The 144,179-nt window shown below is 40.6% G+C and overlaps 8 protein-coding genes and 1 pseudogene across 11 annotated transcripts; all 9 read left to right on the top strand.

Moving 5' to 3' along the window:
* Positions 1-10,235: 10,235 nt before the first annotated feature.
* LOC308660376 (olfactory receptor 9G4-like) lies at positions 10,236-11,177 on the top strand (the record flags this gene model as incomplete). Its single annotated transcript, XM_081314735.1, has 1 exon — positions 10,236-11,177. The coding sequence occupies one exon, from the start codon at positions 10,236-10,238 to the stop codon at positions 11,175-11,177; it is 942 nt and encodes a 313-aa protein (XP_081170861.1).
* Positions 11,178-26,115: 14,938 nt separating this feature from the next.
* LOC308660375 (olfactory receptor 9G4-like) lies at positions 26,116-27,057 on the top strand (the record flags this gene model as incomplete). The annotated part of the gene is made up of 1 exon (XM_081314734.1): positions 26,116-27,057. The coding sequence occupies one exon, from the start codon at positions 26,116-26,118 to the stop codon at positions 27,055-27,057; it is 942 nt and encodes a 313-aa protein (XP_081170860.1).
* Positions 27,058-39,997: 12,940 nt separating this feature from the next.
* On the top strand, positions 39,998-42,809 carry LOC308660377 (olfactory receptor 9G4-like; the record flags this gene model as incomplete). Its single annotated transcript, XM_081314736.1, has 2 exons — positions 39,998-40,246; positions 42,117-42,809. The coding sequence occupies 2 exons, from the start codon at positions 39,998-40,000 to the stop codon at positions 42,807-42,809; spliced, it is 942 nt and encodes a 313-aa protein (XP_081170862.1).
* Positions 42,810-48,824: 6,015 nt separating this feature from the next.
* Positions 48,825-50,369, top strand: LOC308670918 (olfactory receptor 9G4-like; the record flags this gene model as incomplete). Its single annotated transcript, XM_081332743.1, has 2 exons — positions 48,825-49,668; positions 50,260-50,369. 2 exons carry the CDS (start codon positions 48,825-48,827, stop codon positions 50,367-50,369), a joined length of 954 nt encoding a protein of 317 aa, XP_081188869.1.
* Positions 50,370-60,994: 10,625 nt separating this feature from the next.
* Positions 60,995-61,940, top strand: LOC308660379 (olfactory receptor 9G4-like; annotated as a pseudogene). The gene has a single exon. The product of its transcript is annotated as an olfactory receptor 9G4-like (transcript).
* A 273-nt stretch (positions 61,941-62,213) lies between these two features.
* On the top strand, positions 62,214-70,847 carry LOC308660001 (olfactory receptor 9G19-like; the record flags this gene model as incomplete). The annotated part of the gene is made up of 3 exons (XM_081314200.1): positions 62,214-62,285; positions 64,797-64,844; positions 69,888-70,847. 3 exons carry the CDS (start codon positions 62,214-62,216, stop codon positions 70,845-70,847), a joined length of 1,080 nt encoding a protein of 359 aa, XP_081170326.1.
* Positions 70,848-81,384: 10,537 nt separating this feature from the next.
* On the top strand, positions 81,385-95,349 carry LOC308659103 (membrane-spanning 4-domains subfamily A member 12-like). Its single transcript, XM_081312503.1, has 7 exons — positions 81,385-81,621; positions 84,069-84,244; positions 85,249-85,365; positions 86,434-86,490; positions 87,831-87,977; positions 91,544-91,660; positions 92,772-95,349. The coding sequence occupies exons 2-7, from the start codon at positions 84,071-84,073 to the stop codon at positions 92,778-92,780; spliced, it is 621 nt and encodes a 206-aa protein (XP_081168629.1). The 5' UTR covers positions 81,385-81,621; positions 84,069-84,070; the 3' UTR covers positions 92,781-95,349.
* Positions 95,350-105,264: 9,915 nt separating this feature from the next.
* Positions 105,265-111,177, top strand: CCDC86 (coiled-coil domain containing 86). Its single transcript, XM_081314737.1, has 4 exons — positions 105,265-105,586; positions 106,314-106,443; positions 107,588-107,662; positions 109,519-111,177. Exons 1-4 carry the CDS (start codon positions 105,354-105,356, stop codon positions 109,636-109,638), a joined length of 558 nt encoding a protein of 185 aa, XP_081170863.1. The 5' UTR covers positions 105,265-105,353; the 3' UTR covers positions 109,639-111,177.
* Positions 111,178-121,029: 9,852 nt separating this feature from the next.
* LOC308659258 (acyl-coenzyme A amino acid N-acyltransferase 1-like) lies at positions 121,030-142,249 on the top strand (the record flags this gene model as incomplete). Of its 3 annotated transcripts, none has more annotated exons than XM_081312747.1 (4): positions 121,030-121,492; positions 123,398-123,600; positions 125,579-125,725; positions 140,214-142,249. In XM_081312747.1, 4 exons carry the CDS (start codon positions 121,030-121,032, stop codon positions 140,802-140,804), a joined length of 1,404 nt encoding a protein of 467 aa, XP_081168873.1. In that variant the 3' UTR covers positions 140,805-142,249. The 3 variants fall into 3 exon arrangements, with proteins under 3 accessions (XP_081168873.1, XP_081168875.1, XP_081168874.1); XM_081312749.1 differs by having other exon boundaries at positions 125,579-125,881; XM_081312748.1 differs by lacking the exon at positions 125,579-125,725.
* Between the last annotated feature and the right edge of the window lie 1,930 nt (positions 142,250-144,179).

Genomic DNA, 144,179 nt, shown 5'->3' with positions numbered 1-144,179 from the left:
CCAGATATGCCTGGACATATCATCATCCAGTTCTTACCCACCTTACTGGCTGACGTGTGACAGATTTCAGCCCATGCCCAAAATATGCCCATGACCTTTATATGTCTAGACATCTAGATAAGGAGTAGCATGAATTGCTCTTGGGTTGGAGGGGATGTGTGTGAGCATTTCTGTTGCCTCTGAAATGGTGTCAAATTAAACCATGGTATGCTAGTGGGGAAATGAAAACTGATACAAGTACTGCTTCAAAATATTTATCTGTGTGAAATTCATATTTTGCAATTCAACTTTCCAAAACTTACTATTTGTGTGTACATACATACATACATACGTACATACATACATGTATACATATTCCTTGGTAAAAAAAATTGCCAAACAATGTCAGAAGGTCACAAAGGGGGATCACGTGACCCCCGGAACACAGCACATCATCATAAACATCTTTTTAAGATGGAGGATGTGTCGAGCTGAGCTCCGTGAGCTCTGTGAGTTCGGCATTAATTGGTGTTCTTGGGGGTGCCCTAGGGGGTGCACTGTGCCTCCGTGTTAGGGCTGGGTGATCAGACTGCCTTACCATCGCTGCTTTTTGTGGCGTCGGTTCCCTCCATGTCGGTGAGAGGCGGCTGGAAGTCTTGCTGGGAGATTGTGGTGGTGGCTCCGGCTCCGATTTGAAATGCCGCGGCTTAAAACGCCCCGATCAGCTAGGCGGATAGAGCCACGGCTTGGAATGGCTGGAGGAACCATGGTGGGAGTGAATGCTCCAGCTTGGAACGCTCCAGCTTGGAATGGCTGGAGGAACCAGAGGAACCGTGGTGTGAGTGGATGCTGCTGGAGGAGCTGCGGCTTGAAACGCCCCAATCAGCTGGTTTTCGGGGCAGATAGAGCCACGGCTTGGAATGGCTGGAGCAACCGGAGGAACTGCGGCATGAGTGAATGCTGCTGGAGGGGCTGCAGTGTGGGTGTGTTGGAATGCTGCGGTTCGCCCAGCGCAGGGTCCTGCATGTCGGTCCTTGCATGATGGTCCTTGTTGTGGACTGCCGAGCGGCATGGACCATCTTGGTTTGGGGCCTGGCGGAAGATCAGCGGGATATTCCTATCTACTCCCCGCCTGTTTCTATCTGCTACCTACTGCAATCTACTCCCCGCTTGTTTCAAAGCAGCCATTGGAGACCATCGAGGAGGAGACCAGGATGGTGGTGGACTCCTATGTTTGCTAAGACCTGCTGCCTTTAATGGATCTGAGGCAGCTTGGGCTGCTTCCCAGGTTCTTGGCTGGTTGGGTGGCGTACTGGCCTGTTGGTTAGCAACAGCCTTCCAATCATGGCCTGGAGTTATGGCTTCCAGGATCCTCCCCCTTGTGGTGAGGTGCCTCGGTCTCATGACAGTCGGCACGGCATGGGCCAGGGCCGGGGCCGGGCTCACTTATCACCTATATGGAGATGGACTCCTGCATGCTGTTTCCCTTGCCCTCCAAAGACTCAGAAGGACCCGGGGTGAAGAGTCGCTGTGAGAGGGCGGCTCAGGTTTTTTTTCCATCTGCTACCTCTCTGGAAGTGAGAGATCCATGAGGGTATGCTGTTTTCCCCTGGATGGGGTTTCCATCCGCCTCCCACATCAGTCTTGTGGTCGGGGTGAGAGAACGACTGCTGACTTGTTCTGGGGTACCCTACCTGTGTAGCAGCAGCCCTGCCCAAGCTCCTCTACACCCTCTCTGGGTTGGCGGTTGAGTTCCCCAGACTTATGGTTCTGGGGGACTTTAACCTGCCATCCCTAGGAGGTTCGTCGGGGTTGGCTTGGGAGTTCATGGCCTCCATGACGGCCATGGACCTGACCCAGGTAATTCAGGTCCCAACTCATGGGGGGGGTCACACACTTGATCTTATTTTTCTATCTGGACGGTGGCTTGATGATCTGGGAGGGGGATCTCCAGCTATTACACCCCTGTCATGGACCGATCATTACCTCCTGCGGCTGGCCTTCCGTTTTGCCCCCCCATGTCGCGGGGTTATGGAACTGACCAGGTGGTTCTGTCCCAGGCGCCTAATGGACCCTGAATTGTTCCAGGAGGCGCTTGGATCTGTGCCTGCCACCTTCGCTCACAGCCTGGTCGATGCCTTAGTGGAAGCCTGGGAAAGGGCGGCCACGGAGGCACTCAACCGCGTTGTTCTCATGCGGGCCCTGACCCAGCGCAGATCCTGACGGGCACCATGGTTCTCCGTGGAGCTCCGGGAGATGAAGCGTCGGAGATGAAGCCTAGAGAGCTGTTGGAGGTCCAGCCGGTCTGAGTCTCATTGATTGCAGTTAAGAACCTTCACGAGGTCTTATCTCACAGCGATGGAGGCAGCGAAGTGTAATTACTTCGCTGCCCTCATCGCATCCGCAGATAATCGCCTGGCTGCCCTTTTTGGGGTGACTCGCTCCCTCCTGAATCAGGAGGTGAGGGAGGAGCCCCTGCAGGGTCGTGCCGAGGAGTTTAGTCAATATCTGGCAGATAAAATCGCTCAGATTCGGGCCGGCTTGGACTCCGACTGGGCAGAGTCTGACGATGGGGAATCGAGCAGTCTTGGGAACATTATTTGGGAAGAATTTGATCCTGTGAATCCAGAAGAAGTGGACAGGATCATGGGGAGGCTGAGTTCCACCACGTGTTTATTGGACCCGTGCCCCTCCTGGCTGGTTTATGCAGCTCGGGAGGGGACATGAGGCTGGCTCCAGGTGGTAATAACTGCTTCTTTGAGAGAGGGTAGCTTCCCTGATGCCTTGAGGTGGTGAGGCCCCTCCTCAAGAAGCCTGCCCTGGACTCGGCCATTTTGAACAACTATCGTCCGGTCTCCAACCTTCGCTTTTTAGCGAAGGTTGTTGAGAGTGTGGTGGCACATCAGCTTCCTCTGTTCCTGGAGGAAGTGGATTATCTGGACCCCTACCAATCGGGCTTTAGGCCCGGGTACAGCATGGAGACGGCATTGGTCGCAGTGGTGAATGATCTCTGGCGGGCTTGGGACAGGGGTTGCTCCTCTGTCCTAGTCCTATTAGACCTCTCAGCGGCTTTTGATACCATCGACCATGGTATCCTACTGCGGCACCTCAGGGGGTTGGGAGTGGGTGGCACTGTTTTACAGTGGTTCTCCTCCTACCTCCTGGGTCGTTCGCAGTCGGTGTTGGCAGGGGGGCAGAGGTTGTCCTCGAGGCCTCTCATTTGTGGATTCCCTCAGGGGTCGGTCGTCTCGCCCCTTCTGTTCAACATCTATATGAAGCCGCTGGGTGAGATCATTCGTGGTTTGGGGGTGGGGTATCATCAGTACGCTGATGATACCCAGCTTTTTATTTCCACCCCAGATCAACCCGGTGATGCCCTCGACGTGATGTCCCATTGCCTGGAGGCGGTGAGGGTCTGGATGGGGAGGAACAGGCTTCGTCTAAATCCCGACAAGACCAAGTGGCTGTGCATACCGGCATCTTGGGTTGTCCACTCTATTCCAACTTTATCTATAGAGGGTGAGGTGTCAACTTGGGTGTCCTCCTTGACTCACAGCTCAGTTTAGAAGATCATATAGGAGCTGTGACCAGGGGGGATTTTGCCCAGGTTCACCTGGTGCGCCAGTTGCGGCCCTATTTGGACCAAGATGCCCTACGCACACTCATGCGCTTGTGACCTCTCAGATAGACTACTGCAACGCTCTCTACATGGGGCTGCCCTTGAATACCACTCGGAGGCTCCAGCTGGTGCAGAATGCGACTGCGCGAGTTGTGATGGGGGTCTCCCGATACTCCCATGTAACACCTCTGCTCCGTGAGCTGCATTGGCTTCTAGTTGTCTTCCGGGTGAGATTCAAGGTGCTGGTGATGACCTATAAACAGTGGCATAGCGTGGGTTGTCAGCACCCGGGGCAAGGCAAGTAATTTGCGCCCCCTCGCTCTCGCACCGCACGCCTGGCACCCCCCTGGCGTAAGAAGAATCGAGCCTCCCGCGATCTCCCGTCCCCCCCACCCCCCTGAAATTCTCGCCCGCTTTCACAGACCTGTTCTTTTACACTGGCTGCAAGTACCAGGAGCCAAAGGCAGCCTCTCCGAAAGCCTCACACCCAAAGACGCAGGCACGCCCACACCGAGGAATGCCGCCGCTGGCGAGGCTCGCAGACGCCGACGCTGCCGTTCTTTCTTTCTCGTTCGTGGGAGCGCGCGGCGGCGTGCGCATACAGAGGCGTATATAGACCCAGAGAGCCGCCGAGCCTTCCCCCACCCGGAGAGAGAAGCGTTTCTGTGTCGGCGCAGGCACAGATACCCCTCGCTCACGAGCAGCCTTGCCCTAGCCCGCCGGTCGCGCCCCCTAGATGTTGCGCCCAGTGCGGCCGGCCCCCCCTGCACCCCCCACGCTACGCCACTGCCTATAAAGCCCTAAATGGCATGGGTCCAGATTATTTACGGGAGTACCTTTTGCCAGCATTAACTTCCCATTGTCCTGTGCGCTCCCACAAAGAGGGCCTCCTCAGGGTACCGTCGGTCAGGGAATGTCGACTGGCAGCCCCCAGGGGGAGAGCATTCTCTGTGGGCGTGCTTGCCCTCTGGAATCAGCTCCCTGTTGAGCTCCGGATGGCTCCCGACCTTCGCTCTTTCTGCCGTGACCTGAAGACTTGGCTATTTGAACTTGCCGGCCTGGACTGAGGGACTGGGATTTTAGATTTTAAATTTTACATTTTAGAACGTGTTTTATTGTTTAGGGCTACTTGGTTTAATTTATTTTAATTTTTGTATATTATGTGTTGTATATAGTGTTTTAATTGCCCTGTACACCACCCCGAGTCCTTCGGGAGAGGGGCGGTATATAAATCCAAATAAATAATAATAATAATAATAATAATAATAATAATAATAATAATAATAATAATAATAATAATAATAATAATAATAATAATGTGTCTTTAACTTTTAGAACAAGGTAAAAAGTTCAAAAAAATATTTTTTTCTGCATTAAAGGGAGCTTGTTTAAAAACCCATAAACCTAAAACTATTTTAAAAAGATTTAAGCAAAGCTTAATGTTTCTTGCACTTATGCTTCTATTTTTAAAAAAAAATGCACAAAAACTACTGCAGAGGAGTTTATCTCCAAAATATAATGAAGCTTAAGAGTTGTAGGTGCTGGACTAGATGGCCTCCAAGGTCCCTTCTGACCCTTTGATTCTCTGATTCTGTTAATCATCCACTTTAGCCAAACTCCATGCAACACACCTACAATGGAAATTCCACGAATTTAGGGAAGGCTGATCTACCTTTAATGTGTACATTAATGTCTACATCTCATAGAAAAATACTCCCTCTGCAACACAACACCCCTATATGCCACTTTCAGAGACTTTAAAATTGGAGACCTCGTCAATTGTGTGACATCTTTTTTTAAAAAATATGTATACTTCATGAAGGGATCTTACTCAGAGTCAGAGTAATCCCCAGGACCACCTCTCCAAGGGCATCAGAACTAAGAAATGTGTCAATCAACTCCATGGGAGACCTTCTCCTCAACATGAATACCCCTCCCCCCAAAAAACACTTGTGGAAGACACATTTCTGTTCTACTCAGACCACACAGCGTTACTTTCAAGAATACCTATTCGCCTTAAAAGACCATTGAAAGCACCAGCAAAATATTGCAGGGAACTTTATCTAGTACTCAGTTATCAAAAAAATCAAAATCATGGCATTTGCCAAAAGGCCCAAGAGCCACTCCTGGAGTTCAGATGGGCAGAAGACTGAGCAGGTCTCCTGTTTCAGGTATCTGGAAGTTGTCCTTCACTCTGCTAGCCCAGGGGGTCAAGACCATAATAAAGAAAGATTTGACTGATTCATTCATTTTAGTTAGTTTTGATCTGAATCCATGTAGGTTTAGAACCAGAGCTTCACATTTGGTTAATCATTCACTCTAAAATTGACTGACAGGTTTCTTTGTACACTAATTTTTTTCCCCTCTTTTCTCTTCAGTTTGTTATTCTTTCTTTGTTTTCTTTCATTTTTCTCTCTCTCTTTGTATCTTTGTATTTTTCTGTAAATAATTATAAAAATTTTAAAGAGATGATCATTATGAAGTTTTTTTTTACAGAAAAGACCGTGAGACAAGTGATAATGAAGCTTAACTTCTAAGGGACCTCAACATGGAAGAAGTTTGTGTCTCTGGAAATCTCAGGTAGCCTCAGGGAATGGTGCTTTTTCTTCTTCCTGTATCTTTAGACAAAACTCCCTTCAGAGGAATTAAGAAAAAACTTTTGGCATGATACTGATGTTCCATCTTCAGATCATCAGAGGAAAGACTCAGTTTTAAATACTGCCACAGGGAACTATGGCTTCTTAATATGAAAGAATACTATGCTTAATTCGAAGAAATACTGTATTTAGGAAAACAGAAGGCTCTCCTACTGCTTGTTTAATCAGACTAAGTGGGAAGATACACTTCACTTCATTCAGGTATGTTTGATATCTTTAGATGCCATTTAGGGAGATTCTATTATTCCTCCAGGTAAGACATGGTGAATTGTTTTATCTGGTCCTTTCTGTCGCATCTCAGTGCAAAGACTGTTATACCATGTTCAAACCCATTCATTCTTGCCCTTCTGTGAATAGATGTTCCACGTTGTTCAGAAGTGATTCCCTTTTCCAATTTCTCCTTCCATCCAGAAGCAGCTCCATTCATCATGTGCATGATAGTCAGTTCTTCCAGCCCTGCCTCTGGAAAGAGCCTTAGAATGGGAGTTGAAAGACAAAGTCCAGGTAATGCTCTGAGAAAGGACTGGGAAATTTCACAGCACATGATTGAGATGTTTATTTACCTAAAGAGCTGACTTCTATGAACTGGAAAGAGAGCTGTTCACACCTCTGAGAAAGGGAGATAGTAATCTGGATTTTAGCAGAAGTTGGAACTGCCTGATCCGATGAGTTTCAGGAGGGACCTTGGTGAAAAAGAGGAATGAGGACAGATCATTTTTGTTGCTCCTCTGACGAAATGGGGTCACTCATTGAGACCAGGGAGAGGAGTGGACATGCTCTTTAGGCCACACGAAAGGTCTTTCAGTGAGGCACACAGCTAACACAATAGCACTGGGCACCCTCCTTTCTTTGTTGCTTTTATTTAAGAGATGTGCTTTCAAGGGCAACCTGAATGGCAGACAGAGTGGAGCAGCCACCTTCTGGCATTCAATCTGGAATTCTCATCAAAACAGAAAATCTTTCTGTTTTTGTTTTTTTTTCCTTTTTGTCACATTTGGAGGAATCCTGTTTGGATTTTTTTTAGCAGGAGTGTGTCTGGTTATACTAGTGAAATTTGGAAAGGGAAGCTGCATGCCAATTATACATTTTGGGGATAATCAAAGAGAACAACTTATTCAAAGAACAATGGATGGACTAGGGCTGAAATGATAGCGGTGTTCCAATATTTGATGAGCTACCACGACGATGAGAGGTCAACCTGTTCTCCAAAGCACCTGAAGGCAGGACAAGAAGCAATGGATGGAAACTAATCAAGGAGAGAAGCAAGCTAGAACTAAGGAGGAATTCCCTGACAGTTAGAACAATTAATTGGTGGAATGACTTGAATTCAGATCTTATGGGTGCTCCAACACTGGAGCTTTTTAAAAAGAAGTTGGACAATCATTTGTCTGAAATGGCATAGGGTTTTCTGCTTGAGCAGGGGGTTGGACTAGAAGACCTTCAAGGTCCCTTCCAACCCTGTTGTTCTGTTATTCTGTTGTTCTGTTGTTCATGTCAGTGAAACCTAGTTGTAGCTATAGGGCTCTGGAAAACCCAGGGATTGTATGACTGAGGAAAGCTTCAGAGAAGATAGATGAAATAAGATTTGCAGTTTACCTGCCTTGTGTGAGATGTTGATATAATTATTGTTTAGATCACATTGGATCAAATTAATAGATATCATTCCCCTTCCCTCCCCCCCCCCAACCAGTTTTTACAGACTGAGAATGCTTCCACTGCTGTGAAAGTGGGCTACTGGACCTGACCACGTCCCTTTTTTCAGTTGTATTTTATCAGTGGGAGGCCATGCCAAATCCAGGGTTCCCCAAACACATAAGAGTGGCCTCATCTTGTCAGGAGCCCAAAGTCTTTCATGCTTCCCTCCCAATCTTGAAGCCACCCACTTGGCTATTCTCGGCTTTGTTGTTACTTTTGCCATTGTGCAAGTAATCATGAGATTTTCTTCTCCATCTCAGTCCTATAAAACCTACTAGGATGATTTTGTTTGTCTTAATTTGGGATACTACGTATTACTTTGTTACAAACTCACATTCTTTCATTTTTCTTCCTTTGTTGTCCCTACAAAATTAAGCTTTTAAAAGGGATGCTTTACTGCACTGATTTAAAAGCAGTTTTATAACACAGAAGGCAGAAGGCAGTGATATGTCTCTTAAGCGCAGAACATGTATTCCCTTCAGGTCCAAATTTCTCCTCTCATTTTTATGCCCTTGATTGATTCTCTCCTTTGTCCACCTTGGGACTTTTCCTGCTCAGGATTACTCACTCGTCTGTTTCAGCCCCTGGTGCTCTTCACATAGACATGGTTAGAACTGCTTCATTAAGAGAAGTCTTTCCTTAGCAGAGTTGGGCATGCAGGCACTGAGGCAGGGATCCTATCACAGTCCTTAATGCAGTCCCTTCTCTGTGGGTAATCTACATTTAGATTCAAGTCCTACCCAAGAGCTAACCAAGTAGCATTTAACAATATAAGTAGTTCTTAGCAAGGTGGCTTTTGAAAAATTAGGGTATTCAGGGTTCCCCCACCCCCAATTCAATATTTCCAGATATTGAGGGAATTCTTTAGGGCTCCAATTGTAATTCGTATAACAACACATTTCTTTTTCCATAGGGGTTCAATTTCAATCTTTCCAGTTGTTTCTCCTCCATCCTAGCATTCTCTGGTAAAGTCACATCAATGAGCCAAACTTTCCTCTTTTCAATAACTTTTTATATTAGGCACATCATGAACCAGATGTCTGTCTGTTCAGATCTAAAAAGTTCCAATAAGATGTTTTCCCAAGCCTTTTCAACTTGATAGTTCTAGTAGTTTTTATGCTGTGCGTTCAAATCCAAACCTCTGGCCACGTTTCTAATGAACATTTTTGGCAGTTGTTACTATTTAATAATATTATCATTTATAATTAATTAGGGTTCCTGGCACTGCCATCCAGATGTTCAGACTGGATTAGCCATTTTTCTCCACATATCAAATCCTTCCCAAGGACCTAGAGGAGGCAGATGTTGATGTTTTACAGTGTTAAAGGTATTGTCACTGAATGTAAGCTCCTCCGAATAAAGCTGCCTTTTGCTTTTAACAAGTGGTGATTTTCTCAAAGCCAGTGACATTCAAATGGGGGTCCAATTGTTTAGGGATTGCAACCAAGTTGCCTTTGTTTTGTTTTGCCACAATTGTTCTATTTCTATTTGCAGTTCTTTGTCTTTTGTTATCTTCTCTAGTTCTTTCTCTTCTAATCTGCAACCTCCAGGTACTGCCATATCTGCTAGCCAAATGCTTTGTCTTTCTTATTGAAATTGTTACATTGGGGGTGTTATGTGGCATGTGCCTGCCTGTCTGTTTGAATTGTAAAGTCCCAGAGCACTTTAGCTTCTTCATTTTCCATTACTTTCGCCATTTTATGGTACCACCAGTTTTTGCTTGCAGGCAAATAGCATTTCCTGCAGATCTTCCAATGCACTATTGTTGCTACTTTATAATCAGTCATTGTTTGTAATCATATTTCTAGGCACTTGACTATCCAGTCAAATGATGGGGAGTCAAATACCTGCTTGTAATCAATCAATGCTACACTCAAGTTGGTCTTCCTTCTCTTGCAATTTTCCAGAAATTGTTGTTATGATTATTGTTATTTAAAATCATATGCCTGCTGACTCCCAACAATATTTGTTTGTTCATTTGTTTCTTTTATATTCTAAAAGCTGTCATAGAAAAGCATTTGAAAAACACATGGGGTCAAGTGCACTTAATGCAAAGAGGATACAACATTATTTTCATGTAAACCATACACTATGTAAATGTTTACACAATGTCAGAAACCAGACGCCAAATCAGTTTGGGGTCAAAATTAGCAACAGCATAGCAAACATCATAAATTGTTTACAAAACATCTTTCAAAATCATAGCATGAATTCATTATTCAGGGCACAAAAATGCATCACCCTTACTTGTTTTTCCTCTCTAAATAGGATATGCTTGGAAAAAGATGGAAGTTGAAGATAATCACACATTGCTTACTGATTTTGTGGTAGTTGGGTTTACAACAGATCCATTTCTACGCACAATTCTCTTTGTGGTGTTTTTGGCATTGTACATCCTAACACTGACTGGGAATCTGGGCCTCATGACCCTGATCTGCCTGGACTCCCACTTGCACACACCCATGTACTTCTTTGTGGGAAGCCTTTCCTTCCTGGATGTCTGGTATTCTTCAGTATACATTCCTCGGATCTTATATGATTGTTTGTCCAAGAACAACCACATTTCCTTAGCGGGTTGTGCAACCCAGTTCTTCTTCTCTGCTACAGCTGGTGGGAGTGAATGCTTCCTATTGGCCTTCATGGCCTATGACCGTTTTGTGGCCATCTGCCACCCACTCCTTTATGCCACAGCCATGTCCAAGAAACTCTGTATCCAGCTGGTGGTAGGAGCCTACATGGTGGGGTTTGCCAATGCAATTGTACATACCAGTAACACCTTCCGCTTACGCTTCTGTGGTAGTAATATCATCAACCACTACTTCTGTGATGTGCCACCACTTATGAAGATGGCATGTGATGACAAAGGAGTATATGAACTCATCCTTACGACTGTCATTGGCTTCACTTTGCTGGCAGCCACTGCTGTCATTGTGAAGTCCTACATTAGTATTGTGGCAGCCATTATTCGCATCCGTTCAACTGAAGGGAGACGCAAAGCTTTCTCCACTTGCTCGGCTCACCTGCTCTCTGTCTCCCTCTACTATGGCTCCATGCTCATTACATACTCGGCACCCAACTCTCACCACACCGCAGATTGGGACAAGATAAATGCGCTGTTCTATACAGTAATCAACCCTCTGGTCAACCCTTTGATTTACAGCTTACGCAACAAAGATGTGAAGGCAGCCTTCAAGAAAGTCTGGAGGAGATTCACAGCATACAAATGAATGGCAAACTCTACCTTTAGGGTAGACTTCAGAGGAGAAAAAATAAACTCTCAGCTGCAATGCCCTCCAGCCAACCAGCCAGTTTCCTTCTGTCCTCCTTCCCTCACTTCCTTCCTCCACAAAGTGGAGAAAGTTAGAGAGACAGAAGACTTAAGGTCAAAGATTAGGAATCATCCCCTATGCTCAAAATCCCCATGCATACTTTTCTTAATCAGCAATTTTATCTCATATGTGTAACTTCCAAATCTTGTAACCTAATAGCATCAGCACACTTTTAAATTGTTTTAGCAGTTTTTAATTTGCTTTGTGTTGCTGTTGATGTTGTTGCTATTATTGCTACTATTATGGCAATGGGAGTCACTAAATATGTTTAGTGGTCGGAGGTTTTTATCTATTTCAAATTCTCCTAAAAGCACATCTAACAAAATGATTTTCAAAATATGCATTAATATTGGCTTTATCATACCATAAATATCTATGCCACCCAAATTTCAACTTATCTTCTTCTAACTACAAAAGCTTACTAATTCTCAGTAACATCCATGCCTTCATCTAAACTAAACAACAATGTGCAAAATATTATCTCAAATCAGGTAAACCCAATCCTCCTATTTCCTTTGCATCGTGTAACACCTTAAAGATATACCTAAATCCATGTGTCCTTCACTCTGCACCAACGGCACATTAAAAATCTAAAGAACTTTCATATAGGCATCCTCTGCTCCATCCTTGGCACTTGTTCTCAATAACGTGTCTCCAACCTGCGGGTCTTGGATCGTGCAAAATTCAGCAGGGTTGAGTTCTTGATAATCAGAGTCCAATTTAGGGGTGGGGTTGAGGGAAAATATCTTAAGAACGGATGGCCACTGCATGGTTGCTGTATGTTGTACTAAAGACTGGGAAGGGACCTCAAGATCATCCATGCAAGCACTATAAAGACACTATAAAGCAGACATGTCAAACACAAGGGCCGGGGGCCAGATCCAGCCCGCGAAGTGGTTTCATGTGGCCCACGAAGCCATCCTGGAAACAGTGAGGGAACGGCCCCCACTGCCTTGGCAGTGGCCCAGAGACCCTCCTTCTGCCAGAGACCCTCAGATCTGTCCCACTCCTGCCCAGGCCCCCATAGGTACCCTTGATGCAAAGGATGTAGAGCTGGCCATTCCCACCCAGTAGGCCATACACACTCTAGCCATGCCCACCCAGTAGGCTACGCCCACCCTGGCCATACCCACCTGGCCCCCTGAGGGCAACCACAATGCTGATGCGGCCCTCAATGAAATTGAGTTTGACACCCCTGCTATAAAGGGTACCCTATGCCTCTTGACATCCAGCCAAAGGAACTAGAAGCTCTAGCTGCTGACAGAACCTGCTGCCAAGCCCTATGCTATGAAGGCTCCCTGGCTTTGAAGACAAAAGACAACTGATTGAAAACTCTCAGAAACATTGTTAGAATAATACCCACAATTACTACAACAATTGACTTCCAGTGCCCCCATTGTGCCATAGACTTTGAGCTTCCATACTGGGACTGCAGAGCCATCTCCATAGATGAATTCCATAATAATATCTTTTTGGAACCCAAACGACTACCCATACAAATGTTTGGTGTATTCTTGTGCAAAAAAACACCAACTTGACACCCCTTCCCCAGCTTATAAAACAAAACCTTTATGGTTACATCAAGATGGTGATTTTTTCCCTTCAGGTTACAGGTGAATAGTACAGTACTTAACTTCCTCTGACTGCCCCTTTTCTTCTACACAAAGGTGGCTTCTAACTTTAAATCACCACCCCAAAACATATGGATATTGGTCTATGAGTAGCTTCCAAGGAGACACACGGTGATTTAGTGCTGATGGGGGATCAGGAATTCATCACCATTTAAATCACTCTAACAGAAAAAAGAGTTTGTTTCACAGCTGAAATCACATGCAATTGATGTCCAGATATGCCTGGAGATCTCATCGTCCCACCCCCACCTACCTTTGTGGCTGACATGTGACAGACCTCAGCCCTTGTCTAGAAGCTTAGGGTTCTAGCGGCTTGACTGGAAGGCCTTCCAACAGTTTTATTGTTTGATTTGATTCTCTGATTCTGTAAATTATCCACTTTAGCCAAACTCTATGCAACATGCCAACAATGCAAATTCAACAAATGGCTGGAATAAGCAAACATACTTGCAGAAGAGGAGGTTGGCTTTAGAGAAGGCTGATCTACCATTAGTGAGTTTCTAGTAGTCTATCATCTCATTGAAAAATTCTCCTTCTGCAACACAACCTCCTTGTATGTCATTTCCATAGTCTTTAGAAGGTAAAAGGTAAAGGTTTTTCCTGTACAGTCGCATCCAACTCTAAGGGGTGGTGCTCATCTGCCTTTCTTGGCCTAGGAAGCTAGCATTGTTCAAAGACATTTCTTGGTCATTTGGCCACATGACTATACCCTGAGGCCCATAGAACTGTGTTACCTTCCCAATGAAGTGGTGCCTATTTATCTACTCACATTTACATGCTTTCAAACTGCTAGGTGGGCAGGACTTGGGGCAAGTAACAGGAGCTTACCCCATTGCTGAGCACGTGCGGGGGGAAAGTTCGAGACCTCCTCAATTGATCAACATCTACTTTGTTTAATATGTATGCATCAAAAAGGAACATCACTCAAAATAAAAGTAATGCCCAGGACAACCTCTCCAAGTTCATCAGCACTATGAAAGGTGTGAAGCAAGTATATTATTGTCCCACTCCTTTTTACTTTCTACATTAACTCCATGGTGGGCCTCTTCCTCAATATGAATTTCCATCCTCAAAACATTTACTGGAAGATACATCTCTGTTCTATTCAGATGATGCAGTATTATTTTCAGGAAACCTACAGGCCTTAAAAGAGCATTGGAAGCACTAGCACAATATTGCAGGGAACACTAGTTAGTACTCCATTACCAGAAAACCAAAATCATGCCATTTGCCAAAAGGCCCAAAAGCCATTCCTGGAGTTTAAATGACCAAAAGACTGAGCAAGATTCTTGTTTCCATTATCTGGGAGTTGTCCTTCACACTGGACTCCATAATAAAGATTTAATTGCTTCTGTCAGGATCCACCCCCATCCACATCTTAGGAAAGAAAAACTCTTGGAGACAGAATTGTCCAAAAGGAACTTTTACTAAAACATGATGGCTAGTGGAAAATCTAGACAGGATCTGAAACTGTGTTACAGATTGGTACTTTTAAATTGTCCCTAAGTGAAAACCCCTCCCTTCAGTCCATTTGGTCAGTCCCGGATCAATAAAAGTTCAGGTGTCAAAATCTTCCATGGGAGAAGAAATCTTCCATGCCTTTACGACAATTACTTCCTCCCTTTCAGATTCTAATCGGAGATACAAACCAGATCTCTCCCCCCCCCTTTCTTTGTTCTTCTGAGTTCAAAGGTTTTTCTCCTGCTCTAATGACACCTGCAGGAAGACTGAATAAACAATCTTGCATTAATTGGATAGAGATGGCCAACTAACATCTTCTCCTGTCCTCCTTGGAGAAATGGCAGAATCCAGTGAGGGTGTAAGATTTTATAACATGCATATAGAGAATTATGAATGGGGTATAAATGGATACTGACAATCTGCTCCCCTTAGAAAAAAGATAGGTCCATCTGTAGAGGAAATAAATCATAAATGTTAGCCTGGTTTGTTCGGATATTTTGTATGAAACCTCTTAAGCATCTTTGGTGCTTTAACGTGGTGTTTATTGACCCACTCATTTTCTGAGGAGGGGAGGTGTTTCCAAGCTACTAGATACTGAATTGCTCCATGGTGTTTCCTGGAATCTAGGATTTCCTTCACTTCAAAGTGTTGTTCTCCTTCCACCATGATGGGAGGTGGTGGTGGGGTTTGTTCGTAGGGGTGACTGTTGTTCTCTTTTTAGTAAACTGCAGTGAAAACTTGGATGTATTTGTCTAAGATTTTTGGGTAGTCCTAATTCAACTGTTACTGGGTTTATGATTCTTTTAATTGGAAAAGGTCCAATATATTTTGGTCCGAGTTTTTTACAGGGTTGTAGTGATTTAAGGTATTTTGTGGATAAATATACCATCTCTCCCACCCTGAATGATATGGGATCTACTCTTTTTTTGTCCGCCTGTGTCTTGTGTGCATGTCTAGCTTCATCTAAAGCTTTCCTAATGATTGGCCAGTTGTTTTGTAATTGAGCAATCCACTCTTTCAGTTCGGGAGTTACCGATTCGGCTGGAGTTAGTTCTGGCATGGGGTTGAAACTTTGACTGGTAGCTACTTGAAAAGGAGTGTAACCTGTGCTGGAGTGGACTGCATTATTATATGCTGCTTCTACGAAAGGCAGTAGGTCCGTCCAGTTTGTTTGCTGGAAATTAATAAAGCATCTTAAATATTGCTCAAGCACTGAGTTAGCCTTTTCACATGGACCGTTCGATTGAGGGTGATGACTAGATGTCAGTCCTTGGGTAGTTCCTAAAAGGGATAAAAATTCTTTCCAAAATGCCAATGTAAATTGCACCCCTCTAACAGATATGATGCGTTGTGGTGCCCCATGCAATCTGTAAATATACTGTACGAAAAGTTTTGCTAAAATTTTTGCAGTAGGGATGTTTTGGCAAGGTATGAAATGCACTGGTTTAGAGAACAGATCTGTGACAGTCCAGACTACCGTGTTCCCGTTGCTTTTTGGTAGTTCCACTATAAAATCCATGGCTATTTCTTTCCATGGGGCTGAGGGGTTTGCCACCGGTTGTAACAGTCCTGGTGATTTCCCTTGCAGCCTCTTGGCCATTGCACAAATTTGACAGCTACCCACATAGCTTTCTATGTCCTTTTTCATAGATGGCCACCAAAAATGCCTTTTAGTTAAGTGTAAGGTTTTTACAAACCCAAAATGCCCTGCTGATTTTGTATCATGGCACAGTTACATGAAATTGATCCTCTGGGTGGCAGGTATGTATAACGTCTCACCCACCCAGGGTAGTCCATCTTTAATTGAGCACGCATGTCTATTTTTCTGGAACCATTCATCATTTTCCAAAGACTTTTGGAATTCTATTCTAGTTTGGCTATCCACCTTCGGCTTCATTTTTATTTGAGCCCTGGTGGTGACTGGTGCTGCCAGTTGTTGTTCAGGCACAAGTGGTTTAGAGTCAGTGGTCCGTGTGCTGTTATATTGGGGCATGTGAGATAATGCATCCACCAGGAAATTCTTCCCCCCCCGGTAAGTGTTTGAGAGTGAAATTGAATTGGTGAAAATGTTGGGACCAGCGGGCTTGCTTAGGAGTGAGTTTCCTGGGTGTTTTTAGTGCTTCCAAATTTTTGTGGTCTGTCCAGACCTGGAAGGGGATTTTATTTCCTTCCAAGAACTGGCACCATGTAAGTAACGACCATCTCACTGAATATGCCTCTTTTTCCCACGTGGGCCAACATTGTTCTGTCTCCATGAGTTTCCTGGATGTATATGCACATGGTTGCAACGCCCCCTCATCATTTTCCTGTAATAATACGGCTCCCACCACTACATCGCTAGCATCTGCCTGTATTACAAAAGTTTTATCAGGATCTGGGTGTCTCAGGACAGGTTCAGCAGAAAAAAGTCTCTTTAGCCTCTCAAATGCTGCTTGACTTTCCATTGTCCACTTCAGAGGCTGGCTGGGTTTCACTGAGGACCCCCCCTCCTTCATTTTCAACAGGTTTGTGAGGGGTAGGGCTATTTGGGCAAATGAAGGGATGAAGTGGCGATAGAAATTTGCAAATCCCAGGAAACTTTGCAATTGCTTCCGTGGTGGTGCCCATTCTAATACTGCCCTGAATTTCCCAAGGTCCATTTCAATGCCCTCTGGGGATATGCGATACCCCAGATAGTCTATTCTTTCCTGGTGGAATTCACATTTTGATAGTTTAGCATATAGGTGGGCAGCCCACAACTTTTTGAGGAATGCTCTGACTAGGTTGATATGTTCCTCTTTGGTCTCAGTAAAAATAAGGATATCATCTAAGTAAACCAGGACCCCCTTATATAGGTGCTCTCTTCACATGTCCTTAATTAATTGCATAAATACTGCGGGGCCTCTTGCAGTCCAAATGGCAGTACTTTGAACTGGTAGCAACCCATTGGGCAATTGAATGCAGTCTTCCATTCATCTCCTTCCTTAATCCTAATGCGGTAATATGCTTCCCTCAGGTCTAGTTTAGTAAAAATCCTTCCTTTCGATAGGTGGGATAGCATATCCTTCATTAGGGGTAGGGGGTACAGATTACATTCACTAATTGTGTTCAAATTTCTATAATCCACACACAAGTGAAAAGAACCATCCTTCTTCCCCCTGAACAGGACCAGGGCAGCCACTTTGGGTTTGGCAGGCTCAATAAATCCTCTTTCTAAGCTTTTATTTATGAATCTTTCCATCTCTGCCATTTCCTTTGGGCTCATGGCATACATCCTGGGCTTTGGAAGTTTTGCTCCAGGTTTGAATTCTATAGCACAGTCTGTGGGGCGGTGGGGGGGAAGCTCATCTGCCCGTTCCTCACTGAAAATTTCAGCAAGGTCCCTGTATTCCTCCGGTATTTCTGGCAACTGCTTCTCTTCCCCCACCGATGCTGACTCCTCTCTTTGGGTTGAGGAGGTGCTTTCAGGGTTTAAGCTCCTAGGCTCCCCCTCTGGGAAGTTTAGTTCTGCTGTCCTCCAATTTATCCTGGAGTTCCATTTCTTCAGCCATTCCAGTCCTAAAATCATTGGGCATTCCATGCCTGGGGCCACTACAAACGTTATGTCTTCCTCATGAGACCCCAGGGATAGGTGAATTGGTAAAGTGGCTAGGGTAACTGCCCCCCCTGCTATTGACCCATCTAATTGGCAAAAGGAGATTGGTTGTTTTAGTCTCCTCACTGGGATGCTCAATCTCCTCACCAGTGTCGGGCTGATGAGGCAGCGGGTGCAACCAGAGTCTATTAGGGCTTTTACTTTGACTGTTTCAGGCATAGAGAAAGCTAATATAGTTGTTCTGTACCAGCCTGCTACCGGCCCTGCAGAAAAGGCAGGGACAACCCCTTTTACAAGAAGGCAAGAGGCTGGAACTAAGCCTACCAAATTTATGGATACAAAAGCAAACAAGACACGAACCATGAAACAGGAGCTATTCAAGCGGTTGCCTTCAACAAACCGGCCCTCCCACGCATTCCCCTTTTATACAGTTCAGGGCGTGGCTTCTCTCTGCCTCCTTCCGAGGTGCCCCATTGCCTTCCTCTGTTTACTCCTGATTGACTGCCTCCTGCGTCGGGCGTCCTTGAACAGGGCCAGCTGTGGGTCATCTTCATCCACACTGTCAGGCTCACACAGCTGGGTCTCCGTCGTGACCAGGTGGGAGGGGCCTGGCTGAGGGCTCTCATCAGCAAGCTCTCCAACCCCCTCAGCAAGCTCTTCAACACCCCCCGCCTCCTCTGAGTCATCCGACCCAACTGCCGAACCCACAGGCTGACCCTGAATCACAACAATAGTCACTGTCTTAAGGATCAGTGGAACGGATCCACTTACCAAAGGTTCTCCCTCTGAGCTGTCTTCCGAGGTGTCCACCGCCCCTGCGGTGTAGACCAGAATCCAATCCAGGCAAGCATCATACAGGTCGTAGTTTAGCCCATCTTTGAAATGGCTAATAAGGATATCTTCTGGCCAGTTCAGCTTGCTGGCAATGGCTCAGAATTCTTGGGTATATTCAGCCACTGGCCGTCTGCCCTGCCTGACTGTTTTGATTCTCTCCTGGGCCTTACGATCAGCCAAAGGATCCTCGAACCGCCTCCTCAAGGATGACATGAATTGGTTGAAGTCGTTGAGTTCTGGGGCATTGGAGTCGTGCAGGTTCATCACCCAGTCTGCAGCCAGTCCATCCAGGGCAGATTGTACGATACGGATGTGGGCTTTGTCACTGGGGATGTCCCGTCCATATTCTTCCATATAGCTGAGGACTTGGGTTAGGAAAAACCCCAAGCGTGGTGGCTCCCCCCTGAAGTTTGCTTCCAGGGGTGGAAGTCTTTGAATGGATCGTTGTCTGCGCCGCGGGCAGTATTGCCCCTCATCCTGATCCCCATCTGTGGTTCTGGGGGGGGGGTTATTTGTGAGGCAGCAACTCCTGTTCCAGCAGATGGCCCCAGTGTTGCAGGTACCGGATCCCCCCCACTGTCTCTCCAGTTGTGGTCCCAGGTGCTGCTGTGGCTGCGGTACTCAGCTTTCTCCTCTCTTAGTGAGCTAAGGGTTTTCTTCATCAGGTCAATAGCTCTCTCTAGGACCCACTCCTCTTCACTGACGTGCAGGGAGCTCTCCATCTCTTGCCTCCATTCAGGTTGGTGGCCGCCTCACCTCAGGGTCACTTTCCTCGATGCCTTTTCCCACTCACTTTTTCTTCCAACGCCCATCGACCACCGCAGTTTGCAGTCGTGCGTCTCCATCACCTCTTCCCCAGAGGAATCTGATGCTTCAGCTTCCAACCATTGGTGGGGTTTCAGTTGAGGGGAAAACTCCCTTTCCATGAGGTTTTCCTCCTGCCTTGCTTCATCATTAGACATTGTATTTTTTGCAAAGTCCCCTGGTAAGGGTTTTCCTACCAGGTTGACTCTTACTGCAGATCCTGTCTAATGTCAGTATCCACCCCCATCCACGTCTTAGGAAAGAAAAACTCTTGGAGACAGAATTGTCCAAAAGGAACTTTTACTAAAACATGATGGCTAGTGGAAAATCTAGACAGGATCTGAAACTGTGTTACAGATTGGTACTTGTCCCTGAGTGAAAACCCCTCCCTTTAGTCCATTTGGTCAGTCCCGGATCAATAAAAGTTCAGGTGTCAAAATTTTCCATGGGAGAAGAAATCTTCCATGCCTTTACGACAATTACTTCCTCCCTTTCAGATTGTAATCGGAGATACAAACTAGATCTCTCCCCCCCTTTCTTTGTTCTTCTCAGTTCAAAGGTTTTTCCCCTGCTCTAATGACACCTGCAGGCAGACTGAATAAACAATCTTGCATTAATTGGATAGAGATGGCCAACTAACATCTTCTCCTGTCCTCCTTGGAGAAATGGCAGAATCCAGTGAGGGTGTAAGATTTTATAACATGCATATAGAGAATTATGAATGGGATATAATGAATTCTGACAGCTTCATTCACTTTACTTAGTTTTCATTTGAATCCATATCACTTTAGAACCAGGGTTTCAGATTTGGTTATCATTCACTCTAAGATTGACTGGCAGTTTCTTAGTACAATAATTTTTTTTCTCTTCAGTTTGTTATTGTTTCTTTTATTGTTTTCTTTTATTTATTTCTTTTTTGTCTCTCTCTCTCTCTCTTTATATGTTCACATTTTTCTGTAAAACCTGTTTAAATAAATAATCACAATAATTTTAAAGAGATGAATATTAAGAAGTCTACACTCCACCATTGTTTTTTACAGAAATGGCTCTGAGACTAGTGATGATTGGGGATGGACCTCTAAGGGCCCTCAACCTGGAAGATGATTGCTTACCTGGAGATCTCAGTAAGCCTCAGGGAATGGTGATTTTTCTCCTGGGAACGGTGATTTTTCTCCTTCCTGAATCCTGTAAATATTGATGTTCCACCTTCAGATCATCAGAGGAAAGACTCAGTCTAAGTACCTCCACAGGGAACTGATGCTACTTAACTTGAAGGCATCTTAAGCTCCCATATAGGTTGATTTATTAGCCTGTCCAAATCAGACTAAGTGGGAAAATACACTTCGCTTCCTTCACTCAGGTAAGTTTGGCATCTTTAGATGGCATTTAGTGAGCTTGTCCCCCGATTTTCTATTATTGATCAATTGTTTTCTGGCCTTTCTGTCACATTTGAGTGCAAAGACTGTTTCAGCCACGTTCAGATTGGTTCATTCTTGCCCTTCCATGAGTAGATGTTCCACGTTGTTCAGAAGTAATTCCCTTTTTCAGTTTCTGCTTCCACTCAGAAGCAGCTCCAGGCATCTTCTGCATGGCGGTTACTTTTTCCAATCCTTTCTTAAAGAAAGGCTGGAGTCAGTCCTGCCTCCGACAATGCCTTAGAATGGGAGTTGAAAGACGAAGTTCAGGCAGATCTCTGAGAAAGGGCAGGGAAAGCTGTTCACAGTACATCTTTTAAATGTTTAATTTCCTAAACTGCTGACTTCCATGAAGTGGAAAGAGTGCTGTTCACAGCTTTGAAGAAAGGGGACAGTAATCTGAATCTAAGCAGAGAGGGCAACACCCTGAAGTGATGAATCTCAGGAAGAACCTTGGACGAAAAGCACGCAGTTCCACCAGGGAAATGAGGTCAATTTTTTTCTGCTGTGCCACCAGCTAAAGATGGGGTCACTCAGTGACACCAGGAAGAAGAGTGGACACTCTTTTTAGTCCACAAGAAAGGTCTTCCAATGAGGCCCACAGTTTACATAACAACACCGGGGACCTTGTCTGTCGCTTGTATCAATGTGATGCATTTTCAAAGACAGCTTGAACGGCAATCAGAGAGGAGCAGTCAGCTTCAACCAAACAATTTGGGACTCTCATTAAAACAGAGAAAGTCCTTCTGCTTCTTTCTTTTCCCCACATTCGGGGGAATCTTGCTCAGATATTTTTGGATGGGATGTGCCTGCTTATTCTAGTGAAATTTGGAAAGGGAAGCTGTAGTGTAGTTATACATTTGGGTACAATCAAATGCAACAACTTAGTAAGTTGGTATATAGATTTCTAGGATTTTATAACAAAGAGCAGGGCATGTCAGTGAAAACCCCTGAGAAAAGCTTCAGAGAAGATAGAATTCTATATTCTCCATGCGAATATTAAGAATTATTTTGGCTCCATAAATAAGAGGAAATTTTCAAGAAAGGAGGGCATGCTCATGTGAGATAATTTGGGGATCAGGATATTTTAGAGAACGGAAAGGAGAGATTTAGGCATGCAGTAAATGACACTAAGGAATTGAGATTTGGAAGAAATTTAGGAGATGCTAACCAAGGAATTGATGCTAACCAAGGAATTGAACTTACAATGCAGATAAGCTGCAAAATGTTAAACTACTGAAAGGTATTGCAATCAGTGATGAAAAAGAAACAACTTAGGAAGAAAAAAATGACAAAAGTAAACAATTTAGTAATCTCTTTGGAAAATATTGGGAGCATTGGGAGTATATTTGGAGATCTTTGATGCCAGAATATTGATAGTAAGTTTGAATAACAACAACAACAACAACAACAACAACAACAACAATAATAATAATAATAATAATAATAATAATAATAATAATAATAATAATAATAATAATAATAATAATAATAATAATAATAATAAGGGAAGGAGAAGTATGAGCCAAACACAAGGTTGAAAATGAGAGATGGGAACATGTTCAAATATTAATTTGATGCTAGACCTATGGTTGCAAGCACCTCAGATACATTGATTGTGAATAAATAACAACGAATCTTCTTTGAATGCTGATTTTGGGTAAGAGGACCTTCATTCTTACTTTTTTTTCATTTTCCAGAATAGAATCCCTTCTTTACCTATCGTATGAGGTGTTGATATAACCATAGTTCAGATCAAATTCATAGACACAATTCCCCCCACCTCCGCTTTTTACAGACTCAGAATACATCCATTCTTCTAAAACTGGACCATTGGATCTTACCAGATATTTATCCATGTCCATTTCCTCACTTGTACTTTATCAGTGGGAGGCCATACCAAATCCAGGGTTCCCCAAACTCATGAGAGTGGCCTCATCTTGTCAGGAGCTCAAACTCTTTCATGCCTCCCCTCCCAACCATGAAGCCACCACCTTGCCTATTCTCTGTTGCTGCAAGAGTACCTCTAGGTCCATCTCAGTCCAAAAAAAATAATCTAGTAGGATGATTTTGTTTGTCTTAATTTACAATACTATATATTGCTTTATTATAAACCCTCGTGCTTTCATTTCTTTTTTCCTTTGTGGCCCCTACTTTGTCATGCTGTTGTTTGTAATCAATCTATCTAATGTTCTTGCAGCAGCCAACTAGATAGTCCACTGTTGCTTCGGGATTTTTTGTTTCATTTTGTTTTGTTTTTAAGAGGTGGGATTTGCTATCTGTTGCTGTCTTCTCTGTTCTCTCTTTGTATGCATTTGTTCTTTTATATATATATAAATTTTTTACTAATTTTTCATACAATTCAGTATTCAACAAACATGTTGTCTCAGTTTATCATTCACTAATACAAATTTAATTCCTAATCCTTTATTTTCTTCTCCAGCCATTGATAAAATAAGTCCCAAGTTTGAAAGTATGCTATTTCTTCTTTTTCTTTCAACCTCAAAGTGAGTCTGTCCATTTCTGCACATTCTAGTATTTTTTTTTAATTATTTCTTCCTCTGATGGTATTTCTTCATTTTTCCAGTGTTTTGTGAATATGGTTCTTGCTGCTGTTATCACATGTAGAATCAAATATATACTTTATTTATCAATCTTTTCTGGCATTATACCTAATAAAAAAAGTTCAGGTTTAAAATCTACATGTTTTCCCAACATCCTTTCTAGCCAAGTATGTATTTTTGTCCAATACCTCTTTGCTTTAACACTTGTCCACCCTACATGATAAGAAGTACCTGACTTGTGTTTGCATTTCCAACATCTATCTGACATATTTTTAAACATTTTTGCTAATCTTGCTAGTGGCAACTGCCATTTATAAAAAAATTTAGTAGTAATAATAATAGTAATAATAAAGTTGGAAGGGACCTTGGAGGTCCAATCCCCTGCTCAGGCAGGAAACCCTATACCATTTCATACAAAAGGTTTATTTTATATTTTATATAAAATATATAAAATTGTATATAAGTTTTCCTTGTAGGAAGTTGATATTGTCAATTCATAGTTTCTTTCTCACAAGTTTTGCCATTTTTCTAAATCTATATTATATCCAGAAATCTTTGCCCATGTTATCATTGTTTCTTTACTTTGTTCATTTTCCATTTTCGAATTGAATAAAAGGTTATAGATTTTCCTAATTAATTTCTCATTAGAAGTTAATAATGTCAGATCAAACAAGGTCTGCTCTTTATAAAATCCTTACAGTGTAACATCTTTATCATATCTAACTTGCATTTGTGAGCATGCCCACCATGATAGATTAATACCCTGATATTCCATCTCTTGTTTAGATTTTAGATTCCCTTCAGAATTTAGAATATTTCTATATGCCCATATTTTCTTGAAATTGACTATGTTTGGATGTAGAAATGCTTCCATTGTTAAAGCCATCCTGGAATTTTCAAGTATATTTTACATTTTATTTTTTCCCATGTTAGTGATAATGTGTTTCTTATATAGTGGTTTTGAAAATACTTATGAATTTTATTTTTCCCATACCATAAGAAAGCATGCCAATCAAGTTGTAAATCATGGCCCTCCAAATATAACAACCTTTTATTTCTAAGAATTATCCATTCTTTTACCCATGTTAGTACAGATGTTTGATAGTATAAAACTCTATATCATTTGTTCTTAATGCTTGGTCTTCTGCAGCGAGAATTAGCCCCTTTGCCTCTTTCTTCAATTTTCCTGCTCATATCCATTGCCAGATCTTTATTAATTATTATAATGGTTGGTCTCATAGTTGTTGTTGTTGTTGTTGTTGATGATGATGATGAGTGGGCAATCTACAGTTCAGTTCAAGTCATAAACAAACAAGTAGCCTTTAACAAATATAAGCAATTTCTAGCAAGGTAGCTTTTGAATAATTAGAATATTCAGGTTCCATCCCCAACTCAATATTTCCAGATATTGAGGAAATCCTTTATGTCAGCGGCCCACAATCTTTTAGGCATCAGGGACTGGTTCCATGGAAAGAGGCTTTTCCGTGGACCGGAGGGCGCATGGCTTCATGGGCTGCCTACACCCCACAGATGGGTCTTCGCTTGTTTCCAAGGCCCAGTTTCAGGCATGCTGTGGATTGGTGCCATTCCATGGACCGGGGGTTGATCTGTTTTAGGTATTGATCCAAGGGTTCCAATCACAATTGGTATAACAACAATTTCTTTTTCCAGAAGTGTTCAATTTTGATCTGTTTTTTTCCAGTTGTTTCTCCTCAATCATAGCATCACCTGGTAAAGTCACTTCAATGAACCAAAGTTTCTTCTTTTCAATAACTGCTATATCAGGCATGTCTTGAACCAGACGCCTCTCTGCCTGGATAATAAAAGTCCTATAAGATCTTACCCACTGATTTTCCAAAACGCTTTCAATTTTATGGTTCTAGCAGTTATTCATGCAGTACATTGAAATCCAAACCTCTGGGCCAAGTTTCCAGTGAAGAATTTTGGCAGTAATTATTTAATGTTATTACTAAAAATTAATTATGTTCATCACACAGTCAGTCAGATGTTCAGACTGGTGCTGGTGCCGAAGAGCCAGCGCTTGTCCGAGGACGTCTCCGTGGTCATGTGGCCGGCATCACTAGACGCCAAAGGCGCACGGAACGCTGTTACCTTCCCACCGTAGTGGTCCCTATTTTTCTACTTGCATTTTTATGTACTTTCGAACTACTAGGTTGGCAGATTTAGACCTTGCCAAAAACCAGGGAGAGGCAGATGTGAATGTTTGACAGTATTGTTGCAGTTATTGTTTAAACTTGTGTGCTGATTGTCCTAACTCACAATAACATTTATTTGTTTGTTTTATATGACCAGATATTTTAAAAGGTTTGCAAAACATAAAATCATGTGCACCTAATGCAATGAGAATGTAATGCTAATATTTTCATGTAAAGCCAGTATTCCATCAAACTGCTCAAAAACCTGAAGAAACATATGCTGTTTTCAAAATATCTTTCAAAGTTACAACATTAATTCATAGTTCAGGGCCTAAAACTGCAACATCTTGTTTGTTTTTCCTCTTGGTTTTCCTCTCTGTGCAGGTCATGGGAAAAGATGGAACTTGAAGACAATCACACATTGGTTACTTATTTTGTGGTGGTTGGGTTTACAAGAGACCCATTTCTACGGACAATTCTCTTTGTGGTATTCTTGGTCTCCTACATCCTAACGCTGACTGGGAATCTGGGTCTCATAGCCCTGATCTACCTGGACTCCCACTTGCACACACCCATGTATTTCTTTGTGGGAAGCCTTTCCTTCCTGGATGTCTGGAATTCCTCAGTCTACACTCCTCGGATCTTATATGATTGTTTGTCCAAGAACAACCACATTTCCTTAGTCAGTTGTGCAGCCCAGTTCTTCTTCGCTGCTGGATTGGGCTTGAGTGAATGCTTCCTATTGGCCTTCATGGCCTATGATCGCTTTGTGGCCATCTGCAACCCACTCCTTTATGCCATTGCCATGCCCAAGAAGCTCTGTGTCCATCTAGTGGTGGGGTCTTATATAGTGGGGTTTGCCAATTCTGTTGCACACACTGGTAACACTTTCCGTCTACGTTTCTGTGGTAGTAATATCATAAACCACTACTTTTGTGATGTGCCACCACTTTTGAAAATGGCCTGTGATGACACAAGAGTTTATGAACTCATCCTGACTGCTCTCATTGGTTTCACTTTGCTGGTAGTCATTGCTGTCATCATGAAATCCTATGTTGGTATTGTGGCAGCCATTATTCGCATCCGTTCTGCTGCAGGGAGACGCAAGGCTTTCTCTACTTGCTCGGCTCACCTGGTCTCTGTCTCCCTCTTCTATGGCTCCATGCTCATCATATACTCCACACCTAATGCTTACCACACTCCAAATTGGGACAAGGCAACTGCACTGTTCTATACGGTAGTCAACCCTCTGGTCAACCCTTTGATTTACAGCTTACGCAACAAAGATGTGAAGGCAGCCTTCAAGAAAGTCTGGGGGAGATTCACAGCACACAAATAAATGGCAATCTCCTTCTTTAGGGCAGATTGCAGATGAGGAAATTAACCTCTCTGCTCCAGTGTCTGCCAGTCAACCAGCCACTTTCTTTCTTTGCTCCTTCCCCCATTTGCTTCCTTGTTAAAAGAAAGTGGAGAAAGTCAGAAGTTCAGAATTAATTTCAAAGATCAGCTCAAACTCCCCATACTTACTTTTCTCAATTTTGTTCCATATGTATACTTTCCCAATCTTCTTCTAAGCTAGCAGCACCCTGACTGTTTATTTCAGACTTTTTAAATGGTTTTGTCAGTTTTTAATTTGCTTTGTGTTATTGTTGATGTTGTTACTTTTACTGCTGCTAATCTAGTAGTGTCAGCCACTAAATATGTTTAGGCTCTCTCTGGTTGGAGGTTTATATCTATTTCAAATTCTCATAATAGCACATCTAATAAAATGATTTTTAAAATGTGCATTAATATTCGCTTTATTGTATCATAAATTGTACCACCCAAATCTCAAGTCATATCCTTCTAACATTCTATTTCTCAGCAACGTGCATTCCTTCATCCAAATTAAACAACCACCTGCATAATGCAATCTCAAATCAGGTAAACCAATTACCATATCTTTATTTTGCATCTTATAACACTTTATATTTCATTCTCAAAGATTCACCTGTTGTTGTTTGTGTAGCATAGACATCATTCCTGGACTGTGTAGCAATGACACATATCTGGAGAGATTTCACATGCCCATCCTCTGCCCATCCTCGGTACTTGTGGATAAGACTCTGTTTCCAACCTGAGGGTCTTATATCATGAATGTCCACCAGTGTTGACTCCCTGATTATCAGAGGTCCAATGTGGGGGGTGGAGAATGGATGACCACTATATGCCTTGCCAGTTGCTGTATGTTGTATTAAAGACTGGGGAGAGACTTCGAGATCATTCATGCAAGCACTACAAAGACACTATAAAGGGAACTCTATGCCTCTGTGACATCCAGCCAAGGGAACTAGAAGCGGTGGCTGCTGACAGAACCGGCTGCCCAGCCCTGTGCTATGAAGGCTCCTCTGGCTTTGAAGAGAGATGACAACAAAGATTGATGGAAAACCTGAATGACACCATTAGAATAATATCCACAACTGCTACAACAATGGACTTTCAGTGTCCCCATTGTGCCATAGATTTTGCGCTACCAGATTGGGACTGCAGAGGCATCTCCACAGATCCATAGATGAATTCCACAATAATATCTTCTTGGCATCCAAAGCACTATCCATACGAATGTTTGGTGTATAACAATAAAACAGCAGCTTTTCTTGTTTGGGACTCTTGTCCCCAAACCCCCTAACTTTATACCCCCTCCCTGGCTTATAAAACAAAACCTTTTTTTTCCAGGCTGTGGGTGAATAGCAAATGCTTAATTTCCTTAGTCTGCCCATTTTCTTTCACACAATGGTGTCTTCTAACTGTAAATCACCACCCCAAAACATATGAATATTGTTCTATAAGAGGCTTCTAAGGAGACACACCGTGATTTAGTGCTTATGGTTCAGGAACTCGTCATCATTTAAATCACTATAACAGAAAATAAAGTTTGATTCACAGTTGAAATCACATGCCCAGATATACCTGACATCTTATCATCCCTCCTTTTACCCATCTTACTGGCTGTCATGTAACAGACTTCAGCCTCTGCACAGAATCAAGATCCTACCAGTTAAATTATGTCAAATTAAATCATGGCTTGCTGTTGGGAAAATAAAGTGTTATACAGGAAATGCTTCAAAATAGTTATGTGGATGAGTATTCATATTTTTCAATTCAGTTTTCCAAACCTCAGTGTCTTTTGCGTGTGCTTGCCTATGTACATGTTTCCTCCTAAAATTTTGCCAAAGTATGTATCTTTCACTGTTAGAAAAAGTAAAAAGTTTAAAAAGTTATTTTTTCCTTCATTCATAGCAGTGAGTTTAAATACCTATAAAAATAAAAGTATTTTTTGGAAAAAATAGGGGGGTTAAAGCAAGACTTATTTTTCTTGCATTTAAGGAACAGAAATCTGAAAATAATGCACAAATTGGAGTTTACTTCCAAAAGGTGATGAGGTTTGGGGTCTTATGGAGTGGACTAGAAGACCTCCAAGGTCCCTTCCTATTGTTTGATTCTCTGATTTTGTTAATTATCCACTTTAGTCAAACTCTATGCCAGATATCTACAATGGAAATTCCAGGACTGGCTGGAAAAAGAAAATATATTTGCAGAAGAGCTGGCTGGCTTCAGGGAAGGCTGAACTACCATTAATGAGTGTCTAGTAGTTCATCGCCTCACTGAAAAATACTTCTTCCACAACATGTCTCTATATGCAACTTTCATAGATTTTTAAGCAGCATTTGAGTCTATATCCTGAGCTACATTTGTGAAAAATTAATGACATCGTCAATTGATCAACAACTACATTTTTTTAAAAAATAGAAATGCTTCATGAAGGGACCTCACTCAAAATAAGAGTAATCCCCAGGGACATCTCTCCAAGACCAAAAAAATTAAGAAACATATCAAGCAAGAATATTTATTTCCCCACTCCTATATAATTACTACATCCACTCAGTGATGGGCCTTCTTAACATGAATTTTCATTCCCCAAAAAAATTTCTGGAAGACACATCCCAGTTCTGCTCCGATGACGCAGCATTGTTTTCAAGATTACGTACTAGCCTTAGAAGAGTATTGAAAGCACTAGCAGAATATTGCAGGAACACTAACTAGGACTCAATAATCAGAAAACCAAAATCATGGCAATTGTCAAAAGGCCCAAGAGCCACTCGTGGTGTTTAGATGGCCAAAAGACTGAGGAGGCCTCCCATTTCAATTATCTGAGAATTGTCCTTCATTCTGGACTCCATTATAAAGATTTAATTGCTTGATTCACTTTACTTAGTTTTCATTTGAATCCATATAGGTTTAGAGCCAGGGTTTCAGCTTAGGTTATCATTCACTCTAGGATTGACTGGCAGCTTTCTTAGAACAGTAATCCTTTTTTCACTTTTTTTCTTCAGTTTCTTATTTCTTTTATTGTTGTTTTTTTTCTCTCACTCTCTTTGTATTTTTGTATTTTTGTGTAAAACCTGTTTAAATAAATCATTATATTTATGTACAGTAAAGGGATGCCCATTATGAAATCTACATTCCACCATTATTATTTTTTTCAGAAATGGTCCTGAGACAAGTGGTGATGGCAGCTGAACTTCTAAGGGCCCTCAGCATGGTAGATGATTGCTTGCCTGGAGATCTCAGTAAGCCTCAGGGAATGGTGATTTTTATCCTTCCTGTATCCTGTAAATACTGATGTTCCACCTTCAGATCATCAGAGGAAAGATTCCACAGGGAATTGATGTTACTGAGGTTACTTAATTTGAAGGAATATTGTGCTCACCCTACTTAGGAAAACACGAGGCTCCCATATAGGCTGATCTCCTAGCCTGTCCAAGCAGACTAAGTGGGAAGATATACTTCACTACATTCAGGTAAGATTGGATCTTTAGGTGTCATTTAAGAAGATTTCCTCCTCCACCCACCTTATCTTAATAGGTAGGACTTGATCAATTGTTATCTGGTCCTTTCTGTTGCATCTGAGTGCAAAGACTGTTTCAGCCATGTTCATTCTTGCCCTTCTGTGAATAGATTGTCCAAGTTGTTCAGAAGTGATTCCCTTTTCCAATTTCTGCTTCCATCCGGAAGCAGCTCCATACATCACCTGCCTATTGGTCGTGTCTTCCAACCCTTTCTCTAAAGAAAGGCTGGAATCAGTCCTGTCTCTCACAAGAGCCTTAGAATGGGAATTGAAAGACAAATTCCAGGTAATGCTCTGAGAAAGGACAGGGAAAGGTGTTCACAGCATTTCTGTAAAATGTTTAATTACCTAAACTGTGCATGTCACTGAAATTAAGTTACAGCTGCAGGGCTCTGGGAAACCTATGGCTGTTCTATGGCTGAGAAAAGCTTCAGAGAAGAGAAGAAATATTTGAATGATCTTGTTTTCTAGAGAAGAATATTAAGGATTACACTGGTTCCAAAAATTTGAGAAACTTTTCAATAAAGCAGTGCATTCTCATATCAGGTAATCTGGAGTTCAGGAAATTTTACAGAACAGAAGTATTTAAGCACGGAATAATGACACTAAGGAACTGAACTGCAGGTAAAAAAAAGTTAAAGCTATCAAGAAAAAAAAATGACAAACGTAAAGAATTTAGAAGATTTCAGAGAAAATTAAGAGCATTGGGAGAGTATTTGGAGATGTTTGATGCCAGACTGTTGATCGTAAAGTTCAAACTTCTGAGTCCAATATTAATATTGTCAAAATAAGAATTATACACCAAAAGGAAGGCTGAAAATGAGAGATGGGAACATGTTCAGATACTAATTTGATGCCAACTTTGTGGTTGCAAGCTCCTCAGAAAATCTACTCTGAATGCTAAATTTTATCTTTCCAGTCTGAGATTTCATTTGGTCTATAAATGACATTGTTATGTATTGGGTTTAATGGAACACCTTAAGCACTTGCATAACAGATACTACCAGGTGGCGCTGAACCGAAACTGTTGTGGTCGGGATCAGTTTTCGGCGGGAAACAGAGGTTCACCCTGATTGGTTGGATGTGTACCTGGCCAGGTATATAAAGGGCACAGGTAACCCCTATTCCCCAGTACAGTCACTTCTACCAATAAAGAGCTGTTATGTTGTACTCATCGGCCTGGCGTCTTTCCTGCGCTCCAGAACCCACAACACAACAGACATGTAATAGAATGCCTAGTTGATACAGTATATTATTATCATTAATGCAAATTTTCAGGTTCAAATACTTTTCAGATACGATGTTCATTATCATACTTTTAATTCAATCACTTTGGGCTCCAGACCTTAGCAAAATGCATTTCAAATTCATATGAATCTAGATATAAACTGCAAGTAGATCTAGTTTTTTTAAAAAAAATCCCATTTATATCCCGCCCTTCTCCGAAGACTCAGGGCGGCTTACAATTTAAAGCAGAAATCAATGTGCTTAGCAATAATTTTAATTTATCTGTTTAAGAATTTACACAACATATGGAACAATTCCTTGCCAGGTATAGGAAAGGAATTGTGATGTGCCACCACTTGCAATACACGACATTCAGATTTTTTATTTTATTTTCCAGAAGAGTATCCATTATTTCCCTGCATTGGAGGATGCTGATATAACTATAGTTCTCATCCATTTTCCCTCTTTCTTTTTGCAGACTCAGAATACATCCATTGTTGTAAAACGTGGACTCTGGACCTGAACAGGTATTTATCCGTGTCCCTTTCCTCACTTGCAGTTTATCTTTTTGAACAGGAGGCCCTGGCAAACCCAGCATTCGCCCACACACGAGAATCACTTTTATGTTGTCTGGAACCCAAACTCTAGCAGGATTTTGTTTGTCTTAACTTGGAATACTATATAATGGATTGTTATAATCCCTTATTCTTTCACTTTTTTCTTTGCAGCCCCTACAAAATTAAGCCTTTAAAAATATTGGAAATGGTTTACTGTATTGATTTAAAAGTGATTTTCTAACACAGAAGACGGTATGCATTGATGTGTCTCTGAAGCACAGAAATGGTGGAAGCCCTCACTCTCAAGGTGCAGAAGATGGACTTTGTATTCCCCTCAGTCTAAACTGCTGCTCTCATTTTCTTGCCCTTGATTGATTCTCTCCTATGTCCACCTTGGGCCTTAGTCCACCAGTTGCTTGTCTATTTGGATATTAAAAGTTCCATAGATTTTGACCTAATTTCAGAAACCTTTTCAACTTGATGGTTCTAATAGTTTTTACTCAGTACATTCAAATCCAAAACTCTGGCCAAGTTTCTAATGAAGAATTTTGGCAGTGATTACTCTTTAATAATTATCATTAATTATGGTTCCTTGCAGTCAGCCAGATGTTCAGAATGGATTTGCCATTTTTATCTACCTATTGAGTCCTTCCCAAGGACCTGGGATAGGGACATGTGGATGTTTTACAACATTAAATGTATTGTCACAGGATGTAAGCTCTTCCATGTAAAGCTGCCTTTTGCAATTGACCACTGGTGATTTTTTTTTACTTCCTCCTAACATTCATATTTTCAAATTCAGTTTCAATAATATTTTACAAACCTTAAGAATTACTCAGCGTCAAATATGAAAAAAATCATTTTCAAATCCACTTTATTTTATTTTATTTATTTTATTTTTATTACATTTATATCCCGCCCTTCTCCGAAGACTCAGGGCGGCTTACAAGCTTAGCAGTAGCCTTCATTCTATGTATATGCCTGTTTGTTAGGGCTTTCACACACACCCCAAGCGGCATTATTACAAAGTCAGCTTATTGCCCCCAACAATCTGGGTCCTCATTTTACCTACCTCGGAAGGATGGAAGGCTGAGTCAACCTTGAGCCTGGTGGGACGCGAACCTGCACTAATTGCAGGCAGCTGGTGTTACTTTATAAACATAAAATTATATTAGAGCTTTATTTCAGTTACATCTATCAGATTTGTAAATATCCATCCTAACTCCAATTGCCTCATTAAGTTTAACTCATTCACTCCAGCTTATCCTCATAGAATAAAATCTTCTCTGGAATGTCTATCAAGTCTGTTTTCTCAAAAAATTCTCAGCCTTGTTAGTATCCAGGAAGAAAAAGTCCCAAACTTCTATTCTTGACAGTTGTGGATTTGCTTGTTTCAGTTGCACTGAGAAGGTTGTATTTAATCCATCATCATTATAAAGATTGGTGTCAGATTTATATTCCAAAGTTGCAGTTAAGTTCTTTGCCTTGTCAGATATCTGTCAAATTACCTCAGTGGTTTGATAATTTTCTATATGTGGTTGCACCTCTTGCTCTTCTTTTACATTATCTATAACATTGATATCTTTCTTAGAATATAATTGGTCTATAAAGTGAATAGTTTTCTGTAAAAAAAATTCAAATACTTCTCTAAAAATATGCCTGTATTTAGCCATCATCTTAGCTCCCTGTCAGAATCCATTTATATCTCATTTCATAATTGTATAGGTAGAACAACGTGCTATTACTGGGGATTCTGCCATCTCTCCGAGGGGGGGGGAGGATGGTTACTAAAGCGATTTTCAAACAACAGGGGATGTTTTAATGGGGGAAGGGAGGGGGACAGACAGGTCTGGTTTGTATCTTCATTTACAACTGAAAAGGAAAGCAATAACCATAAAACCAAGGAGAGTTCCCTTTCCCATGGAAGGACCTGACACCTAGCAAACAAGACAGCCTGACCAAATGGATGAGGGGAGGGGCTGAAATGGGAATGGTTTATATAGGATTGAAATGTAACTTTTCTCAGATTCCGTCTTGTATTCCCACAATCGATTCCATCCTAGTAAACATTTTCCTTTTGGACTAAACTTGCATCCAAGAGTTCTTATTTCCTAAGATGTGGATTGAGGTGGGTCCTGACAGTAGACGGAATCTGCTTTAAGAGTCAACCTGGAAGGGAAAACCTTACCGGGGGACTTTGCAACAAATAAAATGCCTGGCGACGAAGCAAGAGAGGAGGGAAGCCCCATGGAGGGGGAGTCTTCCCCCCAAATGGAATCCCAGAGACAATGGGAAGCTGAAGCAGCATATTCCCCCGGGAAAGAAGCAGTGGAGCAGTACAACCGAAAACCCCGGTGGTCGATGGCCGTTGGAAGGAAAAGTGAGTGGGAAAAGGCTTCGGGAGAAACGACCCTGAGGCGAAGTAACCACCAACCGGAATGGAGGCAAGAGATGGAGAGTTCCCTGCACACCAGCGAGGAGGAGCGGATCCTGGAAAAGGCCATTGATCTGATGAAAGCAACCCTGAGTTCACTGAGGGAGGAGAGAGCTGAAAATCGCAACCGAGGCAGCGCCTGGGGACGCAACTGGAAAGGTAACGGAGGGGATCCAACACCTGAAACCCCGGGGCCATCCAATGGAACAGGAATTGCTGCCTCAGCAGTACCCACCCCCCCAGAACCACAGATGGGGACCAGGATGAGGAGCGATACCGGCCACGGCGCAGACAATGCTCCAGCCAAAGACTCCCGCCCCTGGAAGTCAAATTCAAGGGGGAGCCATCACGACTGGGATTTTTCCTAACCCAAGTCCTCAGCTACATGGAAGAGTACGGATGGGACATCCCCAGTGACAAAACACGCATCCGAATTGTGCAATCTGCCCTGGACGGGACGGCTGCAGACTGGGTGGTGAACTTGCATGACTCCAACGCCCCAGAACTCAACGACTTCAACCGATTCATGTCATCTTTGAGGCGACGGTTCGAGGATCCTTTGGCTGACCATAAGGCCCGGGAGAGAATCAAAATGGTGAGGCAGGGCAGGCGAGCAGTGGCTGATTATACCCAAGAATTCCGAGCCATTGCCAGCAAGCTGAACTGGCCAGAAGACATCCTCCTTAGCCACTTCAAAGACGGTCTGAACTACGACCTGTATGATGCTTGCCTGCCTCGAGGAGACCCACCCCATCTCGACGACTGGTACATCCTGGTGGAGGAAGTGGAAATAGACCTACTGAAGAGACACCGCAGAGGAAAACCATGGGGCCGCCTGCCACCCGAGCAAACACGCGAGGGGGAAAAACCACCAGCCACAGCCAAAAAATCAACAAGTTGCTTCAACTGCGGGAGAGAGGGCCACCGTGCTGCAGAATGTCATTCAAAAGCCCCCCCACGAAAACCAGAGGCATCATCCTCCAAGAAGCCGGGGAAGCCCCAAGGCAACACAAAAGAATCTTCCATGAAGGGGACAGAGGCTGTAGAGTCCACAATTCCTGCCAGGAACTGGGACTGGACTCCGGCCTGCACCGCAAGGATGGTGGACAACTCGGAAGACAGCTCAGAGGGAGAACCATTGGTAAGTGGACCCCTTCCACCCATACTTAAGACAGTGACTATATTAGCTTCCCCTATGCCTGAAGCAGCCAAAATAAAAGCTCTGATAGACTCTGGGTGCATCCGCTGCCTTATCAGCCCAACGCTGGTGGAGAGATTGAGCATCCCAGTGAGGAGGCTAAAACAACCAATCTCTTTTAGTCAATTAGATGGGACAATAGCAGGGGGAGGACCAGCCACCCTAGCCACTTTACCAATCCACCTATCACTGGGGCCCCATGAAGAGGACATAACGTTTATAGTGGCCCCAGGCATGGAATGCCCAATGATCCTAGGACTGGAATGGCTGAAGAAATGGAACCCCGGGATAAACTGGAGGACAGCAGAACTCAATTTCCCAAAGGGGGGGCAGAAGAACTTAGACTCCAAAAGCACCCCCCCAACCCAGAGGGAGGAGACAGCAGCAGTGGGGAAAGAGAAGGGATTACCAGAGATACCGGAGGAATACAGGGACCTGGCTGAGGTTTTCAGTGAGGAAAGAGCAGATGAGCTTCCCCCCCACTGCCCCACAGACTGCACCATAGAATTCAAACCTGGGGCAAAACTCCCAAAACCCAGGATGTATGCCATGAGCCCAAGGTAAATGGCAGAATTGGAGAGATTCATAAAGAAAAACTTAGAAAGAGGATTTATTGAGCCTGCCAAATCCAAAGTGGCCGCCCCGGTTCTGTTCAGGGAGAAGAAGGATGGGTCCTTTCGTTTGGTTGTGGACTATAGAAATTTGAACACAATTAGTGAATGTAATCTGTACCCCCTTCCCCTAATGAAGGATATGTTATCCCACCTATCGAAAGGAAAGATTTTTACCAAACTAGACCTGAGGGAAGCATACTACCGTATTAGGATTAAGGAAGGAGACGAATGGAAGACTGCATTCAACTGCCCAATGGGGTGCTATCAAGTCAAAGAATAGATTTTTTTTATATAAAGCAGTTGCTAGCTTTCTGGCTTTCACTACTGCCAACTCCCCCTGGTTTGCCTCTACAATGTGAGCTACTTCTGCCAAGGCTTTCTTTCCTTTGCACTGAATTGGCCTTTACAATTCTTCCAATACTGCTTCTGTGAATATTTTATTTTATATTATAAATCAGTGTTGTATTATAAATCAGTGTTGAACTCCTGGCCAGAGTTTATAAAAATTGGAGTTTCAGCCACCCACAACAAAGCAATCCAAAGCTGAAGATTATTTTAAAATAGTAAAATAAAACCTCAGATTTCTGTCCTTATGTTTCTCTATCAAAAAAACAAAAAACAAATCCCTCCATGCTTCCTTATTTTAGATTACCTCCAACAACCCACTTCCTTGTCATTTAACAATAAAGTCTCAAAAATTGCACAGAGCTTCAGAAAGAGGTAGCAAGCTGTGACTGAAAAGTCTCTTTTAGCTAATTCAGATAGTAATCCCATAAATTACTGTATTACAGACACACACACACACACACACACACCCTGTTGAAGGTTCATCAGATGCTCCAAAGCAGAACTCTGAAACTTCTTGCAGACTGTTGCTCTATGGAAGATCTTGTAGATTAATTCTAGGACTCCCTGTAACCGAGAAGAGTCATATAAATTGAAGGAAAGATTGTTCCTCCTGTTAATAATTTGAAAAAAAATTGACATTCCAGAGAGACAAACTTCCCTGGGTATATCTTCCATTGGACATGTTCACAGGAAGGCTCCCCTTGTTTTCATTTTCAACTGTCAACTGCCGCATTCCACACCCACATATTTACCTCGATAAGTAGAGTCTTTTCAACATTGTTGTAAGGATGAAGGGCATTGTTTATTTTCCTTGTTTGCCTGGTCTTCCTATCTATGGCTTTTAGTTCTGCTTCACTCCAGGCCACTATTCTAGCTGTGAATCTAACAACTGGAATTGCGCAGGGGTAAATTGCCCTGAGGGTGTTTCCTCCACTGAGTTTGGACTTTATGGTTTTCTTCACTCTCTTGATTGTATTCACATGTAAACATTTTCTTGACTTTGCTGTGCCTGATATTGTCAGCTTGAAGGATCACAGGTATCCACTTATAATTACAGCTGTGCTATACATTAGTTGGTTTGCTTCTTGCAGTTAGCCAGTGCTTATATTTGATATCATAAATATTGGCATCTTTTAATGCCTATGCTAGCTGTTTCTCTTGGAGTAAGCATCAATACAAGCAAACCTATTATTCTGTTTTTCTGCTGTTCTAGATGCTCAGTGATTCTTTGTTTCGATTCTTCTACTTCTTTAGTTAGAGGGCTACGGTAGTTTTTTTCTGAGGCAGAGGAGAGGGTACCTGATTTCAGAACTAAATTGATTCAATAGAGCTGCTGGCTTTCCCTCCTGCCAACTCCCCCTGGTTTGCCTCTACAATGTGAGTTACTTCTGTCAAGGCTTTCTTTCCTTTGCACTGAATTGGCCTTTACAATTCTTCCAATACTGCTTCTGTGAATACTTTATTTTGTATTATAAATCAATGTTGATCTGCTAGCCTCTAATCTGTTATTTCTGATTCTTGATGTCGCTTTTTCCATTGATTTCAAATATTCTCTTTTTGTTGGACTTGATCTGTAATAACAGATCATTATTTCTTTGTTTTCTATCTAATTTACATTTCACCATATTTTTCATGATAGAAACAGTCTTTGTCTGACTCCTCCGATGAGACTTGTCCAGTATGATTGATCCTCTAGCATAGCTCCTATGTTCTTCACAGCACGTAAGTTCCACAATCATAGTCAAGTAGTCCCTCACTAAAGATAATTAATTATGGTTTGTTGCATAGTCATCCAAATATTCAGACTGGATTTGGCATTTTTATCCACCTATCAAGACCTTCCCAAGAACTGGGATAGGCAGATGTTATTGCTAAATAATATTAAAGGTAAAACCTGTTCAGAAGAGAACTGCCTTTTGCAATTGACTGATGGTGAATTGCTCAATGCCAATGATGTTTAAGTGGTACTCCAGTTGTTTTGGTATTGCAGCCAATAATAACTTCAGTGCATCTTTTTTTACTGTCCTTCAGATATTCTTCAAATGTCCTTTTTTCTTCTTTAACTGTATGATATACTTGCAACATTCAGTATCCACTTATTTTCCTTTGTATTTCTGTGAACTTCATTGCGAGAATAAAGAGCATAATTCATTTCCAGAAATTATTATTATTATTTAAACGTGTATACCCTCTGACTCATAACAATATTGGCTTGTTTATTTTAGATACTAAAGCTTGCCATAAGAAAGGATTTGCCAAATAGATGGAGTCAACTGCATGTAATGTTAGCAAACATAATGCTGTTATTTTCATGCAAAACATGCATTCTATAAAAGTTTACAGAATTTTCAAAAACTAGAAGCCAAATCAGTTTGGGGCAAAATTAGCAACACCATACCAAATATCATAAATTGTTTACAAAACATCTTTCAAAACCATAGCATGAATTCATTATTTAGGGCAACAAAATGCAATACCCTTCCGGTCCTTTCGTCGCAACCTAAAGACGTATCTTTTCCAACTGGCCGACCTGGACTGAGGATGGGAGGTTTTAACACTGTTTTAATTTATTGGTTTTAGTAATTAATCATGGGACTTTGTAATTTAATTCTTTTTTAATATTTGTATTACTGTTTTTCATAGCTGTTTTACTGTTGTGAGCTGCCCTGAGTCCTTCGGGAGATAGGGTGGCATATAAGTCCCATAAATAGTGCAGGTTCGCATCCCACCAGGCTCAAGGTTGACTCAGCCTTCCATCCTTCCGAGGTAGGTAAAATGAGGACCCAGATTGTTGGGGGCAATAAGCTGACTTTGTAATAATGCCACTTGGGGTGTGTGTGAAAGCCCTAATAAGCAGGCATATACAAAGAATGAACGCTACTGCTAAGCTTGTAAGCCGCCCTGAGTCTTCGGAGAAGGGCGGGATATAAATGGAATTAAAAAATAATAAATAAATAAATAAATAAATAAATAAATACATTTTTCTCTCTAAATAGGTTATGCTTGGGAAAAGATGAAAGTTGAAGATAATCGCACATTGCTTACTGATTTCATCTTGGTTGGGTTTACAGCAGATCCATTTCTACGCACAATTCTGTTTGTAGTGTTCTTGGCCTCCTACATCCTCACATTGATTGGGAATCTGGGCCTGATGACACTGATCTACCTGGATTCCCGCTTGCACACACCCATGTACTTATTTGTGGGCAGCCTTTCCTTCCTGGATGTCTGGTATTCCACAGTCTACACTCCTCGGATCTTATATTTATTTATTTATTTATTTGTTTATTTATTTATTTATTTGTTTTTATAAACCGCCCTTCTCCCAAGGGACTCAGGGCGGTGTACAGAGTAAGGTAGGTATACAGATTGAAACAATACTGAAAAACAATAGTCAAACAAACTGCGACCCCAATTAGAGCTATCAGGCCAGGCCGGACTGCTGGAACAGGTAAGTTTTTAAGTCGCGCCGGAAGGTGCGGAGGTCGGGGGCCATCCGGATTTCAGTTGGCAAGCAGTTCCAGAGGGCTGGCGCACCCACTGAGAATGCCCTCCCCCTGGGGGCCACCAGCCGACATTCCTTGAGCGGTGGCACCCTGAGGAGGCCCTCCCTGTGGGAGCGCACAGGACGGTGGGGTGTTGACATTGGCAGAAGGTGCTCCCGTAGGTAGTCCGGACCCATGCCATGTAGGGCTTTGTATGTCATTGTTAGCACCTTGAATTTCACTCGTAAGGCAACCGGAAGCCAGTGCAGCTCACGGAGGAGAGGTGTGATATGGGAGTATCGGGAGGCCCCCAAAAGTGTCCGTGCCGCTGCACTTTGCACCAGTTGAAGCTTCCGAGTGGATCTCAAGGGCAGCCCCATGTAGAGAGCATTACAGTAGTCTAGGCGAGAGGTCACAAGGGCATGGGTGACTGTACGTAAGGCATCCAGGTCCAGATAAGGTCGTAGTTGGCGCACTAGTCGAACCCGGGAGAAGGCCCCCTTGGTCACAGCTCCTATGTGATCTTCCAGGGACAGCTGCGAGTCTAGGAGGACACCAAGGTTGCGGGCCCTATCAACAGGGGGTAGTAACTCATCCCCGATGTTAAGGGGTGGGATGCTCTGAGTATCCTGGCTTGCCGGTATGTACAGCCATTCAGTCTTGTCCGGGTTCAGTTGAAGCCTGTTCCTCCCCATCCATTCCCGGACCGCTTTCAGGCAGCGGGACATCACGTCGAGGGCATCACTGATGCTGTTTGGAGTTGAGATGAAAAGCTGGGTGTCATCAGCATACTGATGGTACCCTACTCCAAAGCTACGAATGATCTCACCCAGCGGTTTCATGTAGATGTTGAACAGGAGAGGCGAGAGGACCAACCCCTGAGGGACTCCGCAAACGAGAGGCCTCGGGGTCGACCTCTGTCCCCCTGCCAGCACCGACTGCGAGCGACCCTGGAGAAAGGAGGAGAACCAACGCAGAACCATGCCTCCCACTCCTAGTCCCCTGAGACGCCGCAGCAAGATACCATGGTCGATGGTATCGAAAGCCGCCGAAAGGTCTAATAAGACTAGGACAGAGGAATGGCCCCTGTCCCGGGCTCTCCAGAGATCATTCATCAGAGCAACCAATGCCGTCTCTGTGCTGTAGCCCGGCCTGAAGCCCGATTGGCACGGGTCTAGATAAACCGGTTCATCCAGGACCTGAGGAAGCTGCTGCGCCACCACGCTCTCAACAACCTTCGCAAGGAAGCAAAGATTGGAGACTGGACGAAAGTTATTTAATGAGGATGGGTCCAAGGTGGGCTTCTTGAGGAGAGGTCTCACCACCGCCTCCTTCAAGGCGGTGGGGAAGTGACCCTCACTCAGAGAAGCAGAGATGACTGCCAGGAACCAGCCTCGTGTCCCCTCTCGAGCCGCATAAGCCAGCCAGGAAGGGCACGGGTCCAGTAAGCATGTGGAGGAGCTCAACCTCCTCATAATCCTGTCCACTTCCTTAGGAGTCACAGGATCAAATTCCTCCCAGATGACGTCGACAAGACTGTCCATGTCCTGTTCTTCCAACTCTGCCCAGTTGGAGTCCAGGCCGGTTCGAATCCAGGCGATTTTATCCAACAGATATTGACCGAATTCCTCGGCTCGACCCTGCAAGGTCGATTGTTTGTCCATCAACAACCACATTTCCTTAGCTGGTTGTGCAGCCCAGTTTTTCTTCTCTGCTGGATTGGGCTGGAGTGAATGCTTCCTATTGGCCTTCATGGCCTATGACTGCTTTGTGGCCATCTGCCACCCACTCCTTTATGCCACTGCCATGCCCAAGAATGTCTGTGTCCAGCTGGTGCTAGGAGCCTACATAGTGGGGTTTGCCAATGCTATTGTACACACTAGTAACACCTTCCGCTTACACTTCTGTGGCAGTAATATCATCAACCACTACTTTTGTGATGTGCCACCACTTGCAAAGATGACCTGTGATGACACAAGTGTTTATGAACTCATTCTGTCTGCTGTCATTGGTTTCAATTTGCTGGCAACCACTGCTGTCATTCTGAAGTCCTACATTGGAATTGTGGCAGCCATTATTCGCATCCGTTCAACTGAAGGGAGACGCAAAGCTTTCTCCACTTGCTCGGCTCACGTGGTCTCTGTCTCCATCTTCTATGGCTCCATACTCATTATATACTCCACACCTAACTCTTATCACACTCCAAATTGGGATAAGGCAACTGCGTTGTTCTATACTGTAGTCAACCCTCTGGTCAACCCTTTGATTTACAGCTTACGCAACAAAGATGTGAAGGCAGCCTTCAAAAAAGTCTGGGGGAGATTTATAGTACCCAAATGAATGGCAGTGATATACTCCTTCTTTAGGGTAGACTGCAGATGAAGAAATCAACCTCTATGCTCTAGTGTCTGCCAGTCAACCAGCCACTTTCTTTTTTTGCTCCTTCCCTCATTTGCTTCCTTGTTAAAAGAAAGTGGAGAAAATCTGAATTTCAGAATTAATTTCAAAGATAAGCAATCATCCTCTATGCTCAAACTCCCCATGCATACTTTTCTTAGTCAGCAATTTCATTCCATATGTATACTTTCCCAATCTTCTTCTAAGCTAGCAGCACCCTGACTTTTTATTTCAGACTTTGTAAATTGTTTTGTCAGTTTTTAATTTGCTTTGTGTTATTGTTGATGTTGTTACTTTTATTGTTGCCAGACTGGCAGTGTGAGCCATTAAATATGTTTGGGCCCTCCTTGGTGGAAGGTTTATATCTATTCCAAATTCTCCTAATAACACTTCTAACAAAATATTTAAAATTGGGTTTATCATACCATAAATATCTATGCTACCCAAATCTCAAGTCATATCTTTCTAAATACAAAAGCTTTCTATTTCTCAGCAACATCCATTCTTTCATCCAAACTAAAAAACAACCTGCAAAATATTATCTCAAATCAAGTAAACCCAATCCCCCTCTTTCTTCTGCATCTTGTAGCAACTTGTATTTCATTCTCAAATATATACCTAAATGCATGTGGCATGGATTTGAGGCCTGGACTGTGTACCAATTAAAAATCAAACACTTGGAGAAATATCTCATCTGCGGCCTTCACTCCAACCTTGGCACATGTTGATAAGACTGTGTCTCCAACCTTAGGGTCTTGGATTGTGCAAAATCCATCCTTATCAGAATGGTGTGGTGGTGGGCAACCTATCTTAAGAATGGATGCCCACCATATGCCTTGCTAGTTGCTGCATGGTATACTAAAGACTAGGAAGAGACTCAAGATCATCCATTCAATCACTACAAAGACACAGAGATGTCTTTGTGGCATCCAGCCAAGAGAACTTGAAGCTGTAGCTATTGACAGAACCTGCTGGCTAGCCATGGGCTATGAAGCCTCCACCGGCTTTTTTTTAAAATTCCATTTATATCCCGCCCTTCTCCAAAGACTCAGGGCGGCTTACAAGCTTAGCAGTAGCCTTCATTCTATGTATATGCCTGCTTATTAGGGCTTTCACACACACCCCCAAGCAGCATTATTACAAAGTCAGCTTAATTGCCCCCAACAATCTGGGTCCTCATTTTACCTACCTCGGAAGGATGGAAGGCTGAGTCAACCTTGAGCCTGGTGGGATGCGAACCTGCTTTGCAAACAGGTGATGCCAAAAACTGATGGAAAACCATGAGCAGCATCAAAGAGTAACATCCACAATTGCTACAACGATGGGCTTCCACAGCCCCAAGGAAGCAGGATATGACCTTTGGGACATAAAAGGATTAACCCACCGCCATCAGAATACCAGAAAGGCACACTCAGACTCAGGTCAAAGTTCATGCCACAGGAACAACTCCAAACAAAAGCCCAAGAAGGTATAAAAACCCACCACTTCCTACTTCATGTGGTCAGTTTTTTCCAGAGATATCTTTCTGTGTGGCTCTCCTCACAGGTTGTAAGCTACAACCTTCTTTCTAAAGCAGTCTCCATTTTGATTATTCCCAGCTTGGACTGGACCCTGATGAAGATTTTTCTTTCAACAGTGTGTAAATGTTCATATTTTTCTATTCAATTTTTCCAAACCTTGGTGCATGTGTATGTTTACATGCATACATTCATCTGCACATGTTTCCTACTAAAAACTGGCCAAACTATGTGTCTTTAACTTTTATAAAAAAATAAAAAGTTCAAAATGGCTTTTTTCCAGCATTTCAAGGGAATGAGTTTAAAAGCCCATAAAAATAAAACTTTTTTTTAAAAAAATGAAGATTAAAGCAAGGTTTGTTTTCTTGCATTTAAGGTACTGATTTAAAAAAATAAAGAAAAATGAATGCACAAATTGGAGTTTATTTCCAAAATATAATGAGGCCTGGGTTTCAAAGTGTTGAACTAGAACAGGGGTAGACAACGTTAACTCTTTTATGACTCGTGGACTTCAACTCCCAGAATTACTGAGCCAGCATAGCTTTAGGGAAGGCTGATCTATCATTAATGGCTGTCCAGTAGTCTATTATCTGATTGAAAAATACTTTTTCCACAACACAACCTCCCTATATATCACTTTTCTGGACTTTAAAACAGCATTTGATTCTATCATCTGAGCTAAATTGTGGGAGAAATTGGAGATGTCCTCGATTGATCAACGTCTTTTTTTTTTTGTTAATAACTATGTTTCATGAAGGGACCTCACTCAAAGTAAGAGTAAATCCCAGGCCACTTCACCAGGGTCACCAGAACTAAGAAAGGTGTCAAGCAAGGATGTGTATTGTCCCCATTGCTATTTAATTTCTATACCAACTCCATGGTGGGTCTTCGCCTCAACAAGAATTTTCACCCTTAAAAAACTTGCTGGAAAATACATCTCTGTTCTATTCTGACAATGCAGCCTACTTTTCAAGAATAACTACTGGCCTTTAAAAAGCACTGAAAGCACTAGCAAAATTATTTTAGGGAACACTAGCCAGTATTTGATTGCCAGAAAACCAAAATCATGGCATTTGGCGAACAGTCAACTCAAATATCTGGGAGTTGTCCTTAATGGAATTAAGGAGAAACTTCCTAACAGTGAGGACAATTCACCAGTGGAACAGCTTGCCTTCAGATACAGTATTCCAAGTGTGGCCTTACCAAGGCATTGTAAAGTGGTATTAGTACTTCATGTGATCTTGATTCTATCCCTCTGTTAATGCAGCCTACCACTGTGTTGGCTTTTTTGGCAGCTGCAGCACACCGCTAGCTCATATTGAAGTGATTGTCTAGTAGGACTCCGAGATCCCTCTCACCGTTACTACTATTGATCAAGGTACCACCTATACTACACCTGTGCATTTGATTTTTCCTGCCTAAATGTAGAACCTTACTTTTTTCACCATTGAATTTCATTTTGTTAGATAGCGCCCAGTGTTCGAGTCTGTCCAGATCCTCCTGTATTTTAAGCCTATCTTCTGCAGTATTGGCTATTGCTACCAGCTTGGTGTAATCTGCAAATTTGATGAAATTTGATCCCCTCATCCAAATCATTGATGAAGATGTTGAAGAGTACTGGGCCCAGAACAGAGCCCTGGGGCACCCCACTACACACTTCCCTCTATGTAGATGCATTGAGGACCACATGTTGAGTATGGCCAGTCAGCCAACTACGAATCCATCTGGTGGTGATGCTGTCTAACCCACAGTTAGTACAACAACAGATTTCTTTTTCCATAGGTGTTCAATTATAATCTGTTTTTTTTTCCAGTGGTTCCTCCTCAATCCTAACATCACCTGGTAAAATCATATTAATGAACCAAACTTTGTTCCTTTTCAAGAACTCTTATATCAGCCGTGTCATGAAACAGAGGCCTGACAGTTTGGATCTTAAAAGTCGTATAAGATCTTGACCTGCTCATTTCCAAAACCTTTTCAAATTGATGGTTCTAGTACTTTTCACTCAGTATAATCAAATCCAAACCTCTGGACAACTTTCCAGTGAAGAAGTTTGGCAGTTATTATTTAATATTATTATTATTAAATTAATATTATTAAATTAAATTAATATTATTATTATTAATTATTTTTGTTATTATGGAGTTCAAGTGGTGCTCCAGCTGTTTTGGGATTGCACCCAAGGCACCTACTGCAATTGGTACTATCTTTCTTTGGCCACATTCATTTTATTTATCTTCTATTCTATTCTGCTTTCTCCAGGTTCTGCCATGTCTACTATCCAGATGTTTTTGTCTTTCTTATCAACAATTGTTAAATCCGGGATGTTATGTGATAGGCATCTGTCTGTTTTAATTCTAAAGTCTCAGAGCACTGTAGCTTTGTCGTTTTCTATTCAGAAATGTGAAAAACAACAAACAAACAAAACCAGGTTGTCCACTGTTTCCTCAGCTTCTTTGCAGAGGCGGCACTTGATCTTTGTAGTTGTATTCTCAATTTCTGGCTTTGCATGCATTTGTTTTTAAAGCTTGGTCTTGTGCAGCCAGAATCAGCTCATCTGTCTCTTTCTTCAGCTTTGCCGCTCTTAGGCAATGCCAGGTCTTGTTATTATCTGCTTTGCATGCTATTTTTTTTAATGTACTGGCCATGAAATAAGTTTGCCTTCCCGTGTCTCTTTTGGTCTTTCTTGTACGCCAGTTTGGTCTCTACAGTACTCAGTACTGTGAGGCTTGTTTTCTGCTAGAGATGCTATAGTTCAGGCATGTCAAACTTGCCACATCATGTGACGTCACACAACGTATTGTGACTTTTTCCCTGTTGCCAGCAATGGGGTGGGCACTGTTTCGGCATGACGCATTTGGCCCATGGGCCGGCAGTTTGATATGCCTGCTATAGTTGGACTGCATCAGATATCACAACATTTAGCAATTTGACAGTTATTGGTAAACAGATAATTGGCCTGTAGTTGCCTGCTGCTGCCCTTTTTGTTAGATTTTTTTTCATTAAGAGGTAGGTTTTGCCAGATGTTAGATACTCTTCAATGTCACCTTCTTGCAATATATTGTTAAACTACTTGGAAACAAGCAAGTGTACATCAGTTAGATGTTCCAACCCAAATCCATCCAATTCATCTTCACCCGGGGCTGAGCAATTCTTGACATTCCTTGCTTCTTTTTCCACCATATCTGCTGTTACTATAAATTATTTTATTTCAGCTTCCTTTTTTGTTCTTATCTACAAGCTTTAGCCCAACTGCATTCTTGTATTTCTTTCAATTATCCCATGTCTGAACCCAGAATGACAGTTTCTTCCTAGTCAGATGTTCAGTAATTCACTACAGTCTGTTTATTGATTGATTGGTAGAAGTCTTTCTGATTGGACTGAAATTGGAAATTCTGCCTATAATTTGCAGTTTAAGCTTCATATCTGCTGGTCTTCTTAGCTACAGCTGTTATTTGCTGTTTTATTATTTCCAATACTTCCTTGATCTTCCTTGTTTTTGGGTGATATTTTTCAATCAGGTATACTTTGGTTTTCTTGTTCTTCAGAATCTTTTCTTTCATCTGTTCCAGCTTGCTTGCATCTGATTTCATCTTATTGATCTTATTTTCCAACTTGATCTTCCACTTGAGAGATGCATTGTTTGGCTTTTTTAATTCTTTGTTGATTTTGCCTCAAAGGTATTCATTTGTAACTACAGCTGGTGCTTATATTTGATATTGGAGTATTGGCATCTTTTAATGTCTGTGCTAGCTGTTTCTTAGGAACAAGCTTAAATGCAGGCAACCTTATTCTGATATTTTTGTGGTGGTTGAACCTCTGGTGCAGCTGTCATCTTCCTCAGAACACACAAGACCCACAATTACATCAAAGTAGTGATTCATTGGGGGCTGTTGTTATTACATTATTGTTGTTAATCTTCAATTTGATTCACAGTCTGGGACTGGTAAAAACTTAACAGTTCAAGTCCTAACCATGGGCCTAAGAGCTGTTAAGGTAGCATCTGAGTATATAGGCACTTCCAAGTAGGGTCATTTAATTAATTAAATTAATTATTTTGTTATTATTTAAGATTTATCTTCTATTATTCTTATTTTATTATTATTTGTATGTCCCCTGACTCACAAATATGTTTCCTTATTTGTTTGTTTTATATGCTAAGACTTGTCATAAGAAATGGGTTACAAAACACACAGAGTCAAGTGCACATAATATAAGAGGACATAATGCTATTATTTTCATGTAGAATCTGCGTTCCATAAAAGTTTACCGAATGTTCAAAAACCAGAAGCAAAATAAGTTTGGGGCATGATTAGCAACAGCATACCAAATATGCTGTTTTCAAAATATGAAAGTCATAGCATAAATTCATTGTTCAGATCACAAAATTGCAACATCCTTAATTGTTTTTCCTCTCTAAACAGGTTATGGTTGGAAAATGATGGAAGTTGAAGATAATCCCACCTTGTTAACTGATTTTGTCTTGGTTGGGTTTACAACAGACCCATTTCTACGTACAATTCACTTTGTGGTGTTTTTGACTTCCTACATCCTAACACTGACTGGGAATCTGGGCCTCATGACACTGATCTATCTGGACTCCTGCTTCCACACACCCATGTACTTCTTTGTGGGCAGCCTTTCCTTCCTGGATGTCTGGTATTCTTCAGTCTACAGTCCTCGGATCTTATATGACTGCTTGTCCAAGAACAACCACATTTCCTTAGCAGGTTGTGCAGCCCAGTACTTCTTCTCTAATGTATTGGGATGGAATGAATACTTCTTACTGGCCTCCATGGCCTATGACGGCTTTGTGGCCATTTGCAACCCACTCCTTTATGGCACTGCCATGCCCAAGAAGCTCTATGTCCAGTTGGTGGTAGGAGCCTATGTAGTGGGATTTGCCAATGCAATTGCACACACTACTAATACTTTCCGCCTACACCTCTGTGGTAGTAATATCATCAACCACTACTTTTGTGATGTGCCACCACTTGTGAAGATGGCCTGCAGGGACACAAGAGTATATGAACTCATCCTGACTGCTCTCATTGGTTTCAATTTGCTGACAGCCACAGCTATCATTGTGAAGGCCTACATTGGTATTGTGGCAGCCATTATGCACATCCATTCATCTGCAGGGAGACACAAAGCTTTTTCCACTTGCTCAGCTCACGTGGTCTCTGTCTCCCTCTTCTATGGCTCCATGCTCATCATATACTCTATACCTAACTCTTATCACATTCCAAATTGGGACAAGGCAAATGCATTGTTCTATACCAGGGGTGTCAAATTCAATTTCATTGAGGGCCGCATCAGCATTGCGGTTGCCCTCAGGAGGCCCGGTGGGGGTGGCCTGGGTGGGCGTGGCCTACTGGGTGGGCGTGGCTAGAGTGCGTATGGCTTACTGGGTGGGCGTGGCCAGCTCTACATCGTTGGCATCAAGGGTGCCTATGGGAGGACCTGGGCAGGAGTGGGACAGATCTGAGGGTCTCTGGCAGAAGGGGGGGGTCTCTGGGCCAGGGCCAAGGCAGTGGGGGCCGTTCCCTCCCTGTTTCCAGGATGGCTTCGCGGGCTGCATGAAACCACTTCGCGGGCCGGATCTGGCCCCCGGGCCTTGTGTTTGACGTGTCTGCCCTATCTAAACGCTTTATTACTTTATGGCCTATGTATGTACCACATTAGGAGATATTGAAGAAAAATTTCATCTGTAATCAAAGTCTTCTATGTTCTATAGTGAATTGTAATATCAGTAGGATTTGATTCTGTAGTGTCTTGGAAATTCACCTAAAGATTGGGCCACATAATAGATTTTACATTTCTTGCAAAAGCTGAGTCTTAGAAATTTTGTTTTCCGTTTAATTAGTTCTATACAGTTAGTACTGTAATCAACCCTCTGGTCAACCCTTTGATTTACAGTTTACGTAACAAAGATGTGAAGGAACCCTTCAAGAAAGTCTGGGGGAGATTCACAGCACACAAATGAATGGCACTGTTACACTCCTTCTTTAGCGTAGACTGCAGATGATGAAATCAACCTCTAGGTTCCAATGTTTGTCCAGCCACTTTCCTTCTTTTCTCCTTCCCCCACTTCCTTCCTAAGTAAGAGAAAGTGGAGAAAGTCATCAAGAGACCAGAGTTAACTTCAAAGATTAGCAATCTTCCCCATGCTCAGAATCCCCATGCATACTTTTCTTAATGTCAATTTTATCCCATATAGCACTTAGAGCAATAGGATTTAGACTTATATACCACTTCAGAGTGTCATACAGCACACTCTAAGCGGTTTACAGAGTCAGCCTATTGCCTTCAATAAGCTGGGTCCTTTTTTACCGATCTTGGAAGGATGGAAGGTTGAGTCAACCTTGAGCCAGTGAGGATCAAACAGTAAGCAGCCTGCAATACTGCATTCTAACTACTGCGCCACCATGGCACCTATTTAGTGCATACCTTTGCAATCTTCTAACCTAGCAACACCATGACTTTTTATTTCAAACTTTTAAATCATTTTAGCAGTTTTAAATTTATTTTGGTTGTTGATGATGTTGTTACTGTTATTGCTATGTGGTGGCACAATGGTTAGAATGCAGTACAGGTAGTCCTTGACTTACAACCACCATTGAGCTCAAAATTTTGGTTGTTAAGTAAGATATTTGCTATGTGAGTTTTGCCCTATTTTACGATCTCTCTTGTCTCAGTTGTTAAGTGAATCATTGCAGTTGATAAGTTAGTAACCTGGTTGTTAAGTGAATCTGGCTTCCGCATTGACTTTGCTTGTCAGAAGGTCACAAAAGGGGATTAGATGACCTGGGACACTGCAGTCATCATAAATATGAGTCAGTTGCCAAGCATCTGAATTTTGATCACACAACCAGGAGGATGCTGCAAAGGTCGTAACTGTGAAAAACGGTCATGTCACTTTTTTCAGTGCTGTTGTAACTTTGCATGGTCACTAAATAAACTGTTATAAGTTGAGGACTACCTATATTGCAGGATAACTCTGCCCATAGCCAGGAGTTTGATCCTGACTGCCTCAAGACTGACTCAGCCTTTCATCCTTCCAAAATTGGTAAAATGAGGGCCCTGATTGTTGAGGGCAATAAAGCACTATGGAGCAATATATAAGTCTAAGTGCTATTGCTGTTGCTGCTGGTGTGGTAGTATGAACCATTAAATATGTGTAGCACTTCTCCCAAAAGGGCCACTAGCAACCAGTCTTCATCTTACCATAAAAACCTATGCCACCCAAATTTCTAGTTTTCTAGTTTTTTTCTAGTTTTCTAGTTTAGCAACCTGCTAAATATAATCTCAAATCAAGTAAACCGAATCTTCCTCTTTCTTTTGCAACTTGTAACACCTTAGATTTCACTCTTAAAGATATACCTAAATTTATGTGGTATGTGTAATGTATTGGGATTTTACTTGAACTGTTTTCACGTGTCTTTTGAATGCTGCTTAAGGTTGCTCAATTAGGGTGTCTATGTAACGGTCACTGACTAGCCAGACATGCAGTCTCCAAGAATATCATTGGATGATTTGGGGCAGGAATGGATTCTTTTAAACCTATTGGCCGCTGCCTAGTGGCCAACCGTATAAGTAGCTGTGCAGAAGCCTCTGTTTCAGTTCTGTTCCTGTTTGCCTCAATAAAGCAATGTTCCTGTTTGAAACCTCTTGTCTCGCTTCTTGCCTCCAAAGAACTCACTACACAATATTATGGATATGAGTCCTCCAGTCTGTACCAATGACACATCTGGAGAAATTTCACATGTGCCCCCTATGCTCCATCCTTAGCACTTGTTGGCAAGACTGTATCTCCAATCTGAGGGATCATGCAAAGTCCAGCAGCTTTGAATCCCTCATCATCAGAGTACCAATGTGGTAGTGAGGGACATATCTTAAGAATGGATGACCACTATATGGTTGTTCTATGTTGTACTAAAGACTGAGGGAAGAGACCTCAAGATCTTCCATACAAGTACTACAAAGCCACTATTAAGAGAACCCTATGTCTTTGTGACATCCAGCCAAGGGAACTAGAAGCTGTGGCTGCTGGCCAAACCTGCTGGCGAGCCCTGTACTATGAAGCCTCCACTAGCTTTGAAGACAGGTGCCACCAAAAACTGATGGAAAACAATGAGCAGTGTCAGAGAATAATGCCCACAGTTACTACAACAATGGACTTCCAATGTCCTCCATTATGCTAAAGACGCTGCTTCCAGACTGAGACTGCAGAGCTATATCTGCATCTACATCTCCCGTATAGATTACTGCAATGCTCTCTACATGGGGCTGCCCTTGAAGACCACGCGGAGGCTCCAGCTGGTGCAGAATGCGGCCACGCAGGTTGTGATGGGAGTATCCCGATACTCCCATATTACACCCCTCCTGCGTGAGCTGCATTGGTTACCGGTTGCCCTCCGGGTGAGATTTAAGGTGCTGGTTCTTACCTATAAAGCCCTACATGGCTTAGGCCTGGGATATTTGCAGGACCATCTGCTGCCAGGAATGACTTCCCATCGCCCAGTGCGCTCACACAGGGAGGGCCTCCTCAGGGTGCCGTCAGCTAGACAATGTCGGCTGGCGACCCCCAGGGGGAGGGCCTTCTCTATGGGAGCGCCTGCCCTGTGGAATCAGCTTCCCCTTGAGCTCCAGATGGCCCTGGATCTCCGGTCCTTTCATCGCGACCTCAAAACATTTCTTTTCCATCAGGCTGACCTGGACTGATGATAGGGGTTTTTAAAAAAGAAAATGTTTGTATTATTTTATCACTGGGGCTTGTTAGTTTAATCTTTTTTTAACATTTGTATTATTGTGTTTTTTTGTTGTTAGCTGCCCTGAGTCCTTTGGGAGATAGGGCAGCATATAAGTCACAATAATAAATAAATAAATAGGAAGAAGGAGGAATTGCCAACTATAGAAGAGTGGACTTTGAAAGTTTCCAACTTGGCGGAAATGGCAAAGATTTCAGCATATTTGAAAGATCAATCGCAACAGAGATATATTGTGGAATGGAGAAGATGGATTGAATATATTCAGAATAAATATGGGACTAAAAAGTTTCATTTAGCATTTGAATAAGTAGTGGATTTTTATGATGTATGATTAGTTATTTGTTATTTTATTAATATTATGACTATGGAGAGTTAAAGTCCGATAGAACTTAATGTTTTATTTTTGTTGTTAGCATATTTTAGCTTATGTTTGTATTATTATACCCTGTATTCAGCTCTGGGAAGTCGGGGAGGGGGGAGGGGAGGGGAGGGGAGGGTTGGGGAGAGGGGAGGGGGAGGAGGGAGTTTATTGTATTTAAAAATTGTAAAACTTCTTAATAAAATAATAAATAAATAAATAAATAAATAAATACATACATACATACATACATACATACATACATACATACATACATATGAACTGCACAAGAGTGTCTTCCTTGAACCCAAAGGACTATGTATATGAATTTTTGGCGTATAACAATACAAATATAAATAGCAGTTTTTCTTGTTGGGGACTCCTGTGACTAAAATTCACCAACTTAACACCCCCTCCCTGGCTTATAAAACAAAGCCTTTATGGTGACATCAATATAGTGTTGTTGTTTTACCTCCAGTCATAGGTGAATAGCACAGTGCTTAATTTTCTAAATCTGTCACTTCTGTTCTTCACAATGGTGGCTTCTGACTGTAAATCACCACCCCACATCAATATTGCTCCATAGGAAGCTTCCAAGGAGATATTCAGTGATGACAGTTCAGGAATTCATGATCATTTAAATCATTGTATGTCTCCTAACAGAAAACAGAGATTGATTTGCAGCTGAAATCACCTGTGGTTGATACCAGACATGCCTGGACATATAATCATTCCTGCATTTATCCACCTTACTGATGGTCATGTGACAGACTTCAGCCCATGCTCATGTCTAGACACGTGGATAAGGAGTATCATTCTTGGCTCTTGGTTTGGATGGAATATTTCTGAGCATTTGTGTTACCGGTTAAATCACGTCAACTTAAATTATGGTTTGCTAGTGGGGAAACAATATATGATCCACAGGTTGCTTCAAAATGTTTATGTATGTGAAAATTCATATTTTTCTATTTAACTTTGCAAATATCTCTCTCTCTCTCTCTCTCTCTCTCTCTCTCTCTCTCTCTCTCTCTCTCTCACCAAATTTACCAAACCATGTGTCTTTAACATTTAGGGGGGGAAAAATCAAAAAGGGTTTTTTTTTCTGTGTTCAAGGAAGTGATTTTAAAGACTCAAAAATATTTTTAAGTAAAGAGTATAAACCAGTTGTGGCTTTAAAAATGTTCTTTTTTGTATTAGAGGCACCATTTTTTCAAAATCCATAAAAATTAAAACATTTTTAGGCTTTTCTTTCTTTTACAAGGCACAAATTGGAGTTATTTCCAAAATATGAAGCCATTATATTCACTTTATTTACTATTGATTTGATACTGAATCAATGATACAGGCTTAGAAACAGGGTCCTTGTCAGGTTAATCACTCACTCTAGGACTGACCGGAGGTTTTCTTAGTAAGTAATCCTTTTTTCTCTCTCTCTTTAGTTTGTTATTGATTCTTTCATTTATTTCTTTTGTTATTTTCTTCATTTTTCTCTCTCTAATTTTAAAAGGGATGCCCATTATGAAATCTACATTCCACAGATTTTGTTTCCAGAAAAGGCCATGAGACAAGCGGTGATTGTAGCTGAATGTCTAAGGGCCGTCAACATGGAAGATGATTGCTTACCTGGAGATTTCAGGTAGCCACAAGGAATGGTGATTTTTTTTATTTTTATTTTTTCTTTTTGTTTTCTTTCTTTCTTTCTTTCTTTTTTTTTTTTGTAGAATAAACTTCCCTTGGAGGAATTAAGAAAAAAACTTTTGGCATGATCCTGTTGTTCCATCTTCAGATTATTATCACCAAGAGGAAAGACTCGATCTAAGTACTTCCAAAGGGAGCTGAGGCTACTTAATTTGAAGGAATATTGTGCTCACCCTATTTAGGATAAAACAAGGCTCCCATATAGGCTGATCTGTTAGCTTGTCAAAACAGAATTAGCAGGAAAATGTATTGTTTATTTCAGGTAAGCTTTGCATCTCCAGGTGTAATTTAGAAAGATTCCTCCCAAGATTCTAATTTCCCCAGCTAGGACTTGACTAATTAACTCCACAGTGTTCAAAGGTGGATCAGTTTTCTGATTTGCCCCAGAAGCAGGTCCATGCATCATGCATGGTGACCCTTCAATTTCTTCCCCCTTTCTCTAAAATAAGGCTGGAATCAATCAATATTTAATTACCTAAACTGCTGACTTCTGTAAAGTGGAAAGACAACTGTTCACACATCACTGGGAAAAGGATAGTAACATGGACCTAAGCAGAAGATGGTAAGTCCCTGATGCAATGAGTCTCAGGAAAAACCTTGGCTAAAAAAATAGTGTTGCACAAGGGGAGCGAGTGCAGATTATTTTCTGCTGGAAATCAGGTCACTTAATGACACCAGGAAGAAGAGTGGACATTCTCTTTAGGCCACAGGAAATGTCTTTCAATGAGGCACACAGCTTACATAACACTGAGCACCCTCCTTTGCTCTCTTGTATCTACAAGATGCATTTTCAAAGGCAGCTTGAATGCCAATCAGAGTGGAAGAGTCAACTTCACTCTGCCAATTTGGGGCTCTCCTTAAAACAGAAAAAAAATCTTTGTGGTTTTTTCTTGTACTTTGCTTGTGCTTAAATGATGCCTTTTTGAGGACAGCTTGAATGGCAGAGTGGAGCAACCAAATTCAGGCAGTCAGTATGGGACTCTCATTAAGAATCTTTCTGCTTCTTTCTTTTTCCCAAAGAACTATCTTGTTTGGATTTTCGATCTGGATGTGACTGGTTATTCTAAGGCAGTCTTGACAGGGAAGCTGTGCTTACATTATATAATATGAACAATAGAACAATTTAAGTTGGTAGAAATCTTAAGTTGGTAGAAATCTATTTTTATGAAATTTTGTAAACAAAGAATAGTGCAAAATAGAGAAACTGATTAACTGTCTCTGAGCTCTGGAAAGCTATCTGATTGCAAGGCTGAGAAAATTTTAGAGGACATACAAGAAATATTTGAATGGTTTAATTTTCTGAAGGAGGATTTCAAGGGTCTAGAAGGCTGAAGGGTTTTTCAATAAAGAGTTACATCATATGAGATAATTGGGAGATCGGAATATTTTAGGGATTACAGGAAAGGTAGAGATTTAGGCATGAGATGGCTGAGGCTAATTAGGGAATCTAAATGCATTAAGCAGGGAAGCTGTAAAAGACAGGACACAGTAGATGTCACAGAATAGCATCCCTCTGCTTTCTTGAAATCCATTAATTTGCTATGTGTATTATATCTGAAGCTCCTGAACTGTCTACCAGTCTAAGATTTCCCTCTCTGCAATTTTGAAATAATTCTGCTTTGGAGGAACTGCTCTCCAGTTGATTGTGTTGAATGCAAATCAATTCATATGTGAACTAGCATCTTTGGTACCAAGCATTCTTTTATAGGGTGTCCTACATCAGCATGTTTGGAAGTAATTCATACTGGATTCATTGCAGGGGTTATGCCTAAGGAACTGCATAATGTTGCCCTTTCAACTGTTCCATATACCCTATCCTTCATTTAAGGAAATCCTTGAAAATCTGAAAGATCAGTCCTGGTTGTCAGCAAAATTAGAATTAATGTCAATAAGAAAAATGAAAGTGCAAATCTCAGATTTATTGAACAAGTATCCCCAGCATGTAACAGCTCCAGATTGCATAATGGTGTATTTATGCAAGTGATATGAAAGAAACAGGTTGATAGTGACAAGAAACAAAGGACAATCCAGAAGATGGTTTGGATATCTGGATACATTTTAGCCTTCACCACCGCAGCGGAAGCCATTGGTGAAGTCTGCTTTCTCTAGCCAGCTGCCTTCCCAGGTGTGTTGACCATTCTGGATGAGCATTATGATAACTGTTTCCAGTATATCGGGAAAGAGAAAACCAAGTTAAGAATGTTTGGGTGAAGTATTTGAAGTTTGATGACAGAATATTAAGGGTGAAACTATGGAATCCACTACTAATGCTGCCAAAGCACATTAAGGTGAGGAGAGTCATGAGCCAAAAAGAAAGGCTGAGAATGGGGACTAATTTGATGTCAGTTGTCAGTTTTGTGAATGCAGGGCCCCCAGATGAGCTAATTATGGACATACTGTATGGCAGAGACTCTCTTCTCTTAATGTAGAATATGAGTGGGACAATATTCATCCTATCAATCTGAGATTTCCATTTGTGCAAAACTGGCATGTAATACACTGGCGGGTGGTATGTCATTACTATGAATGCAAAGACCCATGTTCAGATGGTGCTCAAATATGAAGTTCACTGATTTTCATTCCATCGCTTTCTCTTGGTCTGTCACACCTGACAAGATTATTGGAAAAAGAATATTTGATCAGGTATGCCTCGAGATGATTGGTGTGTGTGTGTGTGTGTGTGTGTGTGTGTGTGTGTCAGTGGGTTAGGACGCTGAGCTTGTCTATCAGAAGGTCGGCAGTTTGGCAGGGTTGAATCCCGAGTGCCTGTTACTCGTCCCAGCTTCTGCCAACCTAGCAGTTTGAAAGCACGTAAAAATGCAAGTAGAAAAATAGGGACTACGGTGGGAAGGTAACAGGGTTCTGTGTGCCTTTGGCATCTAGTCATGCCGGCCACATGACCATGGAGACGTCCTCAGACAAGCGCTGGCTCTTCGGCTTTGAAACGGAGATGAGCACCGGCCCCTAGAGTTGGAAACGACTAGCACGCATGTGCAGGGGAACCTTTACCTTTTATATATACATATATATAATGATTGGTGCTGGTTTATTTAGGAAAATGCAGACTTTCTAAAAAGATATGCTTGTCTGTTTAAAGATTTGCACAACAGATACATCAATTTCCTCGACAATTATGAGATTTTTTTCCTCTGGTGGTCAGTTCCAGAGGTCATAATATTCAGTTGTTTTTGCAAGATTTAAAATATTTGGACTAAATTTGAATCATTCCAGAATAAAATCCCCTCTAAACCTGTTTTGTGAGATGCTGATATCAAATATTATGCATCATTTGATTTTTACAGACTGAAAATTCATGCTTTATTGTAAAATCGAAAGGTGCAAAACTGGGCCTTCAGATTCTCAGGTATTTATGCATGACCTTTTTTCCCCACTTGCAGTTCATATTAGCAGCAGAAGGCCCGACTAAATGTACTCTTCCCCCATTACAATACAGTAGCCTCATCCTGTCTGGAGCTGAGACTTCAAATGGCGTTACACATTCTCCCCCAAACATGAAGTCCACACCTCACCAGATCTGCATTTTTTCTTTTTTAAAAAATAATATTTTATTAATTTTCCAATTTTACATTTAAGTATCTACAAAGTGACATGGTGACTGGGTTAATCAATAGTTCGATAACGAAATCTTTAGTAAAAATCTCAGGTTACAACTTCAAATATTTCTTCTCTTTTTCCCTTAACAGTTACTGTCTCGTATTCAAGCTAGTACAGTTCTAATTATATCAACTCAGTAAAAACATCATTATTACATTTATCAATACATTTTTAGCTTATATGTATCTTAATTACATTCAATCTTCATAAACAATCCATATCCTGTTATTATGTTTTACCCAAAATTTAGTTTCTTATCAATATTCCAGTTTAACCTTTAATATTTATAATTTTCAGGCTTTGGGTAACCAAGATTTCCCTTGTCTCAATTCATAACAAATTATAATATCCAAAATACACATTTTATCTATTTGAATGTAATCTTGTTTTATTTCCTAAAAGTTATCTGTTTCCTACCTTATTAAATCATCTACTTAATAACACAATATCCCTTTAATAACTCAAAACCATTATGTATATTACCTGGGTTAATCAGTAAACCAAACATATTCATAATAATTAATTTTCTTTTTCCATTTAGGTCTAATTTTTAAATATTAAACAGATACAGTCCTTATTTTTAACTAATTTCCAAGTATTTTAAATCTAATGACCCAAATCCTCCTTATTTCAACATCTCCCTTTATCCCTCCAATTAATAATATGAAATCCCCTCTAATAAGTCAAAACCCCAATTTTCTTCAACCTTATCCTGGCTTTCTTCCTTTGCCAATTAGCCTTCCATATCAGTGCTTTTAGATCATCAAATAGATTTCCCTCTATTATTGTATATGTTATTTGAAATAAAGGAGACCATTTAATTGCCATTTTTTTGGAAGGACTAGCCCATTTGTATTCATTAAATTGTCTCCCTGTTAATCCAATTCCACATGCTTGCCCTGATATATTTGTCTTCAATTCAATCTGTTCTTTTTCTTTTTCAAATTTCTTCTGATTTATATAGAAAGTCATTTCCATTTTCAGTGTTGTCACTTCCTTTTCTGGATTTTTCATCAGCTGTATTTGTTGGTCAATTGAGTCCTCTGTGTTAATATTTGATTGTCCCACTTCTTCTGTTATCTTCTGCACTGTTGGTTCTTTGGTTGTAGTCAAAGTTTGGGTTTGTGTATCTAAGCTGATGTCTTGATCGTTTATGTTAGGTCTTATTTTATCACAAGCTGAAAGAATGGTTTCATGTATTGCTTTCAACATGGAAAGAATCTTTTCCTGGTCTTCATCCATCTCTTTCACATGTTTATAAATAGTCTTTCTAGTAAAAGTTGTTTGTCAAGCAAGATTTTATAGTCCAAGGTATTTCAACATCTCATATAGTGACCAATATTCCTCAAATAAAAAGATAGGAAAACAATTTCCCAGATATAACTCTGACAGTCAGTAAAGGTTAACATTCACAGTTCAAGTAGGCCAGTTATGCCGCCCAGCTGTTCTCTTAAAGCTAAGTCTCTCACATGTGGTGCCAAGGTCAGAAAAGTCTTATCTAAGGTCTCAGCTTTGAGCCAAGTCTCTTTTAGGAAATAAAATGTTGTAATACCAAATGTCACCACAAGATGTCACTGATGCATTTTTTAATTTCTTTTGCCAAGTGATCAAGAGATCTCCATTTTAAGGTACTAAGATAATTTTCTTAATTTTAATTTGGAATGCTAGACATTGGGTCACTTTAATCTCTCATTCTTTTTTTCTATGTGGTCCGATAACAAAAAGAAGTTAATTATCTGAGCAAATATATAGAAGTGGTTAGATATAACTTGTCCTAGGTGATGTCTCCAACTTCACAGACTAATCTTCCTCATTGTCTTCCTCCAAATTCTACTAATCCCCAACTATCCCACAGGTTTGACAACCAATAATATCAATTAAGTACTTCCAAATGCTAAGAGGTATATTTAGAAAAAGCTGCCAAAATCAGTTTGGGGCATCATTTACAACATTGGATATAATTAATTCTAACCAGCATCCTATAAATGTGTATAGAACATTTAAAAAGTAGAACCAAAATCAGTTTGGGGCAACACTGGCAAAATTGTACCAAAGGTCTTGGGAGTTCAACAAAACTTTCAAAAGAGTGAAATGAATTCTCTATTCCTGGGCTGAGAACTATAGAATTCTTACTTTGCTTTCCTTTCTATGCAGGTTATGCTTATAAAAATGACAGAAGTGGAAGGCAATCAGACATTGGTTACTGATTTTGTCCTGGTTGGGTTTACAACAGACCCATTTCTACGCATAATCTTCTTCGTGCTGTTCTTGGTCTTCTACACACTAACATTGATTGGGAACCTGGGACTCATGACCCTGATCTATCTTGATTCCCACTTGCACACACCCATGTACTTCTTTGTGGGCAGCCTTTCCTTCCTGGATATTTGGTACTCCTCGGTCTACACTCCTCGGATCTTGTCTGACTGTGTGTCCAAGAACAATCACATGTCCCTTGCTGGTTGCACAGCCCAGTTCTTCTTCTCTGCTAGCTTGGCCTATAGTGAATGCTTCTTACTGGCCTTCATGGCCTATGACCGCTTTGTGGCCATCTGCAACCCACTCCTTTATGCTATTGCCATGCCCAAGAAACTCTGTGTCCAGCTGGTGGTAGGAGCCTATGTAGCTGGTTTTGCCAATGCCATTGCACATGCTGGTAACACCTTTCGGCTACGTTTTTGTGGAAACAATGTCATCAACCACTACTTTTGTGATGTGGTGCCACTTGTGAAGATGGCCTGTGATGACACACAAGTATATGAACTCATTCTGGCTGCTCTTATTGGTAGTAATATGTTAGCAACCACAGTTGTGATCCTGAGCTCCTATATTGGTATTGGGGCAGCCATAGTCCGCATCCGCTCGGCTGCAGGGAGACGCAAAGCCTTCTTCACTTGCTCTGCTCACTTGGTTTCAGTCACCCTCTTCTATGGTTCCATTCTAATTATGTATTGCAGACCCCACTCTCAACACACTCCAAATTCAGACAAGGCAAATGCATTGTTCTATACGGTAGTCAACCCTCTGGTCAACCCTTTAATTTATAGCTTACGCAACAAAGATGTGAAGGCAGCCTTCAAGAAAGTCTGGGGGAAGATTCACAGCATCTAAATGAATGTCATTGATACTGTATTTCTTAAATTAACCCCCATCTACACAGTCTTCCTTCCTTCCTTCCCTCTTTCCCTCCTTCCTTCCCTCCCTCCCTTCCTTCATAAAAGATGGTGAAGCAAGACAGAAGACCAGAGAGATTACTGCAAGAATTAACCATCATCTTCAATCCTCAAAAATTTTCCACACTTGTCATTTGTGAGCAACTGTTTCTGATATACGCATCTTTCCATTTCTTTTCCTATTTTACAACATCCTACACAGAGACAGGATCAGAATGAAACAGACTCAGCATGATCAGAATGAAATCATTGGACAAGGAGAAGCTGATAAAAAGTTTGACTTCGAGGTAAGAATTGGCAAACTGAAGACAGCTCTGCTGAAACAGAATGAAGTGCTGAAGAATAGACTGGCTCTTTGTAATTTCTTTCTGGACAAGGAAAAAACTTCAAATCACCTACAAATGCTCTACTATACAGTAGACAGTTGTTCCTTGCAAGGAGCCAGCATTTTGGAAGGTTTAGAGTTCTGGGAGATAATACTAGCCTGTTGCTCAAACCATGTCTGGCACCTTTAAAAGAATGCCCAGGTTCACATATATCCTTCTTAATCACTTTCAGACATTGGTTGTTAATTGCTTTTTAGCTATTAGGGACCTATGGCTGGACAAGTCTGAAAACATCAGGTGAGTTTGCATCAATACTTGAAAGAAATTTTAAATGTAAATTTAAGGATTTGTTTAAAAAAAACAGTAAAAGAGTGATTAGAAATTTGTTTTTGGAAAGTTATAAATGGACTATGGGGTCAGATGACCTGGAAATAAGATTTTGAAATTAATTAGAACAATCCTTCCTGTGAGTTTCTTAAATCCTTTTAACACATATGAAGATTTTGGATCTTAAGTGTAAGAAATCTTGTGGGAAAGTGTTGCAAATTAAAACCCATGATAAAAGGAGGTTGAATGCTAAGTGCAACTAGAAATGACTAAATATAATTAAAGGAGAAAAGCTTTACTAATATAGGGGGGAGAAAAATATATTAACTTTTTAAAAAACCAAGGATATTTGGTAATAATGCACTCAGAAATTTATTTTAAGATTGTATGCTACAGTAAAATAATTTTTAAAGAGAAGAGGATACAAATGATAATGAGACTGTTTGGAATATAGATATTAAAATGACAAAATAGAAGAATGATATGGAAAAAGAGATTACACTGTATTTACATATGAAACCAGGTGATAGCTTAATCACTAAAAGCAAGACAAATAATAAATCAGGAGAGTGACTTGGACAACTTACAAAAGAAATATGTTATACTCACAAAGAGTTCCTGAGAGAAAATTAAAAGAAATAAGCTTTGGGGACACTTTTTAAAAAGGAAATAATATCAAGATTTGTAAAAACAAAAAGAAGGAATATTAATTATAAATCAAACCTTATTAAAATATATGTGATGCTGTTTCTAGTAACTCTTAGTAGGTTTTTCTCAATCGGCACTGATTTACAAGGCTTTAAAGATTTGTTTATAGATAAGATATGGAATGAACAGATTTTTTGTTGCTGAATTTTCAGAAAAAGTGATAAGCTAAGGTTTTAAAAGGAAAGGATATCAAAATTGTCTTATTTGATTAAGGTTAAAATATAGATGTTATTTCTGTGTTAAACTTGTAAAGGAATTTCTGAGTGGTAATAAAGAGAAAATGATAACAAATGAACTTGTTCAAATGTTATTTGAAAATTGTAAGTATAATTGTAATGAAATTATTATTTTAAAAAAGAGAGAAAGTTGACTGCTGGGGAGAATGGACACTTATGGATTAAAGGTGTGCTTAACTGTCTACCAACTCTACCCACTATTTGGAAATTACCTTAGGGCCCACCTCATAGTCACATTCATATACATGTTCCTCCATGTGATTATTTTAAAAAGTATACAATGCTCCAACACTGGAGGTTTTTAAGAAGAGACTGGACAGCCATTTGCCTGAAATGGTATAGGGTTTCCTGCCTGAGCAGGGGGTTGGACTAGATGACCTCCAAGGTCCCTTCCAAATTTATTATTATTATTATTATTATTATTATTATTATTATTATTATTATTATTATTATTATTATTATTATTATTATTATTATTATTATTATTATTATTATTATTATTATTCACATTGCCACAAAACCAAGTCCTATCCTGCCTGATCTATCTGGCTGGACAGTCCTTACTGCTTTCACATGGGATAATTTAAAGGCAACAATTGATGTCTTCCTTCAGCTTTACTTCCTCCCCTACCAAGGATCGTCCATTATGAAGAGAAAAAAATCAGCAATTATTTTCTTTACTGAAGGGTGGAGTGGGACTGCCTAACTGAAGGCAGGTAGTTGGGATCAAAGATTAGCCACCTTTTAATTTACCAGAGTGACAGGATAGAGCAAATGTGTGCTCTGTGCAAATAACCTGTCATTCAGTCTATTGTCGACTGAACTCTTTCACTCTTTGCATTGGCTGAAGCAGAAAAGAGCTATTTCTCCCTTTTCAATGCACCCTTCCTCCTTCCTTGAGACCTTCAACAGTAAAGCCTCAAGAAGAATCTTGAAAGGGAGAGAAAACCACAAGCAGCACCTCCATCTCCCAGAGACCAAGCGAGAGACACACATATAGTAAGCACGCACATTTCCATGACAGCTTCATCAGGAGAGCACTACTCCTATTTCTTGAACTCCTGATCTCTCCCTCTTTGAAAAGAGTAAAAACTGGGTTTGCAAGGAACCCACTTCGTGTACAATAAAGGTTTCACCAAACACCTGGCAGGCATGACAAGAAGATGCCTCAGTGGAAACCAGGCATCTGTTTTTCCTGCAGTGCCAGACAAAATGGCAGAGGGAAGATGAGAAGGACGACCTGAAGGAGGTAAGTCACCATCCCACAACACATCAATATTGCTCCATAAGAAGCTTCCAAGGAGACATACAGTGATGGTGGTTCAGCAACTCATGATCACTTAAATCACCGTATGTCTCCCAATAGAAAACAGTGTTTGGTTCACAACTGAAATCACATGCAGTCAATGCCCAGACATGCCTGGACATATCATCCCTACTCTTACTAGCTGTCATGTGACAGACTTATTGGCTGTCCTTACTGCTATCATGTGACAGATATCAGCCCATGCCCTGAATCGTGATCCTGACACATCTAGACATGTGGATGAGGAGGAGCATTCTTTGCTCTTGGGTTGGAGGGGACGGGTGTGAGCATTGGTTAAATTATGTCAAACCATGACTTGCTAGTGGGGAAATAAAATCTGATACAGGGACTGCTTCAAAACGTTTGTGTGGGTGAACATTCATATTTTTCGATTCAACTTTGCAAAGCTGTGTGTATGTCTGTGTGTTACCTAGAAAGAATTAGCCAAACTATGTGTCCTTAAACTTTAGAAACATAAGAAGTTGAAAAGGGGGGGGGGGTTGGTTGTATTCAAGGGACTGATTTTAAAAGCTCCATAAAAATAAAATATTTTTAAGTAAGAGGTGTAAGCCTAAGGTCTTTAGGCTTTTCTTTATTTCATAATTTAGAAATTGGAGTTTACTTCCAAAATATGATGAAGCCATAATTATTCACTTTAGTTATTTTTTATTTGAATTTGTATAGACTTAGAATCAGGATTCAGGTCAAGTTAATCATTCAATCTAGCTAGAAGCTCTTTTAGTAATTCCTTTTTCTCTCTCTCTCTCTTCGGTTTATTATTGTTATCTTTGTTATTTTCTTTGCTTTTCCTTTTTATGCTTTTCTCTAAAACCTATTTAAATAAATAATTAAATTATTATTATTATAATAAAAAGGCTGACCATTGTCAAGCATAAACAACTACTGTTTCTTCAGAAAAGGCCCTGAGACAAGTGATATAAGGTGCGATACAAAATAAATAAGCAAATAAAACGACTGAACGTCTAATGTTGAAGATGATTGTTTACTTGAAGATCTCAGGTAGGGAATGGTGGTTTTTCTCTATTCTTTTCTTAGATGAGACTCCCTTTGGGAGAGTTAAGAAAAAACTTTTGGCATGATAATAATGTTCCACCTTCAGATCATCAGAGGAAAGACTCAGTCTAAGCACTTCCACAGGGAACTGATGCTACTTAATTTGAAGGAATATTGTGCTCACCCTATTTAGGAAAACACGAGGCTCCCATATAGGCTGATATGTTAGCCTGTCCAATCAGACTAAGTGGGAAGACTTTGATCTGCTTCATTCAGGTAAGTTTGGCATCTCCAGGGTTAATTTAGGGAGATTCCCACAAAGATTCTGATTTCCCCAGCCAGAACTTAACTAATTAATTCTAAGATGTTTAAAGGCGGATCACTTTTCTGACTTCTGATTCACCCCAGAAGCAGGTCCCTGCATCATGCATGGTGACCCTTCAATTTCTTCACACTTTCTGTAACAGCAGGTAGGTGTCAAACCTGCCTCTGACATGAGCCTTAAAACAGGATTTGAAAGACAAAGTCCAGGTAGACCTTAGAGAAAGGAGAGAAAGCTTTTCATAGCACATCTTTAAAATGGTTAATTACCTAAACAGCTGATTTGTATGAAGTGGAAAGAGAGATGCTCGATCTAAGCAGAAGATGGCAACCCTCTGTTGAGATGAGTCTCAGGAAGAATCCTGGCTGAAAAAAACATGAGGAAAGAAGGCAGAACTTTCCTGAAGCTCCACTGGCTAGAAATGAGGTCAGTCAGGGACACCAGGAAGACAAGAGCATATGTTCTTTCAGATTCAGAAAAGGTTTTCAAAGATGCATGCAGGTTACACAGTACTGCCCCTCCTCCTTTGTTTGTTGCTTGTACTTAAATGATGCCTTTTCAAGGACAGCTTGAGTGGCAGTAACTTCAGGCAGCCAATTTGGGATTCTTATTAAAAGTGAGAAAATCTTGTTGCTCTTTTCTTTTTCCCAAACTTGAAAAATAATTTTGTTTGGATTTCTCCTTGGTGTGTGCATGGTTATTCTGGTGAAATCTGGTCAGAGAAGATGTACCTCCAAGAGAACAATTGAACTTATGTTGGTGGAAACTTAGTTTTATGAAAGTTTCTAGACAAACAGCAATGAAGAAGAGTGAAACTGAGGTATCATCAGTGCTCTGGAAAGCTAGGTGATTGTACGGCTGAGAAAAATATTTTATTCATTCATTCATTCATTTATCAAACTTCTTACTTGCCCATCTTCCTCATAGAGGGGCTTTAGAGAAGATACAAGAAATGTTTAAATGGACTAATTTTCTGAGGGAGGATTTCAAAGGTCTAGAAAATTGGAGAGTGTTTCAATAAAGAGTTGCATCATATGAGATAATTTGGAGATCAGAATATTTTAGGGATTACAGAGCTTTAGGCATGGGGTATGAATGAATGAACCTTTATTATCAAAGTACAACATGTATACAGTGAGATTGGCCGAGCCTCCCTTCATGCCCCCCCCCGCACCCCAACTCACAGTGACCACAAACCCACCATCTTGTTACACCATGTGAGCTAATTGCACAACACACCGGCCTCGCAAGTTAATCGTACATAGAGTTATTTCCCATTCAGGAGCCTGACAGTCCATGGATAGAAGCTGTTCTTCAGCCTGTTGATGTGGCTGGCTATACGTCTATATCTCCTACTGGTAGTAGGAAAGTAATGAGGTACCGACCAGGTTGTGAGTCGTCCCTGAGAATTTTCCTCACTCTTCCAAGGCAGAGAGCCCTGGCGATGTCATCCAGTGGTGTAAGGGGACAGCCCACGATGTTTTGTGCTGTGCTCACCCTCTGTAATATCTTCCTATCCACGGTTGTCAAGCCAGCATACCAAACCACAATACAGTGTGAGAGGACACTTTCTATAGTAGACCGGTAAAAGAAGGTCATTAGTCATTGTTCTACCCTGTTCTTCCGCAAGCCCCTAAGGAAGTGGAGTCTCGGTTGGGCCTTTCTGGCCACCTGGGTTGTATTGACTTTCCAGGTAAGATCTTCACAGAGGTAGACTCCCAGGAATTTAAAGGAGGAGACTCTCTCCACATGCCCCTCCCTGATGTAAAGTGGGGCAGGTTCCTCTCTTTTCCTCCTGAAGTCTAGCATCATCTCCTTTGCCTTGCCAATGTTTGGTTGCAAGTTGTTCTCTAAACACCATAAAGATAGTTTTTGTACCTCTCCCCTATACACTGTTTCATCTCCACCTGTAATAGGACCCACTACGGTGGTATCATCTGTGAACTTAATGATCGCAGTGCATTAAGCAAGGAAGCTGTAAAAGACTGAACACTGTAGGTGTCACAGAATAAAGCAGTGAATTTCAATAGCACAATAGAGAAACAGTGATTACTACAGTGCAAGTATTTATCATGAGCCCTAATATCCCTCTGCTTTCTTGAAATCCATTAACTCTTTCTTTCCCTATTTGGTTTCTGCTATATATATATATTATATCTGAAGCTCCAGAACTGTCTTCAGTCTAAGATTTCCCCCTCTGTAATTTTGAAATAATTCTGCTTTGGAGGAATTGCTCTCTAGTCAATTGTGTTGAGTGAAAAACTATTCATATGTGACCTAGCATCTTTGGTATGGGGAAGGGACCAATGTATGGGGAGGAAGACCAATTCTTTCCAGATTGAAAAGACATTAACAACAGATAAATTAAAGAAAGTAAGAACACTCAGTTAGCATGATGATCTATACAGGTTAATTTAGCAAGATGCAGATTTTCTAAAAAGATATTCTTATCTATTTAAAAATTTACATTATGGATGCAGCAATTCCTTGACAATTATGAAGAAATGTTTCCTCTGATGGTCAATTGAGAGAGTGCATAGTATTGACTTGTGTTTGCAACATTTAAAATGTTTCAACTAGATTTGAATTATTCCAGAATAAAGTCCTCTCTAAACCTGCTTTGTGAGATACTGATATCGAATACTATACCTCATTTTGTAATTTGCCCATAGCAAATTAGATTATTAAAAAAGATCTGGGCTGCTTTAAAAGGGATTTTTTTAATTTAAACCATTCTCTTCCAAAAACCTTAGTTACCTTTATTTTCTGCATACCTATGATTTTGTTGCTCTTGTTAGGAGCAGGGGTCTAATTCTGGGCAGAAATTCAGCTTTACATTCTCTCTCTTCTGAGCCTTGGTAAAACCATGGAGTCTATTTTATATGTAGTATATATGAAACCTAATTTATCACCCAGCAGAAGAGAAATGCTCCCTGTCAACACTGCTATTTCAGCAGATGGCAATGTAGTCCCAAAGACCTGAATGGGCCTCTTTAATTAATCATATCACAATGTAACAATCTCCAAATCAGCCCTCTGAAATGTCTTGGGTCCACTAAGAAAACTCCTATAGTATACTATTCTCCTTTAAATAATCCAGACACAACTTCAGTATGGGAAATCATTGCCCAACCTTTTTTATATCCCCTTAGGAGAAGGAATCCATGTGGAATATATGCCCCCATTTTCCTGTGTCCAGTTGGAAAAGCCAATGTTTTCTTCAAGTCCAGGTTGACTCTTCGTATTTACATGAGCAAGTCTAAGTAGTTATCTTGGAAAATATGTAAAAGTGGTTACGCGTTATCTACCCTAGGATGTATCTCTTAGATTAGTGTTCTTCAAAATTCCAGCCCAAATCCCCAAAACCTCCTAAACATCAGACAGCCAATAACATCACTCAAATACTCATGTATGCTGAGATCTACTTCAGAAAGAGATGGAGAAGCTCACAAAGTGCCTATGATTCTGACCTGCATCCTGTACATGGTTATAGAACATTAAAAAAGCAGAAGCAAAATCAGTTTGGGGCAACATTGGCAAAATTGTACCAAAGCTGTTGGGGGTTCGACAAATTCTTCAAAAATTGAATGAATTCTCTATTCCTGAACTGACATCTGCCAAATTTTTAGTTTTCTTTCCTCTGTAAACAGGTTGTGCTTATGAAAAAAATGGAAATAAAAAGCAATCAGACATCGGTTACTGATTTTATCCTGGTTGGGTTTACAACAGACCCATTTCTACGCATAATCTTCTTTGTGCTGTTCTTGGTCTCCTACACCCTAACATTGATTGGGAACTTGGGTCTCATGGCCCTGATCTACTTGGACTCCTGCTTGCACACACCCATGTACTTCTTTGTGGGTAGCCTTTCCTTCCTGGATATCTGGTACTCCTCGGTTTACACTCCTCGGATCTTGTCTGACTGTGTGTCCATGAACAACAAGATGTCCCTAGCTGGTTGCATAGCCCAGTTCTTCTTCTCTGCTGGATTGGGCTTGAGTGAATGCTTCTTACTGGCCTCCATGGCCTATGACCGCTTTGTGGCCATCTGCAACCCACTCCTTTATGCTATTGCCATGCCCAAGAAGCTCTGTGTCCAGCTGGTGGTAGGTTCCTACGTAGCTGGTTTTGCCAATGCCATTGCACATGCTGGTAACACCTTTCGGCTACGTTTTTGTGGAAACAATGTCATCAACCACTACTTTTGTGATGTGGTGCCACTTGTGAAGATGGCCTGTAATGACACACAAGTATATGAACTCATTCTGGCTGCTCTTATTGGTAGTAATATGTTAGCAACCACAGTTGTGATCCTGAGCTCCTATATTGGTATTGGGGCAGCCATAGTCCGCATCCGCTCGGCTGCAGGGAGACGCAAAGCCTTCTTCACTTGCTCTGCTCACTTGGTTTCAGTCACCCTCTTCTATGGTTCCATTCTAATTATGTATTGCAGACCCCACTCTCAACACACTCCAAATTCAGACAAGGCAAATGCATTGTTCTATACGGTAGTCAACCCTCTGGTCAACCCTTTAATTTATAGCTTACGCAACAAAGATGTGAAGGCAGCCTTCAAGAAAGTCTGGGGGAGATTTGTAGCACACAAATGAATGAATTGACTCTTTATTTAAATTAGTCTGTAGTTGCAAAAATTAGGCTCTGGTTTCTGTAAGCCTCCCTCCCTCCTTATGGTGGAGAGAGGCAGTAGACCAGAGGGATTACTACAGAATAGGCGTAATCGGAAGGAAATCATCGGACAATAATAAACTGGAGAAAAAGTTTGACTTTCAGGTAAGTAATAGCGAACTGAAGATGGAATGAAGAGCTGGTGAATAGATTGGCTATTTGTATTCCTCTCCACACAAGGAAAAGACATCAGGCCCTAAGTACTTTATACAGTTTCTCCTTAGGAGGAGACTGCAAAACAGTGGCCTCTGGCAAGTTTAGAACTCAAGGAAATGCTCAAACTATTGTTGGCCCTTTCTAAAAGACACTGGATACCTCCTTTTCTAATCACTTTCAGTAATTGTTTTTCAGCTATTAGGGACCTTTGAATCAGGAATTCTGAAAAGATCAAGTGAGTTTCCTTCAATCCTTAGTGAAAGACGTTTAAATACAAGTTTAAGGACTTTTTATTTTAATAAATAGCAAAAGGGTGATTAGAACTTTGATTTTGGAAAGTTATAAAGCCAAGGGCCAGCTGAATTGGAAATAAGATTTTGGAATTATTAATGGGATTTTTAAAAATCTTATTAAAGACCTCTCGCCTTGACTACTGTAATGCTCTCTACATGGGGCTTCCCTTGAAGACCACTCGGAGGCTCCAACTGGTACAGAATGCGGCCGCGAGAGTTGTCTTGGGAGTTTCCCGGTACTCCCATGTTACACCTTTGCTCCGCGAGCTGCATTGGTTACCAGTTGTCTTCCGGGTGAGGTTCAAGGTCTTAGTTATGATCTTTAAGTCCCTACATGGCATGGGTCCGGGGTACCTCGGGGACCACCTGCTGCCGGCTTCAACTCCCCTCCGCCCTGTGCGTTCCCACAGAGAGGGCCTCCTCAGGGTGCCTCCGGTCAGGGAATGTCGACTGGCGGCCCCCAGGGGGAGAGCCTTCTCTGTGGGTGCCCCGGCTTTGTGGAACCAACTGCCGGTGGAGCTCCGGACGGCATCGGACCTCCGAACTTTCCGTCGTGGTCTGAAGACCCATTTGTTTGAATTGGCCGGTCTGGCCTGATGGGGGAGCTGTGTTTTAAATTGTCATTTTAGATTGCATTATTGTTTTTTAATTGGGCACTGATTTAATCTTTGTTTTAACTTTTGTATAGTATTGTATTTTTATTTATATGCCCTGTGAACCGCCCTGAGTCCCCAGGGAGAAGGGCGGTATATAAATTAAATAAAACATAAACATAAACAAAACATATGAAGAGTCAACATATTAATATTAAATCATGGATCAAATCACTTTATATCTTTCACTATTTAGCGATTCATTATGAGTTCAAATTATCTTTTTTCTTCAGAATATTTTTATTGTAATACAAATGCATGCACATTTTATTTTTTAATCAAAAAGATCAATAGATGATTAAAAATAGTTGAATATATTGAATGCAGCAGCATTGTGGGCTAAAAGAACTGCAATTTTTTTTGTTATTGCTGTGGATTCTTGGGCAAAAGGATTTTTTATTTATAAAGAACTACTTTAAACCTACTGCTGTTCTCAGTGATTTCATGAGTGAAAATGAGAGTTTTCATTTTGGCAAAAAACAATAAATATTTAGTTATTTAAATATATTATAACTGTTCAATTCCATTGAATTCCAATGGGAATGATGGTCAGGATGCCCAGTGGTTCCATAAATTGGGTTATGGTTCAAATGACCATAAAAAGAAAATAAAATAAAATAAAATAATAAAATAAAATAAAATAATAAAATAAAATAAAATAAAATAAAATAAAATAATAAAATAAAATAAAATAAAATAAAATAAAATAAAATAAAATAAAATAAAATAAAATAAAATAAAATAAAATAAATAAAATGCAGAACAATGGCAGCAATGTTTCATGTTTAACAATTGCATAATAATACAATTCCTTCAGAATAACTGGATAATGTGATGAAATGAAAACAGTAGCTTGCTTTTCCCAATCACACAACACCACAAAAAGGAAGCAATGTGGCAAATAAGTTCATTCATTTATGTTATAGTGAAAAGTTTGCACTAGAAATATTTTGGCCATGTTTAATGTCTGTTTTACCCATATGAGATTCATCATTTATGAGCAATCAGAAGCCTTGGGCTTCTGCAATAGCAATATATTACCTTACTGGGTGGCTTTGGACCATCTTGTCCAGGTCCAATGTGTCTCAGAGAGTGGTGTCCATAGGGAGGAAGAGGAGGAACATTATGTATGTTGTCTTGAGCTCCAGAATGAAAGGACAGGATAAATAAGTGCATCAACAGCCAGCGTAGACACAGTTCTACTCAGCTTTGACCAAACTTCACTACAAAGACCATGTCTATTGCTGGGCATCTTTGCTTTGAAAGTTTCCCAAACTGCACTTAAAAGGAAATGTTGGGAAAAGCTGGACACATTTGCCTGGAAAATATAAGATACAAAATGAAATCTGATAGCAACTTTAAACATTTGAAGGATATGCTGAAGATGATGAGGTTGATTCTGAGTAAGCAAAGTTGGGGAGTTTTGAGATAGAATCTCTATGCACAAACATATATCCATGATATCTACGGAGGTTCTCAGTCATCCAGGTAGGGTTGTCCCCAAGGTCCTTTTCAGGAGGCAACTGGACTTTCTTGAACAAGAAAGTCCAGTCGCCTCCTGACAAAGCACCTTCGGGATATATCCAGATAATCTCCTGACCTACAAAAATGCACATATGTCCCTGGAAAGACAGAGAGATCTATAATCTAGTGGCCTTCACTGGAAGATAAGACGGAGACACAAGGCTTTCTTGTGCATCTCCGCACAATTGTTCCACTTTTCAGCAGCTTCACTGGGAGGAAAAAAAAAGATGCCGTGAGTTTCCTTTTCCCTTCTGGTGAAAGACAAAAGAAAGTCGCTTGCACTTGAACCGCCGCTTTAATACCAGATACAGCACAAGGTTGTGTTAAGCCATTTCTCCCCAATATGGTTTCTTACTTACTAATCATCCATCCATCCCTTTCCTTCATTTTACAAGGCTTATAAGCTGCTCCAATTGAAATTGTTTGTGAGGGGCATATTTAAACATACAAAGTGGAAAGAAACCAGCAAGCAAAAGAGGCACAATGCTTATGGGGAAAAGGAAGCATAAACAACAAGAATCCAAGAATCTATGGCCTCAAATTTTGAAAATGAATGAATAGATTTGTTTTGGAATTTGCATTGCATGAATTATTTTTAAACTAGTTTACAGCCAACAAGAACAATATTAGCAACCAGAAGAACTTTTTTCATTTTTGCTTGTACCTATTTGGGGAATATAGAAATGGATGACCGATCCCAACTTAAATGAAATCATTGATTTTTTTTCCCCAATGGAAAAATGAGGGGAGACTTCCACATCCATCACCTTGGTTTCCTAGAGCAAAAGTTAAAGAGCAAAAAATAACCTAAGAAGGAAGAGAAGGTTGGCTTTACTCCTTGCTCTGTCTCTCTGTCAACATATGTAGCATCAATAAAGTAAAATTTTGAAATATTTTGGGGGTGATGTGCCATCTCTGTTATTGGAACAGCAAAGTTGAGTGGGCTTATAATAACTTAAAAACAAAAGACAATGGCATAACAATAACAATTTCAAAGCACCTATCTTGTTAGCAAATACTTGACAGAGAGTGTGGTGAATGTAGGACACCTAATTTAATTGTAGCTAACTTGATTTATTGGCTCTTTTTGTTGAAACAGAAATCAAACTGTTGTAGGTGCTTCTGCTGAGATTCCTTGACTTTTGCCTGAGAAAAGATTTGCTGGGATAGGTTTCCCAGCAATAATGACCTGGACGGTCATTATTCTGGATGGTCCAGAATAATCTTGGGACATCCCAGACATTTTTAAATGGATGAGTTAATCAGTATGCAGATGAAGTATAAACAGGAAAATTGAGAATACCGTACTTTGGGAATTATAACAAATGAAAAGACATTTCTGAGAATGTTGTCTAGAAAATTGCATGGATTTATTTGTGTAATTTCTGAGTGAAATCTGATTCAAAGGGGGAAATCATGGTCAGAGAGAAAGCTATGCAAGACTCTAGGAGGGATTTAACGTTCTCAAGAATTCCTTCAACCTTTTGCACCAGCGAAAAGGCATCCTGCATGTAGACATAATAAAGTCAACAGCCAAGGAACAGTTCCTATCACAATTGCTTGATAGCTTATTTCTGCAAAATATCCCGTATTGAAATGAAGAAAAAAAACAGAGGCCGTGTGCAATTTATTGTTAATTCAGACTTTTAAATTGTTTTAGCAGTTTTAAATTACATCTTAAATGCTTCTTCCTATTCTTGTATCACAGTTACCACTATTTTAAGGGCTCTGTTATTGTATAATTGTTTAGAGATATTATATTAGATTAATGTTGGACACCATCTTGATTGGATTGCTTAAAATATAGATAATTAGACCTTTGCTAAAAAAAATTGGAATCCTCTATTAGAAAAATGTTACAAATACACATTTTCTATGTTGTGTTCATTACTCAATTTATTATCAAATCTACATTTCAGAGGTTTTTTGTTTCCAGAGAAGCAGGAATCAATCCTTTCAATGACAAGGAACTTGGGATGTGAGAGACAAGACAATGACCAAGTGTAGCTTTGAGAAAGGGATAGGGAAAGCTTTTCACAGTCCTTTTTTGAAATTTAAATGTTTATTGCTACTGTAGCATATTTCTTTAGGCCAAATTCCATTGCTATATCTGTGCTAAAAATTCTTAATAATGTTTGTCAATGACTGGGTTTTGATTTTTGGTTTTCCATAAAGATTCAGATCATCCCTAAAAAGCAAGTGTGATGCTTTATTAGCAATTTTGCTATTTAGCAGAGATTTGTTTTCTTCAAAACATTGGAAGTGGGATCATAGCAATGACAAGTAAAAAGGGTATTAACAAATCACTGTGGAAGACTCTCTCCTGCTTGACAAAATTATTATTTATTAAACGTTTGTGCCACCTGACCCTCAACAATGTATGTTTGCTTGATTGATCTTTATATGCTGAAATCTACTTTCAGAAAGGGTTTCAAAACACATAGATTCCTGAGGACCTATGCAAGGAAGACCTAATGTTATTATTTTTATGTAAAACAGACATTCCAGAAATTTCACAGAATGTTCAAAAACCAGAACCAAAATCAGTTTGGGGCAAAATTAGCGTATCAAATATGACATAGTGTTTTCAAAACTTCTTTCAGAATCATAACAGACCCCAAAATTGCAACATTCTTACTTACAGATCAAGTTTATGGAAATAGTGGAAGGTGAAGACAATTGGACACTGGTTACTGATTTTGTCTTAGTTGGATTTACAACCATTTCTATGCATAACCTTCTTTGTGGTGTTCTTGGTTATCTACTTCCTAACACTTATTGGTAACCTGGACACTATGGCCCTGAGATTCCCATTTGCACACACCCATGTACTTCTTTGTGGGTAGCCTTTCCTTCCTGAATGTCTGGAATTCTTTGGTCTACACTCCTCAGATTTTATATGACTGTGTATCCAAGCACAACCATATGTCCCTCACTGGTTGTGTAGCCCAGCTTTTCTTTGCTGCTGGAATGGGCTAGAGTGAATGCTTCCTACTGGCCTTCATGATCTATGACCACTTTGTGGCCATTTGCAATCCACTCCTTCACAACACTGCCATGCTCAAGAAACTCTGTGTCCTGTTCCATTGCACACACCAGTAACATGTTCCACCTATGCTTCCATGGTAGTAATATCATCAACCATTACTTTTGTGATGTGCCACCACTTGTGAAGATGGCCTGTGACAACACAAGAGTAAAAGAATATGAACTCATATGAACTTTCTGCTTAGGCACCAGTAGAGTCCTCTGGAGCCCGGTCTGAGTCATAGTTCTCAGTTTCTAGGAAATTAAGAGAAGAGAAAGTCATGGTGGGGAGTGGGGAGGGGAGAGAGAAAAATAAAATAACTGACAAACCTTGCAAAAAACTGATGCATTGGTTATAGAGTTAGGAAAGAAATAAATAGGCTAGTTACTTTTTCATCATTGACTTTTTAAGCATCTGTCACAGGGTTCCCCAAGTTGGTGGCTCTGCTCATGCTCACTGGGCCTTGCACAGGCAAAGTGAGAATGTTGGCAAAAGTCATTTCCTGCTTGCCTGGGAAGGCACCAGCTGCTTTGCACAGGTAAAGGGGGAAGCCAAACAAAGATTTTAGCAGTGCTCCCCCTTTGCCTCTGCACATTTGACCAGCTTTATTGTTTTTCGTTTTAATGTGATTTTTTTCTAATACCTCCTGGTAGGATCTAATCCACACACAACATCCCAGTATGATGAGAAAAGAAATCTGTCATGTAGGGAGAAGTCTTCCTGAAGATCTTCACAAGAGGGTAAATTGGACAGTGGCTTCAACTGGTTAATTTGCTTGGATCCTTTTCAGAAAGAGGAAGATACTTGCTGATCTTTTCCCTTCCCTTTTCTCATGTACATTCATTGTTTGTGCAACCACTTAATCTCCTCTTCCTGTTCTCACAGATCTCTGCTGTTGGAAGAAGAAGCTTGAAGCTCTCTAGAGTAGACTCCTTTGGGACTGACCTCCCTTTACTCCCAGCCTAACCAACCAGCAGTGAGAAACTCGGCAGGTCTTTTCACCCAAGAATATTGGATCCAAGTTTCCCAAATCTCATTACCACTGATTGCTTCTTTAAATGGGAAACATGCAGCATGAAAGAACAATCCAATGCATCAAGGACCACATTTTGGAAGACATAGGCTCTGCCTCCAAGTAGTTTTCTGTCCCCCAACCTTGTTCTTTTTTTCTATTTGTCACGATTATATTTTAATTGAAATTGGGTTGGTTAGTTTTCTTTGGTTTGTTACAAGCTGCTCAAAGTTGGGCAGCCATATAACTTCTTTAAAATAAATATAATTAATGCTACCCCCAAATAAAATGTAAATTAATTAAAAGTCACAAAAACAACAGCTGAAAATATCATTCTACCCACTTAGAAGATTTAGCTGAAGTGGAAAGTCTTGATTTTCTTCCTGGTGCAATGCCCAAGAAAATGCATTTCATAGTCTGGGCTCTTACGTGTACTGAGACATTCTGTCAACGCTGCTAGCATGGATGTTTTTGCATTGACAACAGATGAAAATGTAGCCATTTTCTTCCTTTCGCTTTTAGAGTTTGATGATGCTGGGGAGGGGGGATGTGAATGAGAGTCCAGCTAGACATAACAACACTGAGCCTAGCGTGAGAATCAAGGTTGTTGAAATCAGAGATGATAAAGAATTGGCCGGCTGGAGAGCTGGACAGAAAGCCCATGCTTCAAGTTATTTGGGGTATGTGATTTATGACTGTAAATTGGAGGAGGGAATTGCGCTTTGATACTATGTGCCCAGGGGAGGGGAATTCAGCTTTTGGCTTTGATTATGTAAGTGCAGATATTATGCTACTCGAATAAAAGATTCTTTAAGGTAAACAATGCCTCGAAGTTCTTTTGAAGAGTTTCATCTGTTGGAACCATGACACATTCTCTTACATGGATTGTATTACAATACAATCTACTGTTGCTATATTGTAATATCTTGCAATACTTTGATGGTGTTATTAAGATTCCCTGCAGTGGGGCAAACTATCCTTCGGTGATTAGGAGCTTTGGTTCATTCACTGTTTTTTTAACCCAATGTCCCTCACAGGGACTGTCTTTCAGCAACACTGAATGCCTCTTAGGCTGTTAGAGGAAAGGAAGGATATTAGACTAACATAAATTATATTTATGCAATATTTACTGTAGCACTGGAGGAGAGCAATATCTGAGTTCCACATAAAATTACATAACAGAGCAATGAAGGATGTATCTGGAATTTTCCTAAACAATTATTAGAAAGCACTCTCTGAGCAACTAGGGAGCCAGTTCAATCTTGTGATTAAGGCACCAGGCTAGAAAGTGGGAGAGTGGGAGTTCTAGTCCTTCCTTAGCCATGAAAACCAGCTGGGTGATTTTGGGCCAGTCATTGTCTCTCAGCTCAACTCATCTCACAGGGTTGTTGTTGTGGGGAAAATAGGAGAAGGAAGGTTATGTTGGATATATTTGCCACTTTGAGTTATTTGTAAATATAAAGGTAGAATACAAGCAAACAAACAAACAGGATTTACTTCTCAATAAATGCCTATTCCATATTTCTTTAGCAGAACATTCTCCAGATCTTTTCAGACCTCAGTAGCTCAAGTTGCCAGATAATAAACATTTTCACCATTTTGGCTGGGAAGTGCCACATTTGGAGAATGTCAAATTGCAGAAGGCTAACATCTAGGATGGGACTATGAATCTTTTAATATGTATGTATTTTACATACATATTAAAAATATGTATTTTTAATATGTATGTAAATGTATGTACAGAATAACTGCATTATTAATGTTTAAGGCCTTTCAAAGCTCAAGGCCTAGTTCTCTGCAGGACTGCCTTGTTCAATGATACTTAATATCTGATTAGATCTAGACATCAGACTTCCTGCAGGTGTTATGGTTAATATGCATCAGCTTCCCTAAGTAGATCAGACAGGAAATTTGATAGGATGATCTCCTTCTAATTTATTGTAAAGCTACATAAACAGAATCTTGCAAGTCTAAAAGTACAATCTCCCACCCTCTCCTTTACAGCCTGAGAACTTGGGCTGTTTCCCAACACAACATCTCTTTTGCCATCTTCCATTTCCACATACCCTCACAACATGTCATCTTGTGGACCTTGGAAATTGGCTCTTTGTATGTGGGCCCCTCCACTACTAGTCTATGTGACTGAATCTTCTCCAAAATCTAAATAGCTTCTGTTGTGTAGTCAGTTCTTTGCAGACATTGAGCGAGACGGGAGGTTCAAACAGCAACAGGCTTTATTGAAGGTCAGAACATAACAGAAGCAACTAGGAGCTGCTGCACAGCTATTTATACGGTTGGCCGGTAGGCAGTGACCAATAGGTTTAAAGTAACAGTTTCCCGCCAAAAACCTTCTTAACCAGCTGGAGACAGCCAGTCTAGGCTGGCCCAGCAACCATTACAAAACATACATGTGTATTAAGCAATTAGCAAACAGTGCAGTACAAGCAAACACTTACAGCATATAAAAGGCTAGTACATTACAGCTTCGGCCCTTTTTTTGTTTAGACAAGCGTTTAAAATCTGGATTTTTTTCAACAGTCCTTTCTCTATAGTGATTTTGGATTTTATTCCTTGGTGCTTGTTGTTTCCTTCCCTGATAAACAGATATTGGCGGTTGTTGATGCTTGTCATTGTTTTCTACTTATTTCATTGTTTTAACATATTGTATGCAGCCTAGAATTGCTTAGATTAGCATTTTTCAACTTTGGCAGTTTTCAAATGCGTTCTAAAAGCTGCCAAGATTGAGAAACACTGACTTACATTATTGTGATAGTTTACAAAGTGAAGAAATGTTTTTGAGCTAGAAGGCAGAACTTGGCTTAGCAATGCAGCTTGTTGGGAAATCTTTGGGCAAGTCTTCCTCTCTCCGCCCTACAGCTATCCCATTGCTCAGCATGATAATATTCAACCATTTGGAGGGCTGATGGGGAGCTGTCTAGTCTAGAGACATCTCTTGGCCTTCCGCAAAGGGGTCAAAACTTGGCTGGAGGGGCCTGCTTGAGGGATACAGAAGCCCACACAACCATGGAGCTGGCTGACAACTCCTCCCCCCCCCCCATTAACAACTGCTAATCCTCCATCTTGGAATTCCTCACCTTTTGAAATGTAATGTTATTTTTGTAAGTTTAAAACTTTTAATTCTTAAATTAAGTCAGAGTTTAATGTTGATTTTATTAATTATATTGTCTATGAAGATTCTCAGTCCTCAAGGCCCTGGTTGTCCCAAAGGTGTTTTTTCAGGAGGCAGCTGGACTTTCTTGTTTTTCTCATCCAAGAAGGTCCTTCAGCTGTGACGGGATGGTGGTGATCTTTCCACTCCCCACCATCCAGTCAGAGCTGAAGAAGCTTCTTGGATGAGAAGTGAAACGTCTTCAAAGAAAAACCAGGAAGTCCAGTCGCCTCCTAAAACAGCATCTCTGGGATATTAATTATATTGTACACTGCCCAGAGCGGTTAAGAATTAGGAAATTGGGAAAGAGTTACTTGTATGCATGCATGCATGCACGTATGCACGTAACTCTTTCCCAATTTCCTAATTCTTAATCGCTCTGGGCAGTGTACATACAGAAATACATACACAAAGTTTTTAAATCAACATTTTCATAAAGTATCACATAAACGTTTATTAGGAATAAAGTCATTTCTCGAACGGAGCAGCTGACGTTCGCATTCTCCTCCTCCTCCTCCTCCTCTATGTCACAATCTTTGGCAACGCTACATAAGTAACCATTCCGAGAAATGCCCACCCCCCGCACCCACACCCCCCCCCCAAAAAAAAAGAAAGTAGCAGCCTTCTGGCGTCAATGCGCGCGCGCAAACCCGAGATTCGGCGTTTCGCCGCCCCTGCTGGCCTCCGTTCCGTTTCCTTTCCCGGAAAAGCGATGCGAGCGAAACTGTCATCGAGGGTTACAGCCCGCAGCTGCCTGGCCTCGGGAGTGGGAAGCTGAGGCGGGGAACGAAAGAGTTTTCTGCCTGCGGCAACTGCCGACCAAGAACTGCAAGCCTCGAGAAGGGAAGAAGCGACTCTGGCGGGTGAGCGTCTCCCCGGCTACTTCTAACCCGGCGTTACGTTTTTCGGTGGGCGGAAGGAGCGGCTCGTGGTGAAAACAAGGAACGACGCGGAGGATCAGAGAGCCGCGTTGCTTTCTGCGGGCGAAGCCAAAAGTCAGAGCACGGACCTAACATTCAATTATGATCTTTCTTGGTTAGGTTTTTATTAGCAGCAGTGTAAGTGGAGAAAGAGTACGGATTTCAGTTGTCCTCTTCTTCAGAGGAGACAGCCAAGTGCAGAGCCCCAGCCCACTCCACCTCGTGGTATTGGGATCGAAGTTGGACAGGAAAGGGTTCCGCGTTCTGCACACAAGTATCCAGACTGGAATTTCATTAATTTGAAAAATTTGTCCTCAAAGGTGGACTTTTGCAGCAGGGTTGTTCGTAAATTTGATTATTAAAAATCTGGCCTCAGTAGTTGTGCTTTGGGAGAGCAGAGCCAAGGTAGAGGAGATCCCATCCGCAGATGTGTTTGGCTTTTAAAAAGTAAATAGCGGGTGTACAGATCGACTCCACTTTGGAGCATTGGTGTGGTCCTCTATCCCCATACAGGCTAACCTTCTGGATTGGGCCTTGCTATTTGCTTTGAAAAGTCTGTTAATGTAGTTGCTCTTTGTGTTAATCTCATCTCTTCCAGGTCGACCCTACGGTTCTGCCACATTTCCAGTTATATGCTGCCATTTTCATTTCCTTTCAGTTGGACTAGACTAGACTAGATTAAGACTAGGCTAGACTAGAGCTGGAAGGGACCTTGGTAGTCTTATAGTCCAGCCCCCTGCTCAAGCAGAAGAATCTATATAATTTTAGATAAGTGACTGTCTAGTCTCTTCTCAAAAACCTCCAGTGATGGAACAGCCACAATTTTTGAAGGCAAGTTGTTCCACTGGTTAATTGTCCTCACTATTAGGAAGTTTCTCCTTAATTCCAGGTTGCTTCTCTCTTTGATCAGTTTCCAACCATTGTTTCTTGTCCTGCCCTCTCGTGCCTTGGAGAATAATTTGACCCTCTCTTCTTTGTGGCAGCTTCTCAAATACTGGAATACCGCTATCATGTCACCTCTATTTCATCTTTTCCTAGACTAGCCAAACCCAAATCCCGCAGTCGTTCTTCATATGTCTTAGTCTCCAGGCCTTTGATCATGAATTAAGCAACTCATTCATGATGAACAGGTTGACTGGAGTGTTTTTCCTTAATGCCAAAAATGAAACATGAAATGTCTGTGGAGATGGTGAAATCAATTCCTAAAGAGGAAGAAATAGAAAATGTTCTTTCTAAAAATTTGTTTTGCTTTATCATCAATAAGAGGGCCAGGAAATACACTGTAGTTCTCTTAACTGCTAAAAAACTTCCAGATGGAGGGCTTCTGAACAATGACATGAATAAGGTAGATCAGTTACACATGAAAAATGATGAAATATGGAAACCTTCTGGATTACTATGAATGCAGTAAAAATTACACAATAATTGACTGGAAACACCATAAATACAGGCTGGATTCTTACATTTCATTAAGCCAAAATGCGAATCATTTAGCTTGAACTTAACTTGCTGTCTGAGCCCACCAAATTGCCCCTTATTCAATACAGGTAGATCTTGACATATGACCACAGTGAAAATGAGAACTTCTGTTGCTAAATGATGTCATAAAGTAAGTCACATCCTGTTTTACAACCTTTTTTGCCATGGTTGTTAAGCGATACACATGGTTATATGAACGAGGTGGATGAGTTACACATGGAAAATAATGAAATATGGAAACCCTTTGGTTTCCTATGAATGCAGTAAGAAATTGTACAATATAACCTTTGATTGGAAGTGCCAATCATTCCTAAAACTAATCAACTTGTGATCAGATTTGGAACTTGCTACTATGGTTTAATGAAGTTTGTGCTTCTTGTTTAGGTAGACCCTTGGTGGCAAAACTGAAGTGGCTTAAGTTGGATGCCAGTTCAGTCCTGGACCTACCACTCTTCTTCACTCTGTTAATGACATTGGTAAATAGGTAGCAGAAATGCATACCAAATTTGTAAATGATACAAAAATTAATATACCCCATCTAAGAAAAACTGAAAATGATCTGGGTAAGGTTAGATAAATGGGCTAAAAATAACAACATTGTATTTAATGAGTGTAAAATTCTCGGAAATAAAAATCAAGCCAACAGAGGTAGGATGGGGGGATATTAGGCTTGGTAACGGTATTTGTGAAAAATTCCCTGGAATACTAATTGATTGGAATCTGAGCCAGTTTGTTCTAGTGGTTAAGGCACCAGGCTAGAAAGCGGTATGATGTATCAAATATAATGAGAAAACAATTCCACTATTTTTTGAATTGGTCAGATTCATTTTAAATAGGGGTTCACCAGGATTTTTGTCAACTGCAACACATTCATTTTGGCTCTTGGTAAATATGCATTTTGTTTTCTTCAGAAATGGCCAGCACTGTGACAGAGCATGGAAATGTGAGGATCGTCACTCAAACAGTCCCACAGACAGGCTCTGCGCCAACAGCTGCAGTCAGAGTGGTTGACACTACTTCCGCGGTATCTCAGCTTGCACTAACCCATAAGAAAAAGATCAAGAATACTCTGCTCAATGTGATTGGGGTAAGGCCCTCTAGATTTGTCCAACTAAGCCCAAATTCTGTGAAGGCCTCCACATTTCTCTGTGAGACAACTCAGATCCTCAACGCAGCTTAAGTAAGACTTTTTAACAAACGGAATTATAAGAAGAATCACAGACTCTCTTCATTTTTAAATAATTATGCTAGTGTCTGAAAGGTACACTAAATTTTAGTTCCTTACGTAGAGGGACAGCATGGTTTAATCCTTCCTCTCTCCGTTCCCAAGTTCTATCATAGTAGAACTTATTACCTGGACTGTTACCATCTACATTTTTTGCCTAATCCCTAAATAAGAAGGTTGTACTCCAAAGACATTACAGCTATTTTTGTGTTAATATGCTTTTAGCAGATAGTTTTGCTACTGTATTACTTCTATTGGGATTGTTGGTAACCAGATACAGTATAGAGGAATAACCTTGGATTCCTCGCAAACCTAGAAAATTTTTTGGTTTTGGATAGCCTTGAAGACAAACTCCTAATTTTTAGTATGGCATCCCTAAAAAATTTATTATTGCAAGACCTCTCTTAATGGCTTGATATTTCCTTAACCAATGCTCAAAGTCCACTCTATATTTCGTTTTTTTAAAGTGAGGATTGTATTTTAAAAAGAAAAGGAAAGCCAAAGGAGGAGGAGGTCACTGGATAGCCTCTCTCCAGCTACACCCCTGCAAATCATCTTGAATCTGTGCTGAAATCCCAAGAACATATTTAAGGAGTTAATCATTCACCGATTAGTTGAAACGATGGTAGTGATTTTATTTATGATTCTGAGTTGATTTTCGTCTCCCCCCACTCCCCTTTAATATTGCTGTCTTATCCAAAATACTCTTTCTAATAGAGGAAAAACTCGATTTTGTAGGATATTTCTCATTAAAACCTTTGACCTATTCGGGATCGCACAGTACAAAATACACCTTGGGTCTGTTAAATGTTAATGCTTTAGATATCTAAATATATCACTTATACCCTCTTTCTTTTTTCCTTCAGATCATGCAGATTGCTTTTGGGGTTACCCACGTGAGCTTTGGCATTGCCCTGACAGCTGCTCAAAAAAGCTTCAGCATCACTGTGCTAAGTGGCATTTACTTCTGGATTGGGATCCTGGTAAGCAAACTTTTTGAGAGGCACATATATTCTATATTCAGTCGACAGAAGCTTCTGTAGGGTTCTGTATAGTTTCAGAATCAGGGAGAGATCTAGCAACCACCCCCACCCCCAAATAGACAGTATGTTTGTTCAGCACAAACTTTTCCTGACACCTTTTCCCCCCCCACCCCCAGCTTGGTGCTTTGCAGATATCTTTGAATTCAGTTCTCATAATATCAGTGTTGGTTAGAAAATAGTGAAGTTAAAATCCAATGCAAGCCAAAGACATCAGGTTAAGGCAGGGATACTTTCTTTCACACAGAGGACTTTTTAACTTTCTGAGCCTATTAGGTTTTTGAGCAAATTCAACCGGCATGCCTTAACCTACTCTTAAGGGAAACTGGAACAGGCTTTTTCTCATCTTTCAGTTGCCTTCAACACTTAGTGCTTGAATAAGGAAGTGGGATGTAAATTTCATTAATAAATGTTTAGTTTGATTCTATTGTTCTGTACCAGCCTGCTACCGGCCCTGCAGAAAAGGCAGGGACAACCCCTTTACAAACGGCAAGAGGCTAGAATAAAGCCTGCCAAATTTATTAACATAAAACAGAGCAAGACAAGACACCAACCATGAAACAGGAGCTATGAAACAGGAACTATCCAAGCGGTTGCCTTCAGCAAACCAGCCCTCCCACACATTCCCCTTAAATACAGTTCAGGGCATGGCCTCTCTCTGCCTCCTTCCGAGGTGCCCCATTGCCTTCCTCTGTTTACTCCTGATTGACTGCCTCCTGCGTCGGGCGTCCTTGAACGGCCAGCTGTGGGTCATCTTCATCCACGCTGTCAGGCTCACACAGCTGTGTCTCCGCCGTGACCAAGTGGGAGGGGCCCAGCTGAGGGCTCTGCGGAGCCTCAAGGCCATCATCAGCAAGCTCTTCAACACCCCCCTCCTCCTCCTCTGAGTTGTCCGACCCAACTGCCGAACCCACAGGCTGACCCTGAATCACAACACTTATGAGCACTGGTTCTACAATGTAAAATAGGCTCGCCCTCAAACCTGCTATTTGTTTTCCTTTGCTTCTGTAGCTCTTGATCACCGGGTCTTTGTTGATAGAAGTTGAGAAAAGACAATCTGATCAACTAGTAAGTATATTCCCCAGATTTATCAGTCTGGCTTTGTTTTTCCTCGCTCAGAAGGTAAATTTCAGTACTTGAACAAAAACTAGTTGAATTATACTAATGTATAGAAAAAAGAGAAGGAGGTTTACAACGTGGAAGCAAGACAAAAGTGCTCACAATAGATAATAAAGAAGCGGTAGGTAGTGTAATTTGGAGTTTATAGGCAGGTGCAGAGCCATTTCTCATGGCCAAATTAAAGCATTTCCCATCAACTCTTGCAACTGGCAGAAAATTATGCTGGTATAAAATTTGCTGTCCCCATACTGTAGAGATAAAAAAACTAGCAAATTGTGCTCTCTTCACCTACGACAAATTGGTGGAGTTTGCTCTCACCAAATCACTCTCTTGAAGGCGGGATGACGCTGAGGAGGAGGAGGAGGAAATTTTTGACAAATGGTTAGCCAGCTTTTAAAACTTGGTCACAAATGCTTCGCATGGATGCATTCAAAAGGAGTCTGTCAGTTGATATCCGCTGATCATTGGCATCCTTTTTGATTGCTAAGAAGCACTGAGAAGAATGGGGCTGTGAAATAGTAGAGAGAGAGAGAGAGCTGGTTTCACTACTTCACCATGCTGCTCCCATCCATCCTTGCAGCCCACTAACCAGCTGCTGTTTGGGTTGATCCAGGTCTCTGGGATAGGGATTAAATTATGATTGCTCCAATGAGCTTATGAATGGTATAATTTCTTCCTATTAGTAGAAACCAGGTTGCAGAATTACTGACATGCTATCATTTCATTATTTTAGCTTTTAAGAGGCAAGGAGAGGCAATACGCAGGAGAAAAATAGCCAGATACCAGGTATGGGAGGGAAAGGGGTGGTGTGGGCTATGGAAGATTTTGGGGCAGCTCAGGTCAGGAGAAATGCAACTGGGTGGGCTGGGAAAGGTGTGTGTGTGGGGGGGTCCTTCCTCCTTGTTCCTTCCCCTTTCCCATACCAGCAGACAGGTAAATGGCTGTTGCCAGGGGAGGGGAAGGGAGCAAAGGATTGCAAGTCTGGCTGGGAAACTGTCATAGAATGTTGAAAATGAAGATCATGTGACTGGAGCAGCAGCCCATCAGTACAGCAGCAGCCAGTAGTACTGAAGCAGCCACAACATTCTCAAATTTCATTTGGGAGTCATGACTCCTATATTTTGGATTCATTCTGTAAGTTGGCCCATTCAAAAATTGTTGCCCTATGATGCACCATTTTGCCTGGTTAAAGGCCATGACAACAAGAATTTTAGTACTATATAGACAGGTGCTTCTAAGAGTTACACAAGATGTATAACAACTAACATTTATCTAATATATTGATGTAGGTGAAATCTGCTTTCTTTGCCAACTTGATATTTTGTGCAGCTGGATTGGTTGCAATAGTCCTACATGGTACTGAGATTGCACAAACTGTTAAAGAAGGAAACCCGTGTGACTTGAACCCCAGTTACTACTGCGGAAATTATCATCAGGTAAAATTTCTGGCCTCCCTTCATGTGTACATAGCTGCAACTGAAATGATTCTGACATAGTAAGATTCAGACCTTAAAAGAGTCTTCAACTTGTCTAAATTTGGTATAGATATGAGCCCTGTTCTCCATTATGGGATTTATTTTGTTTCGTTTTGTACTTTTTTGTGTCACTTACAGAACTATAATTAAATTGTGCTACACAGGTATTTTTAACTGGAAATGAACACATTGACTGAGTTAACATATTACATTAAGCCATGATTTCCTTAATGATTTACCATGATTTGATAAGTAAACTGCAAATAAATACACACAACATTCTAAGACACAAATTAGTGTTAACAATTCACAGTGGTTGAGTTCACACAGGATGCTAAGTCAAAATTAAACATTATTTCTGAGTGTGGCCCTTTTTAATCCTAGGCATGGCTGTTGATGGATTATAGATTTTATAGCTTTCTGTCTGGCGTAAATTTTGCCCTGGCGATGGTTCTTAGAACCAAAAATAAAACCTCATTGGCCCTTTTAACTGACTAGTGTGGCCATTGCTTGGTAATAGATTTTATAGTTTTCTGCCTGGCATAAATCTAGCCATGGCGATGGTTCTTAGAACCAGGAAAAAAACCTCATTGGCCCTTTTAAATGACCAGTGTGGCCAGTGCTAATTAATACCTGCAATTAGTGCAGGTTCACATCCCACCAGGCTCAAGGTTGACTCAGCCTTCCATCCTTCCGAGGTAGGTAAAATGAGGACCCAGATTGTTGGGGGCAATAAGCTGACTTTGTAATAATGCCGCTTGGGGGGGGGGAAAGCCCTAATAAGCAGGCATATACATAGAATGAAGGCTATTGCTAAGCACATTGGTTTGTGCTTAAATTGTAAGCTGCCCTGAGTCTTCGGAGAAGGGCGGGATATAAATGAGATTAAAATAAATCCAATTACTGTATTCTTTCTATATTGATTGAGAAACTCATGAAATAATGTCTTGAATTTTGACCTATTCAGCCTTCCCATCTTAGCATTTATTTCTTTTCAACACTTCCCTGTGACATCTCCCTGAATGCAGCTGTAATTTTTGAGTATAAGTATGCATGTATTTTAACACAACAAAAAAATTACACTAGAATTACAAAATGCTCTCTAGTTCATGTACCCATTGCCCATAACATCTGCAATAATATCAATATTTTTGTAATTTGAAAAAATGAAATACTTGTGTATTTATAGTGGGCCCATAAATAGGAAAACTTGAAGTCATTGTAATTAATCTCTAAAGGAACCAGATGCTTGAATATTTTCTGTAAGAAAAGGTTTAGGATTGCTTCACTTATGTTTCCCTTTTTTAGAATCACTGAAAGCATACAGGATTTTTTATGTATGTATGCATAAAATAAAGCTTGTTTGTTGCTAGAAACCTTATCTCATACATACCAGTGCGTATTCAGATCAACATCACAGGCCTGTGTCTCTCACTTCAGAGGACATAAAAGTCAGTCATGGCAATTGTCCTACCAAGAAAGTCAGTCCATCTTCGTATCTGTTATTTTCAAACATGATAAACATCTGGTTTAGGATTATGAGAACTTCTAGGGGCTAGGAAAAGCAAGGATCTAGTGATATACAACATCTCTGGGTTTTCTTTACTGATATCTGCAGCATTAGAATTTGACTGGCTACATTATATTTTGGGTTCTCAAAAAATCCACTGTAGATAAAATTGAAGGGAAGCCAAATAATTCCTCATTTTGGTGGAAACAATTGGAAGGAAACAACTGCAATGTTAAATTCAAGTAAAATACTAAGGGTATCTGAAGAAGCCACTTTACAGCTCCTTAAATTAACTTGAGCAGCTATGTCAACACACATTTTTAAAAACGTATCTATGTTGGTGGGAAGCCCATCTATGTTTGTAGCAATAGTTCTGTTACAATGATGTTATTTTGAATGGTAGGCAATAATTAAGCTGGTTGAAGAATATATTTGAGGCTGTCAAATGGGACAGAGATTAATGGAAGAGGTGCTGACTCCTGCTGGCTATTAAGGTCAGGTCTACTTCAGATGGCAGTGAGGTCTCTGACAAGCAGAAAGAGCAGCTTGTCACCTGGATTATGTCTAGCAGGGTGATTAAAAACGGAATTAATGTGTCAATTTTCTTATCATATTATAGTATAACAACACAGAAACTATTATAAGGAAGCACTGTTTTGCTGTCAGATCAGTCTGGAAGAATAATTATATTGAAGATCTGTGCAACAGTGCTGCCTGCACTGTTCAGTTGCTAGCTTAAAGAAAAGATCTCTTTGAAGGGAGGGAGGTGCATCCTGACTGTTTACTGTTTCTTCAGTCTTCATCATCATAATTTGCTCCATAGTTTTGTAGCCAGAATAAAATGGGAAAGCTAGAAATACAAGGAAGAAGTAAAATAAAAAGAAACTAAAATCCCTGGGAAAGCAAAGGAGCCTATTGCGGTCACTAGGCCACTGTGGAGAAAAAGAAGGACCCCTGCCTTTCTTCGTAAGGGAAGGATAAGACCTGGGTGAATGAAGCCATTTCATTCCATGCTGTTCTGTACCAGCCTGCTACTGGCCCTGCAGAAAAGGCAGGGACAACCCCTTTACAAACGGCAAGAGGCTGGAATTAAGCCTGCCAAATTTATTAACATAAAACAGAGCAAAACAAGACACCAACCATGAAACAAGAGCTATGAAACAGGAACTAATCAAGCGGTTGCCTTCAGCAAACCAGCCCTCCCACGCATTCCCCTTTTATACAGTTCAGGGCGTGGCTTCTCTCTGCCTCCTTCCGAGGTGCCCCATTGCCTTCCTCTGTTTACTCCTGATTGACGGCCTCCTGCGTCGGGCATCCTTGAACAGGGCCAGCTGTGGGTCATCTTCATCCACGCTGTCAGGCTCACACAGCTGGGTCTCCGTCGTGACCAGGTGGGAGGGGCCTGGCTGAGGGCTCTCATCAGCAAGATCTTCAACCCCCTCAGCAAGCTCTTCAACACCCCCCTCCTCCTCTGAGTCGTCCGACCCAACTGCCGAACCCACAGGCTGACCCTGAATCACAACACATGCCCACCTTGGCTATTCAAGGAAGGTGGTGCCCTAGGTGCTGCCCTAGTCTGAAAAAGATCTTGTCTTGAGTGCTAAGGATGAAGCTGAGGCAAGCAGAAGCCCATCTCCTCGTGCTTCCTAACTGAGGACCACAGTAGGTGACTCCTGTAGCCTTCACCTGTACCCCACTTTTTATTTCAGAGAAGCACAGGCCGTACTCCTGAGTGAGGTGGTACAAAAAAGAGCAAATAAGCACCAAGTTATCAACATATACTAAGTTAAAACTAAGATTATATTAAGTGTAACTAAATTTAAAAAAAATTAAATAATTGAGTAATATTTGGGTTCTAAGTTAGTTAACTGCTCTTCACTTCACTGATATATGATTTCTTGTAGTCCCAAACAACTATAATGATAATGTTTTCAATTCTATGGTTTATATAACAGAGGAATTTACAGTCAGGTGGAGTGGTGACGATCATCACAATTGTATGTGGTTTTCCCCACAGATTTTATCGTTTGGCCTGAACTCCGTGTTCATCATTTTTGTGCTTCTTGAAGTATCCTTAGCTGTCACGGCTGCAATTAGGCTCAAGACTCAAAAGCAACAGAGCTATCAACCAATGGTGAGGATAAAAACCCAACTAGCTTGTCTATCTTACTTTTGTCTGGGTTACTGATGTAGCAAATGTAGTCTTAAACCAGGAGCTTTGAGGGCTACAGTATATAAAGGAGAGCCATGTTAATCAAGGAGCTAGATAAACTTTAAGGGACGCGGTGGCTCAGTGGGTTAGGACGCTGAGCTTGTCGATCAGAAGGTCGGCAGTTTGGCGGGTCGAATCCCGAGTGCCGCGTAACAGAGTGAGCGCCTGTTACTCGTCCCAGCTTCTGCCCACCTAGCAGTTCAAAAGCACGTAAAAATGCAAGTAGAAAAATAGGGACCGCTACGTTGGGAAGGTAACAGCGTTCCGTGCGCCTTTGGCGTCTAGTCATGCCGGCCACATGACCACGGAGACGTCCTCGGACAAGCGCTGGCTCTTCGGCTTTGAAACGGAGATGAGCACCGGCCCCTAGAGTCGGAAACGACTAGCACGCATGTGCGGGGGAACCTTTACCTTTACCTTTAGATAAACTTTGTTATCATGGAGAGATCCAATGTAAATACTAAGGAAAAAATTCCTGACAGTGAGAATGATTAATCAGTGGAACAGCTTGCCTCCAGAAGTTGTGGGTGCTCCAACACTGGAGGTTATTAAGAAGAGGTTGGACAGCCATGTGACTGAAATGGTATAGGGTTTCCTGCTTCAGCAGAGACTTTGGAGTAGAAGACCTCCAAGGTCCCTTCCAATTCTGTTGGAATTCTGTATAATCCATAGTAGCAAAAAAAATAATCAGAAGAGTTTGATAGTATCTTTCCCATCTAACAAATATTATTAAATCCACATCACTCTATATACATGATGAAGTAAGCCACAGCTCATGAAAGCTTATGCCCATAACAAAATTTGTTAGTTGGAAAAAGTGCACCAGAGCTTCCTACTGGTTTTCAGGCTCTGAGGACTTTCAAATCCTGAACCTCCTCCTGTTACTATTTAGAGATTTCCAGGTTTTCTCCAGGCATTTTGATTCTACTATTTTGGGAATTGTGCAGAAAAATGAACTTGTTATTCTTGAGCAATTAAGTGGTTAAAGGCCTTTATATTTGCTAGATTAATCTTTATTGTGTGTGTTTTCCAGACATCATGAAGACAAGTGGTTTCTCCTCTCCTGTCACACAATGCTGAATATTTACTCTTGCTGCCTCCTTGGCTTATAGCTATATGAGTGTGAGCTTCCTACCATCTCTTTACTTTTTCAGTAAAGGTTCCCTTCCCTTGCTAAATCCCAAAAGTCTCCACCTAGAAATGGAAAACAAGTTTGTTTATGATGAGCTTCTCCTATATACCATAGGAAAGCCACAAGTCTATCCCAAATACAAGGCCTGTTACACTCCCTGCATTATGAAATATCCTCTGTAGTTTCATCAACTTGCATATCCTGACAAACACCAATCTTGATGTGTGCTAGGGGTTCTCAGTGTAGATTCTATCATAGCTCTGCCATCATTCCCTTTCATCTGTAACTTTTCGAGGTCTTCATGAAGAAGAGACAGATAATCTGCAAGTGATCCCCCTCCCTGCAATAAGAGGTCATTTGTTTGGAATCGCCTAAAATTTGTATATTTTCATCTGTGTGTTTGTATGAGAGAGAGATTTCGCCAAGTAGGCTTTCTGAGTTTTTTCAACATTTTTCTTTTTTATAAATAACTATTAAAATTTTAAGATGACAGAAACTATCAAGAACTAATATTAGAATAAAAAGAAAGAAAAGAAATAAGAACGGGAAAAAGTGCAGAAAAGAAATATAATTTCTGATTTTTTTACAGCAGCTATATTTGCTATGTATGCACATTAAGCTTTTACCCTATAGTTACAACACTGTTTACATTTTTATAACTACTTTGTAATCATCAAAACAATGTATCGTAATTTCATCTTTTTTTAGTTTCACACAAAAGGTCAATAAAGGTTTCCGATCAGCACTGAACTATACTATAATGAAAGGCATTGATTAGGAGTCAGAAAAATGGTTAGCGTTTGTACTGAAAGCAGAGAGAGCTGTTCCGCTAAATTAATTTATTTTTGTTGCCCTGGGGTTTAGTTTTACTTTAGTTTATTAAAAATAATAAAAGAGAATGGGAAATATGTTACCAACTAATTAGCAGTGATGTGTTGCCTTGAGGAAAAAAGACCACCCCTGCCAAAGGAGGAATCATTCAATTCATGGCACTGAAGCAACCAGTGAGGAGCTTGAATTGAATTTCTTAAACCCTGACCATACTGTGATGTCATACAGAATTATTTCCAAAGCCAAAAGAAACAAGTGATTATGGGCCAATTTATGCATTCAGCAAAAAAGTAATTGCCTAAACACTTCTCTTGCCCCACTATCTGTAGCAAAGGTTTAGTATTTCATCCTAATGAATACATTAAATGGCCCACAGATCCAAAATAACCACTCAGACTGATAATGTCTATTTTTATCAGATCATTTTTTCTGCTGTTTCACAAAGACTTAGTTGTTTTGTCTTCACAAACTATTTCCATATGAAATGCTTACTTTTTCATTTATCAGTTTTAGAGAAACTTTTGTGCCTGCCCATGTTTAAATTTCACAGTTGATATATACAAAGGTAATGCCAGGCCTAAAAACTAAGAACGACACACAGTGATTCTTCCAAGCTGAGTTCTTTAGTATTTCATACCTATAGACAGAATCTTGCCAGACTGAGCACGCTACTGTTTGTATCTACTATATACTCTGTGAATGATTAGGGAATGGCTGTTTTTACCCTCTTTCTCTCACACATAATATTTGGACTGAGTTGCCTCTTACACCTCTGGACTGCATCCTTGACCTCCTAGATCTCGTGAGATCTATCGCAAGCATTTTAATACAGGTAAAATGACCTTATTACGTTTACAGCTTTTCCTGTAAAGCTGTGAAACGAAGAGCCATTTCACCAAGCAATCTGTGCTTCAACTCAAAATCATCATGAATTTTAGGGGGGTTGTGTAGGCCTTTTTCATAATAAGACAGGTCCCAGAGTGACTGGGATGTAGTGTTTGAGTAAACATTGTGAGTGCCTCCATTTCTACTGTTTGGTTTTTTTTAACATAGTAATGGGTGCTCCTTGTAATGGAAACAAGTGCCTTTAGTTTTCTAAACTATGTAAATATGACTTGCCATGTTACCATGTCATTGATAGTTGCATTGAAATAACTATTCTTAACAGTTGCATTAATACTACTGTACTTTGGAGAATGTATGTTAACATCTGTATAATTATCAGAAATATTTCTTGTACTTAATGTAAGTCAATTTTCTAATCCCTTATTGAGATTATTCAAAGATCCAGCTCTGAAAGGAAAAAAAACATGATTTATGGAATGTGTGCTTGCACTTGTAACACTTGCTGGGAATACTGTAAATTAAATAATCTTTTCCCAGGTTTATATCAGTTATGGAGGGCAGCAGCAGAAAACAGTGAAAGATACACTTGCTTTAAGATAATTCCCAGCAGGTAGCTCTGTACATGCTGTATAAAGTAATCTCCTGGGCATTTTTGAATTGCGATCTCTATGCAGTCCTATGTTTTTATATACTGTTTCTGAATAATTGCATTATATTCAGTGTTTGTTTGGGGTTTTTTTATTCAGATTACATAACCAAATACCGTAGTGTGAGTAAGTGTGCTAATAAAAGGTAAACATTTCCTTAGGATTTTTTTTTCTCTATGCAAGCTCATGTTCTGATAATTCCTGTTATAGCCAGCAGATCCACAATATGATGAAATCTGGTGTTACAGAATACACCTAAGTCTTGAAAGGCAATCCATATCCTCTTGTTTCTTCATAGAGACAGCTTTAAGTAAAATAATATCCCAATTATATTAATCATAATAGTTCAAATATAAAAGAGCAGATATATAAAAGCCTCCTTTATAATGAAGGAGTCTTGTAATGAATCATATTGAAGAGAAAATGGAGCCTATTTTAAGCCCATTTGAAATCCTAACCCAGGGTAGTAGATGCAGGGCTTACTTGCCCCCATGGTATCTAGATGAACAGGCTATTGATGCTTTTTTTCCACACTGCACAGCATCTCCAGCAAGATGTAAGGGGGAAAAAGCTAGAACTTTCAGAGGTTAATTGTAAGCAATTTTCACTTTTATTTTCAAGCTAGGTCAACAGGGATTACCTCAAATTGGATTCCAGGTTTGGGGTAGATCACAGGTAACTTGTTAACATCTGCTTGTTAGGTTCACATAGCTTGCAGCTTTTGAGGACCTCGAGAGGGTATATACAGAGATGAGGCAGTCATCCATTTGTTTAATTCTTGCCTTTCCTAGTTGGCCAGTCTAGTTCAGGCATCAAGATTAAGACAGGCAACCAATATCTCCATCTGAATGTGGAATATGTTCCTAACTGCTCAAAAGAGGTAGATATAAGAATATGAAAATATGTGGAAAAGAGAGATTTTTTAATAATAATTACAGGCCAATTTTAAATCTTCTATTCTTGGGTATGATGATTGAGACTGTAGGAACCCCAAAGTTCTGTATACTGTTTTAACAACTTATGAAAGCATTCAGTATGCTGGAGAAATTTGCTGCTTCTCTACCCCAAGAGTGCAATCAGTACCCATTAAATTAGCTTTAATGGGATGAGAGAAGACACCTTATGTTAACTCAATCATTAAGTTAACATACCAAGGCAGAATATCAGCAGATAACCCAAATCTGCAAAGATGAAGTCAGGAAAGCAAAAGGCTCAGAATGAACAAAGATTTGGAACAAAAGTCAAAGATAATAAAAAAAAGTTTCTTTCAACATATAAATAATAAAAAAGTAAACAGTCCACTAAAGAGAGAACATGGCAGGGACGTAACAGGCAGTAGAGAGAAAGCAGAGCTGCTTAACTCATTCCTTACATCAGTCTTCACATAAAAAGAAACTATAGCCCAACCTATCAAAAATATAACCGTAAAAGACCGACTAGAAATAAAAATTAAAATAAGCAAGAAAATGATGGGGACACCTGTTTGATCTTGATGAATATAAATCACCAAGACCTGACAGATTACATTCCAGAGTTCTGAAGGGGTTGGCAGTTGTTATCTAAGAACCCTTGTACCATATCTTTCAAAAATCCTGGAACAACGGGGAAATTCCTGAGAATTGTATAAAAGAGCTGGTGTGTTTCCCATCTTCAAAAAAGGAAAAAAAAAACCCAGACCATGGAAAATAGACCAATCAGCCTAACACCAATACCTGGGAAGGTACTAGAAATGTTCATAAAAAAACAGATCTGCAAACATCTAGAAACAAAATAACTAGAAGCCAGCATGGGTTTGTTAAAAACCATGCCAAATCAATCTTATTTCTGACAAATCATAACTTGCTGTTCAGTGACTCATTCAGGCAATTGCCTCTCCTGTTAATTAATCTGACCAATTACTTGCAGAGAAGAGCAACAAAGATGATCAGGGAACTGGAGGCTAAAATATATAAAGAACAGTTGCTGGAATTGGGTATGTCTAGTTTAATGGGGGGAAAAGGACTAGGGGTGACATGATAGCAGTGTTCCAAAATCTCAGGGGCTGCCACAAAGAAGAGGGAGTCAAGCTCCAAAGCACCTGAGGGCAGGTCAAGAAGCAATAGATGGAAACTAATCAAGGAGAGAAGCAACTTAGAACTAAGAAGAAATTTCCTGATGGTTAGAACTATGTAATCAATGGAACAACTTGCCTTCAGAAGTTGTGAATGCTCCAACACTGGAAGTTTTTACGAAGAGATTAGACAACCATTTGTCTGAAATAGTATAGGGTTTCCTGGCTAAACGGGGTTGGACTAGAAGACCTCCAAGGTCCCTTCCAACTCTGGCGATCCCCAGGGGGAGGGCCTTCTCTGTGGGAGCACCAGCCCTTTGGAACCAACTCCCCCTTGAGCTTCGGATGGCCCCGGACCTCCGGTCCTTCCGCCGCGACCTCAAAACTTTTCCATCAGGCTGACCTGGATTGATGATGGGTTTTTAAATATGTTTTAATTTTTAAATTTTTAACTGTGTAGTTAATTTATTTTGGGGCTGTTATTTAATTCTTTTTTAATTTTTATACTGTTTTTTTTTATTGTTGTTAGCCGCCCTGAGTCCTTCGGGAGATAGGGCGGCATATAAGTCCCAAAAATAAATAAATAAACTCTGTTATTCTGTTCTGTTCTGTTTAAATCAATGAAAAACACATTTCTGAAGATTCCCTTTACCAGAAGCATGATTAAAGGTTCTCAAGGAAATGGTAATGATATGGAATTTAGTTTTTTTTATTTTGATTGCATTATTTTATATTCTATTTTTAATATGTAAGACAACTTTAGATTGATATAAACAAAGATAGGTTTAAAATATCCAAAGTAAATTAAAAGATACTTCTAGTTATCTTAATAACTTTATTCCAGGGAATTAGACATAATATGTAACAACATAACAAATCCATGCATCTCATAATGTGGACCATGATCCATACAAATGTATACAATTATCAGTTTATTACTCTTTGCAAAGAATCACATTATTCTCTGTGCTACATTTAAGCACTGAATGTTTGAAATATTAGAACAGAATATCAAAATGATGTCAAATTCATTTTCTTTTCACAAGTTCACATGTTTCTCATGTATGATACAGAAAACAGGATAATCCTACTTGTAGTTTGATCAGATCTGGCAAATTTTCAAAATAAATTTTATATCTTTGCTTTTTTCATACAAATAGCAAATTTCAATGAATTCAAAGGCAGATTTCCTATTAAAAACAAATAAGGAATGTTATACCCAAGTGCTCCTTTCAATAATGAATTGAATTAGTTCAAATTTTAACTTTTAAGTTCAAAGTAGCTTGGCCAAAGCTACAGAAACTGCCTTTTCTTAGACATTTATAGTATTAATGTTATTCAAAATAGTGTTTTGCATACGTTATATAAATATATATATAAATGCAATAAATAAAATACACTAAATACAAAGACCATATTAAATGCCCATTAAAATATGTATTCTTCTAAACCAGGGGTCGGCAACCTGAAAAAGGAAAAGAGCCACTGGGAACCGGTTCCATCACACACACAAAAAAGTGGGAGCCGCGTGCGTCCATGCACGCGCATGCGCAAAAAATGTTTTGCGCATGCACAAAATGTTTTTTCTTGCGCATGCACGGATGCGCGCGGTTACCATTTTTTTAATCTATGATGGAACTGGTTGCGCAACGGCGACAGCCCGTTTGCAGAGCTGCCGCCTTCGGCAGCCTGCAAACGTCCCGCGGCAGCTTTCCGAAAGAGCGGCGCCGCTGCCCGTTTGCACGGAGGTGCGCACGCACCTCTCGGAATGGGCAGCAGCGCCACTTGTTGGGAAAGCTGCCGCAGCCCGTTTGCAGAGCTGCTGCCTTCGGCAGCCTGCAAACGTGCTGCGGCAGCTTTCCCAAAGAGCGGCGCCGCTGCCCGTTCGCGCGGAGGTGCACGCGCACCTCCACTCGTTCGGAGAGGTGCGCGTGCACCTCTCGGAACGGGCAGTGGCGCCGCTTGTTGGGAAAGTTGCCGCGGCCCATTTACAGGCTGCCGCCTTCCTCTAAAGGCGGCAGCTGTGCAAACAGGCCGCGGCAGCTTTCCCAACGAGCGGCGCCACTGCCTGTTCGGGCAGAGGTGCGCGCACACCTCCGCCCATTCGGAGAGGTGCGCGCGCACCTCTCCAAACGGGCGGTGCCACTCTCCATTTGGAGAGGTGCGCGCGCACCACTGCCCGTTCGAAGAGGTGCGCGCACACCAGGCGGCTCCGGAGCCGCAGGTTGCCGACCCGTGTTCTAAACAGTCAAAAAATGCCTGAAACTTCTCTTATTCAATATGTTTAAATTTCAGGTAGGTTGGTGATGAATGCATTACTTTCATGGCAAAAGTGGATTTAATTTCTATTCTGTTTTACCGTATATACTTGAGTATAAGCCGAATTTTTCAGCCCACTTTTTGGGCTGAAAAATTCCACTTCGGCTTATACTCCAGTCAACAAAAAAACTTACCGAGGACTTGTGCACGGCCGAGGCTTTGGTGCTTCCGGGATCGCGCGCACCTCTCCCAAGCCACCGCCGTCCGGAGACCTGCCGAAGTTTGGGGAGGTGCGCGCCTCCCCAAACCTCCCCAAACGTCGGCAGGTCTCCGGACCTCCGCGCCCTGCCTGCCTGCTTCTTTCCGCAGCGGAAAGAAGGTGCCCAAACCTCCCCAAAGAAGGTGCCCAAACCTCCCCAAACGTCGGCAGGTCTCCGGACCTCCGCACCCTGCCTGCCTGCTTCTTTCCGCAGCGGAAAGAAGCAGGCAGGCAGGGCGCAGAAGTCCGGAGACCTGCCGACATTTGGGGAGGTTTGGGGAGGCGCGCACCTCCCCAAACCTCCCCAAACGTCGGCAGGTCTCCGGACCTCCGCGCCCTGCCTGCCTGCTTCTTTCCGCAGCGGAAAGAAGCAGGCAGGCAGGGCGCGGAGGTCCGGAGACCTGCCGACGTTTGGGGAGGTTTGGGGAGGTGCGCGCGCACCTCCCCAAACCTCCCCAAACTTCGGCAGGTCTCCGGACGGCGGCGGCTTGGGAGAGGTGCGCGCGATCCTGGAAGCACCGAAGCCTCGGCCGCGCGCAAGTCCTCGGTAAGCTCCGGGCGGTCACTTGCTTCGCGTCTCCTGAGGGAAGGGGGGGCGACTGGAGCGGGCGTGTTTCCTCGCCTGCTGGGCGCCGCGATTTGCCCGGGGAACGCGCGGGCCCCGAATGGCAGCGTGGAGCGAGGAAGCGGACAGCCAGGGCTTCCCCGAGAGCCGCGGCCACACAGGGTATTCCTGTGTATTCAGGCTTGCAAAATGGCGGATCGAGCCTCTGCTGGTGGCAGAGGCTTGCAGAGCGCGGATCCAGCCTCCGCTGGCGGCGGAGGCTTGCAGAACGGCAGATCGGCTTATACTCGAGTCAATAACTTTTTCCAGTTTTGGGGGGTGAAATTGGGGGTCTCGGCTTATACTCGAGTCGGCTTATACTCAAGTATATACGTTAATTCTATTAAATTAAGGACAATGTGAAAGTTTAAAAGTCTCAAGAGAGATCAGCCCAAATCATACACACCAAGAAGAAAATAAAGGAGGATTGACTTAATCTTATATTAATACTACGTTTTATGTTCTACTATATTGATCTATATGCTTTTAATGTATTTTAATCAATACTGTGTATTTGATCGTACTGTCACTGTTCAATTATTAGCTGTTCAGCAAAAATATTTCACCATATTTCTCTTTCCGAAAGAGCGGCGCCGCTGCCCGTTTGCACGGAGGTGCGCACGCACCTCTCGGAATGGGCAGCAGCGCCACTTGTTGGGAAAGCTGCCGCAGCCCGTTTGCAGAGCTGCTGCCTTCGGCAGCCTGCAAACGTGCTGCGGCAGCTTTCCCAAAGAGCGGCGCCGCTGCCCGTTCGCGCGGAGGTGCACGCGCACCTCCACTCGTTCGGAGAGGTGCGCGTGCACCTCTCGGAACGGGCAGTGGCGCCGCTTGTTGGGAAAGTTGCCGCGGCCCATTTACAGGCTGCCGCCTTCCTCTAAAGGCGGCAGCTGTGCAAACAGGCCGCGGCAGCTTTCCCAACGAGCGGCGCCACTGCCTGTTCGGGCAGAGGTGCGCGCACACCTCCGCCCATTCGGAGAGGTGCGCGCGCACCTCTCCAAACGGGCGGTGCCACTCTCCATTTGGAGAGGTGCGCGCGCACCACTGCCCGTTCGAAGAGGTGCGCGCACACCAGGCGGCTCCGGAGCCGCAGGTTGCCGACCCGTGTTCTAAACAGTCAAAAAATGCCTGAAACTTCTCTTATTCAATATGTTTAAATTTCAGGTAGGTTGGTGATGAATGCATTACTTTCATGGCAAAAGTGGATTTAATTTCTATTCTGTTTTACGGTAATTCTATTAAATTAAGGACAATGTGAAAGTTTAAAAGTCTCAAGAGAGATCAGCCCAAATCATACACACCAAGAAGAAAATAAAGGAGGATTGACTTAATCTTATATTAATACTACGTTTTATGTTCTACTATATTGATCTATATGCTTTTAATGTATTTTAATCAATACTGTGTATTTGATCGTACTGTCACTGTTCAATTATTAGCTGTTCAGCAAAAATATTTCACCATATTTTTCTTTTTTTAAAAAAAAAGGGAGGGGGAATAAGCAACATCCTTATCAAAAACCCTTTATACTTCTAACTCTAGACAATTGTTTTAAAGCCTGCAAAACAAAAACTTTCAACTATCAGCTTTCATTGAGTATATTTTGTTGTTGTTAGTTGCGAAGCCATGTCCAACCCATCAGGACCCCATGGACAATGTTCCTCCAGGCCTTCCTGTCCTCTACCATCTTCTGGAGTTCATTTAAGCTCATGTCTACTGCTTCAGTGACTCCATCCAGCCACCTCATTCTCTGTCGTCCCCTTCTTCTATTGCCCTCAATCTTTCCCAGCATTAGGCTCTTCTCCAGTGAGTCCTTCCTTCTCATTAGGTGGCCAAAGTATTTGAGTTTTAGCTTTAGGATCTGGCCTTCTAAAGAGCAGTCAGGGTTGATCTCCTCTAGGACTGACAGGTTTGATCGCCTTGCAGTCCAAGGGACTCGCAGGAGTCTTCTCCAGCACCATAGTTCAAAGGTCTCAATTCTTTGGCACTCAGCCTTTCTTATGGTCCAACTTTCACAGCCATACATTGCAACTGAGACCACAGCCTTGACTATACGGACTTTTGTTGGCAGGGTGATGTCTCTGCTTTTTAGTGTGCTGTCTAGATTTGCCATGGCTTTCCTCCCCAGGAGCAAGCGTCTTTTAATTTCTTTGCTGCAGTCCCCGTCTCCGGTGATCTTGGAGCACAGGAAAATAAAATCTGTCACTACCTCCATTTCTTCCCCATTTATTTGCCAGGAATTGAGAGGGTCAGATGCCATGATCTTGGTTTTCTTAATGTTAAGTTTCAACCCAACTTTTGCACTCCTTCTTTACCAGCAACCACAAGCTCTTTAGTTCCTCTTCACTTTCTGCCATGAGAGTGGTATCATCTGCATATCTTAGGTTGTTGATATATCCCCCTGGCAATCTTAATTCCAACTTTTGATTCATCTAGCCCTGCCTTTCTCATGATGTGCTCTGCATATAAGTTAAACAGGCAAGCCGACAGTATACAGCCTTGCCGGACTCCTTTCCCAATTTTGAACCAATCAGTGGTTCCATGTCCAGTTCTCACTGTTGCTTCTTGACCCGCATATAGCTTTCTCAAGAGACAAATAATATGGTCTGGTACTCCCATCGTTTATAGAACTTGCCACAATTTGTTGTGATCTACACAATCAAATGCTTTAGCATAGACAATGAAGCAGAAATTTGCTGGCAAATTGAGTGTAGCACTTTTACTGCATCGTCTTTTAAGATTTTGAATAGCTCAGCTGGAATACTGTCACCTCCACTAGCTTTGTTGTTGCTCAGCTTTCGTAAGGCCCACTTCACTTCACATTCTAGGATGTCTGGCTCGAGGTCAGTGACCACCTCATCGTGGTTATCAGGGATGTTAAGCTCGTTCTTGTATAGTTCTTCTATGTAATTTTGCCACCTCTTCTTAATCTCTTCTGCCTCTGTTAGGTCCCTGCCATTTTGGTCCTTTATCATACCCATTTTTGCATGAAACGTTCCCTTCATCTCTCCAATTTTCTTGAAAAGATCTCTGGTCCTCCCTATTCTATTGTTTTCTTCTATTTCTTTGCACTGTTCATTTAAGAAGGCATTCTTATCTCTTATAGCTACTCTCTAGAATTCTGCATTCAATTGGATGTATCTTTTTCTCCCTTGCTTTTTGCTTCCCTCCTTTCCTCAGCTATTTGCAAAGCTTCCTCAGACAGCCATTTTGCTTTCTTGCATTTCTTTTTCTTTGGGATGGTTTTAGTTGCTACCTCTTGTACAATGTTGCGAACCTCTGTCCATAGTTCTTCAGGTACTCTGTCTATCAGATCTAATTCCTTAAATCTATTTGTCACCTCTACTGTATATTCAACAGGGTTATGATTTAATTCATACCTGAGTGGCCTAGTACTTTTCCCTACTTTCTTCAGTTTAAGCCTAAACTTTGCAATGAGAAGCTCATGGTCTGAGCCAGTCAGCTCCTGGTCATGTTTTTACTGACTGTATAGAGCTTCTCCATCTTGGCTGCAGAGCATATAGTTAATCTGATTTCTGTGTTGGCTGTCTGGTGATGTCCATGTGTAGAGCTGTCTCTTGGGTTGTTGGAAAAGAGTGTTTGCTATGACCATCGTATTTTCTTGACAAAATTCTATCAGCCTGTGCCCTGCTTCATTTTGTACTCCAAGGCCAAACTTGCCTGTTATTCCAGTTATCTTTTGGCTTCCTACTTTAGCATTCCAATCCCCCATGATGATAAGGACATCATTTTTGGGTGTTAGTTCTATAAGGTGCTGTAGGGCTTCATAGAACCGGTCAATTTCATCCTCTTCAGCACCTGTGGTTGGGGCATAGACTTGGACTACTGTGATATTGAATGGTTTGCTTTGGATTCGAACTGAGATCATTCTGTCATTTTGGGGATTGTATCCCAGTATTGCTTTTCCTACTCTTTTATTCACTATGAAGGCTACTCCATTTCTTCTGAGGGATTCTTGCCCGCAGTAGTATACCTGATGGTCATCTGAATTAAATTCACCCCTTCCTGTCCATTTTAGGTCGCTGATTCCTAAGATGTCAATGTTCAGTCTTGTCATCTCTTGTTTGGCCATGTCCATCTTGCCTTGATTCATAGATCTTACATTTCAGGTTCCTATGGAGAAAAAATCTTTACAGCATCGGACTTTCCTTTCACCACCAGACACATCCACAGCTGAGCGTCCTTTCGGCTTTGGCCCAGTTGCTTCATTCTTTCTGGCGCTACTAGTACTAGCCCTCTGCTCTTCCCCAGTAGCATATTGGACACCTTCCGACCTGAGGGGCTCATCTTCCAGCATCATATCTTTTTGCCTTTTGGTACTGTCCATGGGGTTTTCATGGCAAAGATACTGGAGTGGGTTGCCATTTCCTTCTCCAGTGGATCACATTTTGTCAGAACTCTCTACTATGACCTGTCCATCTTGGGTGGCCCTGCACGGCATAGCTCATAGCTTCATTGAATTACGCAAGCCCCTTCGCCACGACAAGGCAGTAATCCATGGAGGGGATTGAGCATATAATGGCATTTTTAATGGAGCTTCCCCAACCAAACGCTTTCCAGATGTATTGTTACTACAAAGCCCAGAATCCCCAGCCAGCATGCCTTTCGGAATTCTGGCCCTACTATTCCCAAAATACTTACAAGGCATTACATTGTGAAGACGACTGTATTGAATTTTGAACCACTCTTGCCGCGCATATGGATTCCACTAACAACCAGCGAATACCGGAAGTTCTATACAAGAACAATCGAAACTTACCCTCTTTTCTAGCCAAGGAAACGCTGTAGCTCACGGAACATCCAATGAACACAGCATTCGCGAAGGACTGCCCCAAAGAACGCTACCTCGTTCGTAGATCTGCGCATCCGCGTGCGTCGCATATGGGACGTCATCCGAAAGGGCCCTACTGGAGAGCGAGCACATGTTTGCTCGTTGAGACTCTCTAGCGAAGAGATAGAAAGGAAGGAAATGGCAGCGCTTATCGCCGAGGAGCGGCTGCAAGCCGACCGACTGTCTCCAGAGGCGGAACAGGGTGAGCAACTTCAGCAGCTGGGAAACGAGGAAGGGGCTGTCGCCTTAGTGGAACCTGGATCTGGGAAGCTGCAAGTAACTGCTTTGGGTAAGAAGCGGAAGGAGGCACCACGTATCCCCAAAGGAAAGCCTAAATCTGGGCGGGTATGGAAAGACCCCGGCAAAAAGCGGTAAGAATGCGATCTTGGTCGCCAGGAGATCGGACGTAGCATCTTGGGGAGCAGTAAAAGCGGTTTCCTCAACATCAGCAACTTTAGTGGACTTCCAACTCCCAGAGTTTCCCAGCAAGGATTCTGGGAGTTGAAGTCCACACATCTTAAAGCTCCTTTGAGCTAAAGAGAAATGGGCTGCCGTTTATGTGTATTTCATACCGCTTTGTTAAACAGAAATACTGTGTATTGGTTAGTTTTCCTAGACAAGAGTTTCTTTTATGCACTTCATATCTATTTGGCGTGCACACTAAAATGTTACAAAAATAAAATAAAACGTTGATATTCATCCTCAGTTCAAAGTGAGAGTACATTTAGGGTTTGTATTGAATAACCAACCTTTGGTGGCACAGCCAAATTAAAATCATAGGGTGTTTTTAATATTTTTATTTGTTATGGTAATGTTTTTGATGTGCGAAAATAAGCTTTTGTTTACTTGGAACTCCTTGCCGAGTAAGAGTATGCAGGACTTTTATCGCAGATTTGCTTCACACAATATACTAAATGTTACTAAGATTGTTTGGTTTAGTTGTAGTTTATGGCTCAGTGTATTGCACCAATCTGAGTATTAGTTATTCAGTAAGGCTTTATTAAGGCATGTTATGTCTGTCTCACAAGGTGATACCATCTAGTGCTGAAGCTAAGCTCTTATTTTTAGCCGAGGATGTAAATTTCCCCATCTCCCTAGGTTTTCCCACATGATCCAGGACAAGCCTTTACATACTTCCTGGCAACATAAAATGAAAATACGTCAGGAAAAGAAGCTAACCAAAGATTTTGCCCAGGAGTTGAAGGAACAAAAACAAAGAGAACGTGAGGTAAGTAAAACATGTTTCTCTCAAATTTCTGGAAGCAATATATCCATAATATTATTAAGTAACTATAATGTATCCCCAAGCATCTCTGCCCAGACACCATCTTCACTAATATTTTTTGTCACTCTAATTTAAGTTATGGACTGAATTAGCAGGAAAGGACTAGTCCTAAGTCTATTGAACTCACACCCTCTGTTCTGACACTGTACAAGAATTGTGAACAAAATTCTTGTTATATCTAATGCATATGCCTTTGTCCTGCGGGATTGATTTGTTGTAGCTATTTTGAATTAGGCATCTACAAGTTTTGTACTTATTTCTTCTATTAAAAATTTAAAATAGGACTGCTACCCTTTTATTTAGGCATACATGCATAACTTTGATGATGCTATTATTTTATAAAGCAGAATGAATTTGTGCATATCTTTGCTATTGAATGTTAATAGAGCTTCAATACTTATATATTAAGAAAGACTGAGTGAAAATGTAATACCAGAGCTTCATGCTTGTTTTATTTATATCATAAACAAAATCACATAATATACAACATGGCCATCCATGGGGAAAAGATGGGATAAATGACATTTGCATTAGATGTCATGGCATAATTTTTGTATTTGATGTTGTTGCTACTCAGATGCTGCTGACATGTTTCAGTCTGAAAAAACACCCCCCAATTCAGTCAATTCAAATAAAAGAATCATTAGGGCCAATTTACAAGTGCTTTATTTTTTTAAAAAAATGGTGCTGATTTGAGCTACTTTTGTCTTACATAAATCCTACAAATGTTCTGTTTGCTACAGTGAAGGTTTCACAATATAGATTCTAAAGTCACCTATTCTGCTTAAAAGCAACCTCTGAGGACCTCATAAGTAGTAACTTTTATTCCAGCTTATCTGTCTGTAAAAGTTTGATGAGCAAGAACTTTTCAAGTAATAAGCAATTCAGTAAAACTTTCTTCTGATATTATATAACTTTGCTACTTAATATTGAGATTCATTAATAAATTCAGCTTTTGGATTCATAAAGCTGTTTGCATATGCTGTTTTTTCTATCAGTATATTCTGTATTTTCCGGAATAGTTTGGGCTTATTTTTTTGGCTGGGACATATAAGATAGCATGCATGATTTTTTTTTCCCCTTTCAGGAGAAAAAACAGCGAAGGAGGGATAACTTAAAAAGAAGACTAGAAAATGAGAGGAAAGCGGAAGTTGTGCAAGTGGTGAGTTTTGGATCAAGTTATTTTCATCTAGAAAGAAAACTTCCTTCCTTGGTTGAAGAAGAGTGGAGTGTATTTCATCATTAGTTAATGTTTTATTTAACTTGGCAGAAGTACATTATAATGGTTTAGGTCATCAGCAATATATAATAAGTTATGCTTCTTCGTTGCCATTAAGGAGGAGCATTTTGAGACCTGGAGGCTGAATTATTGATCCAATAACCACAAATTTTATATCACTCTCTGTTGCCTCAAATGGGAAATGGGAACTGCGTTTATTTTTTCTTGTGGAAGGAGAGGATAAGGGCCTCAATATGAAGCGCTGGCAATCCAAAACAAGTAAAATTGTACAATAGTTGTATGTTAATAGATTTTCATAGATGTAAATAGATTTCGGGTCAAGATATTGATGTGCTGCTGGTTTTTTGCAGCCATGATTGAAGGACTTTGGCTCTCTCCCTCCCAGCCTGAAGCATTAGGAAGGTGGATAGGATTCTGGAGGTTAAGTTTGTCTCCTAGGCTGAGTTTAAATGGAAAGATGACTTGCTAACTTTACATGTAAATCTGCTTGAACCAAGTTCCTACATTTTTGCCACAGAGATTCCTTTTGAGAATGAGCCAATGTGAGAGATGCATGCTAGGATTTGGACTAAGCAATGAATAGGGGAGCTTCAAAGGCATTTGATAAGATCCATTGTAGAGAACATCTAAGGGACGCAGTGGCTCAGTGGGTTAGGGCGCTGAGCTTGTCGATCAGATGGTTGGCAGTTTGGTGGGTCGAATCCCAAGTGCTGCATAACAGAGTGAGTGCCTGTTACTCGTCCCAGCTTCTGCCCACCTAGCAGTTCAAAAGCACGTAAAAATGCAAGTAGAAAAATAGGGACCACTCCGGTGGGAAGGTAACAGCGTTCCGTGCGCCTTTGGCGTCTAGTCATGCCGGCCACATGACCACAGAGACGCCCTCGGACAAGCGTTGGCTCTTCGGCTTTGAAATGGAGATGAGCACCGGCCCCTAGAGTTGGAAACGACTAGCACGCATGTGCGGGGGAACCTTTACCTTTACCTTAGAGAACATCTGCCTCTTGAATTGAATTGGTAATGAAAGTGTGTCACTGGAGTTCAGCTGACCATTTCTTTCAATTATCTGGGCTCTGATCCAAGTGTGAAAGCTAGTTCCAGAGTCCAAGCAGACAGCTATGTTTCATTGTTAATTCTTTACTAACAAGATTATTTAGATTTCTTTACTATTAGGAGATCATTACCATCAATTTAGCAACATAGCAAAAGTCATGGGAAGTCATACAGCAGTACAAGTGGGTCCTCATAGGCAATCTGGTACCATAGAAACATGATTGTAAATCACTATTGTTTTTATTAAGGGTCTTATATATTTAAATGATTTTTCTCTGCTTTCTGCATAAAAAGTTAGAAGAAAGGGGAAAAACATGTTTTTTATTTACAGTGTCTTATAGTAGCTATTTGGGGTACGGAACGTTTCAGAAAGGAAAAATGTGGAGATGATGGGTTGGTTCCATCTACCCTTGACAAACAGATAACAGTTTGTGGATGAAGGAGCTTATTTGTGGTGATGCAGGCATGTGCCAATCCTACTACATTTTCTTTGCCCTCCTCTTGCATGTGTAGAGTTTAATCTGTTGCCTTCCTTTGATTTAGGCACCTTTGACAAGGTTTAATATTCATTCTTTTCTATGGAAAAGCTGTGTTTTGTTCTGTTGGAGTTTTGTAAACTAGTAGTAATACTATTCTGGAAACCTCTAGCTTGGTTGATTGCTATTCAAAAAGTTTTTAAGTCCTAGGTATACATGAGATAAGACCAATATTTCTTCTTTTTTTTTCAGATTCGAAATCCCTTAAAACTGAAGCGTGCAAAGAAGAAACATTTGCGGCGTATTGAGAAGCGAGACACACTGGCCTTGCTGCAGAACTCTCAGGCACAACCTAAAGCAGCCAAGCAATAAGAGAGCAGAAGTCTCTTTTGTAGCACATTGAAAGACTTCTTGAAATGCACAAGTTCAGGCACAGAATCCAGTGTACAAAGAGATGTTGCTATATTGGCTTCTCTTGCAATCAGCAATAGGTCCTTCCCTGCCCTTCCTGCAAAATATGTTATTGTATCCGAATAATTTCTCTTCTCATAGATTTGGTATTAGAAGAACAAATGTGGGGAGAACAGCTGGGATATTTGTTTGAAAATGAGACAAAGCCCTAAAAGAGTTATTGCAAAATCTACAGATCCTGGATGATTTGTAATTTCCAGAACTTATCTTTCTTCCTTAACCATGAGAAGAAAATAATAATAAAAAAGAACTTACTTTGAGGAAAAATATATGGTCCCTCAAGTCGCTTCATGGGTTATGTTGATTGTGGAGGACTTGGTAAAATCTGAGTAGCTTGGGTTGTCTATGGGATTTTTTTTAAAAAAACTGTCAGTGTCTCCCTGACTTTCATAATAGAATTCTGATCTTTACTAGACAAAGGACAAAATGTATATTTTAAGCATGCATTAAACAAAGGATAAGGGACGCGGTGGCTCAGTGGGTTAGGACGCTGAGCTTGTCGATCAGAAGGTCGGCAGTTTGGCGGGTCGAATCCCAAGTGCTGCATAACAGAGTGAGTGCCTGTTACTCGTCCCAGCTTCTGCCAACCTAGCAGTTCGAAAGCACGTAAAAATGCAAGTAGAAAAATAGGGACCACTACGGTGGGAAGGTAACAGCGTTCCGTGCACCTTTGGCATCTAGTCATGCCGGCCACATGACCACGGAGACATCCTCGGACAAGCGCTGGCTCTTCGGCTTTGAAACAGAGATGAGCACCGGTCCCTAGAGTCGGAAATGACTAGCACATGTGTGCAGGGGAACCTTTACCTTTTTAAACAAAGGATGTTAGATTTCTGTTTCTTGCTCTACACAGTATGGCAAAATAAAATGTGTTTACTCTGTGTAGAACAAGTAGTCCACAACTTAACAACCAAAATTGAGACACAAATTTCTGTTGCTAAATGAAACATTTGTTAAGTGAGTTTTGCTCCATTTTACTATCTTTCTTGCTACAGTTGTTAAGTGAATCACTACAGCTGTTTAGTAACACAGTTGTTAAATGAAACTGGCTTCCCTATTGACTATGCTTGCTTACAAAAAGTGATGGCATGACCCCAGGACACTAAATGCATGCCAGTTGCCAAGCATCCAAATTTTGATCACCTGACACGGGGATGCCACAACGATTATAAGTGATAAATATAACTCACTTTTTTCAGTCCCATTGTAACTTTGAACAATCACTAAATTAACTGTTGTAAGTAGAAGACTACCTTTATAGAGAATGATGGATGTCACTTGTGCCAGTTTCAACGTACAACATGGCAGATTGGGGTTCTTTGGGTAAAATATAAAGGCTTTTGGCTGCATTTATATGCAAATGTTAATGTTTTCAACATTTTCTGCTCTCTGGTAGATGTAACGAAATATGAAGAATGTATACTTAATTAAAGGAAATCTTACTGATATAGAAATACATTTACAACTAAATCTTTTTATAAGGACTAGACATTTGAGTATTGTGAGAAAATGTTATCCATATCACATTCTCCATTTTTTTTTATCCTGCACATCCTCGTCAGCTATTCTCCATCAAGGAAGCAGTTTTAAAGCAAAATATATATTGCATTATAACCACTGCTGTATATAAAGGTTCATAAACAGGTATGAACCTGTTTGTATTCATTTAAAAAAAACAACTAATTATGGTTGCTTATTTGAATCTATGTGTATTGAGGTCTTTAACATATAAATCATAATGTACAAAATGTGATGTTCCTTCTGGCTTTGCCTATGAGATATGCAGAATTTTCCCTGCAAGTTCTTGAATCAGAATGCTACAATAATTACTTTCAGGATTATTTCTTTTACAGGTGGTCCCTGACCATCCAACTATTCATTTAGTGACTGTTCAAAGTTACAACAGCAGTGGAAAAAGTGGCATATTTTTCACACGATCCATTGCAGCAGCATCCCCATAGTCATGTGATCAAAATTTAGAAACTTGGAAACTGGCATGTATTTATGACAGTTGTGCTGTCCTGGCATCATGGGATCACCTTTTGCAACCTTCTGACAAGCAAAATCAATGGGGAAGCCAGATTCACTTGACAACTGTGTTACTAACTTAACAACTGCAGTGATTCACCTTGTGGCAAGAAAAGTAAAATGAGACAAAACTCACTTAACTTGCTTAACTCACTTCCATATGGTGTAGTAACAACAACTTGCACCTAAACATCGGCAAGATGAAAGAGATGGTGTTAGACTTCCGGAGAAAAAAGGAGGAACCTGCCCCACTTTACATCGGGGAGGACTGTGTAGAGAGAGTTTCCTCCTTTAAATTTCTGGGAGTCTACCTCTGTGAAGATCTGACCTGGAAAGTTAACACAACCCAGGTGGCTAGAAAGGTCCAACAGAGGCTTCACTTTCTTAGGGTCTTGCGGAAGAACAGGGTAGAACAACAGCTAATGACCCTCTTTTACCGGTCTACTATAGAGAGCGTCCTCTCGTATGGTATTGTGGTTTGGTATGCTGGTCTGACAGCCGCGGACAGGAAAGTATTACAGAGGGTAGTGAGCATAGCACAAGACATTGTGGGCTGTTCCCTGACACCACTGGATGACATCGCCAGGGCTCGTTGCCTTGGAAGAGTGAGGAAGATTCTCAGGGATGACTCACACCCTGGACGGTATCTCTTTACTCTCCTACCATCCGGTAGGAGATATAGGAATATAGCCAGCCGTACCAACAGGCTGAAAAGTAGCTTTTATCCGTGGGCTGTTAGGCTTTTAATCTTTCCCTGAAGACTAAAATTTACCATCTGTGCATGGGAGCAAATTTATTTGTACTTTTCAAACTTTAAAAATGAGGTCTAGAAACTTGGGGCCAATTCATACAAACTATTGGGCTCAAATGATAACTGGTTTAACTTCTTTTGACCTCCTATCTCAAGGTACGCCTGAGGAATTTCTTAATATGTTGTAAAAGCAAGAATTACATCCCTTTCATTAGTAAAAAGAAGTATCTGCTTCTTAAAAGTAGCTTTTCAGTTTGGCAACTTCCATGCTAAGTTTTGTTTTGTTAGAGGATAACCACGGGTGCAGCTAATTACCCATTTTTCTTTATTAAATGAAAGGAGTTTCTCGGGCAGGTGGATTTCATACCAATAAGTCACCCAACTGGCTTTCATGTCTAAGGCAGGTCTAAAACAAACAGTCTCCTAGGCCAATGTCTTCACCACTACACCAAATTGGCTCTTGCACAATAATTATGGTATAGTTCAACATTTTTTTCTTGTATTAAAAGGTTGTAATGGTATGTGGGAATGACCTTGAGAGAGGAGGAGAAGAAATGCTGCCAAGAGCTGTTTCGGATAAAAGCTGCTTAACAGTCAGAGAAAGAAGCTCAGGAGGAACCCACCCTAAATTGATGAGGCTGTTAAAAAAAAGCCAGTAGGAGATTTGTACTTTTAGAATTGCAAGATTCTGTTCATATAGCCTTACAATAAAGTATAAGTAGTTTGTTTGCTCATGTTTCCTATCTGGTTTACCCAGGAGGACTGACTGACTGACCTTGCAAGTGCCTCATTTAGTGACTGTCACAGTTAAGATGGCAATGTTTATTACCCTCACATGTTTGAAAAGCAAAGGAAAGCTGAAAGAACATCATCAGCACAGTCACTGTTTCTCTTAATGACCAAGTTGCCAGTTCCAATTGTGTAGTCCTAAGCATATCAAAACTATCATAATAATTTCATAGTAATTTCACATGCCTTTATTTTAAGGTGTAGTCCAGAGAGTAGCTTAAAGAGCTATCACAGGTAGACCTCAACTTACAATCTTTCATTTAATAAACATTCAAAGTTACAATGATGCTGAAAAAAGTGACCTATGACCAGTTTTCACACTTATGACCAGATTGTCACAGCATCTTCATGGACAAGTTATGTAAATTCAGGTGCTTGTCAACTAACATGTATTTACAACGATTGTAGTGGCCCGGATGATCACCATTTGTGACTTTTCTAAATCAGGGCTTTTCAACCAGTGGTACACGTACTACTGGTGGTACATTGGCACATGGCAGATGGTATGCCTATGACGGATTTAAAAGCACTGTAAAAAAAGTGTAAAAGCAGATGAGGTGAAATGGCAGCAGCATTGCACAGGCTTATGGGAAAATCAGCTGGAACTGTGCAAGGTGTTGCCTGGGTCCTGCTGAGAGCCCAGGATTGGTGTGCAGAGCTCCAGCCGATTGGCAGCGGCCTTGGGGGTGGCAGGCAGCCTCATGCAGTCTTCAAGCAGAGATTCAGCTAGAGCTGTGCAAGGCACTGCCTGCCTGGGTCCTGCACAGAGCCCAGGATCAGTGCACGCAACTCCAGCTGATTGGGGGTGGCAGGCAGCCTCACGCAGTCTTCAAGCAGAAATTCAGCTGGAGCTGCGTGTGGCGTTGCTTGGGTCCTGTTGAAGGGGAGAGAAGAGAGGATATAAAAGCAGGGGGAGTGAAATTTGTTAAATACGTTTTGCCCCATTTTATGACTTCTTGCCACAGTTGTTAAGTGAATCACTGCAGTTGTTAAATTAGTAATATGGGTTGTAAGTGAATCTGGTTTCCCCAATGACTTTGCTTGTCAGAAGGTTGCAAAAGGCGACCACATGACCCTGGTACACTGCAACCATCATAAATATGAATCTGTTGCTAAGCATCCGAATGTAAATCACATGACCATGAGGATTCTGCAACGGTCATAAGTGTGAAAAATGGTCATAAGTCACTTTTTTCAGTGCTGTTGTAACTTTGAACAGTCACTAAGCGAACTGTTGTAAGTCAAGGACTACCTGTACTTTATCACTTTTTTCTGGGTCATCAAGTTTTTGACACCTTGCTAGGCGACCAGTGGTACTCAAATATTAGGTAAAGGTAAAGGTTCCCCCGCACATGCGTGCTAGTCGTTTCCAACTCTAGGGGCCGGTGCTCATCTCCATTTGAAACTGAAATATTGCCATATTCTAAAAGTGGTACAATCAGTGAAAGGGTTGAAAAGCCCTGATCTAGAATATCTACAGACATAGTTTCTTATGTCCCAGTTTGCTTTCTCATAAATATGATGACCTAGGAAAACACAGCTGTAAAAAAGTGGGGATCTAGGAGTAGCTAAGTTCAAATGGTACATTTAAGAAGGAAAGGCCATTGTCCCCACAGTCATACTTTGTTTTACAGTGGGTAAACAGCGTTCCGTGCGCCTTTGGTGTCTAGTCATGCCGGCCACATGACCACGGAGACATCCTCAGACAAGCGCTGGCTCTTCGACTTTGAAACGGAGATGAGCACCAGCCCCTAGAGTCGGAAACGACTAGCACGCATGTGCTTTACCTTTACCTTTACCTTTACCTAGGAGTAGCTAAGTTCAAATGGTACATTTAAGAAGGAAAGGCCATTGTCCCCACAGTCATACTTTGTTTTACAGTGGGTAAATTAGATATAGTTTATCTCTTTCAGTTAATGATTACCACTAGGTGCTTTTGGTAACCCAATATAAACAGGCCATGTTAATCAGTTGTAGGAACATTCTCAGATTTTAATTTATAAAGTGGCATTTAGAAGAGTGTGGATCCCAAGCAAAAAGCAGAAATAGCAAGGAGAGAAACGTGAGAATTGTAGGAAAGCACTGGAGAAAAGTGAGTTTGGGGTTCTTTGTCAAAACATGCCTATTTGGGGAACCGCTTTTTTCATGGGAAGAGCTTTTGTGGTGCAGACTGAGTGATTGATCTAATGTACGGTACAGCCAGTAGCTAGTCCACTGAAAAGATCATACGGTAGTATCTCAGGGTGCTCATGTTTCAGAGTGAAAGAAACATTCAGTAATTTGAGTGGGAGGACAGCTGTTAATGTATCTCAATCTCATTGGGGAGGCTTCATCACTTAATTAAACAGACAAGATACTTCATTGCTCCATTTTATTTACTTGGTATTGTTTTGCAATCTGTTGTAGGTGAAGTATTCATTGCAAACAGAATGGCAGCATTCAAAAATTTGAAGTGTTTAGGAAAGATGCTTCTTCCCCTCCCCTCTCCCCACAGCTCTCAAGCTAAAAAAAATGTAATTAAAATCAGCAATAAACTCCAATAGAAGGAGTTAATGTTGTACAAGCCATTCAGTATCTTGCTCTGGGGGGTATTGTTCAGAAAGGTGTGCTTAGCCTTGATTTTAAAGATCAAGGGAAATTGGTCATTTGAGGCCATGGAAATTGAGGGATGAGGCCTATGGAGATGCAATAATAGCAGGGTTAAGGATCTTGGAGAACGATCATGTCTGAGAATGAGATGATTACCTCAAAAGGCAAAAACAGAACGTGATAGTAGTCAAAGGGCCATAAAGGAAGCTATTTGGACAAGAATGCTTTGTTCAGCAGTAATGCCATAAATAATCTTTACTGCATGAAATGCGTGGGAGGGAATCTGCTGAGAAGAATGCATAGCAGAGATACAGGACTCCTCATTTACCGTATATTCCAGTTATTTCCATACCTTTCAATATTAAAAATGGACCTCCAGGCATCTTTCTGGATTTTAGAAAACATGAAGCTGTGGGGTGCATCCCAATCTTCCTTTCCTCATCAGGATGAGTTTAAAAATGATCAAATGTCACAAATATGATAATGATGAAAATGATAATGATAACTTTATTGTCACTTTGAATGTACACCAATCGGCATACATCAAAATGAAATTTCATTGCATACAGCTCTCAAAGGGTCACCACCATCAATATATACTCCTTGTTCGTGGCTCACTCAAATTTCACATTGTCCATTTTAGTCTCTAGGGAGTGAACGATGGCACACAGGACAGATGGAAATGGGGCTCCATGTGGATTAGCCCTCAAATTCGCTTGTATTCTGACAACCTCGCCTTCTTTCCTTTTTCTGATCCTGACTCTTCCACCTTTTCCTTTAAGAGGCCTTGCTTCTTTTCGCCCCTGGAGCACGCTGCTGCCGCTGCCACCAACTCCTCCAAAAGCCTCTCTCTCTTCCTCTGGGCCTGCCGACAGCCTCATCCAGTTCCTTCGCTCCATAAGCTCCAGGTCCTCTCCTCCTCTGCCTCCTCTGGAAACAGCCCTGATTTGCAATACAATCGATCACTGGGCCAGCAGTCCGATCTTGCTGCTGGTAGAACAAATTCAAACAGCACCAACGACTTTTAACGGTCTCACCAACAGTTCCAAAACAACTAGAAACTTGCCATGCCAGCAAAGATTTTCGGTCGTATGTCGTATGTTACCTTAGTTCCACCATGTTGCTCAAACACATTAAAATCTTCCTGATCATGTGGCCTATAGTCCTTACTATCCTTCCCAAAAGTATTCGCCTTCAAGAGCCAATGCAGCCACAGCCATTCCAGGCGCCGCCATCTTAAGTATTACCAAAATGGGAATAGATTCTCAGTTTTACAACATTAAAGAGATGGATTTAAGCTTTTCCAGGTATGACCTGCAATTTCTTATTACAAATGATTTTTTGGGAAGCTAAATTTTTTTGGGGAGAACTGATAATCCAGAACCCATTTATCCTCCTGTTAAACTGCTTGTCTATGGCTCTAAACTTCAAATGAAGCAGAAAGAGATGATATGGAAGCAAGCATAAAAGCAAAATAGGCTGAAATAGATTGGTGCTCTGGAATACAGTGAAAATAAATGGGAACAAAATTGAACTTCATTTATCACCTCACTCTTTAAAATGTTGGAAACAAAGGAATTGTATCCCACAGTCACTTAAGCTCACCTAATATTAGTACTAAAAGAACCAGAATTTCGATAGGAATACCATTATCTCAGCCAACTCATGAAATATTGCAAACCTGGGGGGAAAAAACTGAAGTAGGTCTTAAGATAGAAATTATCCAATTATCCCTAACTCTATTCCAAGTAAAATTTTGTTTAGAAAACTACACAAAATGCCAACTTCCTAATCAACCAAACTAACCAAAATTACCAGTTACAAAAAAATAGACGGGACAGATCCTGTTAGATTGAAATTTGCTTCTCACTCAGGATCAAAACAAAATGATGATTTCATAATTGCCCAAACTCAAGAGTCATTAGGAGCAGAGTACTTGAAGCAACATGGTCCAAAACATTCTGGAACAACATGTCCTATCTATGCATCATAAGCAAACTTTCATATATCAGAAAAACAAAACGTGTTATCTTGAATATCTAGCATAGATAACAAAACAAAACCATAGATAACAAAAACAAAAATGTTCCCTTGAACATTTTGGGTGAAAGTACAAGAAGATCACTTATTCTTAGGGCTTTTTTTGTCATAGAATGCACCAGAACAGAGTTCCGGCACCTTTTTTCAACAGATTTTCCAGAGTTGTGTTCTTTTCCTACAGTATTGTTTCCCTTCCTATCCTTGTTTGTTTTTGAAAATGCCCTGCTGGCAATATGGTGTGAGCGGGGTCCCCTCTGGCATTGTCTGCCTCCTCTAGGAGGAGCCATGAGGTGCCAGAGCACCACAGCCAGAGCTTGGCTTGATTGCCTGGGTCAGACCCAGTGGTGAGATTCGGCTGGTTTGTACCACTTCGGCAGAACCGCTAGCTAATTTTTGTTGCCCTGGCCAAGAATGGACTTCCAGAAGCGGCATCCACACAGAGAACTGGTTGTTCACATATTTGAATACCACTGGTCAGACTTGTGGTGAGGAAGCCGATGGTGGCGGTGGGAGATAAATAAACATGGAGGCCATCTTTCAGGAGGGGGGAAGTGAGCCTTTTGCCTTCCCTTACAGAAGGTGGGGTGTGGGGTTAAAAAGAGGCGAAGCAAGAGGAAAGAAAGGCGGCTGGTGTGGAAGCTTGCCCAACAGTGAAACTTTGCTGTTTCAGTTCCTTGGGGAGTTCAAAGACTGGGATGTCTACGAAAATCTCTTTTTAGTCTTTTATACTTTCTATTCAAACTGCAGAGGGGAAGAATAAGAATAAAGCCAATGACTTGTGATTTGGAGGTATTATTATTATTAATAATATATATTAATTATGTATTGGTCAGATGTAAAGGTAGACCTACGGTATGAGGTTTAATCAGATCTCTTTATTAAATTGGGTTTAACTTAAAGGTAAATTAAAAGTAATCTGTTCACTGACAAAGTTTCAACTTTAATTTGTTTCAAGTCAATATCCACGTTAAACTCCAAATATAAATTTTTCCACCTTGTTTGACAACTTCTTAAAAAGAATTCATTCTTTTACAAGCAGCCAAATTTTGTTTTATTGGGCCAATTTCATTCCACATAGAAAGCTGACATTTCCACTCATTAAACTAAATGGCTATGCCAGTGGTAATTAATAAAATGCCTTCTTGTAATTTAAAGCCACAGAGTGCATGGTAACATTAATAGTATTAACTTACCTTAGACAAAATCCTAGTCTTTTAGATACACTAAAAATTGAAACACTGCTTATTCTTATCTAAAAAGTGTTTGTTTTAGCTGAATGGGATATTATTCCAAATAGTTTTCAAAATATACAGTTTTCCAAAGAAAGTTTTTGTGTCCTATTCCTGGGATCTACTCTTAAATTGTTTGGTTTGGTGGATGGGGAAGTGGGTCATTCTGTGCTAATTTTGAGAAATACAGGAGTTTGCCTGAAATGTGTTTGGGAATGTTGTTTTTATGGAATGTCTGAAACTTTTTTCATCAATACCATTTATTGTATTTGACTGTGAATTTTGTTAGTTTGGCTAGATCAGACATGTCAAACTCGCAACGTCACGTGTCATCACACAACGTATCAGGACTGTTTTGCCATTGCCGGCAATGGGGTGAGCGCGGCTTCTGCGTGACGTGTCCGGCCCGCAGGCCGGCAGTTTGAGACCTCTGTGTTGGATCATTTTTAGAGAGTACAGATTTTTATTGAGAATATAGTTTCCTGGTGGAAGCTTGATTCTTTTGGCATTAAAGCCCTCAGATGCACTATGTGTCTGGTGAGATTCATTAGTCTGGCTGGGTAGGAGATAATATTTTCAACTAATGATTTTGGTCTGAAACTGGAACTGAAATTTGCACTCTTTTGAAGTCTACTTTCTTGGTGCATGTAACTGGAGAGTTTTATCTGTTTTACAGAAAGTGTTTTAAGCAATTCTGCCTTGTTTTGGGTACAGTATATTTTAAGGCATTTAACGGTTAAAAGAAAACATTATTTATTTAATCACTCTGTAAAGTGATTGTGCAAAAAACAAATAGAATACTGTACTTTACTGTTCCCATTTCTTTCTAAAATTGCTCGTTCCACTCTATTAAATTCCATTCCAACTTTTATATCACCCTGAGAATTAGTTCGAGTCACATGGTGCAGATCCAGCTCCTTATTTTCCAAAATCTTCACTGGATCTTCTTTAAGGCACTTGTTTGCTGCAGAGAAGAGTGTGGGAAACAGTTCGGAGTTCTGCTCAAAGTTTTTTTTTCCCCTTAGCCATCAGCTGGCAGAGCAAGCCTTTATTCTGGAAAAGTTTGGAACTGAAAGGTATTGTATTTGTTGTGGGTTGGACTGTGTACTGTGCCTCTCCATTACGGTTGAGAGAAAAGAAAGTGGCTGTGAGAAGCTGGTTCTGCAATCATACAAATCCAGAGGCTCACTTTGGGGAGAAGCAGCTGGAAGGTAAAGGGGGCATGCAAAATCCTGACAAGCTTTGCCTTGTCCTCCCCTCATCTGCTCCACGGGAGGGAGTTAACTTAAAGGAAAGTTTGTTTAGCTGTCTTGACGTATTCATAGTGAACTGCAAAGTCATCAAGTTTGGAATTGCCTGTGGAAAGATGATCTCACACAGGTGTGGATCCAAAGCCGCTTATTGTTCCTTTTCCCGCCTGCTGGTTTTAACAACATTTTGATAATCTTGCAAACTGATCTGCAGCATAAACCAGTTGATGCCAATCATTTCAAAGTAGGAAATTGTAGATGTGCGTTCACAAAAGATATCCACAGTTGGTTCCATGAGATGCATTTCAATTGATGTGAAACCCCCCTCCCCCCCCCCAAAAAAAAAAAACAATTTAGGAGCATTTATGAAATCCTCCAATTGGTCCTAGTGTTGGGTTCTCAGATTAAGAAATGTCTGAACAAGTTAATGAAACAGGCACCTCTGACATACTTCAGCATTGCAACATAGGACTGGCAGAGCAGTGTAGATGACACCTTGACCACAGATTGAGGACCAGCATGGTTTGAGAGGGGAGAGATAAGCAGACTGAACCAGTTCCAAATTTATATGATTAGGAGCCTGACTTTCCCCAGGTACTCTCAAGAGCTGGCAGCTATGGTCCACCTCAGTGTCACTCCTGAAGTCTCTGTTGCTGACTCGCCAGTGAAGATTTATGCCTCTGGCCTGGCACCCACCCAGCTTGTGACCTTACATGCATCACTGACAGATGAAAGGGGAGTGAAGTTTGCAGCCAGAGCCTTTTACCAAGCCAATCAGAATGGAGAAGTAGACGTGGCAGAGGCCTCTGCTCTGGGAGGCAACTATACAGGTGTGTGGTCCATGGGCCTCTTCTACACTCTAAAAGCTGAGAAGATGTTCCACAGGCTGCTCAAACGTGATGTGACAGGCAGCCCCTTCTATGTTCAGATTAGCCTCTTTAATTCTACTGTGATTACGCCCTTGCCCACGGATGAACCATTGGCTACTTGCACTGTGGAACGATGGTACACAGCCCCCGGAGTGGAACGCATCCCAATTAAGTCTGGCCGGGTCCGGGGAGCCCTCTTCTTGCCTCCAGGTAAGGAAACTGAATTCTGTTTTCTTTTCCATTTTCCTTTATTGCCTCAACCTCTTGCTTGCAGTGGATGGTGCCTCCAAATGTATCTAGGGTGTTAGTGCCTAGACTTCCTAGCCAGCATGGAAGCAGTGTTGATTTGTGCTTTGATGAGCAATACCATAATTCGTTAGCCCTTTGAGATCAGCCAGACCAGGAAACCATTTTCACAAGTTTGCCTGGATCTATATTTTATTGATAAATGCCATATCTTCCCAAATTTCCTGGTTCCTCGTACCCCTAGCAGTTCCCACACTGATTTCTAATATTAAAATTCCTGAAGTATCCACCTGCTATTGCTAGATTGAAAGATCTGATCTCCTTCTCCATATCTGCCTCTCTGATTGGCTGTTCTGTGTATATGAGCACAGATTGTTTTCTTTTATCCAAGTTGGATCACGGTACTGATAAAAGAGACCATGTGCCCATGCACAATTCTTAGTAAAGGTTTGAACACTTTTTGAAAAAGGGGCACATAAAAAGTAGAAAGGCATGTCATGCCACAAGGAAGGGAACTAATGGGTCACCCAGATTTGCACAGATGTTTGGAAAGCTAAAGCTGAAAATCAGTTGAAGTTAGTGAAAGATGCTAAGAACAAGAAAAGGCTATTTGTCATCATTATGTCCAAAGAAAAAAAAACAATAATTTGTAAATGAGCTATGAGAATTAGACATCCCAGTCTTTCCTGAGAAACAGATAAGCACTCCATTGGACAGAAACATAGTCAGGGAACACTTATTGACTTTAAACCAAATATTTTGGCCTAGATGATTCCTAGAGCACTGAAAGAACTTGCTGATGATCTGGTCAAATCATTATCTTTGGAATATCTTAGGGAATGTGAAATACCAAATGACAAGAAATATTTGAAGCTTACTTATTTGGAGTAGTACTAATTCACTATTCGTAGACTATCCCAGTTATGAGAGTCTGTTACTACTCACCACTATAAGTTAGCATGATCAGACTAATCTTTACTTTCTATTAACTTCTTTCATAGGTTATGGAAATGCTATAGATACAACACTATATAATCAAGATTTCATCAATGCATTTGACAAAGTATCCAGCAGGTTGGATGATTGTGGTTGAGTGACATGTCAGTTAGGACAGAGGTCTCCAACCCCCAGTCCGTGGACCAGTACTGGCCCGTGGCATGCCAGCAACCAGTCCGCGCAAACAAGCAAAGCCCCATCTGCAGGATGCAGACAGCACACAAAACCACACACACACTCCGGTCCGTGGAAAAATCTCTCTTCACAGAACCGGTCCCTGGTGCCCAAAAGGTTGGGGACCTCTAAGTTAGGATATATAGTGATCTGAAAATCATATTCAGATGCTCATTTAATCATAATTCTTCGTGAAACTAAAGTGAGATACTGAATTCAGTGCTGCAAACCTCAGCCTGGGTCTGACACAATGCAATATTTTTTATTAATGTGTTTGATGATGGCGTAGAGGGAATGCTCTTCAGATCTGCAGATGTCACAGAATTAGCTGAAATAGCTGATGCCCTAGAGATAAAGTTGAACACGGACGTAGTAGCTTAGAGAAATGGAACAAAATGACAGAAAGAAACTTAACTGAGACACAACGAAAAGTCATTCATGCATCTCACAAATAAGATGTGAGATGCACAGCTTGCTAACAGTACCTATGAAAAAGATTTTGCAAGAGTTGCTGAGTGAAAATTAAATTTGGCTCAGCAGTATGACATTGCTACTAAAAAAAAGCAAATGCAGTTCTAGACATCATTAAGAGCATTGTTCCCAAATCAGAGAAAGTAATGTATTTGACAAAAGGGATTTTACTCTTTGTTTTTCATTTCTTCACTTATCCTTGTTTTTTCTCCCTCTCTGCCTCACCAGGCCCTGGGCCATTTCCAGGACTGATTGACCTATTCGGTGGAGCTGGAGGACTAATCGAATTTCGAGCTAGTTTATTGGCTAGCAAAGGCTTTGCAGTTCTGGCTTTGGCTTACTTTGCATATGATGATTTACCACAGACTCTGGAAGTAATAGATCTGGAGTATTTTGAGGAAGCAACCAGACTGCTCTTGAAAAATCCTAAGGTGTGCATGAGATTATATCTTTTCTTAAACTTCTTGTTGGCACTCAGGAAGATCCTAGAGTTTCTTCTCTATTTGTTATGCAGAATATTTCATACAAACTTAGAATGCTATGCATCTGTCAGATATACAGTAGTGGCCAAAATTGTGGAAACCTTTTGGGAAAAATGTACAGTAGAAATGCCACCTCTGGTTAAGTTTCCACCAATTTTTCTTCTAATTTCTTTATAACTGTAGTCTTGTTCACTTAATAATACTATTTTACATCACTTTTTGGGTGACCAGTCAACTTTATGCACCATTACTTTAATTTTATTATGTTTTACAAGATCACTAAATGAAAGGGGGGAAAACCCCAACTAACTTAATAGCGCTCACATAACACGCTGACAAATGTCCTCCTCTCAGCTTCAATACATGACATTAATAACTGAATCCTACTGTGATCTGATTGGCTTATTGCCAAAACAAGATGACACCTGATTGGCTCTCTAAACACTCATGCTCATTGGCTACAATCAGATGAAGGAAAGCTACCTGATATCAATCTAAGCAAGTTGTGCCTCCTTTTTCTGGTTATTTGGCTATTACTTTTCATAGAATACAGTACAGATAATTGAACAAACCTTGTTGCATTACATTCTTGATTAAATTATCTTTCCATTCATATATATTTTTATGATACTACTCAGTGCTTTTTTTCAACAACAACAAAAAAAGGGTGCCAGAACACTCATCTTGTTAATCTTTTATTTATATAATTTTATTTATATATTTATTTATATAACAATTATATATTCAATTCTTAGCATACATTTAATTTATTGTATTTAAGAAAAATATATTTTTGAATCATAAATATTAAATTTTTGTTCTTTTCAATGATCCATACTAATGCTTTAGAAATATAATTTCCAGTTTTAGCTATAGTAAGCAAGCAAATTACACTAAAGCTAAATTTAACGTTACTTTTTAAAGATATTTACTGTATTCTTTCAGTCACAATCTTATTCCTATTCAATTTAGCTTATTTTAAAATGTGATGTAAAATCATAAGCACATAGATTGAAAACAGCAGAAACAGCTGCAAATTAACTCAACAGTTCTATGCTTAGCAACATTTCCATTTAATCAAAGTCCTTGCTCTTTCCAAATCTATTTCAGGGTTTACTTCCTATATATACACAATACACACATATTTTCACTGCATGGGAATTCAGACCCGAGATGAACTTTTTGGTAGTAGCACAGCTTGTGCAAAAGCTTTGTGTGTGTGTGTGTGCAAAAAAAAGGTGCCAGAATGCTGTTCTGAGCATTCTATGAGAAAAAAAAGCCCTGGTACTACTCCCCCCCAAAAAAACTGGTGTTATTAGCCATCAAACCTCAAAAATACACTTTCCCCAAAAGGTTTCCACAATTTTGGCCACTACTGTAACCAGCTAAAGGGATTTTGGGCCTGATACCAGCATAGCACAGCAAAGATCAGTAGCATTGTTCCTGAGGGCAGAATGATGAGAGCAGCGCTCCATTGCCACCTTTTGTATGTGCATTGTGATACATTGCTGACCCCTCAATGCTACAATGCTCTTTTGTCATCTTGTGGACACACCCATTATATCCACCCTCTCAGTGTTCATTAAAGCATACAATTTTTTTTTCTTAGGCTTCCTTATGTGTAGCTGAAAAACATGCAAAAATATGCAATTAAGAGTCATGCTTAAAAGTGCCCTGCTTTAATGAGCTGATTCATAAAAGCAGCAACATTTTTTTCAGGCTTCCTTCCTTCCTTCTGTCTGTCATATTTTCTTGTCACGTATTGGCTGGCTGGCAGAAAGAGAAGTTCATTTTTGAATGTGCAGATCTACAATAATATAGCATGTGCATTAGTATGTCATTTTTATAACTTTGATATCACCCCTCATTGTTTTAAGGAAGAAACTGATTTAAACTTTTGTATGTCTCTCTGTATTTGCTCCTCTAGGTAAGAGGTCCAGGACTTGGAATTATTGGTTTGTCCAAAGGAGGAGAAATTGCATTGGCCATGAGTACCTTCTTAAAGGAAGTAGTGGCTTCAGTGTGCATCAATGGTCCAACAATAATGAGTGGTACACCACTTCACTTTCATGATGTCAGTATCCCTGGAACTTACTACCCATATGAGAAGATTCTCATTAATGAAATGGGATTGATATCCGTTTTTGATTGCTTTGGACATCCTCTGGATGAAACATTTAAAGGATCTACCATTCCTGTGGAGAAGGCCCAAGGGCACATCCTCTTTGTGGTGGGGGAAGCTGACCAAAGCTTCAATAGCAAGGCGTTTGCTGAAGCAGCCCTGACTCGAGCAAAGAAATGTGGGAAAAATCATTGCAGCCTGTTGTCTTATCCAGGGACTGGACATCTGATAGAACCCCCTGGTTCTCCAGTTTGCTATGCCTACCCAATTCTGATTTCTCCCTTGCCAATCCAGTGGGGAGGGGAAATGAAGCCTCATGCTGAAGCCCAGGAGCACTCCTGGAATGAGATCCTGAATTTTTTTAAGTTTCATCTTGGGCCACTTCACAATAGCAGTTTATGATAAAAGAAAGGCCAGGTTGTTTAGCTTCCTTTAGAATTATGGAGTTGGATGGAGCCACTGAGGCCATGAACTCCAATCTTCTACCCTGCACAGAAGTTAAAGTTAAAACACCTCTTTTAGATGAAGGGGAGCCCTCTAGCTCTTCGACTGATTAGATCCATTGTTGAACTACTGCTTGGTGTTAGGAAATTTTTCAGAACATTCAAATAGAGTCTGCCTCACTGTTTAGATGTCCCACAGTCTGAGAAGAAAACAGATGTTAGCATTCTCTGTGAGCTTCTTAAGGAATGCTATTATATTCTTCCTTCCATTCTTTGTTTTTCATAAAGCTACACACATCAAGATTCTTCACTCTGCCTTTTCCACCTGTATACGCTGCCCAAAGTATTTTCCCCCTGTAAGAGATGGAAGGGAGATTCTACCCCACCCTCTAAAAACAGCGGTGACTGACTATGCAGGGGAGTTTAAAACGTTGCAAGAATAACCTAATTCTTTTTTTTTTAATTAAAAAGTTTTACAATACATTTTGACTTTAATCCCCCCCTCCCCCACCCCTATCCAACCCTCCCTATCCCTCTCCCCCATTCCCTCCTCCCCCCCCGACTTCCCAGAGCTAAATACAGGGTATAAAATCGAAAAACAAACGTAAACACCCCTATGTTATCAACAATAAACTATAAATTCTATCTCCCTCTAGCTCATATAAAATGAATACAAACAATATTAATATTACAAATAAAGTAAAAAAGAAAAAGAGGAAAACAGAAAAAGAACTTTACTCAAAATAAATTTTCTTAATCCCAGTCCTTATTCATATTAATTTCAAAAAAAACGAAAAAAAAACTTTCACCTGCTATTTGCATTCTCCCACCTTTCTCTAATTTCCAAACAAATTCTCAGTTACACGCCAAAAGCGCCTATCTCTGTTAACCTTAATAATCTCCGACCAAACTAAACTATGATCAAAAATAGTTCTTGCATGTATCACGCCAAATGTCTCGCCGTTCCAAATCATCCTTGAGTTCAAATAAAAAGAATATAAAAAGAAGGTTTAGGCAGTCTCTAAGACAACTTGTTGTTAATTAGGAGCTTGCGTACCCATTCTTAGTTCAACACATACTTTAAGTCCATAACCCTAATATACTTTTCTAGCAAGGAAATAACATCAATCTTAAATTGTGTAAAATATTAAAACAAACTTTCTTTCTCCTCTATAATAATTTTACTCCATTGACATTCTAATTTAAAAATTTAATCAGCAATCTTAACACCCCAAAACTTTTGGAGCACATCTGTCATGACCCCCAAAACTTCTTTAGACCGCTCCCCTCCCAGATCTTCACTGTAAGCACGCTTTGGAGATTCCATAACTTTCTGCTGGTCTTGCTCTTGCTCTCGTCTCACTCTTCTTAGGGCGGCACGCGTCATCTTCTGGCCTCCTGCAGCAACCGATGAGACTGTGACTTGATCCCCTCCAACACCATTGTCCTCTGTCTGTCTATCTGCAACATCTTGAAACTTTCCCACACCGTATCCTTTTGCAGCTTCCCAAAAAAATAAGGGGGTTGCTTTTAACACATTACTATAAAAATCACGTGCCTGAGCCACAGTAACCAAACGATGTCTTTTACCTTCATACGTCGCCACCAATCCAACTGGAATCTCCCATCTAAACTTAATATCACGTTTCTTAAGTTCCTGTACTAAAAATGCAAAATCTTTCCTTCTCCTTAGGATCTTCGGAGGGATCTCTTTTAAAACCAAAACTTCTTGCTCAGCCACTACCAATTTAGTATCATAAGCAGCTTGAATAACTTCATCTCTAATTACTCTCTTTGTAAAATAGACCACCACATCTCTGGGTAACTTCCTCTGTCTTGCAATCCATGAATTTACACGAAAAACTCTGTCCATATTTCCCTCAATTTCAGATGCTGGCTGGCCCAGTACCCCTTCCAGAGCCTCAGAAATCAGCTGCTTTAAATCTTCTTTACCATTCTCCTTTAAACCCCTGATTCTAATAGCATACTGCATCTGATGATACTGAACAAGGCTCAATTCTCCGTCCATTTTATCCCTTATATTTTCATTTTCTAATACCTTTGCTTCTAATATAGAGTTCTTTTGACTGAGATCCTCCACTTTTACATCCAGCTGTTGCACACATTCAGCTACGGATTCAACCATAGACAAGATGTCCACCCTCATTGCTCTCAACTTCTCTTCCATCTTCTTCTCCAATTTCTCCATTTTCTCCTCCATTTTCTCCTCCAGCTTTTTCAACTTTTCATCCATCATATCAGACATCAATTGTCCATGCTTTCCAAGAGCATCTTGTAAATCCTTAAGCGTCAATACCGGGGGAGATGCAGGAGGAAGCAAAGCTTGCAATGAGGTCTCCTGCACCAGGGAAGACCCCGCATTCCGAAGAGCTTTAGAAGTTTTAGCCGCCATCTTCCCCCACTTTCACTTATTACGCACTTTCACTTTAAAGCTATAAAATCCATTGAGCTAGAGAGTAAAAATAAAGAGTCCACTTCACCTTGACCTCCTGTACCGCTCTGCCTGCGTCTTGATAATCAAAAGTATTTCCTTTTGGCAGGGGTGGTTGCTAACGCCTGGCTCTGCTCCAAAAATCCCGGAGCAGAGGCGCTGCGCAGCTCGGAGCAACCCAGGCTTCGGGGGGGCTCATCCTTCAGCCGCCCAAGCTCTCAGCTCCAGCGGCCCCGGAGAGCTCAACCCCTACCTGGGGCCTCACCCCCTCCTCTTCTCCCGAGGAGGGGGCTTCAAATCCATCTAAACAGCTGATCGGCGCTGTTTACGATGGAAAAACACAGCTGCGGAGCGGGCAGCCCGAAAACGGCTGTCTTCGGCGTCGCGTCGCCACCGGAAGTCCAAGAATAACCTAATTCTGACTGGATCTTTATCTTTCTAAAATTTGTGGACTAAAAGATTTATTTTTATTGAAGATTTGGGTTTTTACTACAAAAGAAGTAAAATTGGACCAAGGATTATAAAAAATTTGGACTTAAAAAAAACCCTAAATGGTATGGGCAACATCTTGTAACTACAGTGGGACAAAAAAGTATTTAGTCAGCCACCAATTGTGCAAGTTCTCCCACTTAAAAAGATGAGAGAGGCCTGTAATCAACTATGAGAAACAAAATGGGGGGAAAGAATCCAGGAAATCACATTGTAGGATTTCTAATGAATTTATTTGCAAATTATGGTGGAAAATAAATATTTGGCCAATAACAAAAGTTCATCTCAATACTTTGTTATATACCCTTTGTTGGCAATGACAGAGGTCAAACGTTTTCTGTAAGTCTTCACAAGGTTTGCACACACTGTTGCTGGTATTTTGACCCATTCCTCCATGCAGATCTCCTCTAGAGCAGTGATGTTTTGGGGCTGTCGCTGGGCAACACGGACTTTCAACTCCCTCCAAAGGTTTTCTATGGGGTTGAGATCTGGAGACTGGCTAGGCCACTCCAGGACCTTGAAATGCTTCTTACGAAGCCACTCCTTCATTGCCCGGGTGGTGTGTTTGGGATCATTGTCATGCTGAAAGACCCAGCCACGTTTCATCTTCAATGCCCTTGCTGATGGAAGGAGGTTTTCACTCAAAATCTCACAATACGTGGCCCCATTCATTCTTTTCTTTACATGGATCAATCGTCCTGGTCCCTTTGCAGAAAAACAGCCCCAAAGCATGATGTTTCCACCCCCATGCTTCACAGTAGGTATGGTGTTCTTTGGATGCAATCCTGTTCTGGATCATCCAAATGCTCTCTAGCAAACTTCAGACGGGCCTGGACATGTACTGGCTTAAGCAGGGGGACACGTCTGGCACTGCAGGATTTGAGTCCCTGGCGGCGTAGTGTGTTACTGATGGTAGCCTTTGTTACTTTGGTCCCAGCTCTCTGCAGGTCATTCACTAGGTCCCCCTGTGTGGTTCTGGGATTTTTGCTCACCGTTCTTGTGATCATTTTGACCCCACGGGGTGAGATGCTGCGTGGAGCCCCAGAATGAGGGAGATTATTAGTGGTCTTGTATGTCTTCCATTTTCTAATAATTGCTCCCACAGTTGATTTCTTCACACCAAGCTGCTTGCCTATTGCAAATTCAGTCTTCCCAGCATGGTGCAGGTCTATAATTTTGTTTCTGGTGTCCTTCGACAGCTCTTTGGTCTTGGCCATAGTGGAGTTTGGAGTGTGACTGTTTGAGGTTGTGGACTGGTGTCTTTTATACTGATAACAAGTTCAACCAGGTGCCATTCATACAGGTAACGAGTGGAGGACAGAGGAGCCTCTTAAAGAAGAAGTTACAGGTCTGTGAGAGCCAGAAATCTTGCTTGTTTGTAGGTGACCAAATACTTATTTTACCGAGGAATGTACGAATTAATTCATAAGAAATCCTACAATGTGATTTCCTGGATTCTTTTTCCCCATTTTGTCTCTCATAGTTGAGGTATACCTATGATGAAAATTACAGGCTTCTCTCATCTTTTTAAGTGGGAGAACTTGCACAATTGGTGGCTGACTAAATACTTTTTTGTCCCACTGTAAATTTGATATTACAATTTGTTATTGCCTAAAAAGAGTCTTGGCTTGAAGCCTAGACTATAGATAAGACTGCAACCTTGAGAGATAACAACTGTGAGAAGCCCAGCTGTGCTCTATACTCAGTGACAAAATTATTTTCATTCTCTGATTGTAAAGCTTTTAACTCAACACTCTACTAAAAGAATATGGATGAAGATCAGGAACAGATTATGTTGAAAGCAATTTATGAAACTATTTTTACAGCCACTGATGAAATAAGAAGCTACAGAAAAGAACAAGATGTCAGCCTAGATATACGAATCCAAACTTTGATTACAACTAAAGAATTAACCACACAGAATGTAACAGAAGAAGTGGAACAATTAAATACTACGATAGAAGATTCAATTGACCAACAAACACAGTTAATGGAAAACCCAGGCTGATAACATGGAAAAGGGAAAAGACTTTCTATATAAACCAGAAGAAACCTGAGGATCAAGAAGAAGAACACTGAAGGGAAGATAAACATTTCAGGACAACTACGTCGAGATGGAAAAATAGAGAGATGATTTGTTAGTCCTTCCAAAAAAATGGCGACCGGATGGCCTTTTCTACTTCAAACAATATATATAATAATACAGGGAGATCTATTTGATGATTTAAAAGCTCAGACTTGGAAGGTGAGTTAGCAAAGAAAGAAAGCTAGAGCTGTTTTTCAGTGAAGCAGTTGGAAGATTCGGAATGCCGAATTCTTCGTCTGAAATTTCTTTTTGTTGGGGACCCTAAGGGGCCAGAACCCACCCTGAAGGGGTGGAATGAAAGAAGGAAATCCCAGGGACTTAGAAGAGACAGCGGTCTCTCCGAACAGTCCAGGAGAAGCCTCCCAGAAACCAACAGAAGAAAAGGCTGGCTAACTCCATGTCCAGCAATAGCTGAAACAACAGAAGCCATAAGCTTTTAAACTAAGTGGATCTTAAACAGCATACTTGAATCTGGGTAAGAATATTGATTTTCTCTATCCTACCTATTTTCTTGAAGAAGAAAGTCCCCAAAATAAGAGATCTCTGAAGAAGGAAAGGGGGAGGGGGACTCTGCTCCCTCCCTTTTAGTTAGCGGTGAAACTTACCCTTCAAAGAAAGAAAAAAGACTAGAAAGACATGAAAAATGAGCAAATGCTGACACCTGCTGGTGGATGAGGATTTTTTTTCTCTGAACCTCAAAGTTTTTAGAAAATGCAGCTGTGTAAACAAAGTGAGAATAACAAAGCTGAAGCAATGAATACTTTACAAAAGGAAACATATGATAAGCGACGACAGTTTCAAAGGACAATGATTTTAAACTACATAGAAATCCAGAATAACTTTGAGAGCATGAATGAACTCATTTTCAACTTAATTTCCCAGGAAAATACAGTAGAGATGACCGAACAAAATTCTGAGGATAGACACTTAAAGAAGGAACCTTATAAAATGATCACTTCACAAAAGGAAGCATATGATAAGCAGCAAAAATTTCAAAGGACAATGACCTTAAACTACAAGGAAATGCAGAATAATCTTGAGAGCATGAAACAACTTATTTTCAACTTAATTTTACTTCAAGAACTTTCTCAGGAAAATACAGGAGAGATGACTAAATATAATTTTGAGGATACTTGAAGATGGAACCATATAAAATAAAAAATTATGATTTAATTCAAATGGGAAATATTTCAACACTTTGAAGATAAGGAAAATAATGAGAAAAAATTCCTTACAGGAAAACAAATGATGCAGCAAAACATATTGATTAAGAAAGGCAACGACCAGAGAAAAAAGACTAAAATGAAAATTCAAGAAAAAGAAGATGGTGCTTATCAGAAAGAATACTTTAAAAAGAAACATTTGTTGGAATATGGCTAAAGAAATGGAAAAACTTTGAAATATATTACTCTTAGAGGGATAATTTTTTCCCCTTAACTAATATAATATGTTTTTTTTATTCCTCTGAAAAAAGTTGAAATGATTTAAACAAAAGCAAATGTTTTAGTTATTTAAATGTGACAATAAGAAAAGCATAAAAATGTGTTTTGAATGAGAGTTAAAGGATTAGATGATTAGAACTATTGAATGGAATGCTCAAAGTTTAAACAGGTTAAATACATTCTTAACTAGGGTCAAAAAGAATAAGAAATTGAGGGAATAAATATATATTAAATTAGGAGGAATACATATTTTAAGTTATATGTTATTTTTTGTATCTCAGTGCTCTTGTCTTTTTTTCTTTTTTTTTATTGAAAACTTTTTCAATACATTTTATCTTTAACAATCCCTCCCTCCCCCCCACCCCCCACCCAACCCTTCCTCACCCTCCCTAACCCTCCACCCTCCCCTTCCCCCCTCCCCATCCCCGACTTCCCAGAGCTAAATACAAGGTATAAAAGTAAAAACAATCATAAACAACCATATGCTAACAACAATAAGCTATTAAGTCTATCGCACTCTAGCTCATATAAAATGACTACAAGCGATACTAGTATCACATCAAAACTTATACAAATGCTAAATGAAACTTTTTAGTCCCATATTTGTTCTGGATGTAATCAATCCACTTTTTCCATTCCATAATATAACGTTGTTGCGAGTGGTCTTTCAAATAAGCCGATATCTTTGCCATTTCCGCCAGGTCAGAAACTTTTAAAGTCCATTCTTCTATAGTCGGCAGTTCCTCCTTCTTCCAATATTGACCTACTAAAAGTCTTGCTGCCGTAATTAAGTTCAACATCAACTTAGTGTCCACAACAGTAGTATCTGTAATTATGCCCAATAAAAACAATTGCGGACAAAACTTTATCCTTTGCTTAAATATCTTCTGCATATTCCACCAGATTTTAATCCAAAAAGCTTTAACATTTTTGCAGGTCCACCATATATGAAAATACGTTGCGTCTTCGCCACCACATCTCCAACATTTAGGTTGATAGTTCGGATACATACTTGCAAGCTTTTTAGGATCTAAATGCCACCTATAAAACATTTTGTAAAAGTTCTCTCTTAAATTTTGAGCTTGCGTAAATTTTACGTTCCTCACCCAGATCTTTTCCCAAGTGTCCATTGTAATAACTTCTTGAATATTCTGAACCCATTTTATCATACAATCTTTAACAAGTTCTGTTTCTGAGTCAATTTCTATCAATGCAAGATATATCCGTTTGATATGTGCTGGACCCTGATTTCTAATTTGCTTTACCAGATTTTCATCAGTCATTGAAAAACCAATTTTCTGATCTTCTTTCCACCTGGCCCGTAATTGACCATATTGAAACCAGGTTTGAACAATCTTCTCTTCTCGTAGAAAATTGTATGGCTTCAAACACCATACGTTCCTCTCCAAACTTAAGATTTCCTTGTATGTAGTCACATCATGTTTGAACCCAACATTTATATTTTCTATTGCGTGTTTCGGTATTGCCCATAAAGGTATCTTGTAATTTAGCTTATGTCTGTACTTTTTCCAAACTCTCAGCAATGCTTGTATTAAAATATGCACCTTAAACACATTATCTACCTTCTTATCATACAATAAATATGCATGCCAGCCAAATAACAAGTCGTGGCCTTCAAGATTTAATAATCTCCCTTGTGTTAAATTAATCCAGTCACTTATCGCTGACAACGCAGCAGCTTCATAATATAATTTAAAGTTGGGCATTTTAAGACCACCTCTTTCACGCGTGTCCTGCATAATCTTAAATTTAACTCGTGGCCTTTTCCCTGCCCATACAAATTTATTGATACCCTTTTGCCATTCCTCCAAATTTGAGTCCTTTTTAAGAATAGGTATCATTTGAAATAAGAATAAAAATTTAGGCAAAACATTCATTTTCACTGCTGCAATTCTTCCCAATAGAGACAATTGTAATTTTTTCCAACTTTCCAATTCTTTTTGATTTTTCCCCCATAATTTTTCATAATTATTTTTATATAACTTTGCATTTGAGGGTGACAAATACACCCCCAAATATTTAACCCTTTTAACAATCTCAAATCCAGTTAACCCTTCTAAAAAGGCCTTTTGCAATACTGTCATATTTTTAGCCAATATTTTAGTTTTTTGTACATTAACCTTAAATCCAGAAACCTTCCCATATTGCATTATTATCTCCATCAGGTCCACAACAGAATTTTTGGCTGAGTCACCGTAACAACCAGATCGTCTGCAAACGCCCTCAATCTATAATCCTGATCTCTAATTTGAATTCCCTTAATTTTTTCCGAATTCCGTATTTTAATCAATAATATCTCCAATGTTAAAACAAATAATAAAGGTGATAACGGACACCCTTGTCTTGTGCCCTTTTCAATATTACATACCTCAGTCAAACTATTATTTACTATTATTCGGGCTGTTTGTTTTTGATATAATGCCCTAATTGGTTGTAAAAATTTATCCCCAAAATTCATTTTATCCAATACTTTCATCAAAAATTGCCAATCCAGTTGATCAAGGGCTTTTTCAGCGTCTAGAAAAATCAGCGCCGCAGGGATCTGGTTGTTCCTTTCCAAAAATTCCAACAAGTCTACTATATGCCTCACATTATTTTTCATTTGTCTGCCACTAATGAACCCAGTTTGGTCACCATGAATTATCTGTTGCAAAACCCTCATCAATCTGTTAGCTAAAACCTTAGCAAATATCTTGTAGTCCGTATTCAAAAGTGATATTGGTCTGTAATTTCTTACTTGAGTGACATCCTGATCTTCCTTCGGAATCAGAGAAATAAAAGCAGTTCTCCAAGACGGAGGCACCCCTCCTCCCCTTTGAATTGTCTGAAACAATTCCCTTAATGGCTTTATCATCTCCAATTGTAGGTTTTTATAATACACCGCAGTCAGTCCATCCGTGCCTGGCGCTTTATCCACCTTCAATTGTTTAATTGCTAAAAGAATTTCTTCTTCTGTTATCAATTGATTAATCTCTTCCTTTTGTTCTTGTGTAAGAACCGGGATGTTGGCATTCCTCAAATATACATCAATATCTGCTTCATTAATCTTATCTTTAGCATATAATTTAGAATAAAAGTCCACAAAAGTTTCCTTAATAAGATCCTGTTGATACACAACCTTACCCTTATGTTCTATTTTATCTATGTTAGAAGCCCTTTGCTTCTTCCTTAACATGTAAGCTAACCATCTGCCTGGTTTATTGGCATTGCAAAAAGTATTATGCCTAGCAAACCGTAAGTTAGTTGCCACCTGATCAGCCATCAACTTGTCAAACTGTCCTCTTAACAAATTAATAACCTCTTTGATCTTCACATCCGATGGATTCAAAATTAGGGCCTTTTCTTTTTCCCTAATTTCATTCTCTAATTCTTTCCTCCTAAATTCCAAGTTACGTCTATATTTGTTGTTCATATATATTAATACCCCTCTCATATAAGCTTTACTAGCATCCCAAACCATATCCATAGAAGTACCCTTGTTCATATTAGTTTCAAAAAAGTCCATCTGTTTTTTACATTCTTCCACGTTTCCCTAATTTCTAAACAAGTTCTCATTTAAGCGCCAAGAGCGCCTATCTCTATTATCCTTGTCAATCTCTAACCAGACTGGACTATGATCAGACATAGTTCTTGGACAAATCTTTATCTTCTTGATCCTGGAAAAAAAATCATTAGTCGTTAATATAAAGTCAATCCTGGAAAAAGATTGATGTCTATCAGAAAAAAAAGTATAATCCTTTTCTTGTGAATGTCTTTCTCTCCAAATGTCTCGCAGCTCCAAATCATTCTTCATCTCGAAAAATTGTCTTTTTTTTCTTGTTGCCCTTTTTTTCTCTCTCTCTTTCTTCTTTTCTCTTTTTACTTTTTTTTACTTATTGATTAAGAAATATAAAAGCATGAGATGGTTTATATGGAAAAAACAGAATTAAATCCACCAATGTAAATATAGTTAAATGTTGAAAAGATTGTCACTTGTAAGAATATTTAGAATTTGGTGTGAGAAATAAGCTGAAATAAACACGGTAACAGGATTTATGATAAGGCAACTAAAATGACAAATAGGATTATTGAAACTATATACTTAACTGTTGTTAATTAAAATAATGAGAATTGTCTTAATCTAATGTTTTGCAAAGAAAGATATTTTGGGGAAAGGGGAAATCAAATTAAATTAACATATGGAATATAGATCATAGAAATTAATTGTTAATTGCTACCCAGACAACATTCTGTTTACAAATTACTGAATGATTTATGTTATGTTAAAAAATTCTAATAAAATATTTTTTTTAAAAAAAAGAAAGCTAGAATAAGGCTGAAGAAAATTGGGATTTTGACTTTTTAGTGAGAATTAAAATAGAACAAACTCAAATAGACAAGATGTGTATTTTGAATATTAGGTTTTGTTATGAGCTGAGATAAAACTTTGGTCATTTAAAACTTGGAAGTATAAATATTAAAAGTTAAATTTGAATATTAATTTGCTTATAAAAGTTGAATGTAAAAGTAAAACTAGCTTAAATATGAGATAGTAGAGACCAAGAGAAAAAGAGAGGAAGTATTTAATGTTGAAATAAGAGGAATTTTGGTTACTAAATTTAAGACATTTGGAAATTAATAGAAAATAAGAATGTTATACTGTATTACTAATTAGTAGATATAAGATGGCGAGAAATAGGATATATTCAAATAGATAAGATGTGTATCCTGAACATTAGGCTTTGTGATGAATTGAGATAAAGGGAACTCTGGTTATTTAAAACTTGGAAATTATAAATATTAAATGTTAAATTTAAATATTAATGGGAAACTAAAAATTGGGAAAAACTAATTAGGACATGGATAGTTATGAAGAATATGTATAAACTAAAAATTATTGATAAATGTAAATTATTTTTATTTAATTGATATAATAAGAATTATATTAGTTTAAACATGAGACAGTAAGCACTAAGGGGAAAAGAGAGGAAATATTTGATGTAATAGTTTGAGAGTAGTACTAAAGATATCTGTATGTTATTGAATTATCTATTAACTCAGCCGCCATGTTGCTTTTTAAATATTTAAATGTAAAACTAGCAACTGGAGGAAACTGAGTATCTGGATCCGTACCAATTGGGTTTCAGGCCCGGGCACAGCATGGAGATGGCATTGGTCGCGCTGGTGGATGATCTCTGACAGGCTTGGGATAGGGGTTATTCCTCTGTCCTGGTCCTATTAGATCTCTCAGCAGCTTTTGATACCATCAACCATGGTATCTTGCTGTGACGTCTCCGGGGGTTGGGAGTGGGAGGCACTGTTCTATGGTGGTTCTCCTTCTACCTCTCGGGCCGTTTGCAGATGGTGTTGGCAGGAGGACAGAGGTCAACCCCAAGGCCCCTTGATTGTGGGGTGCCTCAGGGGTCAGTCCTCTCTTCCCTCCTGTTCAACATCTATATGAAGCCATTGGGTGAGATCATATGTGGTTTCGGAGTGAGGTATCATCAATATGCTGATGATACCCAGCTTTTCATCTCCACTCCGAACCAACCCAGTGATGCCCTTGACGTGATGTCCCGTTGCCTGGAAGTGGTATGAATCTGGATGGGGAAAACAGGCTCCAACTCAGCCTGGCCAAGACCGAGTGGCTCTACGTATCGGCTTCTCGTGTTGTCCAAGATTTACCATCTTTGGTTATGGGGGGAGATGTGTTGCCTCCCATTGATAGGGCGCGCAACTTAGGCATCCTCCTGGATGCACGACTCAATTTAGAACATCATATAGGAGTCGTGGCCAGGGGGGGGCATTTGCCCAGGTTCGCGTGGTGCGCCAGTTGCGCCCCTATCTGGACCGAGTTGCCTTACGTAGTCACTCATGCACTCGTCACCTCCCATATAGATTACTGCAACGCTCTCTACATGGGGCTGCCCTTGAAGACCACCCGGAGGCTCCAGCTGGTGCAGAATGCGGCCGCGCGGGTTGTGATGGGAGCATCCCGATACTCCCATATTACACCCCCTCCTGCGTGGGCTGCATTGGTTGCCGGTTGCCCTTTGGGTGAGGTTCAAGGTGCTGGTTCTTACCTATAAAGCCCTACATGGCTTAGGCCCGGGATATTTACAGGACCATCTGCTCCCAGGAACGACTTCCCATCGCCCTGTGCGCTCACACAGAGAGGGCCTCCTCAGGGTGCCATCAGCCAGACAATGTTGGCTGGCGACCCCCAGGGGGAGGGCCTTCTCTGTTGGGGCACCTGCCCTTTGGAATCAGCTCCCCTGAGAACTTCGGATGGCCCCAGATCTCCGGTCCTTTCGTCGTGACCTAAAGACAAACCTTTTCCAACTGGCCGACCTGGACTGAAGATGGGGTTTTTAATTTTGTTTTAATTTTTATTGGTTTTTAGTGGGGCTTTGTAAATTTAATCTCTTTTAATATTTGTATTTATTATTTTATTGTTGTTTTATTGTTGTTAGCCGCCCTGAGTCCTTTGGGAGATAGGGCGGCATATAAGTCCCATAATTAAATTAAATTAAATTAAATCTTAATTCTAAAATTTATTTAGGTGTTCAGAAAGACAAATTACAGATCGCTGTGAGGATGAAAAGCCTAAACATAAAAGTTGGTGAAGGTATTATTTCAGTTATCTGAAAATGAAAATTCATCCTATTATAGGTTTGTTAAAAAGATAATGTGCACAAGACAGAAGCTTCAGTTCTTGCCTTGGAGTGCAAAAAAAAAACCCTCTGTGAAGCAGTGAGGGTCAGATCTATCACTCCCCTGGTGTCCCACAAAACTAAGCCAGTGGCTGCTTGATTTTGCTCATTAATAGTCTAGGGAAGTATAGTCTAATAATGGAAAACATAATACAGTTTACTGTAACTGGCTTGCTAGAGCAGCATCTTTTTTTCACCAGTTGGCAACAGTGAGAATAAGAAGAGAGAAACAACTTTGTTTGGGTGGGTGAGAAAGATCTGATTTAGCCCACTGCTAGTGAGTGAAGCGGAGCCAAATATTCTGGTTAAGGGCAGATTGGGAACTTAGGGAGCTCTTGCTGAGTGCACTTCAAGACTGGACAGTGCTATGGACAATGCCAGAGACACCACAGGGCTAAACTGACCAGATTCGGACTGAGAGAAGTATGCCCATCTGATTGTAAGCTCTTGAATATTCATTGATAATTGCCCAATCATATTAAGCAGGAAACACTAAAAGGGATTAAACCCACAAATATGACACCGTTAACTTCCCAAGAGGTCTCAGGTAGTCTTATTTATGACTACACAAGACAGGAAGATTAAGTGCCAAATTTTAAAACCAAACACTGGGCAAGTTTATACTTTGCCCAGGAGAATTCCATCGCATCCTTTGACAAATTCATTCTCTGTATTTAGGCTTTTTTGATAAATGTTTGGATCAGGATTAAGTATTTCCATTTTCTCCGGGTTATGTTTGCATGACCTCTTTTCAAGCTTCTGTGAATTATTTTTTAACCTTGTCTATATGTACATTTCTCTCCTTATCCACCCAGGTAAGAGGTCCAAGAGCTGGAGTCATTGGCTTGTCCAAAGGAGCTGAAATTGCATTAGCCATGGGAACCTTCTTAGAGGAAATAGCCGCTGCAGTGTGCATCAATGGTGCCACAAGTATGAATGGTGCACCCCTCCATTTTCGCGATATCAACATCCCAGCTGTTCCCTACTTGGCAGAGGCGGTTCTCATCAATGAAATAGGATTGATGTCCAGTTTCAATGTCATGGGAGATCCTCTAGATTCAGTTCATGAGGTCTCTGCCATTCCTGTGGAAAAAGCCCAGGGTCACATTCTGTTTGTGGTAGGAGAGGCTGACCAAAGCTTGAACAGTAAGATGTTTGCTGAAGTGGCTTTGGGCCACGCAAAGAAGTGTGGGAGAACTAACTGTAGGTTATTATCTTACCCTAAGGCTGGACATATGATAGAACCACCTGGATCCCCAATTTGCTTCATCTCTTCTATCCGGGGTACTACTATACCCACAATATGGGGAGGGGAGATGAAGTCCCATGCCAAAGCTGAGGAACATTTCTGGACAGAGGTCCTGAACTTTTTTCAGCTCCATCTTAGCCCAGCTGGAAATTTATGATACCAGAAGGAAGTGCAGGTTGCACAGGTTCTTTTGGTCCACAAATATTATCAAAAAAACCCTACTCACAAGATAGAAATTGGGTTCTCATAATGCATGTTTCATAAAGGTAACTAGATAGTAAGAATCATATACCATGATAAGACTCTGGAAATGCAAAAAAGATTAGCGTTATTGTCTTTTTTGGTCTATTGTGAATTTCAGAGTAGTTCTAAATTTCTATTTCAAAAATTATGGAAACTTTTTGGTAAATGTGTACAGTAGAAATGCCACCTTTGGTTAAGTTTCCACCAATTTTTCTTCTAATTTCTTTATAACTGTAGCCTTGTTCACTTAATAATACTATTTTACATTGCTTTTTGGGCAACCAGTCAACTCTTGGCAGTATTACTTTAATTTTATTACATTTTAGATGCTCACTAAATGAAAGAACACAAAAAACCCCAACCAACTTGATAGCGATCACATAGCACACTGACAAATGTCCTCCTCTCAGCTTCAATACATGACATCAATAACTGAATCCTACTGTGATCTGATTGGCTCATTGCCAAAACAAGATGACACCTGATTGGCTCCCTAAACACTCATGCTCATTGGCTACAATCAGATTTAGGAAAGCTACCTGATATCAACCTAAGCAAGTTGTGCTTCCTTTTTCTGGTTATTTGGCTATAACTTTTCACAGAATACAGTACAGATAATTTAACAAACTTTGTTGCATTACATTCTTGATTAAATTATCTTTCCATTGATATATACTGTAATTTTATGGTATTACTCCAAAAAAGTGGTGTTATTAGCCATCAAACCTCAAAAATACACTTTTCCCAAAAGGTTTCCACATTTTTGGCCACTACTGTAGTCACTTTTTCCCCTTTTTCCCTTCTTACTATTTTAATATGAAATAGGCAAGAATGTTTAAGAGTTTACAACTTCAAGCAAAAAAAAAGCTTCCTCTATTGGCTTTCCTAAGCCTATTGCAGGGCTAGGCAATCTTGGCTCTTTTTTTATGACTCGTGGACTTCAACTCCCAGAAATCCTGAGCCAGCCATGCTGAGAGGAACGGGTGGCTCAGGAATTCTGGGAGTTGAAGTCCTTGAATCATAAAAGAGCCAAAGTTGCCTACCCTGCACTAGAGGAGACATTAAAATTATTTACACGGTTACTTCTTTAGGAACTAAACTTTTAGAATCTAAAAGAGCTAATTCAAAAAAACCAACAGGAAAGAACCTCACATTTTTCATCTGCTTTTGGAAGGTAAAATTAAATAACAAAATAATCTATTTCCTATGTTAACATCTCTGCAATGAAATCAATAAAGGTAACAGGAAAGAAATGAGAAACATTTTTCTCAATGTAATATGTCTAATTTATCTGATGCTAGAAAAAATTAGTATCTTTTGTACATACTCTTGAAAACTATTTTGAATCTAACCATCTATTACAACTAAACCACTTTAAATTAAACAATTCTTAAGAATAAAATATTCTTTATTTTGACTTTACTTTTACTGTTTGAACTGTTGTGTGTTTTCAAAAATAGATTATTTAGAATCTAGTTATGTTGCACTTCAGTCTTTAAATAATTAACCTAGTATATACATAACAATATATGATATTTTCCATGGTGAGCTTAACATCAATAACAACATTTATTAAAAAGGCTAAAATAATTTCTGGTCGTATTATCTGTACATTAAAATTTTGGACAAGCAGTGGTCATGTATCCTAGCAAAAGATGTTACATATGTGCATAAGCGTAGTCAGTAGCATATGCCTTTTTAAAAATATCAAATATGCAAAGAAACAAAAATAAGTCCAAAATATCTGTATTACATCCCAAAATGCCAACTTTGCAACCAATATTTCTCATCCATAAGTATGGCACCCTAAGGATACCTGCATACATGCAAATGCTTCTCTGGGATCAGTAACACAGCAGGGATTGCTTTTTCCTTCCAGTAACATATACCTAAAACCAGTTTATTGCATTTGGCAATTGTACTAAAAAAAAAATCTCATTGTCAACCAATATAATTCATTTAATTTGAAATCAAGTGAAAAATTGATTTAAATTATTTTATTAAAACAAATTAGTGGCAATTCTTTTATAAGAAGTTGCCTCAAATAAAATGAGTTTGACATGCCTGCTCTAGATCGTTGAATGCTCCAAAATAAATTCTAGACCAGGCCTGTACATGCAGCCTACCAAGCACCCTTGGACAGAGCACAGACTTTTTTTTTAAGTAATAAAACCACCACCACTGCCCTGAAAGTCATGTTGCCTAGTGCCTCCATGGCTTACCATGACCACGAGCCCCAACACTGTAGATGCTCCTCTAGTCACCAAATCATTGATTAGCCCACCAGCATTCCTTTGCAGACCACAAAGATTTTTAATTTATCAGTGTGGGCCTGTCCCTTCTACAAGTTACAAAGTCAGCTTAATTGCCCCCAACAATCTGGGTCCTCATTTTACCTACCTCGGAAGGATGGAAGGCTGAGTCAACCTTGAGCCTGGTGGGATGCGAACCTGCACTAATTGCAGGCAGCTGGTGTTACTTAAGGAGGCATTAGCCCACTGCTCCACCAAGGCTCTTGGTGCCAACTTTGCAACCAAAATTTCTTATCCATAAATATGGCACCCTAAGGATACCTGTATACATGCAAACGCTTCTCTGGGATCAGTAACACAACAGGGATTGCTTTTTTCTTCCAGTAACATATACCTAAAACCAGTTTATTGCATTTGGCAATTGTACTAAAAAATATCTCATTTTCAACCAATATAATTCATTTAATTTGAAATCAAGTGAAAAATTGATTTAAATTATTTTATTAAAACAAATTAATGGCAATTCTTTTATAAGAAGCTGCCTAAAAAAACAATGAGTTTGACATGCCTGCTCTAGATAGTTGAATGCTCCAAAATAAATTCTAGACCAGGCCTGTACATGCAGCCTACCAAGCACCCTTGGACAGAGCACAGACTTTTTTTTTAAAGTAATAAAACCACCACCACTGCCCTGAAAGTCACGTTGCCTAGTGCCTCCATGGCTTACCATGACCACGAGCTCCAACACTTTAGATGTTCCTCTAGTCACCAAATCATTGACTAGCCCACCAGCATTCCTTTGCAGACCACAAAGATTTTTAATTTATCAGTGTGGGCCTTTGCTTTCTACAAGCTGCACAGATCTCTTCTAAATTTTCCTCTTGCCTTTCCGAGTTAACTCCTTGGTCTGTCATTGAGCAAGAATTGACTACCTGGTGCTGGACCTGTGCCACCGTCTCCTTGCCCTGTGTGCCTAAGTGGCCACCCTGCATCACCTGGTCCACACTGCCTCCACTGCCCGCCCCATGCAGCCCCGC

Source organism: Vipera berus (genome assembly GCF_964194415.1).
Source record: "Vipera berus genome assembly, chromosome: 1".
NCBI classification, from domain to species: domain Eukaryota; kingdom Metazoa; phylum Chordata; class Lepidosauria; order Squamata; family Viperidae; genus Vipera; species Vipera berus.
Note: the sequence above shows the minus strand (reverse complement) of the source record. Positions and strands in the feature narration are given on the sequence as shown.

What these genes read in the sequence shown, in the direction of transcription:
- LOC308659103 (XM_081312503.1), top strand. Translation starts at nt 84,071, where the DNA reads ATGGCCAGCACTGTGACAGAGCATGGAAATGTGAGGATCGTCACTCAA. An exon ending in CTCTGCTCAATGTGATTGGG is followed by an intron (nt 84,245 to 85,248) that starts GTAAGGCCCTCT and finishes TTTTTCCTTCAG; the next exon opens with ATCATGCAGATTGCTTTTGG. An exon ending in AAAGACAATCTGATCAACTA is followed by an intron (nt 86,491 to 87,830) that starts GTAAGTATATTC and finishes ATATTGATGTAG; the next exon opens with GTGAAATCTGCTTTCTTTGC.
- CCDC86 (XM_081314737.1), top strand. Translation starts at nt 105,354, where the DNA reads ATGGCAGCGCTTATCGCCGAGGAGCGGCTGCAAGCCGACCGACTGTCT. An exon ending in AAAGACCCCGGCAAAAAGCG is followed by an intron (nt 105,587 to 106,313) that starts GTAAGAATGCGA and finishes CCATCTCCCTAG; the next exon opens with GTTTTCCCACATGATCCAGG. An exon ending in AAGCGGAAGTTGTGCAAGTG is followed by an intron (nt 107,663 to 109,518) that starts GTGAGTTTTGGA and finishes TTTTTTTTTCAG; the next exon opens with ATTCGAAATCCCTTAAAACT.